Raw genomic sequence first — 144179 nt, forward strand, 5'->3', positions numbered from 1 at the left:
AGCATGACTAAGCCGCTTCTGGCGAACCAGAGCAGCGCACGGAAACGCTGTTTACCTTCCCGCCAGAGCGGTACCTAATTATCTACTTGCAGTTTGACATGCTTTCGAACTGCTAGGTTGGCAGGAGCAGGGACCGAGCAACGGGAGCTCACCCCGTCATGGGGATTCGAACCACGACCTTCTGATCAGCAAGTCCTAGGCTTTGTGGTTTAACCCACAGTGCCACCCGTGTCCCTTTGCAGGAAAAGCTGGAGTGTAAATCTAATTTTAAAAATCTGTGTATATGTTCTCAAAGCCACCTTGCTCATGAAGTTACAGAGTTACAGCATTCCCTGAGCATCGCCTGAGCCCTGTTGTATATTACTGGCTGCCTGTCATGGTGGTGCATGAGCTCTGATGCGAATGTTAGACCCTGTTTCACTGGTGCCTCATGCTCGCTCTCAGTCCGCTGCATTAGTGGTTCTAATCGATTTAGTACTGATGAGTTTTATTGCCCCTGGCCGTTTGTCGGCAGCGCTCTCTGCCAGCTGCAAAGAGCAGGCAAAAGGACCATAGTAATTATGATCTTCCTCTTTACAAATGGAATGTGACTGATTTACATGCCCTTTCTCTATCTCCTCTTCCCTGTCCCCCCTTGAGGCAAAAATCAGGATTCTCCACTCCCCCGTACCATCTAAGCTGAGTAATGGTCTGTCAGACTTTATTGCTCACACTTGACTACAAATTGACACATCACTTTGCCTTTTATGTGTCCCAGGTTGCCTTGTACATTTTCCACCACAATTGGAGCTCCAGCCATTCATCACAGATGCTCATATCTGTTTGATCAGGGAAATGCCAAACTTCCTTCCTTGTTACATCCTCCAAGCTTAGAGGTCTATTAATTAAATTTGCACCCTGCCGGTGGTGCAGGGAGGCAGCTGGCTCCACTGCTCTGTGTGAAGTTCAAATATCCCCCAGGTAGTTGGAGAATAGATGCCAGCAGTTTACAGACTTTTAAATCCCGGAGATAAGTTCTTGAAGTTTCCGTCAGTACATGAGCTCAGCTCTCTCCCCCCCGCCCTCCACCTGTCCACCATGCAACTCGCACAACACAAAACAACCCTCTTAATGGTTTGCTTAAGGCCCATGGGTAGGCAAACTAAGGCCCGGGGGGCTGGATCCAGCCAATTGCCTTCTAAATCTGGCTCGTGGCCGGTCCAGGAATCAGCGTGTTTTTACATGAATAGAAAGTGTCCTTTTATTTAAAATGCATCTCTGAGTTATTTGTGGGGCCTGTCTGGTGTTTTTACACAAGTAGAATGTATGCTATTATTTAAAATGCATCTCTGGGTTATTTGTGGGGCATAGGAATTCGTTCATTTCCCGCCCCCCAAAAAATATAGTCCCCCACAAGGTCTGAGGGACAGTGGATTGGCCCCCTGCTGAAAATGTTTGCTGACCCCTGTCTTAAGCCCCCCTAGGCATATAGAGGCATGAATTGCCCTTCTGCCTGCCAATCAATTTTGGATGTGTTGTTCTTCTGGAGAGCCCAGCATTTCTCTCCAGAGGTCTAGGGCAGTCTTTGCTACCTTCAAGCCCCATGAGCCTTTCTCAGCCTCAATGCCTGCAGGGTTCTGAAGAGCTCAGCTTTTTTAATATCAAGGCAGAACAATGTAGGATTGAAACAAACAAACCTTAAGCAAAGCTTTTAACCTATAGCACAGCAAAATAGGGCTTTTCTAAACAGAGAAAGCAGCCCAGAGCTCTTTGCTGTCACGTAATTAATATTTTGAGCAGTCTCACTCCCTGCAAAGGCCATGGTCCTAGAGTAGCACAAAGATATAGGAAAACATAGAGCTATAAGGTCAGAAGCAAAGGACAGGAGGGCAACACGCCCCCCGTTTCAAATATAGAGCCATAGGAGCCAACTCCTAGGGCCTGTGGGGGCTTCACCCCCCAATAAAATATTTGGGGGGTCGGGCTCTTCCAAAGATGATGGGCACTGCCATTCAAATGATATGTGTGCACAGCATCATGTGATCGATTATGCAGGGTGGGGCTTACCTAGCCCCCCCCACAATATTTTATTCAAGTTGGCACCCCTGTATAGAGCTATACCCAATGCTGCATGAAAATGCTGCTCGTGCAACTGGGCCTCCTCCTCCTCTCCTTTCCCCACGTACCCTCAAAATCTGCTCCAGGGCTGCAGAGAGCCAGCGTGGTGTGGTGGTTAAGAGCAGTGGACTCATAATCTGGGGAACCGGGTTCGCTTCCCTGCTCCTCCACATGCAGCTGCTGGGTGACCTTGGGCTAGTCACACTTTTCTGAAGTCTCTCAGCCTCACTCACCTCACAGAGTGTTTGTTGTGGGGGAGGAAGGGAAAGGAAAATGTTAGCCGCTTTGAGACTCCTTCGGGTAGTGATAAAGCGGGATATCCAATCCAAATCCAAATGGAAATCTGCTGTGTGAATGGAACCCACTGACTTCACTGTCCCAAGCATCTGTGAGATGCTGTTGGAGAGGAGGAGAAACTCCCGAAAGCCAGGGATGGGAAATGGACTGTTTGAAAAATGCAACGACTGGCTGGCCAGAATTCTGGAAGGAAGCATCCCCAATGGATAGATTTCGTTGCAGGTCCCATTTTGTCCTTACTACAAGCTATCTAGGTTTTACTTTATACTGCAGGAAGCCCATTTTCGTCTGCCTTTTGTTTTTCCTGCAGATGTTTTATGTCTACTCAAGCTGCTTTGAAAGAATACCTAGAATCAGAGAACTGTTAAGAGTTGGAAGGGACCACGAGGGTCTAGTCCAGATCCTGAAATGCAGGAAACCTTTTGCCCAATGTGAGGCTCCAACCCACAGCCCTGAGATTAAAAGTCTCATGCTGTACACCAACTGAGCTATCAAGGCTTGTATCCGAAGGAACATTCAGGGGATGTCCCTGTTTAGCAGGGACATTGCGTGACCAGGCGGCCCCAGCCCCCAGGGATCATAAGGAAGGAATAAAGACTCTGACAATGTTATATGGAATTAAAATTAGTCCACAACTAATTAAACTTCCAAATGTAGGAAGACCTTGGCTTAGGCCTTGGGTGTGTATCCCTCCCAGCCCTCCAGCTGGGGGGAACTGGGCTCATCAGGGTAAATGGGATATGGGGGTGCTCTGTGAGACGTAAGTGGAGCAGGCAGCCAAGCTCATATTTCTGCACGCAGGGTAGTTCACTGATGACCTTTCAGTGTATGGCCAGTGACATCCAGGAAAAAAATCCCTTTAAGAGGGGGACCCAGGAATCGCTGCTGCAGGGGGGTGAGTCACCACTTCATGCCCCCCCCCAATATAGGGAAGAAAAGACTAAAGGATTCCACCCAAGGCCATAAACCACCAACATTGTGATGAATTGCTATGGGGAAGACAAAAACCTGCCAATGCAGAAAAATTTCTTCCTGGTCCTTCAACAGCAACCAATCAAAGACCACTAAAAAGGAAGAAAAAGTTAACCTGCAAAAAAGAAAAATTAAACAAAGGGAGGGTAGGGAGGGTGAATCTCCAGAGCCGACTGCCTGGCTATTGTCGGCCCCACTCCCTATTTACAAATGGGGCTGGCCCCACCTCCCAGCAAGAAACTTGATTTCTGAGGCTGGGCGCCAAAAATTAACACTGAGAGGCAAGCCAGCCCGTTTGCCAGTAAGCTCCCTGGGAACTGTAGCACCACGTGTGATCCCGCAAAGGACACCCACAATGTAAAGTGTGAGTGCTCATTCCAATCACATGCAAATCCCTAATCATGGGGGGGGGGGGCAGCGGAATTCACTAAGGTATTCTTTGTATGGTGACCCAGATAGACATTCACCATAAGGATAGTCTTTTGCAGCTAATGGGTGGGAAATGGGGATTCTTTGAATTGGGCATGCAATTGAATACACAGAATTAGAAGTTTTAGTTTTAGTTTTCTTTTCTGTATCCTTTTTTCTTAAGTGTATCCTTTTCCATCTCTGCTCTTCTGGATTTCTTTCTGGCTTTTAGTCCTAATTGACCCAATCACATCCCACATTTAGAGGCCTGTTGAACAACATTGGCTCAACTGCAGACTTTAGGAGCTGCTATTTATCAGTGTTTATAAATGGATTTTAAATAACAAAGGGCTGGTGTCTTGCTGGATGATTTATTTTTGTAGTTAACCATGGAGGATGTGCTTGACAGTACATTCCACTTAGGAAAATGATTATTTGTCCAGCATTTTATACTTTGCTGAAATACGGCAAATGGAGTAGGTGTTAAAATGTGCTAGCTGGTTTGTGCCAACAGCGTAACATTTTAGTACTGAGACACCATGAAGATGTAAAGGGGATCTTCATTTAAATTAACATACCACAGTTGAAACAGAAATGTTTGGTTTTGGGAAGGTTTCGTAGTCTTTTTGTTAGATGTACAAAATATTTTAATTTAGCACGTGAGATTTCTAAACATCAGTGGAAGCAGGTGGGGGCTCCTTGGAAGAGCAACCACATTTTCTGGAATCACAGTTAGAGGGAGAGCATTTGAAGAAAACTACCACCTCTCCTCTCCCTGATTTCCCCCTTAAAAATGACTCCGTCTGTTCACAACTTTGCCGCTGTATGTGTTGTGGTCTGGCTGGATGCACTGGAGTGGTGGGAGGCCTGAGCTGCCGGGGAAGAAGGCTCAGAGCCAGGAGAGTGCTCAGAGGGAGAAGAGGGAAGCAGACAGGGAGGAGGAAGGGTCAGAAGCTGAAGAGGTAACAGGGTTTAGTGAGCAGGAAGAGGCTGTGGCAGAGAGCAGTTCAGAATCAGAGGCAGAAGCGGAGGCTGGTTGCTCCAAAAAAGGGGCCTTTTGGCCCTTCCTAGAGTGAGATGATGGAGGGCCTCACCCCTGCTGCTATCATATAACAGACCCTCCAAATGTTTTTTTCAGGGACGGTCCTGGATTTACAGAAGCCATCCTGGTTTCTGATTTGATCCCGGAATGTTGTATTATGTTTTTATATATGTTGGAAGCTGGGGCAACCCAGTCAGATGAGTGGGATAATAATAACAATAATAACAATAATAAAAATAAAAGGGAATAGGACGTCCCTATTTTCATTGGACACATGTGGCGCTGTGGTCTAAAGCACTGAGCCTAGGGCTTGCCAATCTGAAGGTCGTCGGTTCAAATCCCCGCAATGGGGTGAGCTCCTGTTGCTCAGTCCCAGCTCCTGCCAACATAGCAATTTGAAAGCACGTCAAAGTGCAAGTAGATAAATAGGTACCACTCTGGCGGGAAGATAAACGGTGTTTCTGTGCGGTGCTCTGGTTTCGCCAGAAGCGGCTTAGTCATGCTGGCCACATGACCCAGAAAACCTGTCTGTGGACAAACATCAGCTCCCTCGGCCAGTAAAGCGAGATGAGTGCCACAACTGCAGAGTCGTTTGCGACTAGACTTAACTCTCAGGGGTCCTTTACCTTTATTTTCATTGGAGAGTATGATATAAGTGAGAAGAAATGTCATGGAGTGAGTCTAGGGAAAATAAGCTGTGAGGGGGAGACGGGGAGATCAGCCACCACCATCATGAAGAGAAGACAGCAGTGATTCAGGTGGCTCATTCTCTGACACGGGCCCTGGTTAGATTGTGGAGATTATCAAGTGATAGGGTATGCCAAACACTATGCCTAAGAAAAAGCTAATGTATTTTGTTTATCATCAAACTCTGTAAATTGAAAACGAGCAGAACCTAAAAGAGAGATGTATACATGTTTGATCACACGAGCATCCATTATATCATTGCTATGCTAATTGATGATGTAGACAGTGTGTTACAAAGTGGACCTTAGCTGCTATCACTAGATAAGGACAAAGAATTCAGCCTTTTGGGGTGACATAGTGACAGCAACAACACATATCCCCATCTTAATTGTGCATTGCAAAGTTCATTGTAAAAGGAGGTCCTTTGTGGCTGCTTAAGCAAAATGTGCCGATATAAATTGAGCAGCTCAGTCGAAACATGTTCGGTTGCATGTACCAAAGGCCCACACTATGACAAAACCCAGTGAGAGAGAAAACAGGTTCAGCAGCATTTAGAGCTGGAAGATGTATTCTGTGTTCTTCAGGGAAGGAGGCGGCAGTGTGCCCTGGAAGAGAACTCTCCTATCTAATGAAGAGGACAAAGTGCATGTTCTCTTTCCAGTGACTGTGGGTTCTTTATTAAACAGCATATTAAATTAGATGCCAACATCTAGCCTCTGAAATTAATTTTTCCTGTGATCCAGTGTCACACGAAAGCTCGTCTATCCAAAACTAATCAGTTTGTTAGTGCTATATCTGTTGTAACTCCACACATGCAGGGCAAAGGGAAGAGAATAAAACCATCTGTGAGGCACTAATTTACAATGTTACCAAGGACCAATGTGTACATCCTGGTGCTCTATATGCATTTGCCTTGGGGACACACGAGGGATGGGCGCACACCAGTGTGTTAATCTGCATGTGCGTCACACAGATCCATTTTTCCTGTGTACGTTGATGTGCACATTCATCCACACATGAGCATTCAGGTGAACTCTGTTTTTCTCTTTCACATCAGTGGGTGGTGCTTGGTGGGAATGTATTAGCACGTAACATGCACATTGGATTTTTTTCTCCTTATTGCGTTATCTGCAATTGTAGGCCCAGCCCACCCAAGAGGCAAGGCGAGGTGACTGCCTCAGGCACCTGCTTAACATTAAATAGCTGAGCACTAATACAAGCCTCTTTGATGAACCAAAGGAACATGAGAACGGGTGGCGCTGTGGGTTAAACCACTGAGCCTAGGGCTTGCCGATCAGAAGGTCAGCGGTTCGAATCCCTGCAACGGGGTGAGCTCCCGTTGCTCGGTCCCTGCTCCTGCCAACCTAGCAGTTTGAAAGCACGTCAAAGTGCAAGTAGATAAATAGGCACCGCTCCGGCAGGAAGGTAAATGGCGTTTCCGTACGCTGCCCTGGTTCACCAGAAGCGGCTTAGTCATGCTGGCCACATGACCCGGAAGCTGTACTCCGGCTCCCTCAGCCTATAGAGCGAGATGAGCGCCGCAACCCCAGAGTTGGTTACGACTGGACCTAATGGTCAGGGGTCCCTTTACCTAATACAAGCCTCTTTGATGAACCAAAGGAACATGAGAACAGTGATATGCATCAGTTTATAACAGTATGGTTAATTCAGGAACTTTTTTCTTAAAAAAAATCTTTATTTTATTGCTTAGTATCAAAAGAAATGAGACGTTGATTAAAGGCCATTGTGAACTGAAATTAATATTCATCTTTATCCTATGAAGCAGGATTGAAGGAGGAACTTGAAATTAACAGAAGCCACTGAAACAGGACAGAATCACAGTATGTTGCATTCAAGTAAACAGTAGCATGTATGGATGGATGTATAATTTGACCTAGTCTTTGCGGATCAGAAGACACTAACTATAGCACTGAGTTTGATTTTTCGGCAGGCATTGCAGGACCCCACTTTGCTCAGATCAGTAAATGTCAAATAAAGCCATGACATAAAAGAGGCTGTGTCGATAATGCGTCTGCTGTTCTTCCCCTTTGTTATATGGGACTTTTGTTTCCTAACACTAAGGCTGCAATCCCATAGCCACTTACCTGGGAGTAAACCTCATTGAACTCAGTGAGACTTAACTTCTGAGCAGACATGCATAGGATTACATTTTAAGTTGCCTGGTTTTCCTATGCAAAAAAAAAAAAAAAAATTGCAAATATATATATATATTAAAAGATATGAAGCTGAATCCCCCTTCTCTTTTTGGGGATGGCTTTACTATTTACATGTTCAAGAGCTAGAAAATGGATGGAATGGTTGTCATCAGTGTCCAATTCTACTCCAAACAGTGACAGGCAAACTTCTTCAAGCTACTCAAATATATACATGGACCTATAAGCCCACATATGGCTCCTGTTGTACGGATGAGCCATGCACACATTCAGCATTTCCATGTCGGCAAATGTAACTGCAGGATCGGGATGCAGAGTTGAGTATATGCTAGACACAGGAGCCCTTTGCTAAGTACAAAAAAGTGGTCATGAACTTCCCAGTTGCACCATCTCTGGTAGCAAGTACGCACTGGGTTTCAGCCACAGACTGGAGTGCAAGGCAAGAGGTGAAGGTTGAACAGATGTACTTAGAGGTACTGGAATACAGCTACGTGCTTCTTGCTTAAGAGCTGCCAGCTAAGCAGTGTACAACTGTGGAGTTGTTGTTTTCCTTCAGCAGGGGTGGCTAACCTGTGGCTAACTGCCAGAAGTTCTTGGACTCCAACTCCCATCAGCCCCAGCCAGCAGAGTTGGTGGTCAGAGATCATGGGAGTTGCAGTCCAGCAATATCTCCTAGGCCTCAGGTTAGCCAACCCTGTTCTTCAGCCAAAGAGCTGAAGTGTTTTAAGGGTGGCACATGATTTTCTGTGGAGCTGTCACACACGATACCAAGGGCAATTGGCTAAGGGGAAACCGCCATTGTCTGCAACCCTTCTATCCTTTACAAACATAACTCTCACCACCTTCTTTTCCTTCCCTTATGTTTATATTGCCTTTGAGACTGTGTGCACGTTTTAAACATGCTGGTAAAACTTGTTCAAAGGGGAATTTCTAGATAGTTGATTTATAAAAAGAAGAACGAGAGGGGCTTGGAACTCTTAAAACAGTAAATGTTGGGCAACAATAGATTCCTTGTTACTTAAGTCTCTGAATTCTTGTGTACCTTGTAAATTCTGCACAGGCCCATAAATTCTGCACAGCTTCAAGGATGATTCCTTGATGCAGACAGAACGTCTGACTAGAATGCTCGTGGAACCACAATTCGAAACAGTGGGTGAAATTCTGGTTTTATAGCTGCAGTTTCCATCTGTGGCCAGATTCCAGAACTAGGCATGCTTAAGTCTTGTAAGTCAATAAGCTGAAACATGCCTAACTTTATGTTGGCTTGTTTCTGGCATGTGCTTCAAGGTGAATTGCTAACACCTTTGGTCTTTTGAATTTGGTTGTTTTTGTTCACAAATGTATTAGCTCAGTACGTTTTTATTCCACTCATTGTTTTTTGTCAGCTAGAATCTGTTTCCCCCTGTTGTGAAATGAAATTGGTTAACCATATAAACAGGAACATGCTATATACACATATATATTAAAAAATATGCTCAAACAATATCAGAAAAATAGAAAAAATTCTGTAACCCAGTTTCTTGTTTCTGAAAGCTGACTCTTTCCTACAGAAGGAAAAGGAAAGACTATTTTGGAGTAGGCCTGCTTTGGGGAAACAGTGTTTGTTCATCAGCTGTTTAAACATTTACATCCAACATGTGCTAAAATCTTTGCTTGTATACAAGAAACCCAAAGGACGTACAAGATCGCCACAGCAACATATATCAAAAATCACAGAGAAGTCCAGACCACAAACTGTTTCCTAAACCAACAGCTCCACAATTCATCCAAACTGCCTTGTTACTGAAACTGAAAAAAGTCAGAACCAAACATTATGCCGATTTGCTAAAACCATGGACAACATTTTAGGAACAGACTCACACTATATACTGTACTTCAAGCTGTAGTAATACAAGGAAAAGGTCTGAACCCTTACTCATTCAATCACACTTCAAATGAGAAAGAAGTCCCAAACAGTTTTCTTAAGACACGTGAACAGGGTGCAAATCTAAGTTTAGTTGTCTGTTCCCATCAGTGTAATAGCAGCCTTGCTCAAAAAAATTATCCAGTTTAACTTTTCACTTATTTTAAAAAGTAAACAAGCTATTCCTTTCCCAAGCCTCGTACCACTCTTGTCTGGCTCCATTCCTGATTGTTGTTGACCAAGCATCTCTCGTTGCTTAAATGTCTGATATCAACTGATCATTGTGGTTGTCATATGATTTCCTTGGTCATCTGCAAGACAGCTTCGTTGGGGGTTACACAGTGCAAGATGACGCAGGCAGGTCTTGCCAGCAAAGCATCACAACTGCAGTGGTTGAACAGGGAAAACTCAGATGTTTTCTAGGGCATCTACGGGGACAAAGCCCTTTTTCTTTCCACTGCATACTTTGATAAAGCCGTCGTGTTCCTTTTCTGAAGTAATACAGATCTGTAGACAAAGAATGGAGAGAAAAGTTTAAACACCCCACACTCAATAACCACTTCTATTCAGGAACCCAAATAGGTATAGGCGATGCTTTGTGGCTGTAAGGTCTGAGCTGAAACAGACCACCAAATTTCAAAGCCCATGACAATGGGATTCCCATCCACACAAGAAACAATGGGGCCTGCATAATACCACTTTAGTAATCAGCTGTCCATCAGGCAAAATTTGTAATGTGTGCTTTCCAATTCAGCCTCATGATGCAAGATTTTCTCCTTCCTCCCACCCATTCTAACACTGCTGTGTGCCTTAAGTAGAGATTAGAGAAAAGCAAGTTTCATGAGGCTCCTTGCATTGTGTGTGTGTGTGTGGACACCTGAATCCAAAACAGGCCTAAATGAGTTGGCCTGAAATCTCTTGCAATCTTCAAAGGCCTCCTTGTCTGATTTCCTGGGTATGTTGAAACCTCTGGCTTTTTGCTTGACTGGAATGTTGCCTGCTGTGCAGTGGTAATCCACACCAGTTGCTCTGCTCAGTTTTGTCTCATCTACCACTGGCCTGTGGCCCTTGGAAATGTGGGCCTCAGTCTAAAAGAGCCCCCCTATCTTCCCTAGCCAATCAAGTTTTCTCTGCACCACCTCCCTGGATCTCCCCATGCTTTGGGCTCAGCACTTCCTTTCTTCCCACATCTGCCATGCATTTAACTCCCAGCACAACGTCTGGGGGATCTAGTGCAGAACTGGTCCCTATTTGTGTCTGCAGTGTTTGGGCAGCTCAGAGCATCGCTCACTCGTTTTGAAGGAGTTCTTTGTGCCATTTCTCCCCTAGGCCCTCCTAAAGTCGACGGGCAAGCCATGCTCTTTTCCACCCCTCTCAGGCTCCAGCTTTGTTCCAAGGGTTTATATTATCTACTTGAAAGCAGAAGGGTACAAAGCTATATAAACACAAAGTGCTTTGCTGTCTGGGCAAAGCGACCCAGCATGCATTAGGAGGGCACTAAAAATATCTCTGCCTGTCTGAATAATGTTTTGTATTGCTGCTGTTGATATAACATTGTGCATAAAAACTTCCTCATTTCCTGCAATGGGCATTTTATGGTTTGTATGTGCACGTCTTGCCATACATATATAACCCTCATTAATGTGCTGGCGAGTTTGTGTAAGAAGGAGCAAGGATACATTCCTGTTTGTGACGTTCAGGGCCATTTTAAAATATGAAGGAACTCCACCTCAGGCTTAGCAAATGAGTGTTCCTAGCAGTCAGTTTGGTTCAGTGATTTCGTTGTCTAATGTCTGTATCAAAGAAAGAGAAAGCAGCTCCGTACTGTAAATTCATATGTGTGCAACGTGGTCAGATGGGTTTGTCACATGTGAACCAGCTGAGATCCACCACATGGAGGCTCCTTGAAACTGCAGCTGACACAGGCAATGATCCGCCTGTGCACAGGGTCTTACTGTGCAAGCTGGTCAGCACTATGCAGTACGTTTGGTGCATGAAATGAATGCGCCAAATTCTGATAGGGTTGCCATCATAGCTGCCAACTTACAGATTTGAAAATAAGGGACCAGCAGCCTCGAAAATAAAGGATCAGCAGCCAAAATAAGGGATTTCCCAAGCACAGGTATGTTCAACTTCTGAGCCCCTCCGAGCCAAAGGCAGAAAGCCCAGCCAGCAGCCAAACAAAGCCTCGAGCGGTGGTTCCCACAGAACAGCAACCCGGCAAAGGGGATGCAGCAAGGAAAACCACCGTCACCTCTCCGCTGGGAAGCGCTGAGCAAAGGCGAGTCCCCAGGCAACGCGGCCGATTTGATCGGCACAAGGCATGCAAACTCCAACCCCAGTCGTTCTTAGACTCCTTATTGGGTGAGCAACGCAGCCAAGCAACACAGTTGGAGCCTTCCTCCTCCCTGGCCGGCAGGGAGGGAGGGAGAGGAGCTGCTTCCTTTGAAACCCGGGAAATTTAAGGGACATCATCAATAAGGGATACGGTGCTGGGATAAGGGACTTTCCTGCCAAGTAAGGGACGGTTGACAGCTATGGTTGCCATACATCCAGAATCTCCCAGGCATAGCTGGGATTTGGCAGTTGGAAACAGTGCCTGGGAGGAAATCGCCGAAATGTCTAGGATAATCCGGATGTATTGCAATCCATGCCGGAGGTGTAGATTTTGGCGAATTTCCTTTAAAACAGCTCAAAAACTTCATTGTTATTATTTTTGGCCAAAAAAAGAGAAAAACCAAAAATTTTGTCAAAAGAAGCTCAACAATTTTTGTGTCTGGATTTTCACTTTTTGAAACATGGCAACCCTAAATTCTGAGCACATCACACAAGTTCATCTTTAAGGACAGAGTGCCTGCTTTGTACACAGAACATCCCAGGTCCAGTGTCCAGGTGTGGCTGGAAAAGTCTTCTGTTTGAAAGCCTGGAGGGTTATGACCAGTCAGTGCAGATGCTGAGCTAAATGGACCAAAGGCTTGATTTGGTGTGCAGCAGTATTCTGCATTGTGTTTTTTTCATCAGCAATCCCTGCACTTTGGTATCCTCCCAAAAGGGCTAGAAGATAGACCAATGGTCTGACCTGATGTCCTGTGTACTCCTCCTTCCCACGGTAGTGGCAGAGTACTTGTCATTTCACTCAGTGCCTCCCCAAAATCCATTAATAGCATCAACCAATAGCATTATTTTGACTTAACTGACTTTTTTTTGGTATGAGTATTAAAAAAAGGAAGAAAAATTACTTTCACATGCTGTGACTGAGAGGCAGTGGAGGTGCTAGCAAGATGGACTGGCTTTTTAATCATTGCTTTTAATTAACGGAGACCGTGAACGACTCTTGTCCTATTATAGACTAGTTTTCTATTAATCTGCTTAACTGCCTGGCATAGGCTGGACTGCCATGGGCTAGTAGGAAGCAACAGTAATTTAAAAAACCCAGGTCCATATAATTTGCCATGGTAGTCACTTCCAGTTCAATTACGACTCAATGTAAGCCCACTTCCTTGGAACGAACAGCTGATTTGCACATGCCACAGATCACAAAACGGTCTCTAGTGGAAAGTATTGTGTCCAGTAACAGTGCTCCCCTTGTGGTGCTTAATCTGCGACATCCATTTTGCAATTTATCATGGGTGCTGTAAACATCAAGGGGAGAACATGACTGTGTGAGCTTGCCTATTTATTTCATAGGTATGTATCACGATCTCGAATCTCCAATCATAATACAGTGGAACCCCGCAAGATGAACGCCTCGGAAGACGAAAAACTCGCTAGACGAAGGAGTTTTTCGTTTTCTTAGCCGCTTCGCAAGATGCATTTCCCTATGGGCTTGCTTCGCAAAACGAAGCTTGCCCCGCAAGCTCCGGGAATAGCGGGGAAGCGCAGCGCGTCTTCTCCGCTGTCCCCGGACCTCTTTTGAAGCAAGGGGCAGCGGGGAGAAGATCGCTTCTCCCCATTGCCAGCCTCGCAATCTCTGAGGACAGAGGGGAAGGCGCACGCGCCTTCCTCTCTCTCCCCGGACCCCTTTTGAACCAAGGGGCGGCAATGGGGAGAAGCGATTCTCCCCACTGCCCCTTCCCTTGCTTTAAAACAGGTCCGGGGACAGAGGGGAAGGCGCGCGGCGCTTCCCCTCTGCCCCCGGACGGTCTCCATAGGAACGCATTGATTGATTTTCAATGCATTCCTCTGGGAAACTGTGCTTCGCAAGACGAAAAACTCGCAAGAAGAACTTGCGGAACGAATTAATTTCGTCTTGCAAGGTGCCACTGTACATTCTCTTGAAAGTACGTACCATGGGATTTGTTGGAGCATGAGAAAAGTAGAGGTGTGATTGCAATGTTTTAATGCACAGGAAGGAATTCCAGGTTTACTCACTTGGTTCTCTTTCAGGGTTATCTGCCCCTGCTCCTTGCATCCAATAAACGTTCTGATACACCTGAAGACATGTTCATCTTGTTGTACTCTTTGAACGAAATTTGCTGGGAAAAAGCCGACTCGGTCTTCTATTTTCCCCTGTGAAGAAGGTGAAATGACAGAAGAAGAGTTATGGGCCGCTGTAATGCTCGTGAAGATGGTTTGGAAGCTGCTGCTACTGGTACAGAAGGCAGTGGCCTGATCTTAAAAGACTTACACCGGTTGTGGGGCTTCTGAGTCAAATTCAAGTTATTTATGCTGTTGCAGAAAGCACTAAATGACATGCAGCCCAAATATCTGAAGGAGTTACTACTCCTATATAGATATGGAGAGAGCCCTCTTGGCAGTTCTGCCATCCTATGAAGTTTGTGGGGTGATAGGGTGTGAGAGGGTCTTTCTGTAGTGGCCCCCAGATGACGAAATGACCTCTGTTCTGAGGTTTGGCCACACTGTATACCTTACGACACCCCCGAAGGCATGGGCCTTTGGGGGTGTCCCTTCCATTTAATATTTACAAAGTACATTGTATTGAGTGGTACATAATTGCCCTGGGACTGCATGGCTGCAGCACTGCATTTTGTTTTGTATATATTACATTTTTAGCCTCCAAGGTATAAACCACTGAGCCTCTTGGGCTTGCCGATCAGAAGGTCGGTGGTTCAAATCCCTGCAACAAGGTGATCTCCCATTGCTCAGTCCCAGCTCCTGCCAACCTAGCAGCTTGAAAGCACGCCAAAAAGTGCAAGTAGAGAAATAGGTACTGCTCTGGTGGGAAGGTAAATGGCATTTCTATGCACTGCTATGGTTTCCATGCTCTGTTGCGCCAGAAGCGGCTTAGTCATGCTGGCCACATGACTGGAAAAAACTGTCTGCGGACAAACGCCGGCTCTGTTGGCCAGTAAAGTGAGATGAACGACGCAACCCCAGAGATGTCTGCAACTGGACTTAACTTTCAGGGGTCATTTAAGGTGTTCAAAGCTGTGTACGTAGTTCTCCTTCCTCCCATTTTATCCTCAAAACCACCCTGTGAGGCAGCTACAGCTGAGAGACAGTGACCAGTCACCTATGTGGCTTAGTGGGGAGATGAACCTCAATTTCTCCAGGGACTCTAACTGGTGCACCACACTGTCTCTCACATTATGATAATGCCCCCACCAAATAGGCGGAGGGGTTGATTGCATCCTTCTGTTTCAGCTACTGCTCTGAATCAGCACCCCAGATTGAGAAAGAAGGGAAGAGCCCTTAAATTGTTGCAGTAATTTGCCAAAAAGGCAGTGCTGATGTTTGGGAGGTGGGGGCATGTGGTTGCAGTTCAAGTTGCCTCTGGGGTTACTGTGGGCAAGCTTGATTTCCTTCTATCCTCCCATCAACCAATGTCCCTTCCTTGCTGCTGCTGTGCCTTGCAAGGGCTTCCTTAGAATGCCAATAACAGGGCCAGAGTTTAGTAATATTGGACCCTGAGCAAGGACCAAATCCCACCCCAATATTTCTAATTTTCACAATAATTCCTTTGGGTCCAGTTGCTTTTTGTGGATCTTCTCAGTAGATACCCATATAAATATAGGTGGTATTACTATTTATTCATTATGTGTCCTCTCGACTCTGTGCTCTGTGCGGGGGATCTGTCCGCACTGCCAGTAAAGTACTACTTTACATCAGCTACTGAGCAGCTACCAAGGAACAAAAGTGTTCCCTTAGACCAGAGTTAAGCACACAGAATGTTGCTCCAACGCACTGAAGCAAAGGAACGTGCTGTCGGTGCATCAGCACTAATGGCCAACACACACACACGTGCAATGTTCATTTTCTTTCTTTCCACATTACTTGGGTAATTGCGGTCGTACCTTCCACCAGTCTTCATTTGAGTCCTCCAGAAGTGTGATCCTATCTCCTGGCCTACAGTCAGAAGACAGAAGCATTGGGAACATGTTGTTTAGATAAATGAATATGTATTACGTTGGGCATTTTGTTTGAGTTCAGTTCAGCAAAATTTTATTTATTCATTCATTTAATTTGTACACTGCTTTTCATCCAAACATCCCAGGGCGCTTCACAACAGGGAAAATACAAAATGAGAACATAAAATACATAATAAAACAAAAACAAAAACACACCAATAACCCAAACGACAACAACAACAAAATAAATTAAACGCTGCCCTTCTGACTGGGTTCCTCCAGCCACTCTGGGCAGCTTCCAACAAAATACAAAGGGGGGGAAATCCTGCATCAAACATTAAAAGCTTTCTTTTCATGTTAAAAGGCACAGTTTGTCAATATTTTCTGTGTTAATTTACATTACTATTAGCTGGCTTTATTGAGTTTTAAATGGCGATAAATTGTCAGCTGCTTTGTAAAGCTTATGCAAGCAGCCCAAGGATAATTTGAAGAAAAATAGAAAGTTATGCTTGTTTATGTATAATGTCACCCATGAATTCCACAATTTCTTCAGTCCCCCAAAGTGACTTTAATGATGATTTGTCCGTTTTATCCACATTCTGGGATTCAAACCTACTGGTCTAAATGAACCAGCTGAAGTTCCCACTGTGAAGCCAATGGAATAAGCTGGTCATGATTAACTTAGGCCCTATAGCAGGGATGGGGAACCTCAGGCCTGGGACCAAATGTGACCCACCACGTCTCTCTGGCTGGGGCTCAGAACTCTCCCCAGACCACACCTTCTCTTCCTACTTTTGGTCCTGCCCACCACTGGCCTGTGGGAGGTTACCCAGAACCCCTCAGGCTGAGAAAGGTCCTCCAGCTCTTGCCTACAGCTTTTGATGGGACGTAGTTAAGAAGCTAACTCTAGCAAGATGGGAATCACTGAGTTCTTTGATGCCCTCTCTAGATCCAGTGAACACGTATCTCCATTTTCCCTGTCGTTTTCACATCTACGTGCATCCCTATTTCCTAAGCACCTCGTGAGGAAGCTTTAGTAAAATCCAAGTCCCTCCAATATGCCTGTTGGTTTAGCCAAACTTAGAGCAGCAGTGACAAATAAAAGATGGCCCTGGGTCAATTCCGAAATGCCATTCTTCATACATGTCTAGTTTTTGGGTTAGCACCTTGTTCTTGACATGGTCATCACCATCAAATGTCAGTTAAAGAAATGTTGGGGAAACTCTTATCATGTACGCCCCATGTAATCTGTTTATAGTCAGGGAGGAGCACAGCTGGGCACTTGGAAATTAAAAAATATACATGTTGAAATGTCATGGTGGGGACTGTTCATGCGAGGATCACAACAACAACAACATCTATCTGGGCCAGTGCTCCTCACTGGAAAGAAAGGTGAATCCTTTCTCCTAAATGGTTGCCAAAATGGATACTACTGGTTGCTGGGAGGCGGGAGGGGGAGGAATTCTTCATCAAGGGGAACTGCCTCGATATCAAGATTTTTGAAACCCTAAACATCTGCTTCACCTTCTTGATTCAGGAAAACACTCTGGCATATTTCCTGCTACCTGCTGCTCATTTCTAGCTAAGAGTCAAAGTCTGAGGTCTGAGTTGGGGCCTGTTTGATGGGAGAGCATTTAAGAAGGGAGGTGGAAGCATGGAGGGGGTGACTAGGCAACCACAAGACTTGTTCCTCAGCCCCAGTTTTCCTTCTCCAGCTGGTCAGGAGGTGGCAGCTGCCATGGTTGGGGTGATGAAGCGGCAGGACAAGGTGGGTGGTGGGAATTGTGACTGTGGAGTCTAATGCTGAGTAGTTGCCAGAGTGATTCACCTGATGACTCTAGCTCTGAAGACAAAGATTTTATCTAACTTGGGGCTGGGATTTACATTACATCCCAGCATCTCTGATGGCAGATAAATGGCTCTTTGGGCACAGGAAATGGGGATTGTGAGAGTGGCAGGATGCGTGAGCCGGAGGCCAAACACAAAACCCCCAAATGAAAAGTTGTTGGGAGAAGCTAGAGAAAGAGGGAAGCAATCCGCTTCTCTGTTCCTAAGTGTCTCCTCCTGAAAGTCTTTGGCAGTTTTAAAGGGGGCTGTTTATCTACTTCTGCATTTTGTTAGGTCATTTGTATATGAAACCATCGTCACAAAATGTGGCTCTCTTGGATTCATTGGTCTTGTCATTTTTGGTGAAGAAGGATGCCCTGAGTGACAGCCTGTAACTTCACAAAATAGACTTCTTCTTCTTTTTCTTTTTTTTTTTAAAAAACCTTTTATTTTTATCTAACCAATCCCTTTTTGCCACACAGTCATGTATTGTCCTGGAGGTTCTGTTTTTACATGCTGTGAATAAATTGTCCGGGGATGTTGTGGTGAATGGAGCCTGAATAGCTGCAGAGGTAGAGAGGGATGCCATCTAGCCTCTCAATTCAGCCTTCACTAACCTCCTTGAAGGCCACAACTCACACCAGCGCTCCTTAAGTGCTTTTCCTGGCAGGAATGGGTCCTTGAACATTGATAATACCTCTTGTTTCCTTGTCTGGAAGATGGAGAGAGACATGTCTGTAGAAAGCGTGGCTGGAATACAGCCTACTGCATGAATTTACTCTCGCTCTGTCCACTTTGGCTTCTGTCCCTACCTACTTTTTCCTTTGGCGTTCTGCTCATTATTGGTGTTCTCCTTGAGGAATTGTGGCCTTTGGGCTGGCTTGGCCCTGCTGTTACACGAACACATCTACACAGCAGGTCAGATCTGCATTCTTCCCAATTCCCATTAATAAAATACACAAGTCTACCTCATTTCCAAGTCTTCATTCTCTTGTGGTACAAATTTGTACAAGGCAACATAGGCATTTGTCTGTACTGCATCTTTACTGAGAGATCCCTTCGGCGTGGAAAAAGAAAGAAAGAAGAGGAGATATTGGAATCTGTTCTTTAACAGTGGTGTTATGTATAGAACAAAGCTGTAGACAAATTCAACCACATGCACTCTGAAAATGAGGTACTGATTTGATGTAGGGTGGTTTTGTTTATACAGCAATTGGGAGTAATAGTCAAGTTTGAGCCAAATATACTGCCGTGTTTATCTTAACTCGGCTTCTGGATAGAGAACCCAAATGAGGAAAATCTATTATTTCGTGGTCTCTAGACTAATTTTGAAACAGGATTAACGGAGCTGCCAGATTTCTGGATTTTGGCAGTGGGCTCCATGCTTTAGAATCTGTTAATCACTTTGTCATGGGCATAACTAAGGCCTCATTCATAGATGCTCATAGGAGTCACATTGCTACTATGTGATCCCAAACTGCCCTATATGTAAAAACCACCTTCTTCATAGGAATGTGAAATTTAATTTCGGATTTGTTACAGCACAGTATATATACATGCCTACTTAAATGTAGGTCCCATTGAATCCCATGGGGCTTACTCCCAGGAAAGTAGGTACAAAATTGCAGCTTTATTGTCACATTAAAACAAATCACCTGTAGCATGGAGTTTATTTTCTTCGGTTCATCTCCAAAGTCCGTGGTACCATTTACTGAGTAGGTGAACACTGTAATTAAGGGGACAACAAATATTAGGACCAAAATCCTAGCTGCCAAACAAGCCAGCCATTTGTTTCACGTGTTTCTTTTATTCCAATGCTATTATCTTTCTGCTTTCATTTTGTCATTTTGAAACTTCGTTCATAATACGCAGCACCTTCTGCAAATGAAATAGCAAAGCAGTTGACTCTGATGTGCTCCTACTGATATTTCTGTAAGCCTTTAATGGGTATGTGGGATTGGCCACATCCACATGTGATCGTCAGTTGTCATCATGTTGCTCTTAGCCATCTCTACTCTACATCTCCACCACTGGTGAATCCTTGGTAGTGCTAAACCCTGCTTGGGGTTTTATATGCAAAGTACTGCAGCAGCTATTAATAGCGTCTATGAATAGCACCCACACTATTAATAGCATCAACCTGTCATCTCAAAGAACAGTTCCATAATCAAAGGCAGTTGCATACTGTGTCTCTGGTGTGAAATGTTTCCATTAGCTCTTTGTAATGCTGGATGACTTCTTGCCACATGTGGCGGCAAATACAGCTTTTCTGCGGCCATGAACACCTGCCTGACCAGCCTCATTATTGAATACCCTCCAATAACTGGCTCATGTAACAACACTTGCTGGAAGATTTTAAAAAACGAACAAAATGGAAATGATGCTCACATGCAAGAGGATCTTGAAAATGGCACAAACTAAATTTATTTTAGTATCTGATCCACTACAGTACTGCTTTGAGCTAAGGAAGATGGCATTTTCTCATGCAGCCAAAAAGACCAGAAATCAGCATTTTTACGCTACCTTCCCCTGCATTGAATATTGAACTCCATCGGGCCACATGATGCAAAAATGTTAGACATAAGAAACAAGAGAAGGACTGTGGCTCAAGTGTTGGAGCATCTGCCTTGATGGTCCCTAGTTCCATTCCTGTTGTCTCCAGGAACAGTTGAGAAAGGTCTGTGTAGAATACGCTCAACTAGATGGACCAATTTTCGTAAGAGACCTGCCATGGAATGCCCATTCTGTCCCTATCCCTACTTATCACTTGTGGACTGGATTTCATGTTTGCATAGGGGTCTACATGTGTCTGCACTCATGCACAAACTGTGCAGTCTATAGAAATATGAAATGAAGTGGGTGAAGACGGGGGTGCACACGACAGCAGGGGTGACTGCTTGACGCAAGCCAAATCCCAATATCACCTAAGATATATGACATAGGTTATGCCCTTGTACTGGGCTTATCTGCACTTTTGCCCTGCTTTTAATAATAATTAATTTTATTTATATCCCACCCTCCCCAGCCGAAGCTGGGCTCAAGGCGGCTAACAACAATCAAATAATCCAACATTCTAAAAACATTTCATTATAAAAATTAATTAAAATCAAATTGATGGCAACCGTTAAGCAAAATTCTGTGCAGATTGCCAGAGGAGGGAGTCAGGCTGCACACTGACCAAAGGCCTGGTAGAACAGCATTGTCTTGCAGGCCCTGCGGAAAGATGTCAGGTCCCGCAGGGCCCTAGTCTCTTGTGACAGAGCGTTCTACCAGATTGGAGCCGCAGCCAAGAAAACCCTGGCTCTAGTTGAGGCCAGCCTAACCTCTCTGTGGCCTGGGACTTTCAGGATGTTTTTATTTGCAGACCGTAGGTTCCTCTGTGGGACATACCGGTAGAGGCGCTCCCGTAGATACGATGGTCCTAAGCCGTATAGGGCTTTAAAGGTTAAAACCAGCACCTTAAACCTGATCCTGTACTCCACCGGGAGCCAGTGCAGCTGGTATAGTACTGGATGAATGTGATCTCGCAGCGAAGACCCCATAAGGCACTCTGCACCCGCTGGATTACAATAATCCAGTCTGGAGGTGACCATCGCATGGATCACAGTGGCTAGGTCAGGGCGAGAGAGATAAGGAGCCAACTGCTTAGCTTGGCGGAGATGAAAAAATGCCGCCTTTGTTATAGCTGTAATCTGCGCCTCCATAGAGAGGGAGGTATCGAAGATTACACTCAAACTCTTAACGGACACAGCTCTTTCCACAAGCTCCATGTCTGAGCACTTTTTTTTCCTCCAGAAGTTTCCCTGCAAAGACCTGCTTTTTAACGGTGAAGTGCAATGAACGGCAATTCGGGTTTTCTGCAGATTGTTGTTTGCTCCAATTCAACTTTAAAGAGCGGTTTTCGCAGGGAAAGCTGCACAGAGAGAGAGCACTTTGACACAGAGCTTTAAAGTGCCTGGAAAGTGTGGAGGAAAAGTAAGTATGGTTAATAAGCCCACTGAACTAGAACATTGGCTTTGAAGTATATTCCTTTTCATATGCCCGCATGCCAGAAGCCTTGGGGACATGGGAACTTCAGGAACATGACAAAAGAGCTGTGCAGAGAGCATGGGCAATTCAGTAAATATTCTAAGAGAGACCTTTTGGAGTACCTGGTGAGATTTATGTGCTGAGCTTCTGACTGTAAAGAAATCCAATGCTGTTCAAAGGAATGGTTAATGTCCCGCTGGTGTGTGTTGGGGCACGCACAGTCAGATCTGTCAACAACTCACTCATACAAGGCCAAGTCAGGTAGATCCCACAGGCAACAGTTTCTTTTAAAGGTAGAACAGGTGAATGATAAACAGGGATCTGAAAACATTTAATGGGGATTATACCGTATTTTTTGCTCCATTGGGCGCAGTTTTCCCCCTCCAAAAATTGAGGGGAAATGTGTGTGCATCCTATGGAGCGAATGCAGGCTTGAGCCATAGCCGCGTGCAACCCCTCCGGCAGGGAGAGATTGCACGGGGCTAAAGAGGAAGCCAAGGCAGCCAGCGGGATCCATTGTTTAAATTGATTTCCCCGTCTAAAAACTAGGTGCGTCCTATGGTCCAGTGCACCCTATGGTGCAAAAAATATGGTCATTATTTTTCCTTGGTTTGAAGATTGTTTGGGGGCCACTGAACACCTGAGCTGTGCACGTACCACTATTGCTGCGTTTCCTGTTTACGTCCAATACGCTTCCAGGACTATCACCTTCCTCGGGAACCTCTGCCAAATCCGATGTCTGTAAGAAAGGAGGAGAAGGGGTTTGAAAGCGTGAAAATGAGCAAAAATGAGAAATAGACGCGCAAGAGATTGAAGCACATGGCAACAGTTTGGTGGTGGGTGTGGAAGGAATCAGGAAGTGTCAACACTGATGACAAAATGTTATTGAGAGGTGGAGTTCAAATATTTGATGGGAGAATAGCAGGACATTTAGATGCGCTGTAGACCTAGATGCTGAATCTAATTCAAACAGGGCTCTTTGTTTACACAGGGGAGGAAAATGGAGTTAAGGGAAAAGGACATGTGGTTTTTGGAGTTTACATACGCAGTAGATTATAATTCCACCATCTCAGCAACAAAAGCAAGGAGCACAACATAAATTATCATGCAACAAAATGTACCGTATTTTTTGCTCTATAAGACGCACCAGACCACAAGACGCACCTAGTTTTTGGAGGAGGAAAACAAGAAAAAAAATATTCTGAATCTCAGAAGCCAGAATAGCAAGAGGGATAGCTGCACAGTGAAAGCAGCAATCTCTCTTGCTGTTCTGGCTTCAGGGATAGCTGCGCAGCCTGCATTCGCTCCATAAGACGCATGCACATTTCCCCTTACTTTTTAGGAGGGAAAAAGTGAGTCTTATAGAGCAAAAATTACGGTATTTATGACAGGAAGTGCATATGAAGGGAGACCCTGTAAGACCTCTGGAGTGTATAGTGTCTCTCTCTACTATTTGCACATTGGAGCCTGAGCCATCTGGTGCCTGGGGAAGCGGACAGGTTTTCCACTACTGCAACCATGTGCCTTATTTCTATCCTTTCCCTAAAAGGGTATGCTCTGGGATCTAAAAGGCATTCTCTGGAGTCTAGATTGCACTGATTGCATCTGTTGAGAATCAAGTCCACCTGCTCACCTGCACATCACTTCATTTGCATAGCTCTACCCCTTTGCCTGCACAGTCTCGTTCTTTTTTGTGGTCACATCAGAACTTGACAAATTATCGGGAACTAGCTTTTGGACAGAGGTAGAGGTTGATAGATGCATACACAGTAGATGTTGAACAGTTCTATCCCGTGTCTGTTTACTTGTAAGCTGCCTCTCCATTGTGACTGATTGAACTGACAGGTCTTAGGAACAGTCCCAGGGACCCAAAGGCTAGTGCTGTTAGGAAGGTGTTGGATATCACTGTTAATATTACCGAAATGAAATAATTGCTTGGATTGCTATATTTGAAATGGATCAGTTGCCAGAGCTGTTTATTGCAATGATGATACATTGTCTTGATTTTGCAAAAGGTCCTTCTATACCAGGCATGGCCAAACCTGGCCCTCCAGATGTTTTGGGACTACAATTCCCACCATCCCTGATCACTGGTCCTGTTAGCTAAGGATGATGGGAGTTGTAGTCCCAAAACATCTGGAGGGCCAAGTTTGGTCATTCCTGCGCTATGCCTTCATGGATCCTGAAATCCCACGCTCTAGTCATCTGAAGTTCATGTGTTTTCTTCCAAATAAGACTGTGGTTTTAAGTGCTACACACTTATGCGTAATCCACTACTTGACAGCCTGACTTGCCAAGGAGTAAATCCCACGACGTATTGCATTCTGTACTTACACCCACTCCCCATCTGATCAAAATTTCAAGGCAAGCTGGCAATATGTTCCTGTTTTGCATGCTTGAGTAATCATTTATTACTTAACAGAAAGCCTTACTGATTTGACAAGAAACAATTACATTTGTGGAAATTCTGGTCTGTGGACAAGCTAAAGAAACGAAGAGGAAAGATCACAACGTTTGAACAAAGCTAGCATTTGCTTTGGGGAAACACAACATTCATAAGTTGTGAGGGTTTATAATAGGGCCATTTCTCTAGGAATACGCAAAGGTCTCCATGTAAATGAGTTTAGTGGAATAGCAGCAACGTTAGCAGCTGTGGAATTCCTACAGAACAGAAGCTCTTCCCAATGGAAGACACAAGTACATGCTTATTCCTGAGGAACTGTAAACTGGGTGGCTGGTGAGAATGGAGTCTGCCCAGAGACACCATTTGAGCCTCTATTTCAACATTCACTGGTCACTAGAGAGGTTCATTCTCAATGCCTTAACAGCAGAGGCCGGGCCAAGGAATGAACCTAAGTGTACAACTGGTTTGCATTTGGAGGAACTTGAAAGTTAGGAATTCCCTGTCTGTTTTCCACAGTGTTATTCTTCTGCTTATCTCTACTATTTTGAAGTATTAAAGCTTGCGGTGAAAGTAGATAGAAACAGATTAGTTCTTAGGAATATAGAGTTAAAAATATTTGCCCTGCGCAGCGTATACTTGAAATCTACCCATCTTATGGAAAGCTGTAGGGAATTTCGAAGGAGCCAAGTTCATGGAGCACAACACACTTTTTTTGACACAGGGGCAATTTCAGAGGATTTAGGGCTTCCAGTTTAACAGAGACCCTGCTTAACAGAGACCCTGCTCTAGAGCGTATTTAGCTTGAAGGTGAACCCAGCCTTGCCACTGCTGCCATGTTGAAATGCTAAAGAATGCACAGGCCAGCTATTCACTTCTAAAAACACTACTTTTTTTTACTGGAGAATAAGAAGTGTGTTTGTGTGTGAGGAGTGGTGGGTCCCATTTTGCCGCTTAAGACGAAATGAGGTGCCACCCTACCTGCCGCTGCCGCCTGTGCCACCTGCACTGTTGCCTCTGCTCCCAGCACTGGTGCCAATTTTGGGTGAGATCTTGCAGATTTTGAGTCAGCTCTTGTGTGCTCTGCAATATCTGGCCCAAAATAGGTGCCAGTGCTGGAGCCACTTCTCCACTGGTGGTAGAGGGAGTGGGGTACCCATGGAAGGGCTGGCTCAGGGGTTTGGTTGTTCAGGGGCTTTCAGGGGCTAATGCTGTACCAGCCCTGGGGAGTCTATGCATGTTTTATAATACCAAATTTCAAGAGCAGAAGAGAAGTTCAACACAGGCAGGAGAGTGGGATGACAACTGAGAGACCATCTCAATCCTCTGCCAGGTGATTATTAGACAAGCCAGTTTTATTTCATTTATTTAACAAAATGTTCAATGAAATATTTATTAAAACAAAATAACATTAGTAAGGTCTAAAAATAAGTATACACAGAAAAATTACCTGGGCAGTGCACAGTGAATCCCTTTTGCAGAAGTAAGCATTTCAAGTGTTTTGAGACTGTTGGCTTCCCCATAATTATCAAAAATAGTTCTGGCCTTGTTTTCCTATCAGCGTTCTAAATCAAACCCATAAAATGGAATTTCCCATCTGTTCTGTTTCTGTTTCTCTCTCCCTTACAGAGTCATTTAAAGACTGTTCTTTTGTTTCATTCTGCTGGCTATGCCAGCCAGATTCTATTGAGGGTGGATTTTTATTCTGTGGAATTTGCGTCAAAGCCCACCAGTGTGGCGTTTCTGATGAGAGTGCTGTTCCATCAACTCTACCATCCTCACCCACCTGAAGATCTCACATCTTAAATTATTCTGTCCTTTCTCAATTGCTGCCCCTTATGCATGGAATTCTCTCCTGGAGCAACTATATGGTGATGCCTCTCATTCTCTTTGCATGGACAGGCGGAGTCCCCAGATCCCAAGTGGTCCCCCCCCTGTCATGGGGAATAACGACTCTAGACAACGTGCTATGGGATTAAATTGGCCACAACTTTATTAAATTTCAAATGTGGGTAGACCTTGGCTCAGGCATTGGGCGTTCTCCCTCCCCAGTCCCCAGCCGGGGACCTAGGGAGCATCAGGGTTATCCAGTGTGTGTGTGTGGGGGGGATAGGCTGGCTCTGGAGAACATATGTTCAAGCAGAGATAGCCGCCCCCATTACGCCGCCGCCGCAGGGGAGAGCAATGACGACCTTTCGGCGTACGGTCAAAGCCTCCCTTCAGAAAACCCCTTTAATGGGGAACCCTGGTATCGCCGCCACAAAGAGGAAGATGGACTAAAGGATTCCGCCCAAGGCCTGATACTGCCAAAGTTGTGACGTTTTGCTACGGGAAAGGCAAAACCTGCCAATGCAGGGAAATTCCTTTCCGGCCCTTTAACAGCGACCTTATCGTAGCAGCGCCCACATACCTGTGGAGAAAGGTTAACCTGCAAAACCTATGAAGAAAAGTTAACCTGCAAAATAAGGCATTAACTGAGGGTGGGTAGGGTGGGAGAAGCTCTGGAGCCAAGTGAGAATTCCCAGGTAAGATCCTCCCTCTATTGTGTGGGCAGGTAATCCCTCCCCTACCTGGCCTGGTCTCCTTGGCAACTCTTCCCCCAGGTGGGATTGGACAACTGACTGAGGTAGGCGGAGACCTCCAGGTATCCCACCTGAGGGAAGGCAAAGCCTATGCTGATGGGGCCACTCCAGATCCAGGGCTGCACGCGTCCATGCAAAGGGCGCCCCCCGTTTTAAGCGGGGAGCGGTCATTATCATTTGCCTCCTCATTTCCACAAACCTTTTAGTCCAAAACCCTCAGTGCAAATAGCTGCATTTGTTCACATCAACGCCTCCTCGCCATTGCCTCTCCCATTCTTGCTGGCTTCCTGTTATTTACTATCATTGCCTGTACCTTTCTTCTGCTGTCCATCTTTTCCAATAATTTAAAATTGGGGCAAGGGTTTGTCTTCTTTTTTTGCTTACTATGAACCCCTTATAAATTGGTGGCACTGTTTGAAAAACCACCATCAGCACTGTGTCAGGCAGAGTGATTATGAATGGGGATGCTCAGATCGTTATTTTTTTTATTAGAGAATGTTAAATTACCAACCAAGGTTCAGGCAGTGAAGCAGTATATATCATTCCCAAAGAAATCAGGTGCCTGCAGAAGAGGTTTAGTAACTAATAGTAAGAAGTGGAACGTAACCAGGCACCAAAGTCCTTTCTGGGGAAAGTAGGTGGATGGAAAAAATTGGCAACAACACAAAACAGCACACTTACTGAGTTCCTCTTTGGTGAATCTGAGCTGCTCCCAGAACTGCCTTTCTTCATTTTCTGGGCTAAGGAAGTTCCAAAGCGAAGTGTTTCATAGACGGGGTCAACCTTGTTGCCACAAGCTGCCAAAAGAAACACAGAAAAGCAGGGAGAAAAGATAGGACGTTACAGTGTTCTTCTTCCTCCTTGAAAAACATCGCTTATCCTTTCAAGATGGAAACTAAGTAATCCACCTGGGCCATGGACCAAAACAGATGTTCAGCAGAGGGTTCAAGTCCAGGAACCAGGTCTCTGCCGAACAACTGAAAAGAGAGCCAATGTGATCATTATCAGCACCACCTGTTTATTTGTATGCCAGTTTTCTGCAAAACTGTGCTCAAAGTAGCTCAAATAAACAACAACAACAACAATTTTTTATTTATACCCCGCCCTCCCCAGCTAAGGCTGGGCTTAGGGCGGTTAACAAGCAATAATAAAAACAAGTTGAATGAATACAACTTAAAAACAAAATTAAAAATATTGAAACATTAAAATATTAACATGTAGCCTCATCGCAGGAGGAGAAAGGAAAAGAAAAAAGAAAGAGGGGGAGTGTGGGGGGGGAATAAGAAACATAACAACAAACCCATAATGTGTTGTAAGCGTTCAGAATGTCAGTATAGGATCAGGGATGCTAATGTCCAAATGGGCACTCACTGGATGACTTGGGGGGTCCCAGGCTTGTGCAGTGACTACTTTTAATTTTGCCAAGATATCTTGCTCCTCATCTTTGACTTTCAGTTCATTGAAGGATGACTCAAGACATTCTGGTGTCTGCGATGGAAAAATCTAAATGCTAACTGCTCCCACTGATCAATATGGCCCAAATCCACCGGGAAGCCCACAGTGCTAGTGCACTTGGTAAACTCTTATTCGTTTCAATGTGACTTGCAGAAAACAGAAATGCTACTAATTTTGTGTGTGCTCCAGGGTCAGTTCTGTTTCTTACTCGGAATGGCACCCCAGATTTGTCACCTGAGACCTCACCTTGGTTTGTGACCTCTGCATTCATTTGAAATCCAGGCCTTAGAGCTTCTTACTCATAAACTTTGATTAAGTTTATTTGCCCGTCACTTTCTTTATGGCATTCTGAGCCTTGCAACCTCGGCATCAGGGATGGGGAAGGTCAGACCCTGGAGCCAAATATACCGTATTTTTCGCTCCATAGGGTGCACCTGACCATCGGGCGCACCTAATTTTCAGAGGGGGAAATCAAGGAAAAAAATATGACCCCCCCCCCAGTTCTGGGAGCAGTGGACAGGAATTCCCCCATCTCCCGCAAAAGCCCATAGGAGCCACACACCCTTTAAGGAGCGCACGGCTCCTGCGGGCTTTTCTATGAGGAAGGAGAAGGGACTGATGCGGCCAGTCAGTCCCTTCTCCCTCCTCGGGGAAAAGTCTCAAAGACCTGGTCAGGGAGCAGCACAAAGGGGGCACGCCGCCTTCCCACTGCCCCCGGAGCTTGTGGGGCTGGCGGTGGGGGGAAGCACTGCTTTCCCCCACCGCCAGCCTCAAAGACCAGGTCGGGGAGCAGCGCGAAGGCCTCAAAGACCAGACTCTCCAGGCTTCAGCGAAAGCAACGCGAAGCCTCCGGAGCGCGGAGGGAGCGCTCCCTCTGCGCTTCGGAGGCTTCGTGTTGCTATTTCTGAAGCCAAGGAGCCTGCGTTCATTCCATAGGACGCACACACATTTCCCCTTAATTTTTGGAGGGGAAAAAGTGTGTCCTATAGAGCAAAAAATACGGTAACTCTGCAGCACGCTGTATCAGAACTCTCCCAGGCCATGCCTCCTCTCCCTTCATGCCTCTCACTGGATCTGCTTTGGACTCTGTGTCTTTTTGCCTGCTTGGAATGTACCCGTGAACTCTGGTAATGCCTCTGGGTGGAGGTTAGAGAGGAGTGTCTGTAGAAACTAGCCTACTGCACAAAGGTGAAACTGACATTTGTTGCTCTGCCTACTTTGGCCCACTGGCATGTGGCCTCCAATGAAGGTTGTCTTGGAGAGACTGAAAATGATTATTCCCCACTCTTGCTCTGTGGAATGAAATGATGTTTGCTAACCTTGTGAAGTTTTTGTTCTCCCAGAGGGAATTACCTGGGCAGGGACTCAGTCAAAGTCTTGCTGTGATTAAGCATCACTCACAAAAGGGCACAGAAGCCTTTGCGATATCAATGAACGCTACAACTTGCAGAATTGTGGGGCGGGGACCATTAATGAATAAAGACTCTATCTAAACTTACCAATAGGCATTACTTCTTTGATGCAGCCAAATTGCTCGTGAATGAGTAGCGGAGAGCTGTAGTAACGGCGAAAGCCTTTGGGCTAGAGAGTGAGCAAACGAGAGAGTGAGAGAGAGAATGAATATAAGGCAATCACGACCCATTCAGTTCAATGGGGTTGCTAGGTTCAGCGGGAGTACAATGAAGCTACAGTAATATGGTATACAGTGGTACCTTGGATTAAGAACTTAATTCGTTCTGGAGGTCCGTTCTTAACCTGAAACTGTTCTTAACCTGAGATACCACTTTAGCTAATGGGGCCTTCTGCTGCCACTGCACGATTTCTGTTCTCATCCTGAAGCAAAGTTCTTAACCCAAGGTACTATTTCTGGGTTAGCGGAGTCTGTAATCTGAATCATCTGTAATGTGAGGTACCGCTGTATCTTCTAATTCTTTAGTGCAGAAGTCGGGAGCCTATGGCCTTCCCAAGGTTGTTGGACTCAAACTCCCATCAGTCCCAACCAACAGAGTCAATCGTGATGATGGGAGTTGGAGTTCAACAGCAGTGACATGTTCCCTATTCCTGCTTTACTGGGGCAACCTTATTTTTTACTGCAAAGCTGAAACTGAACAGCGTAAATTCCTTCCTGTTGCGGGATCTGCATGGAATCCAGATCATAAGAATATATAAATTATTTTTTGGACTTTAGCATTCATACTTAGGGGAAGTATGTTTCATTTTTAATTGGAAATATTTTGAAGGCTTCCCCTTCCTGGTAGATGTCCTCTTTTGTGGGGGTGGGGTGGCAAGCTTCTATGCTCAATCGTGCCAATGAAACATCATTTATAACCCAGAAATACAAAGCCGCTAATAAAAAAAAAACCAGCCAGAATTAGAAGATTTAAAAGCCTAGTGTATAAAAATGCTTCACTTGGTGTCTAAGGCTATAAAGCAAATAAATTAGATCTGACTAACTAGGTGCTAATTATGCAAAGCAGATCCCCTGTATAAGCAGTAGGTGTTTCTACTGCACAAAATGGGGAGACATAATGGGATTTCAGAAGGCGCCATCAATTTAGCTCATGGGGGAGATAAATGCCATTTTCCCCATCCACAGGAGTAGCCAGGCGGGAAGGGGTTTTGAAGGGAGGCGTTTTTGCTCTGGAGGACCCCTCCCCATCTCCTCAAAACCCCTTCCTCTCTAGGAATCTAGTCTGGTTCATTTTAAGCCACAGAGAGAGCCAAGCTACAGGATCAGATCTCTGCATCTCTCTCAAAGCAGAAGCCAAAGAGGATGCTCGCTACACACAGAGGTGGGTGGTGGCTCAGTGACACTTCAGGTTCCCAAATGAAACTGGCAATGGAAGGCAAGGGAACAATGCAAAAAAATAGGGACAGGGATCTAAGAGGTTTGGACACAGAGCAGACCATGCTGAGCAGCTTTGCAAGACTGTGCAAACGAGAACCCAAAGTAGGTTGCTGCTTTGCTCTTTCCCTGGCCAAGAGATGGAAGGAGCAATGAATGAAAAGGTGGAGAAAGATTTGAGGGGTTTTTTTTGCCGTTGGCGGTAGGAAGGGCTTGCATTTCTGGGACTCTGCATGACAAAGTGAGAAGCTATGATGGCTTAAGGGTTTTCAGCATGGGTCCCGGCATTTGGAGACTATGGCATAAGCAGTGAGCCCGCTATAGAAATATGGGCCTTGGCAAATGTCCAACAATGCCCAGTCCTGAAGCCATCCCTGCTGTAGCCCTGTCTGAAAAGCAACAACTCTTGTTTAACTGAGCCTGTAAGAGTCTATATTTCTCAGAGTTGGCATGTTCGGAGTATGATTTTTGAATCTGTGCCTAGAATAAGTTTCTTGATAGATTATCTTTTCCTAAGCACTGTGTGCTTCTTCGATTCAGCCAAGACATTAGGTGGGACCTGGTGGGCCATATCTCTTGCCCAGTCTGGTTTATGGCTGTGTTTGATCCAATTACTGCCATATATATATATATATATATATATAGATAGATAGATAGATAGATATAGATATAGATATATATTATCCAATTACTGCCTTACCAGTTTGCCCATGCAGCGTTGCTGTCCAATGCTCTCTGCACATCTGTGGTGAATGCTCAGCTTGCATGCCTTGCAGCGCAGTCCATGTTTAGCATTTGTCCCTGTCAGAGGAACAGAAATAATTTAATTACAGAATATCAATAGTTTCCATGCATCCAAGTGAGCAAAGCTCAAACAGGTCTCAGCCTTACAGTACTTCACAAACCTTCGGGCTTAATACAACTGTGCAGAATCCACAGGCCTACGCCTGGTCCCACCACCCACAAAGGGATGGTTTGCTTTCTCTTTATTTTCTAAAAGAATACACTACAGCTCAGCTGAGAAAAAGAGCTCCTTGTCTGCAAATCATAATTGCCTCTCAAAACACAACCCTGTGTCTTGTGGGAAAAGTTATGCATTGCTGTAACCATGATTTGATTTGCAATTGGCTTCATAGTTGTACATAGTTGTAATAAATGAATACAATATTAGCTTTTACAATAAAAAATATAGCCCAAGTGATCCAGTTTTTAACTTCGTCCCTCTTTCTTCAATCCTAAAACATCGAGTCGCTGCAGATGTGATGTTAAGAACAGATGTACTTGGGCAGCATACCTTAGTTTATCATATCTGCATTCAGAGTATCTTAAAGGACAGGAATGGATAGCAACTTTTAAAAATAAACGTTAATAAGCTCCCTGCCCTGCAGGCCTTTTTCTACCTGGCCTGGGTGAGCGGGGCCCAGACTGACTCCAACTACAAAAGCGCAGGCTGCTGAAAAGGTCAGAGAGCAGCTTGGCTGTCTCTTAGTGCAGACCCAGGTCATTGAGCCTGAGCTTCTACAGCTGTTGCCTGTCATGAACCACCACTGACAGGATTGGCAGCAGATATATTATATGCCTATGATAATATTTTATTCTCTTGCTAATTATGCTGTTTTAAATGTGCATTTTCTATTTAACTTCTTTTGGTCATGATTTCTTTTGAAATCTTTAAGATAATTTTCTGTTGTTGATTTTGCTGCATTAAACGTGCCTAATTTGGTTGCCCTCCTTTGTAATGTTTTATTTTGAAATCCTTAAGGTAATATTTCAGTTTCCCATTAATTATGTTGTTTTGAATGTATACCTTATATTTGACTTTGTTCAGTAATGTTTGTTCTGGGTTGATTTATTTGATGTTTTAATGTGTTGTAAACCACTCTGAGGCTTTTTCTTAAGATATAAAAGGTAAAGGTACCCCTGCCCGTACGGGCCAGTCGTGTCCGACTCTAGGGTTGTGCGCTCATCTCAGTCCAGAGGCTGGGAGCCAGCGCTGTCCGCAGACACTTCCGGGTCACATGGCCAGCATGACGAAGCTGCTCTGGCGTGCCAGCACCAGCGCAGCACATGGAAACGCCGTTTACCTTCCCGCCATAAAGCGGTACCTATTTATCTACTTGCACTTAGGGGTGCTTTTGAACTGCTAGGTGGGCAGGAGCTGGGACCGAAAGACGGGAGTTCACCCCGCAGCGGGGATTCGAACCGCCGACCATACGATCGGCAAGTCCTAGGCACTGAGGTTTTACCTACAGCGCCACCCGCGTGCTTAAGATATAAAGCAGTATAAAAATGAAATGAATAATAATGATGATAATAAATAAAATAAAAATATTCAGAGGTAAGCCCACCTGAGTTCAATGGGGCTTACCTCCAGATAAGTGTGTGTGGAACTGCGGTCTAATATATCATGGTCCTGATCCAGAAATAGAAGAAAAAAGAGGGAAGGCTTCTTAGCAGTAGAGTCTACTGACACAAAAGAGACGAGAAGCATCTGGTCATGATCAGGTATTGATTCTGTAAATCCCATGCACTGTGCTTCTTGAGTTACATCTTTCAGTTGGAACAGGGTGTACCTATGGCTAATCCTCATCACTCCTGCACAGTACAGAAGAAAGACTCTCATCCATCAAAGGCACATCTGTATACCATCTCTGGGGCCATGGCAAAGGATTGTTCTTTGCACATTTTTTAGTTCTGTGTGACTGTCTCTGGATCAGGAAGGACGGGGAGGGTGTGAGGGGCAGGGAGGGAGCCACTGGGTGCTGTAAGTTATTGATCCTATAATCCAGTGCACTTTTAGATTTGAGCTATCATCTTCCTCAGGGCCAATGTCAATACACTAATTCAGCCAGGCAAACTTTTGCTTTCGTGTGCTTTCGTGTTGCCCCTGAAGAAGAATGGCTGCTTTGCTACAGGATTTGGGGTGTACACCTATCAGTCTGGATGCCATCTTGGGGTGTCCCCCTCCCAAGCCTGTGGTTTCACATCTCTAAGCTGGGGTTCTGTAGAAAAAGAAATTCCTAAAGTTAATGCCATTAACTTAATGCTTCCAGGCAGGAACGCCTCAAGCCAGGTCTGTTAAGTATCTCTCAGCAGCACGACCAAAGAGTGCGGATAACTCACAATGTACACACGTTTAACACGTGCAGTTTCAACTTTTATGCAGCTGAGGACTGGCCAGTTGAAATCGCACACATTAAATGCATGGAAGGTGGAGAGATTAAAAGCTCTTTTTGTGCAGGGTTTTCCCAGCGTGGAAAGAGCTTTTAAGCTCTCTGCCTTGCTTACTGATCCCAGTAAGCATGCTGGACAGCTTAAAACCCCTCTGTCTTGCTTCGGGGGTGAGGCCTGGCACACTGGTTCCAGATTATTTCTCCATCTAACCCAGAACTGTATGCTTTGATTGGCAGTGGTTCTCCAGCAGGGCCAGCCCAACACATTTTGCTGCCTGAGGCAAAAGATATAAAGGTGGCACCTCCTCATTCCACATACAGAAGATGACTGCACTGTACACTTTTGAGAGTATGGCATCCTTTTGCTGCACCTGAGACAGCAGGCCAGCCTGGGGCAGGGCAGGGCAGGCCATGTGGCAATAAGGAAATACCTGGGGGGCTTAGAAGCAACACCTGAGGGCTGCTTCTGTCTCCCCCTCCCTGGTGTTTGCTGCCTGGGATGATAATCTCACTTTGCCTAATGGTAGGGCCGGCTGTATTTGCCAGGGTCTCAGGCGGAGGTACTTCCCAGCAGCTGCTGCTTGATCCTTTAAACTGCAGATGCCAGGGATTAAGCTGAGGATCATCTGCAGGCAAATCACATGCTCTACCATTGAACTGCTGTTCTCCCCAACATTTAATTTATGGAATAAAGAAGCTTTGGCAACTAGCAGCTTCCCTCTCCCATTTTTCCTTTTCCAAAGACAGCCATGCCCCTTGATTAGTAATCCACTGGGATCCACATAAGAAGCTGCTGGTGTATGAGAATATGCATCTGATGGATGGAAGTGGGACCTTTCATCTGCACTAATGGGGAGAGTGCATTATAGTCAGTTATTAGAGAGCCAGCGCAGGCAAAATATGCTTTTTAAGAGGGGGTCAGACAATTTCATGTGGGCAAAAAGCCACCAATGGCTACGAATCATTATGGCTATATGCACCCACCAGATTTCTGAGACAGTATGCCTTTGTCGATGCCAGGTGCTGGGGATTAACAGCACGACAGGACTATTGCCTTTCACACCCTGTTTGTGGGCTTCTGACGGGCGTCTGTGTTACCGGTAGTTTTTGTTTGCCACTGAGCAGTGCTTTGGAGTCACAAGACTCTGTTTACATTCCATACTGCTGGAAGTCTCACTGGAGACAGGAGACGGATGTGACGTTAGTGGTTTCCTGTTCCTTTGTTGTTCAGTTGCTCTCTGCTCTCACAGAGAGAGGATGTGCTTTTCGTCTGCGTAGTTAGGAAAATAAAACTCTTTGCAATGTAGCCATAAATCTCATCACTTCCGCGTGCTGCTTTGATTCTCTGCTGGGTGGGAATGTGCCTGAGGCCTCATCAAAGGCTCAGGTCGTTAATCATGTTGGAGGCAATTCCGAAAGACTCGGCCAGAGGAAAATGAGCTTTATCAGCTTGGCCGAGCGGAGACCCCGACAGTCTGGTTGGCTGTAGTGGGCTACAGGATGCTTGGCAATGTGGGCAATTGGTCTGCTCCCAGCAGAGCCCTTCTTATGTATTCAAAGGTGTACCCCAGAGCTTTCCAAACTGTGTGTTGGCTGCAGTGTGTAGTTGTATCACGCAAACACTCTCCACGCTCCTCCAGGGGCTGCAAAGGGGTTTGTTTAACCTCTGGTTTGCTAGTAACACTGAATTAGTGTGTCGCGAAATGATGCAGGTCTAAAAAGTATGTCACCAACATGAAAAGTTGGTGGGAAGCTCTGGTGTACCCTGTTCCCACTGATCTACCTAAATAAGCGTTTGCACAGCTGCCCTGGCAACACACGGTATGGCATCCTTTTGTGTATATAAATCTACCTGTAATAAAGAAGAATTCTGCGATGAAAATATATTTTCTGAAGCCCCTTTCCACGAAGGAGCAAGCAGTATTTTGGCTCTTCTGGCACTTGCCTTCAGATCTGTGTTGTGCTCTTAACACCACACAAGACACCCTCCTCCTTCCCACACATGTCTGAGCAGTCAAAGAGTTCATTATAGCTCAGAGCAGCCAGCTGTTGATATCATGTGACAGAGATCATGTGACAAGGAGAGGTTACTTAGGGAAGAATAGATGATTAGTTACTTTAGTCTATGGTTCTTTTCTTTACTTTATTTTCCTCTAAATTACACATCTGGATTATGTGTTTTTATTTTGCTTTTTCATGCTGGTCACTGACTGTAACAATAAAGGTTTGATTTGAAATGCACTATACCCTTGCAATACAAGGACGCGGATGGCACTGTGACTTAAACCACAGAGCCTAGGACTTGCTGATCAGAAGATCAGCGGTTCAAATCCCTGCGATGGGGTGAGCTCCCGTTACTCGGTCCCTGCTCCTGCCAACCTAGCAGTTCTAAAGCACGTCAAAGTGCAAGTAGATAAATAGGCACCACTCCAGCAGGAAGATAAATGGCATTTCCGTGTGCTGCTCTGGTTCGCCAGAAGCGGCTTAGTCATGCTGGCCACATAACCCGGAAGCTGTACGCCGGCTCCCTCGGCCAATAAAGCGAGATGAGCGCCGCAACCCCAGAGTCGGTCACGACTGGACCTAATGGTCAGGGGTCCCTTTACCTTTATACCCTTGCAATATATTCCAGGAACAGGTTTAACACCCCAACCACTCTATATGTGTACTGAAATCAAAAGACTGGACATAAGAATACAAACCCCTTTGCTTTTTGATGGGCGCCCTCTTACTGAGGTTGTTTGGATGTGGTTTTACTCAGAGCTACTTCAGGCAATCTATCAGCCTCGCTTACTTGCAGAAATGCAAGGAGCCCGCTTGAATGAACAGAGCAAGATTGGAGGAAGGGATTTGTACGAGATTATTAAAGCTCCCTCTGAAATTCAACCATGCTGGTTTGTTTGTTTTTAATTTGACCAGCTGTAAAACCAGCTCTTAACCTGTACTGGATTTCAGAGAGCTAGATAAGAGACCTAATTAAGGGTTTCAGGGAGGGACGTTATCAAGCAGAAAATAACTAAGGAAATGGTAGCCTCACTAATAGGATGGTTTTCAGGGATGAGGTTACCTTGCCTTTCAAGAAGATGGAATGGGCTCATGCTAGAGACAATTAGAGCAGTTGTTATTAAACTGTGTTTTTAAAATAATGTATCTTTTTTACTTGAAAGCCACCTCTTGATAATTGCTTTGAATGAATAGAGCTAAAGTCAAAAATGAAATCTAAGCCAATCCTGTTCATCAAATGTTTCCGTACAAAGCTTGTCTTAGAACCAAGGTATACTTCATGCAGAGGGACGCGGGTGGCACTGTGGGTTAAACCACAGAGCCTAGGACTTACTGATCAGAAGGTTGGCGGTTTGAATCCCCACGACGGGTGAGCTCCCGTTGCTCGGTCCCTGCTCCTGCCAACCTAGCAGTTTGAAAGCACATCAAAGTGCAAGTAGATAAATAGGTACCGCTCCGGCGGGAAGGTAAACGGCGTTTCTGTGCACTGCTCTTGTTCACCAGAAGCAGCTTAGTCATGCTGGCCACATGACCCGGAAGCTGTAAGCCGGCTCCCTCGGCCAATAAAGCGAGATGAGCGCCACAACCCCAGAGTCGGTCACGACTGGACCTAATGGTCAGGGGTCCCTTTACCTTATACTTCATGCAACAATCATGCTTTGTGGTCATGTGCTGATTCTGATGTACTGATGTGCATTGTGCTCAAACACCAGAGAGTGGGGCCTGCACAGTTGGGGCTGACTAATGCAGCCCAGTCGAGGCTCTGACAAATCTCTTACCTCCTTGGAGATGGGGGGAAAGGAGGAATGGCAATCCATGCCTGACAGATTGAATTCAGGCTGGTGACTCGCCAGCTGGTATCCTCCAAACTGATAAGAGGCACAGCAAGCTGGTATGAGCGAACTGTGGGCAGTCTTGATTCCCTTGTGTCCCCTGCCTGTCCCCTAACAGTTGGAAACCCAAGTCTCCCCTCCATGCTTTGTGGAATTCAGTGCCACTAAGTCTGATGTGTGTACATGAGAAGTGCTTCTGGTATGTTCGCTGTGTGCTGGTCACCAGAGCTGTGAGTACGTGAACATAAAGCAGGAGTCAGCAAACTTTTTCAGCGGGGGACCGGTCCACTGCCCTCAGACCTTGTGGGGGGGCCAGACTATATTTTGAAGGGGGGGAAATGAACAAATTCCTATGCCCCACAAATAACCCAGAGATGCATTTTAAATAAAAGGACACATTCTACTCATGTAAAAACACCAGGCAGGCCCCACAAATAACCCAGAGATGCAGTTTAAATAAAAGGACACATTCTACTCATGTAAAAACACGCTGATTCCTGGACCATCCGCAGGCCGGATTTAGAAGGCGATTGGGCTGGATCTGGGCTCCAGGCCTTAGTTTGCTACCCATGTCGTAAAGCAGCCTTTCTCAACCTGTGGGTCCCCAGATGTTGTTGAACTACAACTCCCATCACCTGTAGCTAGCAAGGCCAGAGCTCAGGGATGATGGGAGTTGTAGTCCAACAACATCTGGGGACCCACAGGTTGAGAACAACTGTCGTAAAGGAAGGGATAGGTAACGAAAGGAACTCTGGATGACGGCTGAGGCATAGTTTCAAGAGCTTTCTCCACCCCCATTTAGACCTTCACTGAAGCACAGAGGTGAAAACAGGATGGCAAATGCTGTCTTCACTTCTGACCTCTGCGGATTCATTTGCAGGCCTGCTAGGAGCACCAGGCTTTTCCCTGCATGATCAAATCTCTGTTTTTTTCTGAATGGAGAGAGCACTCTACGTGTACAGTTACACATTCAAAGGGATGCATGCGTGTCGAAGCTGGGCCTGCTGCAACCCTTGTCCTCCCACAACCATTGAGTGGACGAAGGTCAGAAAAAAGTTTTCTGAGGGTTCATTGATTGCTGTATGTGCTCCCCAACCCCAGAGTTTCAACTTGTAATGAGCACAGTAGGTAATCAAATGCTGAATCAGCCCCATGTCTTTCCCTTGTGAGTCATGCAGCCTATCCACCATTTATTTTAGTATTGTTTTTAAATGGCACATCTATGTTTGTAAGTGTGTTTATGACTCATGCCCCGGAGGGCGGGGGCGGGAATAGCCAACTCTTTTGGAGATTGGGGGTGAGATGACAGGTTCATGATATCACAGGAAGAAGCCAATCCTTTTTGATTCTCCTAACTCAAACACGTATAACCACAAATGCAGCAGCAATTTATCACGGAACAAAAGAATGCTGTGTGTTTACTGCTTTCAGGGAGGAAAACCCATCTGCACTCTCTGTGTCTGCAGCACTACAGACCTGTGCACACTCATCTTTCTTCCGAAACCAGAACCATCCTTTTCCTTTTGGGACTAGAGATCCGTTTAAGAAGTGAGCCGCAAGGACCTCGGCAGGCTGAATTCTAAATGCACAGACCTCTTTATATTTCTGTTACTTATTGCCGTTTGTTACCTGAGGATATGTTCGAAACAGCTTCAGAGAGAGGCTTGTCATCACACATGCACCCTGGGGCGCAAAGGCAGGCTTTGTACATTAAAATGGAGTTTCCTTTAACCATTGAGGTTTTGTCCTATCCAACTGTGCAGGCTGAAGCACGAGCCACGTAGCCTGAGATCAGCCTTTGCCATGTGTCTGCCTGGCTCCCCCATACTATAGTTTATATTTCACTGTCATTTCTTCATGTCTAAAAATTCTGTCTCATGTATTGTAGTACAGATTACAGTCGATGTTCTGTTTTCTGATCTTTGCCATTCCACCTACAGCTTGTTCTACAATCAGAGGCCAGTATAGACCTGAAGACAGGCATTCTGATCTACACTAAGGAATCCAGAGAAGCAACCTATTTTTTCAAGGTGCTTAGCAATGGCACTTTTGTTTTGGTTAGATGTAAGTAAACGCCGTTTCCATGTGCTGCTCTGGTTCTCCAGAAGTGGCTTAGTCATGCTGGCTACATTACCTGGAAGCTGTACGCCGGCTCCCTTGGCCAGTAAAGCGAGATGAGCGCCACAACCCCAGAGTCGTCTGCGACTGGACCTAATGGTCAGGGGTCCCTTTACCTTTACCTTTAAGCAATTATTTTGTATTTTACATAAGTACAAATGTGACCTGACTTAATTTATGGAATGTCTTTTGTCAAATTGAAGCACCACAAGAATGTAAGTGGTGCATGTTTTGAAGACTATGAGACTTCTAAAGATCCACATCTAGGAACTTTCTAATGCACAGTTGCTCAAGTGTCAACCCCAGTGAACACAGTGGGTTGTATTCAATGTTAATGATACTCACAGCCGATTGATTGACATTAATGGACATCACTAGTTTAGGTCTACTAATTATAATGGGTCCACTCCGAGACCTTACTCAGATACAACTCTGTGAGGCTTCTTTCTGAATAAATGTGAATAGAAGGATCACAAGTAGAGTCAGGGAGAAATTCAACTCAGTTCACATTTAAAGGCGAATTTACCTAATTTGCACCTTTCAAAATAATACATTGAACCAAATCAAAGCCATCCTTCAAAATTCACACTCTTCTGAATTTTGCAATGTAGTTCGCTAGCCAAATAATGGTTCAATGCACATAGTTAGACAGGGATGGGTATTTTGTGTGTGTGTGTGTTTGCTGTGAAAAAGTCCCCCCCATACTGTAATGGAAGGCTTAAAAATTCAGCATGAGGCTGGATGTTTTGGAGGTGTTCCTAAAATTGTGTGAGAGGCCACAGCAAACAGTGACTCATTAATAAATGTGACAACTTGTTTTGGTCCTGGAGATGATTCTCTTCACACTGACATCCAGCTCTTGGCAAGATCGTCTCTTATGATGTCAAAGGAGAGCAGGCAAAGCATGGATCTCAATGTGCCCCAAGCCTTAACTCTCAGATCCTTTCTAATCCAATTTGGAGACTTTCTGGAATGCTCTTTGCAAAAAAAATTAACATAACATTTAGGTTAATTGAAATTTGGATAATGAAGTTTCACTGGCTATATCATGGAGTACTTTTTATTTATTTGATTTAATAAATAAACTTCTTCCAGCCTGCATATCACACGTCCCATTCAATTTCAAATTAAAATGTTTTTAGGTTAAAAATTAGTGGTCTGCACTTGCTTCTGTATCTCTGTGCGGTCATGCAGCTGTGCTTGTGTGCGTGTTAACAGGCATTTAGGAGCAATTATATATCTCAACCCTGAGAGTAAAAACTTAAAAGAGACTCATCAAGAAGCTGATATTTGTGTCTGCTTTATAATTGCCCCTGAATTTCCACAAGGGGTGAAATTTTAGAAAGTCAAAATGTATGTAACAAGAAGGCCAAGACACAGCACACAAATTCAGCTATAATATTCATGAAGTTGTGCCTAGCAAACAGTTCTGACACACCTTTTATTTGTAATGACTTAGGGCAGTTTTCCCCAAACTGAGACCTTCCAGGTGTTTTGAACTACAGATCCCACCAGCTGGTAGCCCTCTGTCAGCTACCTTCTTCTCTAGCCTCTAGAGATAGAGTCAGATGGTTTGCAGCCTGTGATCCCTGCCAGTGGAATTCCCTCTAAGGCAAACATAAAGCACAGCTGGAAGGGCCAGTCCAGCGACTCAAGCATGCAATGCCCTTACAACCCAAAGCAGAAGTCATATCAGTTCAGCCATCTGCAAACACAAGACAGTGTCCTTAGACCTAAAGGCTAAGCTATACAGTATGGAATTCCAGCATTTGAATTGCTGCTCTGGCTTCCTCTCTGGAGTGCTAGAGAAAACTATTGCTTTTATGTTTGGTCCACCTATACCCAAGTATTACCTCTGTGTGATCATGGTCATTTAGTATTAATGTATTTTAAATACTATACACGATGCACACATAAGTAGAGAAGGGCCTTGCTAATAAGAGGGTCAAACTGGCTTTCATTGTTCAAAACACGCCCACAATTTAGTGCCATTTCCCCTGAGGGAAAGCAGAGCACCAACGCTAGCCGCTATATATATAGTTTCACTCCTTGCCAGCCTTCGGATTCAAGACAGATTGCAGCATTCAGCAAGTGCCTTCTCATATATTTCCATAAGTTGCTGCTAGCAGAGTATAAGACAGGGGGGCTGAGTTGCCCCAAAATGGTGCTGCTGGTGGCATCGCTTTTTGGCTGCTGGCAGAGACAGTGTGGCAGGCAGGGCGCCCGCAGGCATGCCGTTTGGGTGGCTCCTCCCACCTGAGGCAGTGGCCTCACCCTGCCTAAAAAGCTGAGCCAACTTTGCACGGGACATGAAGGCAGCAGTCTTCTCCCACAGCTGTTCCTCAATGCCTGCATGAAGTAAGCAGCCATTATGACTAGCAGTCACAGACTTCCTTACACCTCTCTCTCTCTCTCTCTCTCTGCCATCTAAGCTTGCGGTCATCGCTGCCTCTTACGGCAATGAATTCCACAAACTGAGTATGTGTAATAATAATAATAATAATAATAATAATAATAATAATAATAATAATAATTATTTATACCCCCACTCTTCTGGCTGGGTCTCCCTAGCCACTCTGGGCGGCTTCCAACGGAATATTAAAATACAATAACCTATTTAAACTTTAAAAGCTTCTCTAAACAGGGCTGCCTTCAGATGTCTTCTAAAACTCTGGTAGTTGTCGTTCTCTTTGACATCTGATGGGAGGGCGTTCCACAGGGCGGGGGCCACTACCAAGAAGGCCCTCTGCCTGGTTCCCAGTAACTTGGCTTCTCGCAGCGAGGGAACCGCCAGAAGGCCCTTGGCGCTGGACCTCAGTGTCCGGGCAGAATGATGGGGGTGGAGACGCTCCTTCAGGTATACTGGACCGAGGTCATTTAGGGCTTTAAAGGTCAGCAACAACACATGGAATTGTGCTCAGAAACGTACTGGGAGCCAGTGTAGGTCTTTCAAGACTGGTGTTCTATGGTCTCGGTGGCTGCTCCCAGTTACCAGTCTAGCTGTGTGTATAGCTTATGAAGCATCACTAATGATTATTTTCCTTTGCTTCTGGTTCTTTGAATCAAACTAACAATAGGAGACAGGTTTTTGTGTGTGACAGCAATCACTCATTCAGACCACTTCACCTCTTCTTCTTTTTTGCTGTCTATGGCAGTCACTGTGTTGGCAACCTATGAGTCTTTTACCAACAGAGGAATACTGTCACCTCATTTTTTTACCCCACAAAGCACTGGGGGTAATAATAATAATCAGTTAATAATTGGTCAGTTAATTAATTGCTGTTGTATGAGACTACATATGGCCTGTTTCTGCCATCCTTGAGCTTCATCTATTTGTGGCTACTTCGCTTAAAAGACATAAAAGGCAGAAAATCTGCTTGCTCTGTGAGACTAGCAGTAGAAATTTTCAGTGCCAGAATTTCAAGTGGAGTTCCATAGCCATTAAATTGGATGCGACAGTTGAAGGTGAATCTTTTGGGATTTTTAGAGAGTAGGGAAGAGCAGTATGATTCAGACAGCAGGCTTCAGATTAGTTAGCTGGTGATGTTGCAGGAAGCACAAATTCCATGCTGCAGTTTTGTTAATCCAGCAGGGAAGGAAGAGAGGAAGACTCCTAAGGCATCTGTAGCAGGAGATTTTAAAGCAAGCTGTAAAAATTTACAAGGAACGGAAAGTCTATTGTGCCACTAAGGCAGCGAAGAACGAAATCGCCCAAGGAATGGAGAAAATTGTATGGAGAAAAATCAATAAAGCTCGTGCTCTTTCAATAATATCATTTGAGCTAGTTCTAAATGTGCAGCCACATTCTTTTAACAATAAGAAAGTATACAAGTGCCTCAGAAGTCTGACATCTCACAGGAGAAGTTGTGGGCTAGGCTGCTGTAGCAAAAAACAGCAAGAGCAATTTAGCAAACTAAAAGACTAACAGATTCATTGCAGCATAAGCTTTTACAGCAAGCCTAAGAGAAATTTATTGTAGGGAGAGAGTAGGTAAATGTGTGTATTCACACACAGAATTGGATTTGGAGTCCTCTCAACAATTTAAACAATTGCAACAAGTATAAAGAATTACAGGCAGGTCTACAGTGACACAACACATTTCACTGAATTGCAAAATGTAATGATAGGTCTGGTGTCCCCATTTGACTTTTCCAGGTGGATTCTTGGGTTCATGGCTAATGGTGATGTCATTTGGGGTCTACTGAAAATGGCGGTGTCTGCCAGAGCCTACAGTCAATAACACCATGGGTTTTAACCTGCCCCCCAGGATGATCGCCATGTCTTTTTAAACTCACAGTCCCTCTGAATGGTGGAATTTCTGGGACATGGCATTTTGGGAGAGCTAAGGAGTTGACCCTATAAATTAAATTTCTCAAAACTAACATATTTGTGGTTTTTTTTCTCCCATTCTGTGATCATTAGTTATCATCCAGAATGTGTCTTCTAGGTCCTGATGGATTAAAAAAATAAAATCCCCAGTCGAAACAACTCAATGTGTTCTTGCATGTAGGCATGCTAAAAACAAGCTTAAATTTAGAACTTATTTCCCAGGGACATATCTTTCTTTGGAAACAGCATTAAAAAAGGAAGCATTAGGAGTGAGCTATCTTCTCTGGAGACTTTAAAAAAAAAAGAAAGAAAAAAGCAGCAGCAACAACAAACGTTAATAGTTTCCCACAATTAACCTATGCTGCTCTCCATCAGTTTCAGCGTAGCTTAGCTCACTTGTTTCAGCTGTATAAGACTTTCTAGTCGGCCCACAAGAGTTGCCCCACATCTGAAACTGTAGGTGTACTGTTATCTTGCATGTAACTAAAGATGGCAAGAAGATGGCTCCTGTGAGCGTCTGCCCACACACACGTACACAAACACAATATGAGAGTGCAGAAAAAGTGCCAAAGGTGGCATGAACTGTATCAATGTATGTGGAACTAAAAGGGTTAGGACAGCAAACAGGGAGATAGACTTAGAGTAGCATTTGCACATTTTTAGCGTTGCAGGGGGGTTACACTAGATCATGGGCAGGCAACCTAAGGCCCGGGGGCCAGATCCGGCCCAATCACCTTCTAAATCTGGCCAGTGGATGGTCCAGGAATCAGTGTGTTTTTACATGAGTAGAAAGTACAATGAGTAGAATGAGTACAATTAATCCAGAATGCAGCAGCTAGACTGGTGACTGGGAGCGGCCGCCGAGACCACATAACACCGGTCTTGAAAGATCTACATTGGCTCCCAGTACGTTTCCGAGCACGATTCAAAGTGTTGGTGCTGACCTTTAAATCCCTAAACGGCTTCGGTCCAGTATACCTGAAGGAGTGTCTCCACCCCCATCGTTCTGCCCAGACACTGAGCTCCAGCGCCAAGGGCCTTCTGGCAGTTCCCTCACTGCAATAAACCAAGTTACAGGGAACCAAGCATAGGGCCTTCTCGGTAGTGGCGCCCTCCCTGTGGAATGCCCTCCTATCAGATGTCAAAGAGAACGACAACTACCAGACTTTTAGAAGACATCTGAAGGCAGCCCTGTTTAGGGAAGCTTTTAATGTTTAACAGACCACTGTATTTTAATACTTGGTAGGAAGCCACCCAGAGTGCCTGGTGAAACCCAGCCAGATGGGCGGGGAATAAATAATAAATTATTATTATTATTTTATAATTTAAAATGCATCTCTGGGTTATTTGTGGGGCATAAGTATTTGTTCACCCCCCCAATATAGTCCGGCCCCCCCACAAGGTCTGAGGTGCAGTGAACCGGCCCCCTGCTGAAAAAGTTTGCTGACCCCTGCACTAGATGACCCCCGGAGTCCCTTCCAACTCTACAACTCTATGACAAAAGTAGAATACCTGCATTGAGGTAGAGTTAGCACCTATTCTGTTCAAAGTTCGGGAATAACACGCTCCGTTACTTCCAGGTTGCTGCGGTTCGCAACCCGAAAATACTTATCCCAAATCTACTTCAACCCGAGGTATGACTGTGCTAAGTTAAGTTAACTGATTAAAGTGCTTTTCACTGATTACAAAGGTGGGCTGGAGATTTATTCCTGAGGCATCTGATCAACGCCTGTATTTTAAAATGGGCTTAAAGATATATTTGCAAATGTTTTTATGCCAGGCAGAAAACCACCTGGCTAAGGACTTTGGCAGATGTTTATCCTCCTGGACAAGGGCCCCCCTGATTTATAGCAGGAGCCATAATTCTCAAAGTTGTAAAAGGGAATTATAGGATGGGAGCGAAGGTTACAGTGACCCCACATATTACAGAATACAATCAAGCTGCAAAAGCACTAATTAAGAGTTGGTAAATAGTAGCATTTATTGTTTAACAAAATATAATACCATGTGCCTCCCATTAGAGGCTTTAGCCACATTTTCCCAAGATTAAAGGGCAAGAGCTAATGGGAAAAGCAGCTGGCCAGGAAAGGGGGGTGTAAATTGAAGAGGTTTTACTTTGAAAAGGATCTATGTTAATGTATAAGATTTGTTGGCTTAAATATAATTATGCAAAGGATATAGAAAGTAAGAAATGTTAGATTCTTATGTTAGATTCTTATTTCATTGATGGTGTGTGAGAATGTGAACCCAAGATCTCTGTTTTAAGACAAAATGTAAGACAGAATGAGCATCTGTTTTAGCCATCTATTTTGGAATGGAGGGGCAACAAGGGCAAAAGGTGATCTGGTAATTAAGGTGCCTTGTTGAGGCAAATGTAAGATATATGTCTACTTGTTTGCCATTTATAGATAGAAGGAAATATAGCTCTTTGTCTCCCATAAAAGGTAATAGGAAATGGGTGTATCTTTTATGATTGGTTCTAGCAAACAGCCAATAGGAATTTCAACCAGGCTGATTGGACAGAGGCAGCCAAAGGAGGAGCAAGGGGGCTGGGTTGAGGAAATATAAGTGCTGGCCATCAGGGCTGGAGCTTGGGCAGAGCTTTGGTAACCATATACCACTGTGCCTATCATTTATTTGTCTGACAAATAAATTATTATTTTAATTTCTCTATTACTGCGTTGAATATTTCATTCCAGCTAAGCATTAACCACAAGCAGGGTGCTACATTCCCACACACAGCAAGTCTGGGCTCTCAAACTTCAGTGGCGCCCTGTGATTGTGTGCAAGGATGCCTGTGTGGTCACCCATGAAACAGTTAATGCAGGGGAAGAAGGATTAGGAATAGAGTTCAAGTTCAAAACAGATAAATATTCATACTTAAGGGCTCCTGCAGTCTTCATGAAAAAAATGGTTTATGCATCTCTGATAGTTTTCAATGATGGTTGTATTTTGAGGGGAGGGAGATCTAATTTATATTGCATAAAAGTGAAATGAAATTGCAATTGATTACATTGCAAAATGTAAAGTGAATGATTGCTCTTCCAGCTAGGGGGTGTCAAGAGAACATTCAGCGAAGCGACAAGATATATTATGCAATTTTGCTTTTGAGTTCCTTCCTGATCCTGCTGCTCTAACCAGTTTTGAGTAGACGGATGTGCACCAAAACCTAACAATAAATTGGAGGGAATGTTTTCAGGGATTTGACACAAATGATGAGGCGCAGTATGCAAAGAATGTGTGGAAAGTGAAGATTTTTTCCATTCGAGTCACTACAGGAAATGGACTTCAGGAATAGCATGGGGTTTTTTTTTGTTTTTTAAAAAAAGGATATTTTTTTTCAGCACTTGTTTTCTTCAGCGGAAAACTGTCTGTACATGAAAACACTGCAGAAAAAGAAGGAAAGAAAAGGGGCTGAAGCACATCAAAGTAACAGCCTGATGTTTTGATGTGCTGGCATTGCAGTTTCAGCCCAGACTGGCTCTTAAATTGTATCTTCCTGCAGAATCTCGACTCCTGCCTACCTCACCACCCTGAAAATACATTAACATGTTATCTCAAGGGTGAATGGAAAAATATGACTAAACTAAACCAAACCAGACTGGATCTAATGTTGGACAGGGCAGGCTGGGTGGTTGGGAATGATCATTAGCATTGCTCTTTTACATTCCTTGCAAATTCTATATTATTAGCCGACAAATGAATCACATAATAAATCAGAACTAGTTTCAGCGAAAAAAAGAGAAAAAGACTCAAGTGGTCATAAAAATTCAGGGCTTTGGAACCTGCTTTGCATCCGCAAATACTCTGATTCTCAATTTTTCCCTTTGCAAAAACTGAATACAGTGGTACCTCAGGTTGCATACACTTCAGGTTACAGACTCCGCTAACCCAGAAAGAGTGCTTCAGGTTAAGAACTTTGCTTCAGGATGAGAACAGAAATCGTGCTCCAGCGGTGCGGCGGCAGCAGGAGGCCCCATTAGCTAAAGTGGTGCTTCAGGTTAAGAACAGTTTCAGGTTAAGAACGGACCTCCGGAACGAATTAAGTATTTAACCCGAGGTACCACTGTACTTGTTCAAAATATATGTGTATCTGAAGAAGTGTGCATGCAGACAAAGGTTTATACCAAGAACAAACTTAGTTGGTCTCTAAGGTGCTACTCTAAGGTGCTACTGGACCAACACAGCTGACTACCAGAATCTGAATACTTATTGTTAACCGAGCTATTCTAACAGCCTGAGGAATTAGAATATTTCCCGGCTTCATGGAATGTCACCATCATGCATAATCTGTAGGCCTCAGTGGTATCCTGAATCCGTACATAACAAGGGTCTCAACATCTTGTACAGGAAATATTAAATACAGCATTCTCATTGTATCTGCCTCTTATTAGGGTAGGTTAGACAGCAAGGACATATCTGGTGAAAAACCAAGAAAACCCTTAGTTTTTTCTGAAGCAAAGGGTAGGTTTACACTACTGCATTTTTCACACAATTATATTTCTCAGTACATGACGTATGGAGGGCCCTCCAGATGTTCAAGGGGAATTCTCATCATCTCTGGCCATTAGCCATGCTGGGTGGGGATTCTAAAAGTTGGAATCCAAAAACATCTGCAGGGTCAGGTGATATGTTGATACCCTATTTTGCATGGAGAATTTAATAGCACGAAGACCCAGAATTTATTCCTAAATAAACACAGCTTGTGCAGAATCCAGAACAAAAAAGCTTTCACTCTTTTTGAAATATAAGCACTTGCGGAATTGATTCAGGGATCTAGAATGTTTTGTTGGCATGCACAAACACAATTACACAAGCATCATGGTTGTACATGTGTGTAATACATCTCTTTCTGTGGCCTCCAGATTCAGCCCTATATCTTCGTATTGAAGTTAACTTGCAGCCTTTTAAGTGCTTTATTGTAAAATATCCAGCATTCGCCTCCACTGGTGCAACTTTACTGTTTGTCTGCTTGCTGGGGGTGGTTCTGCAAAAACATTATTGTTCCACCTCATCTTCCCCAGTTTCCATAATATTTGTGCATGCGTTTTATTTTGAAAGGGCTGAATACGCCTCCAGACACATGTATGTAAAGGTCCGGGGGGTTGAAGGTTTTTTAGAGTGCACTAATCAAAGCACTGCATTTTGTCGCACCCTCTCCTCTGTCCCCAGGCCTCATGGTTGCCATTCAGTTTATCCAACAACTGTTGGAATGATCCAACGGCAGTCAGAAAGACACCAGCTAAATTTATACATTGGTAAGAGTAAGAAGGATATTCTGGATATTCACTGAATCTTGGCTGAAAAGAATACCAAGAAAAATATCCTTGTCTTGCAAAGCTCTTGCAAGTTTTTAAACTGCACACTTCAATTCAGAATATGTTTTATACATGTTTTATTCAAACTTGGATAGGGGGAAAGTATGCCCTCTTATCTTTGTAAATTTCAAACTCTCCTCTCAAATGCGCTTCCACGGTCCTGAAATTAACTTAAATATACAGAAAATATGTTAAAAGTACAAATTTCCCAGTATATATTTGGGGATGGGGGTGTGTGGGGGGACATGTAGCTCCTGTTTCTCGAAAGTCTACAAAATGCTCTCCAAGATCGGAATTCCCTTGATATTAATTTGCTCAACTTGAAAAGCACCTGACGAACAGCTTGGTGAAATAAGTGCTGCATAAGATGGTTGGCACTTTGGGATTTCCACATTACCGCTGGCAGACCAATCATAAGTGGGCAAAGTTTTGCCTCCCTAGTTAGGGTAAAAGACCATTCAGTGAGACCATATCGGGGAACAATCTTTGCCTAACCGGTACAGAAAACAGACTTATTTGTTTACATGAATCCTATCAGTGTGAGAACTTCCAAAATATGCTGAAGGAAGTATCTGCTGATGAAACCTTGTATCAGTTATCTTCAAGAGTATATTTATCGTTCCTCTTCCAGCTTCCTGCCAGATACCACTTCTTGGATTCCATTTCTTTCAACATCATTACAACTCTATGAATCTTTCCCATATGATATACTATTCTTTTCCTATAGAAGCATGGCTTCTAACAATCTTTAGGTTCTAGGACCATAGAAATACATTTTCAGAATTTGTAGATCATTAGGTTTATCAGGAGAAATGTTTGGTTAGCTCTGGCTAACATGCAGAAACACCACAGTGCACAGATGACATAATGATTCCTATATAATTCCCCTTCTCTATACAATTATGACCTCCACGCAACGTCTCATGCAGCTCCTCACCCACCTTGCAAGACCACAGTGGTTCTACTTTGTCACAGTTGGCCAATGAGTGATGAGTTGGCCAATGAGGTTTTGAGTGATCAGATGCATTATCTAGTCCAATGGACTCCCATGTCAGTGAGGGGGAGATTAATACAATATATTTTATGGCATCTTGTCGCAAAATCTTAACCACTAGGGTATGAAACTATTAGAATCGTCCAGTGGCGAACAGCTGATCTGTACAGCAAAGATATCATAACCACCATGCCTATGGCTCAAGAACTTGTTTATGAGATGTCTAGCAAGTAAAATACATAATAAATAAATAACACACCTCTTATTAGACTAGGATGCTCTGATGTCACAGAAGGGTGGGCTAGCCAGGCATCTGAGAAATTTCATTTCTAAATTTCATGAATGTTTCTGAAAATTAAACTGCATAAATATTGTCTACAGGCCTAAGCTTTCAAGTGACATCTTAATTGGTGCAAACTGCTTGATTGGGTCCAAAGGCTTGCAATAATTTCAGACCGATAGCATTTGCTGCTCAAGCCTCAGATGTGATATTATAATGAAAAGCTTACATAGTTATTAGATTCCTATTTATATTATTCTGCACACTTATAAGACTCAGAGCTCTAGAATTCTCAAGGGACAGCAAACCCTTCTATCATGATAAATACATAAAAGGAAATGGATCCTTTGGACAAAATTTAGCTTAGAGGTCTTGCATGCACATTTTAAAAGATTCAAATAATCAGCCCAAGTTTTCTTTATCACATGCTGGAAAATACCATTGTACATTAGGTGCTTGGGAAGAAGCAAAACCATTCTTACCTACAATCATGTGGTTGCAGATGTCACAAAACGTAGGTTTTTTGAATATGTGCTCCTGGAAAACATGAGTCTTGTTGCTTTCCTGTTGGTGTTGGACTATGGTGGGAGTAGATGTCTGACTTTCAGAGGTTGAGAGCTGGCCAGTTCTGGGGCTGATTTCTGATAGCAAATCTACTTGCAACTTCATGTCACTGTTTGTCCGCTGGAAAAAGTTGTCTGCACTTTTACTCCGTAAACTTTTGGTCTTGAAAGACAGCGATCGTTTCAGTTTCTGGAGCTGCAATGCGACAAAACATTGTTCAAATAGCAAAGCTCACAGTATGATCAGATTCCTAATGACATGCAATTCTTGCGACCTTAGTTGCATACAATGAAAGTAATTCCAGTTACTGGAATTTGAATGCAATCCAGACTGATGAGCAGCTTTGCATTGCCCCAACAATGCATTGCATATGTGCCTATTTAGAAATGGTTACTATGATTTAAATGACACACTCCAATGTTCCCTGTGCAAGTTTTAGTGAAATCCATGGGAGTCGTCTCCTCTTGTGCAGTTCCCATTCTTTTCAATGGGATGATTTTCTTGTTGGATTTTGCTCTTTGGGTTTTTTGTCTATTGTGGGAGATGCCACACATAGCCAGAAATAGAACCTGCACCATTTTGTCATGCTTCTCCATGACAAGATGACATCAAGCGGGTAATGATGGCCACCTCTGAAGTCACAGGGGAAAGGCCATAGTTCAGTAGTAGAGCACTGCTGTGCATGCGGAAGGTCCCAGGTTTGATTCCTAGGAGAGACTCTTGACTGAAACCTTGGAGATCTGCTGCCAGGCAGTGTGGACAATCCTGAGTAAGAGAAGGACCAATGGTCTTACTGAGTTAAGACAACTTCCTGTGTCACATGTGTTCACAAGTACGGGAAGAGACATATTCCTAGGGACTTTTGGTCACATGCAAAATTGCTGTTTACTGCATCACACACCCCATTAACTCCCTTCCTAAACACACAAGCACCATTGAGTTCTTAATTTAAGGATTTTTGAGATGAAAATAAATAACATGACAAGGCAATAAACAGTGTCCTCCATCTTGTGTTTCCAGTCCCTTGGCTCGTCTTCTCTTTTTTTGTGTGTGTTTATTGGTTTTAATTCATTTTGCAACATCATACATTAAAACAAACAAAAGAAACATACATAACACATTCATTAAAACAAACAAAAGAAACATACATAACACATTCGTCTTCTCAGAGAGTTTTGCAGCCAGCTTTCTTCATTCCTCCAGTGGGAGCGCTGAGCTTCATAACTAATCACCTGCCTACCACTGAAAGTGCTCCTGCAGAAATCAAGACTCATTATCATTCCCCCTCGTTTGAAAACCAGAATTGCAGTTGCACAAGGTGACTGTAATGACATTCATTATTGATTTGCCATCCATTCCCACCATGCCACATGAGGTTAATTAAATGGTAAACATTCTTCTTCTTCTACCAGGGAGCGAAACTAAGCAGTACAACTAAGTGCTTGTTTTTCTAAATAACAACCCTCTTGCTGGCTCAGCAATAGGCCCCGAGAAACTAATTTAATGCTATAAGCTCAGTTTCAGACATAACATGATTTGCTAATTAATTCCACAGAAGCCATTTGCCCGAATGTACAGAAAGGCTAGGTTGTGTCTGGGCACAAAAGGAGGACCAGGGCAAATGGACTATGGATTAATATTGGCAATAGCTTCTATCAGAGTAATCCTTCCCATTACTTTAGGCCAGCCTTTGCCAACCGGTGCCCTTCAGCTATTTTGGACTACAGTTCTCATGCCCTTTTATGTAGCAATGACCCTTGGTCAAGAAAGCCCGTCTGCAGGACACACCAAACCACTGCACTTCTAAAAACTGACCCATTGCTAATTAGTGTTGGGTTTTCCCCTCTTTCTCTTATGAGTTCTTTTCAAGAAGTGATGTGCTTAGAGCACTTTTCCAGCAGGAAATACATGCCTAGCGTAGAAGGTCTCCTTTGCCTCCGCCTGCTCTGGCAATCGCCTGATCAGCGAAAGCTGTCTCTGGACTCAAGAGTACATCAATCTACCCATGGTGCAACTGAAAACCTTGGGGTACATGCATTTCCGTATGCCAGCCTTGGGTTTGTCTGAAAGGGAGAAATGTGCAAATATTTCCTCTGTGCAGAGATAACCGAGCAGCTGGATCCAAGGTGAACACCTAGTCAGGGAGGGACCTAGGAAGCTCCCTTACAGTGGGTCAGGCTGATTGTCCTCCTAGTCCAATATTATCTACTCTAGCTGGCATGGGCTCTCTGGGGAGTCTGGCAGAAAGTGACCGCCAGGGGCAGCGCAAAACATTTTGCTGCTTGAGGCAGTTCCCATATCAAGGTAGAGAAGCAAGTCTTGAATGAAAGAAGAAGAAAGGCTAAGACAGTAAAACCCCAGTTTCGGATCCTGAAACCAGGGAGAAGAGTCAGTGGAAGAAGATTGGAAGAAATTTAAAGATTGGAAGAAATTTAAAGACAGAAACATTGTAAAATTAATGAATGTTAGAAAGATGTTGGAATGAACTTATGTGGTTTTAGCAGAAATGTTATAAAGGATTAAGAAAAAATAGACTGTTAATTGGTGAAACGAGGGAAAGTAAAGTTATATTATATTAAGATAAACTACAGGACAAAAATTGGAAAAGATGGAAAGGATTTGCTGAAATAGTTAACCGAACTAGAATACAAAAAAGGGATGTGTGAGGAGGTCAAGGAAACAAGCTAACGAAAGAAAAGTTATGGGAAGATTCGATGTGTTATTTTTTTAATGGATTTTATTTTTCTGTTTTCGTATTTTCTTTTCCTTTCCTTTTTATGATTATGATGTGTTGTTTTTAATGTTGTTTAATATGATGTTTTTACTTTTTTGTAACCTTTAAAACCTTAATAAATATTTTTTTTTTTAAAAAAAAAGACAGTAAAACCCCACAACTGCCTCTCCATGGGATTGAAATCACAACAGTAAAGTAAATATTGTGCTGCCTCTTCCTGGCAGCCTAAATTGGCTACCACAGTCTGCCTAATGGTAGAGTCTTTCCCTGGGTCTTCCACACATCTCTAGCAGCCCAGGATCCCTTTAATCTGCATATGCCAGGGACTGTTAACCTGGGATGTTGAGCACGCAAACCACGGGCTCTGCTTCAAAGCTCTCTATCTGGAAAGTTGCTGTCAGTCAATATTGAGCTAGATGAACCATTGGTTTGACTGGGTATAAGGCAGCTTCCACTAACTACTTTGGGTCTCTCCCCAAGTGAGTAGTTTCTGACACTTAAGTAAATGGTTACTGAAAAAGAATTCAACTGAAGGGTGCAGTGGTTTAATGAATTAACTCCTTTTCTTACAGGCAGAAAAGGTAGTTTCTTCAAAGTATTAGGACACCAGCTGGATGTTGCTTTTGATACAGTTTCGTTTGCCTGAAACTTACGATGAATAGTATCCAAAGAAGTACCACTATATTGGTTTATTGGACTACAGCAGATCCTCTAGTGGCTTTAAAAAAATTCCTTGCAATAATAATCATAATAATACTTTATTATTTCTACCCCGCCATTCTATCTGCCTGCAGACTGCCTCGCCAGAGTGGTGCATGCTCTGGTTATCTCCCGCTTGGACTACTGCAATGCGCTCTACGTGGGGCTACCTTTGAAGGTGACCCGGAAACTACAACTAATCCAGAACGCGGCAGCCGGACTCGTGACTGGGAGCAGCCGCCGAGACAATATAACACCAGTCTTGAAAGACCTACATTGGCTCCCAGTACGTTTCCGAGCACAATTCAAAGTATTGGTGCTGACCTTTAAAGCCCTAAACGGCCTCGGTCCAGTATACCTGAAGGAGTGTCTGCACCCCCATTGTTCTACTCGGACACTGAGGTCCAGCACCGAGGGCCTTCTGGCGGTTCCCTCATTGCGAGAAGCAAAGCTACAGGGAACCAGGCAGAGGGCCTTCTCGGTAGTGGCGCCCACCCTGTGGAACGCCCGCCCACCAGATGTTAAAGAGAACAGCAACTACCAGAGTTTTAGAAGACATCTGAAGGCAGCCCTGTTTAGGGAAGCTTTTAATGTTTGAAATGTATTACAGTATTTTAATATTTTTTTTGGAAATGGCCCAGAGTGGCTGGGGAAGCCCAGCCAGATGGGTGGGGTATAAATAATAAATTATTATTATTATTATTATTATTATTATTATTATTATTATTATTATTATTATTATTATAGGTGGCTCCCAACAAAATATTAAAAATACAATAAAACATTGAACATTAAAAACTATCCTAAACAGAGCTGCCTTCGAGTGTCTTCTAAAAGTCAGATTGTTGTTTCTTTCCTTGAAATCTGATGAAATGTCAAGCTTGATTTGAGGCAAGCAAAGCTTCTGGGATCAGGTGTAAGCAATGATTTTGTTTGTAGTGACAGAGCAGGGTTATACACATTTGGGGGCATTCCCGTTCATGGGTTTGATTTGAAAGGAATAATCATGGGGGGGGGGATTGAACACAGAGAAATCCTACTTGAAAGCATTAGATGATCCTAGCAAACTGGCTGCAGTGATCTACCCTGGCCCTCGATCCCCTGGCAGAATGCTAAGAGCATCCGCCAATTTTTTAAAATGGCGAACTGTTAATCCTGACATAGTACACGGTGAAGTTTCAAAGACTGCACTGTCAGAGTAACTTCAAGCATATCTGGATGAGGTACTTTCATCTCCAGTAATTGCTGTTAAGGTGAGGGGAAAGACTCCATCAGGCAAGGCCTTCTTCCACCTGCCCTGCCCCACCCTCCAGTCTCTGCTTCTCAATTTGTATTGTATTATTTTATGCACTCCAGTAGTGATGTATGGAAGTGAGAGCTGGACCATAAAGAAGGCCGATCGCCGAAGAATTGATGCTTTTGAATTATGGTGCTGGAGGAGACTCTTGAGAGTCCCATGGACTGCAAGAAGATCAAACCTCTCCATACTGAAGGAAATCAACCCTGAGTGCTCACTGGAAGGACAGATTGTGAAGCTGAGGCTCCAGTACTTTGGCCACCTCATGAGAAGAGAAGACTCCCTGGAGAAGACCCTGAGGTTGGGAAAGATGGAGGGCACAAGGAGAAGGGGGCGACAGAGGACGAGATGGTTGGATAATGTTTTCGAGGTTACCAGCATGAGTCTGATGAAACTGCGGGAGGCAGTGGAGGACAGAGGTGCCTGGCGTTCTCTGGTCCATGGGGTCACGAAGAGTCGGACACGACTAAACGACTAAACAACAACAACAACAACATTTTATGCACTGTGGCTTGCCATTGTTTTATTGATTGTAGTTTTGAAATTATTTATTGTAATTGTTAAGAGTGGGTTTCTGTTAAATTTTTATATGCTGATATTATTATTCTATACTATTCTAATAATTGTTGAATGTTACTTTTAATTGATGTAGATTGCTTATTTTAAAGCTGTTTTATTATCACATTTCTGTATTGTATTAAATAAGGTGTACATTCTTTGTTTCTTCAGCTTGTAAACCGCCTTGAGTATTGTAAGATAGAAAGGCGGTATGCAAATTAAAGGGACGTGGGTGGCGCTGTGGGTTAAAGCACAGAGTCTAGGACTTACCGATCAGAAGGTCGGCGGTTCGAATCCCCGCTATGGGGTGAGCTCCCGTTGCTCGGTCCCTGCTCCTGCCAACCTAGCAGTTCAAAAGCATGTCAAAGTGCAAGTAGATAAATAGGTACCACTCCGGCGAAAAGCTAAACAGCGTTTCTGTGCGCTGCTGTGGTTCACCAGAAGTGGCTTAGTCATGCTGGCCACATGACCCAAAAGCTGTACGCCGGCTCCCTCGGCCAATAAAGTGAGATGAGCGCCGCAACCCCAGAGTCGGCCACGACTGGACCTAATGGTCAGGGGTCTCTTTACCTTTACACAAATTAAAAGTGATGATGATGATGATGATTAAGGTGGGGCAGATCAGTGGAGCCATTCTCTCGACACCTGCATTACTGCAGCTTACTGGAGTGGGGAAGGGTTGCAATGAGGTCCTTGGTATAATCTTTAAGCCTCCACAGCCTAGTACAGTGGTAACTCAGGTTAAGTTCTTAATTCGTTCCGGAGGTCCGTACTTAACCTGAAACTGTTCTTAACCCAAAGCACCACTTTAGCTAATGGGGTCTCCTGCTGCTGCTGTGCCGCCGGAGCACAATTTCTGTTCTCATCCTGAAGCAAAGTTCTTAACCTGAAGCACTCTTTCTGTGTTAGCGGAGTTTGTAACCGGAAGCGTATGTAACCTGAAGCGTATGTGTCAGGGGTTCAGGAGCGGAGGCACAGGGGAAGGAGGAAGCGGAGAGCGAAGGGGAACAATCCGAGGGCAGCGTAGGTGAGGATGACAGTGGGGCAAGAGATTCCATGAGTCTGTCCAGTGATTCGGAAGATTCCCAGAAGGGGGCACCGATAGCCAGAGCAAGGGGGTTCCCGGGAGGGAGGCACCAGAAGCAAGGAACCAGCGGTGACTCCCAAAGCAGCAGCTGGAGATCGGGACCAGGTTCCCCACCAGAGCGTAGTGGGGGGGGGGGAAGAGTCCCAGGTGTCAGGACCGGTTTCCACTCCAGGGGAAAGAGAAGATGAGTCAGGGCTGACCACGCCCCTGTTGCTGAGTGAGGGAATAGAGGGGAAGTCAGATCCAGTTAGCCCCCTCGAAGGAGGAAGCAGTGAAAGGAGCAGTGTAACGGTCAGAAGGAAGGTTACCGGCTGGGCGCGCGCGCCAAATTCAAATGCACAGGCGCGCGGGACAGCCGGGAGCGCAGACTGGGAGCCAGGTCCTAAAGCACGCCGGAGGCAGGGGGAAGAATCCGGGGACTCGTCAGCATCAGCATCAGAAGAGCCCAGAAAGGGCAACACCCCAGCGGGCAGAAGGACCCAGAGGAGAAAGGAGCAAAGGAGGAGGTGGAGCAAGGCTAGGGTCTTGAACTGGTGTCTGGGGGGAGGAGATTCAGACGGAGCTTCAGCGGTCTAGGGTTGAGACGTAGAGCTGCGCGCCGCGGCTTTGGAATCGAAACTGAACCTTAATAAAGACTTTTGTATATAACAAGAACTGGCGTTGGTCCTCTGTGAGCTGGGACCTTGGGCAGCTCTGACAGTATGTAACCCGGGGTACCACTGTACCTGATTCACTTCAGGACAGCCTCTTCTCATACATTCTCCCACACTGATTAAGATTCCGCACTGGGTGTCTTGGCTGTCTGTTCCATCATTTTGAGAGCTGTATGAACTGAGCTCCAGCAAGGAGCAGGCCTTTATTGGTAGAGGCTCTGGGCCTGCAGAATGGCTTTGTAGGGGAGATTTTTGCAAAACACACTTCTGATCATGCATTCAGCAGGGGATGCGTGATCTTTGGTCAAACGGAAGCTGAAATCGGTGAAGATGGGAATTACATTTGCTTCTGGTTCTCGTTCTCCTTTTCTAACTTGCTGTCCTTAATAGGGAATGTTTTGATTTCAGTTTTGGTTGTTAAGCTGTCTGCAGCATGGAATGAGATGGGCTGGAAAAGCTTTAAATAAATAAATAAGTGTTATTACCGAGGTTGCTATTAAAAATAGATAAATAAATCCCGTGACTCGCCATCCTAGAAAAATCATCAAGTTTTGAAAGCTCATAATATTTCCTGTCCATTTTTCTTCTGGTTTCCTTTCCTCTGCGACGCACATCAGCCACACTTTGAACTTACCGGTATGTGCCCCAGGCGGAAATTTCCCTTTTAAAATTATTAACAAAATAAAACGTGGGGTTCTAGTGAGTCGCTTACCAATCTTGGAATGATAAAGCTGCGATCAAGCAGAATTATTGGCAGGCAATGAATAAAGATGTGGCTTTGCTTCCTCCTGCTGTGCTGTTTCAACAATGTGCAAGTAAGCAAGGCAACCTATGCTTCAGAAAACAAGGGAGGACTCTATTTCCAACTTTGCAGAGGACTGAATTCAGACAGCAGAACACCATGCTTACACCAAGCCATCACACTAGCCTGCCATCAACTTTCCCTACCTTGGTAAAGAAGGTAAAGGCAAAGGACCCCTGGACAGTTAAGTCCGGTCAAACCTGAGTATGGGGTGTGGCAATCATCTCGCTTCAGGCAGAGGGAGCCAACATTTGCTGCAGTACAGTTTTCTGGGTCTGAGGGACAGAATGGCTAAACCGCTTCTGGTGCATGGAAACACCATTTACCTTCCCGCTGTAGTGGTACCTATTTATCTACTCATGTTGGTATGCTTTCAAACTGTCAGGTTGGCAGGAGCTGGACAGAACAATGGGAGCTCACCCCATCACGTGGATTCAATCTGCTGACCTTCTGATCGGCAAGCCCAAGGGGCTCAGTGGTTTCGGCCACAGTGCCATCCGCTCCCTACCTTAGTTTTGACTCACATTTGTGACAAAGTACAGATCCCACAGAGGAAGGAATTTTCATACTGTGAAAGAACTCTAAAAGAAAACACTAGTGGAGATATCCAAGTCATTTTAGATAACTCTCTCTCTCTCTCTCTCTCTCTCTCTCTGTGTGTGTGATATAGTCAGTGTGGTCTAGTGGGTAGAGTGTCAGTAATAATAATCATAAGAGGAAAGCACTTATTTGGGGGAAAGCTCAGTGGCCACAGTGTTCATGTTTAAGCAACCACTAACGTTGTAAGCCGTCATCTGGAATCAAATAACCAGAACAGATTTTTCCATAAATCTTCACAGGAACCACCGCTTGTTATGATTTTAAAATGTCCAAATATCAAACCATTAGGAAACAAACTCAGTCTAAATTTCTCACCCACTGCATTCTCAAAACAAATACATTTAAAGTCAAACCCCCTCATTTTATTCATTTTGTTTGTTCCGATGAAATTGATATAACATTTCACGCATTATAAATAATGAAAGGTATTAAGAAAATTGGATTCAATCACCCACTCATTTCTTTTCCTTCTTTCCCCCCCCCACAGAAGCCAGCTTTGTTTACTGGATTTTTAGAGTAAAAACGCAGCATTGAAAAATTTCTATAGCCATTGCCAGCTAAATGTCCACCCTCCTCTGAGTGATAGGACATTATTTTCTTTAAGCTTTCCTGAGATGCATGCAAAATAATCTGAATCTTGCATTGCAATAATAATAATAATAATAATAAAAATCCACACCAACATTTATCTGCAAGCTTGAAATGTGTCAGGTAAACAGTTTATTACGATGGAAACTAAAGCATTTCCAATTTAAAGTAATTGTTAATACACCAATGTTACTCTAACTCACCTATCCCTTTTAGAGACACAGAGGTCCTGTTTGGCCACCACTCTAAATCAGGATTCCTCATCTTGGCACCCTCCATATGTTTTGGGCTCAACTCCATCATTCTTGACCATGCTGACCAGGGCAGATGGGAGCTGTAGTCCAAAGTATCTGGAAGCCTGTTTTAAACTATAGTTTAGTGTGATGTGGATGACTAGGAAAAGAGCTGCAGCAAGGTATGGGGATCATGTTTCTGCTTCTCCTTAATCATTGCTGGTTGCGACTTTTGAACCAAGAAACTGTGGTTAATGCTAACTATGGTCTGGTTAACCAAGCCAGATGCATAAACCATGGTTTGAAGTTGTCTGTTTCAACCAAACTGTAGTTAACAATAGTTTGCTGGTTCGGACAAAAGTAACAAAAGTGGAAGTGTGAGATTCCAAATGCCTCTTCTTGGCTACGCTAGAGAAAGTGAGGGGAGTGGAGAGCATGCAAACCCAAGGTTCAGTGCTGCTCATTCTGGCTCATTCAAAATTAGCCAGTGGTTCTGTGGTACATTCCAAGCTCTCCTGCACAAAGTCATGCATACACAGAACTCCTCATTCCTGCAAAGTGAATGGCAAAACCTATTTGTACCCAAGTTCTGCATGAATTCCAATGCACACATGGGACTCTGAAGCACTTCAATTTGAGGTCAAGGCTTATTCAAACAGAATCTTAGGCTGCAATCCTAAGCACACTTTACAAGCTGTAACTCACACTGCACTCAGTTGGGCAAAATGTGTCTAGCACAGCACTGCATGAAAATATGGATGGAAAGTATGATACATGTAAGCCAATCTGGTGCCCTCCAGAAGTTTTGAACTGTAACTCCCATCACTTCTGTTGTCCATTACATTCGGCTTCATGGTCCAAGTTTCTGGCCCCATATTTATCGAGAATTGCTGACGGACCTCAGGAAGCCCAAATAACATACTTATTAAACGACGAAGATACAAGTAGATCCCTTGCAGTCGCTAGATTCCTGATTAATGTTTTATTTCAAAAGAGGAGAAATGGATCACTGTATGACTCTGACAGCTTAGCTAAACTTAAGAACCATCAATAAGTGCCAGAACTAAGACGCATACCCCCCAATAATCTGATGGATTTGAATTGTGGTTTACATAGAGGGAGCTTACTGTGTATAGTGTTTACTTAACTGAAGTAAAATTGGTTTTATATGGGTGTTTTAACTTGGAACTGTTTAAATTGTATTGTTTATGGATAAATTTTGACGTATTGTTTTCGATATGGGCCAATGGCCGCAATAAATAAATCTAATCTAAATCTAATCTAACTCCCATCAGCTCCAGCCAGCCTGTGAGTTACTTTAAGGTTGCTTTCCCCAGTCAATAATAATAATAATAATAATAATAATAATAATAATAATAATAATAATATAAAAATAATTTATTATTTATACCCCGCCCATTTGGGTGGGTTTCCTCAGTGCTGCCTACCTGAGAGTAATGCACAGGAGAGAGCAGAATTAGCTTCATGTAAAAACTAAAAGTAAATGTAAGATATTTTTTTAAAGAAGAAAAAACGGGTAAGATTTAAAGGTAACCGCAGAACGGGCCTGAATGGCATTCTAGATCAGTTCACTGTGAGGCCACTGCTTTAGACCTGCTAACTGATATTAGCTCATTTGACACAGTGGATACTGTGCAGACCAAGTTCCGGCAAAAGCTGAACCAACTTATCAGACAATGAGTACACTTAGGAAAACAGGTACAAAGATGCAAGCCGTGCTACAGGAGGAAGCCAGATGCTATAAGGGAGCTTCAAACATTCCCTGCCCCCAGACTCACACACCAGAGCAAAAAGCAGATCACAGCAGTGTTTTTCCAAAACAACCAAGGAGCAGAAGTTGATCAAATAAAGCACACAGATGTTTTGTAACAGGAGCTATTGGCCTTGCAGGCTGGGCAGATTCAAGTTGGAAGTTCAACAACACTTGGGGAGGGCAAATGTTCTCCACCCCTATTTTAATAGGAAAGCAGCAAACTCATTCCATTCTCACCTATGGTTCACCTGTTGATCAAAGAGGTAGCTTCCACCAATCTGCCAGCAAAACTATAAGGAAAACACTGTGGTGTCCCAGTGCTAAGTCAAGCCATGGTTTAGTGGGAATGAGAAAACATGTGGTTCCTGGAGAGAAGACTGCAGCTTGATTTGTTCTCTGCTGTTTCATCTCTAAATCTGGGCTTACAATTGATTTTGCTCCAGATGAACCAAGGTTTGTTTTATGGCTCACTGCTCATGGTTTGTGTGGAGAAGCTTGGATCTGGATGTAATGCTAAGCCAAATCATGGCTTACTTCACAGAAGAATGGCATTAGCAGAACCCATGGAGTGACTATGGTTTTTCCTCATGTTTGCTTATTTGCACTAAGTCCTGCTTTGACCTAGTATTACATGTGATGTGGACCAGTACAGTGGTACCTCGGGTTACATATGCTTCAGGTTACATACTCTTCAGGTTACAGACTCTGCTAACCCAGAAATATTACCTCAGGTTAAGAACTTTGCTTCAGGAAGAGAACAGAAATCGTGCTCCGGCGGCGCAGCAGCAGCGGGAGTCCCCATTAGCTAAAGTGGTGCTTCAGGTTAAGAACAGTTTCAGGTTAAGTACGGACCTCTGGAATGAATTAAGTACTTAACCTGAGGTACCACTGTATTGGGTAGGGGTATTCCAGAGCAGAACTTTCCTCATATCAAAATACATTTAAATGCCACTGGCTTCCGTTCAGCAAAAAACCCAAATAGAAATCTGAGAAAGAGCTGGATTCCCTGGCTTGAAGTTGAATAATTTTTTTTAAGAAGGATGAAGCTCAGGAAACCTCAAGAGAGCTGATGTCCCACTGTGCTCTGATTAGCTGCAGCTTGCTAGTGTAGCTCAGAAGGCCACCTTCTCATTTTGTGTAATTCATCCTTCTGCTGTTGCAATCACTAGAGTGACACGGTTAGATACCCACACCTGGTAACCATCTACAGCTTGCATATGGAAAGCTGATGATCTGAATTGTCAGTTTAAGGGGGGGGGGTATCTCTAAGTTTAACCTTGCTAATGGCACCCATCCTGTGGAACGCCCTCCCATCAGATGTCAAGGAAATAAACAACTACCTGACTTTTAGAAAACATCTGAAGGCAGCCCTGTTTAGGGAAGTTTTTAATGTTTGATGATTTATCGTGTTTTTAATATTCTGCTGGGAGCTGCCCAGAGTGGCTGGGGAGGCCTGGGCAGATGGTATAAATCATCATCATCATCATCATCATCACCATCATCATCATCAGAGCATTTTTTATGTTTCAGACCAACCAAAATGGTCAAAGGCCTGGAAATGATGCCTTATGAGGAACGGCTAAGGGAGCTGGGCATGTTTAGCCTGGAGAAGAGGAGGTTAAGGGGTGATATGATAGCCATGTTCAAATATATAAAAGGATGTCACATAGAGGAGGGAGAAAGGCTGTTTTCTGCTGCTCCAGAAAAGCGGACACGGAGCAATGGATCCAAACTACAAGAAAGAAGATTCCACCTAAACATTAGGAAGAACTTCCTGACAGTAAGAGCTGTTCGACAGTGGAATTTGCTGCCAAGGAGTGTGGTGGAGTCTCCTTCTTTGGAGGTCTTTAAGCAGAGGCTTGACAACCATATGTCAGGAGTGCTCTGATGGTGTTTCCTGCTTGGCAGGGGGTTGGACTCGATGGCCCTTGTGGTCTCTTCCAACTCTATGATTCTATGATTCAAATATAGGATCATGGAACACAAGTAGAATAAAACATTTTAATTGTTATAACAGGAAGTCATATAAACATGTTTGCTCTGATGTCATAGTAATTCTATGGGGAAATGATGGCATAAAGCCCATAAAGTGATAATATTTAGCCAGGTGGCCTGTTCTGAGACACAGGTCAAGGGACCATTAAGGTTCAGAAATGCACCCTTAGTTTGTACACGCAACACTGCAGCGTCTCCTTTGACATTTTTGCCCAAGCAAACAGCGATGTGTTGGCACTGGCTCTGAAAATCTGCTATGATTTTTTTAAAAAATAAAAGAAATGAAATTGGAAACTATGGATTTCACGTTCCTCCCAAGACCCAGTCATTCAGCTGAGTTCATCGCACTGACTTCGATATCTGTGAATAATGACGCATGTGTGTGAGAGAGGGGCTGGGGGAGGAAACTGAGGCTCCGCCCTAATCCATGTGCAAAGTTCTACTCAATGTGCAATGGTGAGGGTTGGAGCCGCCATCTCCCATCATAAATGTCTGTTACCTGTGGATTTTGAACAACTGAAAGGGGCTCTTGACAGAAGAAGAGAGCATGTATCCAATGTACTCCCTAAAATTTCGTGTTTACACTATACAACGTAACCAGATTAGAAATTTCACTTCCTGGAAATTTCCAAAAACGGGCACTTCTTAAGAATTTGGAGACCTCAACTCCTGATCTGAAAAAGGACCAGGAACTGGAAATACATACGAAGGGCACATTTTAAGCTATCGGGACTGATTGAAAATGCCAGGTCATCAGCACCAAGGACTAAATCTCCTTTATACAAGGGAAAGAAATGCAAGAGCAATCCAGAACTGACATATAAACTACTATTACCTCTGGTCTTGCCTGAAAGGTAGAGCAGTGATTTGTAACCTAGATCTTTTTCCTGCCGAGATTGAAAATAGAGGTTGATAGATGAGCTCCATCCCATTCTCACAGCTGATTGAACTCAAGTGATCCAGCAGTACTAGCAGCCAGAGCTCCCAAAATTGCTGCAGCTGGGCAGCTAGGGGGCAGAGCGGGGTTACTCTGGGGGTGCAGGTTCTTTTCCGGTGGGTACTTCACTGTCAGGTACTGTGGCTGGCCACTGCAGCTGTAACCAATACTTCTACTGAGCCATGCTACTTTACAGTGGACAGGCATGAGTGGGGTGGAAGGCCTTCGAGAAAGGTCATTGCAGGACCTTAAGGGACGTGGGTGGTGCTGTGGTCTATACCATTAAGCCTCTTGGGCTTGCCGATCAAAAGGTCAGTGGTTCTAATCTGCACGGCGGGGTGAGCTCCTGTTGCTCTGTCCCAGCTTCTGACAACCTAGCAGCTCGAAAGCATACCAGCGCAAGTAGATAAGTAGGTACTGCTGCGGCAGGAAGGTAAATGGTGTTTCCATGCGCTCTTGCTTCTGCCATGGTGTTCCCTTGTGCCAGAAGTGGTTTAGTCATGCTGGCCACATGACCTGGAAAGCTGTCTGTGGACCAACGCCGGCTCCCTTGGCCTGAAAATTGAGATGAGTGCAGCAACTCCATAGTCACCTTTGACTGGACTTAACCATCCAGGGGTCTTTTACCTTTTTAGGACCTAATGGAAACCTTTCTCCCTTCCCCACTTTCTGCAGCATAACTGAACATGCCGCCCACCTGTGAAGCAGGGATAAGGACCCACTGCCCTTCTAGGTGGCACTGGACAAGTGTCAGAGATGGTGGGAGTTGCAGTTCAGTATCACCTGGAGGTCCTACCTCATTGCAGCACTTAGCGGGTTTGGAGCATGGGGGGGGGGAGACAGGTTTGAAAGATGGGCCCCCACTGGCCTATCCTAATGGGTCAACCTGCCTCAGTGGGCCTTTCCCAGTAGGCCTTTCCCAGTGGCACTGACAGGAGTAATGGGCAAAAATAAATTAGAAGAAGAAGAAGAAGAAGAAGAAGAAGAAGAAGAAGAAGAAGAAGAAGAAGAAGAAGAGAGGAGGAGTTTGGATTTGATATCCTGCTTTATCACTACCCTAAGGCGTCTCAAAGCGGCTAACAATCTCCTTTCCCTTCCTCCCCCACAACAAACACTCTGTGAGGTGAGTGAGGCTGAGAGACTTCAGAGAAGTGTGACTAGCCCAAGGTCACCCAGCAGCTGAAGGTGGAGGAGCTGGGAAGTGAACCCGGTTCCCCAGATTACGAGTCTACCGCTCTTAACCACTACACCACACTGGCTCTCAAGGATCCAGAACAGGCCCAGCTTCAACAATGTGTGCTGGAAAACATGAGCAACAGCAGAAGGAAGTGTGCACCCTCAGAAGCCTATATTTCCTCCTCCCCCCATCAGCTTCTTCTGCCATTCCCTTCAGTTGCAGTTGTACTGCTATTGGACCTGGGCTGGAGTGCAGATGGGTTGGCACTTCTGCTAGCCTATCTTGCTGACCACTCCAAGCCCAGGCACATGAGGACATGGAGTAGCAAGGAATGGGGGCAAGGAGACTCTAACTCACTAAGCCCACAAACTTCTTACCTCCTTGCCTGCTAGTCCAACACTTCCGTTGAGCTCAAGCATGAGAAAGAGATCTAAGCAGGAAAGTGGTGTGTGTTTCATGTAGTGGATGAGATTGCATGGGAAAGAGCACTTCAACAGACAATTAACAATTTTGAAAAGGGTAAAATAAAAGCTCCTTCTATGCCTGAATCATAGAATTGTACAGTTGGACAGGACCCAGAGGATCATCTAGTCCAGAGCTTTCCAAATTGCGTGTCGCAACACATTAGTGTGTGGCTGCAGTGTTTAGGTGTGTTGCACAAACGCTCCCCGTGCTCCTCCCAGGGCTGGAAAGGTGTTAGTTTAACCTGTTTGCTAGTAAAACTTAATTAAAAAAGGTAAAGGACCCCTGACAGTTAAGTCCAGTCACAAACGACTCTGGGGTTGCGGCACTCATCTCGCTTTACAGGCCAAGGGAGACGCCGTTTATCCGCAGACAGTTTTTCCGGGTCATGTGGCCAGCATGACTAAGCTGCTTCTGGCGAAACCAGAATAGCGCATGGAAACACCATTTACCTTCCCGCCAGAGTGGTACCTATTTATCTACTTGCACTTGACGTGCTTTTGAACTGCTAGGTTGGCAGGAGCAGGGACCGAGCAACAGGAGCTCACCCTGTCACGGGGACTCAAACCGTGACCTTCTGATGGGCAAGTCCAAGGCTCGGTGGTTTACACCACAGCACTACCCGCGTCCCATAAAACTAAATTACTGTGTTGCAAAATGATGCATGTCTAAAAAGTGTGTCGCCAACATGAAAAGTTTGGAAAGCTCTGATCTAGTCTGACCCCCTGCAATGCAGGAATATGCAGCTTTCCCATATGCGGATTGAACCTGCAAACTTGGCATTTTCAGCACCGCGCTTTAACCAACTGAGCTATCAGTTGCTGAGCTTCGATGTGGTTGCACAGACGCATCATTGGCTTAGCCCCAGGCCATGTAGCTCCTTGGTTCTCCCACTTGCCTTGAACCCCAGTACATGGATGTAGGGGCTGGGCCAAGAACCACATGACCCCAGGGGCATGGTCATCTGTGTGGCTCCTCAGCTCTTTTCTATGTGTGATACCCTTTCAGGTAAAACAATCTTAGTTTGCTTAATGTCTAAATGAAAGTTCCTCCTGGGAGATGCATGCAGATCCAATCCAATCTTCAAAATGTCTTCTTCCTGAAAAACCTTAGAATCTTCCTGCTATAGATACATAAATTAAAAAGGTCTTTTGGTATCCAACCCAAACGTGAAATCTAGATTACAAATCTGACAGCCAGTAGTGTTTCCCACCCTGAAACCTATGGCTCCTCTTTCTTGTGGCCTTGTGCGTAAGTCAGAGGATATTGCAGTCTAAGCCAAACAACAAGGATGTACATAACCCCGTAGCATATGGCTATTGTTGTTTCCAGGAGGGCTTATGAGGTTATTTACCATTTGCCCTTTACTTGCACTTTGAAGGGAAACGGGCTGCTACCTCGAGATTAAAGTGGGAGAGTGTTAATTCTCCACTCTGTAGCACTTCCTTTCTAACTGTTTGCATAAAAGATACTCTGTACACAATCCCCTTTATGAGTCATTTTTACTCCTTGTCTTAGGTCAGCTTGCATTCTCTGTGTGCTTTTTCGAGGATGTGAAATGAGAGCAAATGCATGACCAGAGAGAACCGTAAGGTGCTTGTTTTTGCTGTTGCTTGCATTAAACAAAACAACACAAACCCTAAATTAATGATTACTTGTAGTATAAATTACGCCTCCTTTACAATTTCCTTTTGTGTCTGCTTTAGAGGTGGCAGTTCCACTCTAGAAAGTGAGGAAGTGAAGAGCCTTGCCAGTTGGGTGGGATGAAGCAGGACTGCTGGCACCAAGTGCTGCCCCGCTAAATGGGAGGAAAGGGCAGGCCCAGAGTTGGAAGCCGCCCAGAGTGGCTGGGGAAAATCAGCCAGATGGGTGGTGTATTATTAATAATAATAATAATAATAATAATAATAATAATAATAATGGCCCAGCTTCTGAGGCTCATGTTTGTGCTTTATAACATTTTGCGTTTCATCTAAGGTAGCTAAGATAAAAGGAGCTCAAAATTATTCTGGATCAAGTTATCTAAAGGGCTTCCCTTAACTATCAGGGGTGCCAACTATAGGGAAGTCTGGGTGTCTGAGCACCCACAAAATCTTTGTTGTGGGTGCTTGGACCCACATCACAGGGGCCCCAATGCAACTTCTGATGCCTTGTGAAGCACCAGGAGTCACCTCTGAGGTATTGCAAGATCACAGAAAGCATCTCTAAGGCATCACAAGACCTTGGGGATGCTTTCTGAGGTCTTGCGAGTGCCATTGGAAGACAGGTTCCGAGGCTGGGGGGCATGTGACGTCGTGACGTCACGTTGCAACATGAGGTCATGACATTGTGCACACTGGGCACCCATAACCTGGGGCCCAAGTTGGCTCCCCTGTTTTCTACACATGTCTTGCTCTTATGTCCATCCATAAGATAAATTTGGTAAGATCAAGCATATGCTGAAGAGATTTGTAGTCTAAAACATCTGGGAGGCAGCAGCTGGGGGAAGAGTGGCCTAAGCTTTCTAAGAGCAAAACAGACTTCTTCATCTAACTCACTGAAACAATCCAACTGCAGTTAATAGGACTTTTATATATTACTAATGTGAACAGCCAGTCATTGATACTGCACGCTTAGCCCTCAAGCATTCCAAGTACACTGGTGTAGTTTCCAAAACTACACTAAAGAAAACAATTTGAATTGGTCTATGGGCTGTGTGTTGTTTTAACTACCTATGTGTCCACAGTATATCCTAACAGATGGGGAAGCCCTAATATTAACACAACAGTAGTGTGTGAGATTAAGAACGTAGTCTAATGCAGTCAAGCTGAATACTACCATTATATCTGAAGGCAATTTTGTTTTCTCTCAGTTTCTTATTCTCCCAGTCTTAAGTTCATTTCTCCACTTTTCAGATAAGTTTCTGAATCATTATTGTTTTTAATCTAATGAAAATTCACCAGCAATTAAGAGTGACTCTTTCCTAATATACACAGTTTTGTATGCAATTTTACCTAACATACTCATTTTTTTCCAAATCAGTTCTCTCTAATACAGTGGTACCTCGGGTTACATATGCTTCAGGTTACAGACTCTGCTAACCCAGAAATAGTACCTCGGGTTAATAACTTTGCTTCAGGATGAGAACAGAAATTGTGCAGTGGCAGCGCGGCGGCAGCAGGAGGCCCCATTAGCTAAAGTGGTGCTTCAGGTTAAGAACAGTTTCAGGTTAAGAACAGACCTCCAGAACGAATTAGGTTCTTAACGCGAGGTACCACTGTATAACTTATTTTTATTCTCACAAATATATGCATTGGGGCATTACTCCTAATATATGCCTTTTTATACACATTACTTGTCTGGAGAACAGCACTGAAGAATTTGGAGAAGTGCAAATGTCAAAGGATGATTTTGTTTCAGTTCGTGTATTGATTCATAAAATGCAAATTAGATTGATTCACCATTAAATGCAACCAAATTAAATTTCTTCCCTACCACCCATTTATTTTCCACATTTGCCCTTTCTTTGTATAGTTCCGAAGGTGTTGATATGTGTTTACTCATTTCTAGTTCCTTTACCTTTTCTTGCAACTTGGGCAGAGGGCTGGAATCCAAGCATTTTTCTCGTGAAGTTGCTAAGAGACTGAGTTCTGAATCAGATCTGAACAAGGAGCCTGAGCAGGTACATCCTGCAACTGGTGTTTCTGGCGGTGAGGATGAGCCTATCCTCATACAACTACGCAGAGCAAGATTGCTTATTTGGCACTGCTGCCAATCCCGTGGAGGTCAGGAGCTGAAGCCAAAGGGACTATCATTTGAAAACACAGAGCAGCAGAGCAGTCATTACTATAAAGGGGTCCGTTGCTTAAAAAGAGAGGCAGAACTTTTAAGGACACTGATGGAAATTCTCTCAAAGTATGGTTTTCAGGGGAGGAGTAAAGTAGGATGGAGAACAGGATTTAATTTATATATGTCTGTAATTTTATGCCCCTGGTAGCTCTTGTGTTATCATCATCATCATCAACTTTTTTTCGACCGTCAGTCAGAATAAAGTACATTTGACAATACACAGTTAAACATCCAGGAAGATTTTAGAGCTTAGCCAACACTAAAATGGGCTAAACAGATAGCCCCATATCAATACAGTCAATGATAGTCTTGCGACGCTTAAAAGCTAAAAAAATAAATTTGGCCACCAAGGAAGGTATAGCTCTAGTGACATTATTCAGCAAGTGTAAAACCTGGTTTTCTCTGGGTAGGAAGCTAAATTGACATAGGAGTGGATCTATAAAATTTTGTCTAAGCTCTGCATAAGAAGGGCAAGTCAAGAGAATGTGTTCGGTGGACTCAACCACACCCATGGCACAATGACAGGTTCTCTGGGCGTATGGTACTCCCCTGTACCTTCCCCACAATATCGCAAAGGACATTTAATCTAGCCGCTGTAAGAAGTCTGCGGTATTCCACATAGTGGATTTCTGCAAGGTAGGGGGCTGGTATGGTCCGATAAATCTGGTCCCCTAGGAGCATCCCTGGTTTTACCTGGGCTATGTCCTCTTGTCTGGCAATGTCACTCAGTCTCCGGGAGATCACAGCTGCTCTTGTGTTATCAGAAATCTGAGTTTAGTGCTAAGACTCACTGAAACTGACTGAGATACTTAATTCAGGTTCCTGAGCCACTTTGTATAGTGGTGTACTATGGCACACCAACATAGAATTGTTTATATCGATTCCGTCTTTGCTAGCATCTTGGTTTTCTTCTTCTTCTTCTTGGATTGAGATGAGTTGCACCAAACACAGGGAATAGGGGCAAGTGAAGCAAAGTAACAACTGTATTAAAAGAGGAAGAAGAGGGGTGGGAAATATCTCTAACAATGAAGGCTGCTTCCAGATGGGCATGTGTTGCGTGCTGGGTGCTCCTCATGCATACAAATTTTTGTAGCATCCACATGATGGCTGTTGGCATAAAAAAATGCCAGTCTGTATTCCTGTACACCTATTTACCCATCCAGATTTACTCTTTCTGGGGGAAAGCTGCTAAGTTAAAAGCAAAACCCTGTTGCAAATGACCTGTTTGTGATATTTGCACGACCCATTTCCAGTATTAAGCCCATGACTGGAAATTGCTAAAGATAACATGCTCACAGCACAGTCGGGTTTCTCCAAATCCTACATCCAAGCCTAACGGCAAAAAGTTATAGATCTGAATCTGAAATGTTTACAATCGCAAAACTAAAATCATGGTGGGTGGGAGATGAATTTTCACAATCTGGTCTAACCCTTCTCCTTTAGGGAGGGACACACTTTCTGTATATGTTGCGGCAGCATTTCACATTTTGGTTTGATTCAGAATATCCCTCCACTACTATTATTGCACCTCCTGTCCACATGCTTATCCTTCTTTTGGGGCTGTGTCCTGTTCTTTGGGTCAAGTAGTTAGGAAATAAACAGTCAGTCTTCAGAGAGACAATGTAGGCCATCATCTCAAACAACAAATTTGCTGATCTACGAATCTCACTTTTTGTAGGATTTGGAGCAACAATGAATGCTAAATGAATTGTCTCTTAGAAGCTGGTAGGAACACAGTATAGGAAAAAATAGATGTAGCATATATTAAGGTAAAGGGGACCCCTGACCATTAGGTCCATTCGTGACCGACTCTGGGGTTGCGGCGCTCATCTCGCTTTATTGGCCAAGGGAGCCGGTGTACAGCTTCTGGGTCATGTGGCCAGCATGACTAAGCTGCTTCTGGCGAACCAGAGCAGCACACAGAAACGCCGTTTACCTTCCTGCCGGAGCGGTACCTATTTCTCTACTTGCACTTTGACGTGCTTTTGAACTGCTAGGTTGGCAGGAGCAGGGACCGAGCAACGGGAGCGCACCCCACCGCGGGGATTCGAACCGCCGACCTTTCGATCGGCAAGCCCTAGGCACTGAGGCTTTTACCCACAGCGCCACCTGCGTCCCTTAGCATATATTACTTTATACCAAATTAAAGAAATATAAGCTCTCTTGCTCAGCATTCATTAATTGGACTTGGATCTGCCACCAACCTCGTGGAAAGGACTTGCATGCCTTGCTATATGTTGGTCACTTAAAACTCTCTCTGCCCGTATCCAATTTCCATGGGAATGGTATATATTGCTTTAGTGCCTGTACCTTGCTTAATCTATTCAGTATTTGGTACTAAGCAACAACCAACAAAAACAACAGGAATAATTGTTTCAGGGTTTGTTAGTATGAATGTCTGGGAAATAAAGAAAGGTTACAACTGAAGAAAGAAAAGCTGCTTCTTTGTCAAACATTAAGTACTGGGCAGCAAAACATCTAGCAGAGATAGATTTCCCCTTGCTCATAGCAAGGCAGAAGCATCAATTTGTTTTTCTTGAATACGTGACTCAGTTTTTAAAAAAGTAAGAAAGAACAGCCAAGTCTTTGGCATCTACTCCGCCTGGCAGTACTCTGCAGGCCTAGAATCACATATAAAACATCCCTCTCCTATTTAAAAAAGGGCTATCCATCTTCTTTATAGGCTCCGTGACACTTGACAAGACATGAACTTGGAATTTTGTTTTCTGCAAGGGATCCATCCATGCCCACTGCGTGAGAAAAAGACAAGAATAGAGACTACAGAGTGAGGAGGCAAGAGAGACAGATTAGAACAGGCACAGGCAAACTCGGCCCTCCAGATGTTTTGGGACTACAACTCCCATCATCCCTAGCTAACAAGACCAGTGGTCAGGGATGATGAGAATTGTAGTCCCAAAACAACTGGAGGGCTGAGTTTGCCAATGCCTGGATTAGAACTTGGCTACATGGGTCCCAGGGAATTAGGTATGCTTGTCATTTGAAGAAAAAAACAACACACCTCACTGAAAATGAGCTTAATTGCAGTGAGCTGGTGAAAACATGTACAGCAGTCAAGTCCTGTGAAACTATTTTGTGATTTAGCATAAAGCCCACAAGAGTACCTGGCAGTCTGGCTAGTTTCAAAGCTCCCCTCCTGCCCACTTTTTCAAACTTTTCAACAAAGCTGAAGGGAAATGTACAAGCAAACCTCATCCCTGTTTTCTATAAAGCTCTGTAGAAAAACCCTAGATCACCACTGCCAAAACAAACAGAGGTTTGATGAGATACATGGCAACTGATAAATGGGATCACATAACAGTACGTATTATGTTGCCCTATATAAACACTTCTTTGTGTGCCTCCTCTGTGAGAGATCTGGAGGGTGGCAACACAAGAACAAGGCTTTTTCTGTGATGGCTCCCCATTTGTGGAATACTCTCCCCAGGGAGACTTGCCTGGTGCCTTCATTAGGTGAAAACATTTATATTCGGTCAGGCATTCTCCTGCTTAACACTCTATGGCTTTTTAAAATGTGTGTGTGGTTATCAGTTTGTTTTTGTTTTATTATATATTTTGTATTCTTATTTTGTATTTTTCTGTTGTAAATCACCCTAGGAACTTCAGAGGAAGGATGTTATACAAATTTAATTAATATAAACAAATGAACTTTAGAGTCATTATTTTGTCAATGAGGACCATGTAATGCTAACCCAGTTTAAAATGAAAGCTGTGTTGTGTTTCGGTGTATCTGTCACATGCATGCGAGCGATGACTTACCACTTCTTCATGATATCAGCTTTGAGCATCAGCTTTAAGTGGCAACTAATAGTGCAAACAGGGACGGGTGGCGCTGTGGGTTAAACCACTGAGCCTAGGGCTTGCCGATCAGAAGGTCGGCGGTTCAAATCCTCACAACGGGGTGAGCTCCTGTTGCTTGGTCCCTGCTCCTGCCCACCTATCAGTTCGAAAGCACATCAAACTGCAAGTAGATAAATAGGCACCGCTCCGGCAGGAAGATAAATGGTGTTTCCGTGCGCTGCTCTGGTTCGCCAGAAGTGGCTTAGTTATGCTGGCCACTTGACCTGGAAGCTGTATGCTGGCATCCTTGGCCAATAAAGCGAGATGAGCGCCGCAACCCCAGAGTCGGTCACGACTGGACCTAATGGTCAGGGGTCCCTTTACCTTTACAATAGTGCAAATACTACCTGGATGATACAGGATCCGGCCCATAGCTGTCAACTTTTCCCTTTTCTTGCGAGGAATCCTATTCGGAATAAGGGAATTTCCCTTAAAAAAAGGGAAACATTTACAGCTATGATCCGGCCCATAAGAAAGCCATTTTGGTAATGTATGAATTAGGTCTCCATCTTCATAGGAAGGTGTTTAGAACAGTGTCTAAATCTTCATTGCTTTGCTCTCTTTTAATTAATAACATAGGAACATAGCAAGCTGCTTTATGCAGAGTCAGATTGTTGGACCAGCATGGTGCAGTGTTAAGAGTGTGAGACTAGTACAAGGGCCAGCAAACTTTTTCAGCAGGGGGCCGGTCCACTGTCCCTCAGACCTTGTGGGGGGCCGGACTATATTTTGGAAAAAAAAGGAATGAATTCCTATGCCCCACGAATAACCCAGAGATGAATTTTAAATAAAAGCACAGATTCTACTCATGTAAAAACACCAGGCAGGCCCCACAAATAACCCAGAGATGCATTTTAAATAAAAGGACGCATTCTATGCATGTAAAAACATGCTGATTCTTGGACTGTCCACGGGCTGGATTCAGAAGGCGATTGGGCCGGATATGGCCCCTGGGCCCATGGACTAGGAGCTGGGAGACCAGGGTTCAAATCCCCACTGATGGTTGTTGTGTGGATTAATTGAGGAGGGGGAGAACTGTGAAAGTCAAACATATAAGATTCATAACCATTTTCAACAGCATCCCCATCATTTTGCTGTGACCGAGGTTACGGCTTGCTTTATCATAACAAACCCACCTCACCCCTCAATGCATAAAAGGATTATCCTCCTATTTTTATTTTAAAAAATAGCCCTAAAGCGTAGGTCAGCCAGAGTCGAGCATTTTACTCCTGTGAAGTCTGTGCCTAATTGGCATGTTCACCAGGTCAGCAGTATTTTGCTTTCCATTCAGAATGGTTGACTTTACTGAAATGGGCCTCATTAATAAAGCAGTGTGCATGTTAGGTATGAATAATGCTCCATTTCCCAATGCCATTTAAAAGCTTATCTACATCAAGCAAAGGATATCTCCTGAGCTGCCGCTGACACTCATATATATATATATATATATATATATGGATTGACTCAGGAATTCAAACTGTGTCTCAAAAGCTCTTGAGGATGGTGGAATAACCTGATGGCAGTAGTTAATAAAACAGCTACTTTAGAGCTTGTTTACATGACGAGGGATAACAAGGTTGCATGAAAGATTGCTAATTTGCATCAACAACCTCACATTAGGTTTGTTTAAATGCCATGGGAATTCCAGACTGCAGGAAGGACCCCTCCTGCTCCACCTATCCCAAGTCTTTTTCAAATCGCTACCTGTTCCTTGGGTAACTATTCAAATCCTTACCCAGTTGAATTTCATTGAAGTCAACCTTATCAAGCATACAGACCAGGTTTATGGCAAGAGAGGAGGAGGTGGAAAACCCCTAGTTTTCTATGAAAGCCTTCAATGTCAAGTTTGTTTATTGCACGTGCAAGGAACTCAAAGTAGAAAGATGCAAAGCGCTTTCAGCCTTGTGAAGAGAAAATAAGCCTAGGATGTGGTTCTTTAAGACATATGTTGTGCGCAGGTGTTCACATGAACACACAGAGGGTTAAACTGGGGGGGGGGCACCCAAGCCCTGCCCCCAACATCCCTAGGTTGCACCAGCTGCTCCTCTTCAGATGTTTGGGCAATTAATGTAACAGGCGTAACCAGAAGGGGATTTTAATATGCATTCAACTGAATGCACTTTCAACCTGTGTATTGGGCATTCATCCACTGAGTTTGCAGAGATGCTATAGAATACCCACTGTTTATTGAGCATTCATTCAGATCCGTTTGCACAATGTTTGAGGGGCATTATCCAGTGTCTGCCGTTTATTCAGCTTTCATTCTGATTTGTTTGTGGGGAGGCTATGCAATATCAAGGAGCTGCAATCCCAAACCATCCAGTGTCTTTCTCTATCATTTCCCTTACCACAAAATGTCCTTTTTTGGGGGGTGTGGCTTTACTGCACAAGAGCATCAAAACCACTTGCACAACCAGAATTAGCCGATATGCGATTGAACCCCACCCACAAAATAGTGGCACTTTGGAAGTGGAAACATATTGAAATCTCCCCATGAGAGAGAATCTATGTTTAGCAGGATTTCCTAACATTAGGGCTGTTTCTAAGCACATTCAAAGGAGTGTGCAGAACATCATCAACAGATCACATGCATGCTCCCCACACCCCTGGTTTAACCCGTCATAGCTAAAATTCACAACCTATCCTAAGGGTGAGCAAAAATGGACTTCAGTAGTCTGAATAACTTATCGGTAATCCTACCCCTACCCAAAATTTTATTCTGAGAAATTCTGGCATAGCTTTGCTTTAAGATGGCAAGTGGGGCAACTGCATTGGAACCCAATGGCTTTGAACTTAGAAACAGTTTTGAAAAGCAGTACGGGAGGTGACTAAACCCTGGACTGGGGGCCTGATTCAACTCAAGGAATTTCCTATAGCCCTCAAGATCCCTGAGAATTTGGCAGCAGTGGTGATGCCAAAGAAATTAAAACGGGCACCAAGAGCTTTGGGGTTCTGCTGTCTCATGGTGGAGGATCCAGCATAGGTTTCTGCTGCAGAGGATAACACAAGATATAGGGGTGTTCAGTCATGAAAAATTGTCCTCAAATTGCTATCTAGGAGCCTGGGTTCAAATGCAACCCCAAGCACACTGTGTGTGTCTGAGTGTTTGGGCGTGCAAGAGTGGAGGAGCATAAGACCATGTAGTCCAGAGTTTAAAATTATGTATCTGCACCACTGAAGGGCACCCTAATTTCTGAGCCACAGTAACCCTTTGAGAATGATTGATACAAATTTTGTATCGCGGCACATCTGGTGCCCTCACGTTGTATTAATGCTTGGCTTGCCAATGGACGTTCACCTGTGTGAAAATAGGTACAGTAGTACCTCAGGTTACAAACACTTCAGGTTACGCACTCCGCTAACCCAGAAATAGCACCTTGAGTTAAGAACTTTGCTTCAGGATGAGAACAGAAATCGCACGGCAGCAGCGGGAGGCCCTATTAGCTAATGTGGTGCTTCAGGTTAAGAACAATTCCAGGTTAAGAACGGAACTCCAGAACAAATTAAGTTCTTAACCCAAGGTACCACTGTACTTGCTTTACTGCACTAGAGTTTCTAATACAAGGATGGGGAACCTATGGGGAGAAGACTGATTTCTCACAAAATTGAGAAGAATGGTGTCTGTACATCCCCCCGCATCATATCTCAGGTTCTACAAATGCTAGAAACTTTTATTTTGTAAGAAAGCTGGGAATCTGGTGATAATGGTTCATTTGAGGGTTCACTGGTTGCCTCCTCTTGCCCCATCTCCTGTGGGTGCCCATTCATCTAATCCAACATTTTGCTGCAAATAGCCGTCAGCCTCTAGGAAGCTGACAAAAAAGCCATGAAGGCAACAGCTTTGCCCTGCTGCTTCCAGAATCTGCTAGAAGTATGAAGCCTATAAACGAATTGAACAAGGTGTTTAAATATACATTTGTAAAGAAACCCGAAGCCTTTTTGTTAGGAATAACAGGAAGAGAGATTAATAGAAGTGATTACAAACTTTTTCAATATGCAGTAACAGCGGCAAGAATATTAATGGCCCAAAAATGGAAACATGAGGAACTACGGACTCTGGAAGAGTGGAGAATGAAACTTATGGATTATGCAGAATTGGATAAAATGACTGGGAAAATTAGATACCAAAAGGATCACAAGTTCATTGAGGACTGGGGAAAGTTTGCGAATTATCTGGAAAACATATGTGATGAACAGACAACGCTAGTCGGTTTTAAAGAGGCTTTGTGATGTCAAAGGTGTATTGTAAAAAGAAAGAGAGATGAAAGTATATTATTATCTGGCAATATAATATATTGAAATTGCGTAACAAATAGAAAATATGGATGATTGATGAAGCAGCTGGTGGAGGTTTAAAAATTGGAAATTTATGAATATGGTTGTGTTGACTAATTTGTAAAAGAAAATTTAATTAAAAAAAAAGGGGTTCTCCACAGCATTTTGTAGGAAGGATTCAATTGCATATTGAAAATTCGGCTTTGTGCATTAAGGTAGATTAAAGCATTTTGGCGCAACACTTCTACTCTCTCTTTTTTCAAAAAAACCAGACTTTGTCAAGTGATGAAAGGAATGGGGAAATGTACTAAGAACTGATTAATGTGAAGGTATAACCACAGATTGAACTTTGGCAAACTTAACAAGATTCATCTGTCCTGGAGGAAGGTTAGTTGGGATTTTGCATCTTTTTCTTGTAATTGTTATATATTGGTAATCAATGAAAATATATTTAAATAAAATAAAATGGAAACATTCGCTAGTGAGACAATATTTGAATCTAGGCAATATGTACAAGTAAAGAGGGGGAGATACATTACACGCTGGTACCTCAATCAAGAGAGAAGTTTAAAATCAGTTATTCATAGATAAATACCAGCTCTTCCTTGTTGGTCAATGGATACACCTTGAAAAGCTCACAGTGTGTATGTCCAGTTTAGTATCTAATTCACCCCCTCTTCTGCATAAGAAGTCTCATTTATGCACAATGTGTACTCACCATTTTATGCAGACGTATGGAAAACAGCTTTGGAAGAGCTGGCTGTTTTCAAATCCTCTTTGGGAATATTTTTAAAAGAGTTTCCCTCCTTGAAACTGAAGTTTGCATGCTGAATGTTTACTCAGCAGACTGAAGGATGGATGAACATAGCCTGCATGCCATTTCCTTGCCCTTTTAAAATATTCAGTAGCTAGTAACCTATCCGTCACCAATAGAGACTCTAAAGGTATTAATTCTATTATGCAGGGGAAATCTCCATGCAACTCTATCGGTCAAACACACCATGACTTAAAACCAATTAGCTTCAATGGGATTGCAAGCTGGATAATCTAGCTCAAGAGCTGGGTCTTGTCTGCATATTGGAAACTTAATTTTATTAGGCTGTATTTACTATCCATTAAGCGTATGGGGGGATGAGTTTGTGGGTGGGTGTGCCTTCAAATGCATAGCAGTCTAGGGAAAGTCAGTGTTTACAATAGGCTGTAAATGAACCTTTCTCATACTTTCATTAGAAGTGTGCTGAGCTGCTAAGTTATAGCTGCTTTTCATGGAATCCCCTTTGGCTCAGGAAGAGCTCATCCTTTAGAAATCCGCATGCTTGCTGGCAGGGACAGGATTGTGTTGACCTGGCACTTCCTCTGAGGTTTAAGGAAACTGAACAGACAATAGTGACCCTCCCTTCGTAATGGGTCAGCACAAGGGCTATGAAGGGTAATGCTACGAAGGGTAATAGCTGTGATTCTCTCCCATGTCTCCTCAACACCCTTTGCTTATACAGTGGTACCTCAGATTAAGAACTTAATTTGTTCTGGAGGCCTGCACTTAACCTGGAACTGTTCTTAACCTGAGGTATCACTTTAGCTGATGGGACGCGGGTGGCGCTGTGGCTTAAACCACAGAGCCTAGGACTTGCCGATCAGAAGGTCGGCAGTTTGAATCCCCGCGGCAGGGTGAGCTCCCGTTGCTCAGTCCCTGCTCCTGCCAACCTAGCAGTTCTAAAGCATGCCAGTGCAAGTAGATAAATAGGTACCACTCTGGCGGGAAGGTAAATGGCATTTCTGTGCGTTGCTCTGGTTCACCAGAAGCAGCTTAGTCCTGCTGGCCACATGACCCAGAAGCTGTACGCCGGCTCCTTCGGCCAACAAAGCGAGATGAGTGCCGCAACCCCAGAGTCGGTCACGACTGGACCTAATGGTAAGGGGTCCCTTTACCTTTACTTACCACTTTAGCTAACGGGGCCTCCCGCTTCTGCCGCACGATTTCTGTTCACATACTGGGGCAAAGTTCTTAACCTGAGGTACTATTCCTGGGTTGGCGGAGTCTGTAATCTGAAGCGTCTGTAACCCGAAGCATCTGTAACCCGAGGTACCACTGTATGTGAATACTGCACCTTGTCTGAATTCAATTGCTCCAACACAATGATGGGCAACTTCCAGCCCGTGGACCAAATTTTGGCCTGCAAGGTTGTTCCAGCCAAGCTCCCCCCACCTGCTCTAAACACCCACTTGTGGGGTAGGAAAGGCTGGGGCTCAACTGAAAGCAGCTTTGCAGGTCCTGCTGGTTGGTGGTGCCTGCAGAGCCTCTTGCGTTCTGCTTTCCAAGAGCTCGACAAGCAGCGGACTCCCAGGCCCTTCAGAAGTGCTGCACTTGGGAAGTGCTGAGCATAGGGCTTTAGGAAGCTTTGCGCAAATCTTTGACAGGTGCCAATCACCTGGCATCAGTAGGACATCAGGTGATTGACCCAGGGGTAGTCCTGCCCAGGGGTCTCACCCAGGGTCTACCTGGAGATTCCAGGGACTGAACATGGGACATTCTGTGTGGAAAGTGATGCTCTACCACTGAGCTGTGGTCCTTCCCAAAGGGCCATATGCAGTGAGCTGCTGTCAGTGCATGATTCTTGAACTCTCGTTCCAGGAGTTGCTCTCTGAAAGTGTCCTGCCGAGGGAGCTATGTGGGTGTTATATAGGGTGCAGTGAAGTCATAGGGGCATTCCAATGCTGTTTTTTGAATTGGACCTAGTCAAGTGAGGAACTCAGACACTTTTATTGCTTTGCAAATAACAAAAACCAGAACATGCTGCAATGCACAAATGTTCACAGCAGCCATCTTTAGGATTTTGCACAAGGGGGTAGAAAGAGGCACATGCTGCGAAAGGAAACCCTTATTTTATGCACTAGGAGATGCATTAAAACATAAGCAAGGAATCTGCAACCTTCCAGATGTTGCTGGACTCCAACTCCCATAATCTCTGGTCTTTAGCCACAATGACTGGGGCTGATGGGAGCTAGAGTCCAGCAATATCTGGAGAGTCACTAGAGGCTCCCCTTCATCATATTAGAAGCTGGGAACAGAACACTTGGTTAGAGTTTGATTAGAATTTTCTAAAGACTCTGCACTCAACTCTCACCTGTAGCTCCCAGAAGCTGTCAATAATACAGTGGTACCTCGGGTTAAGTACTTAATTTGTTTCGGAGGTCTGTTCTTAACCTGAAACTCTTCTTAATCTGAAGCACCACTTTAGCTAATGGGGCCTCCCGCTGCCGCCATGCCGCTGGAGCACAATTTCTGTTCTCATCCTGAAGCAAAATTCTTAACCTGAGGTACTATTTCTGGGTTAGCGGAGTCTGTAATCTGAAGCGTATGTAACCTGAAGTGTTTGTAACCTGAGGTACCACTGTAATAATAATTTATTATTTATACCCTGCCCATCTGGCTGGTTTTCACCAGTCACTCTGGATGGCTTCCAACAAAATATTAAAAATACAATAAAACATCAGACATTAAAAACTTCCCTAAACAGGGCTGCCTTCAGGTGTCTTCTTCTAAAAGTCAGATAGTTGTTTATTTTCTTGACATCTGATGGAAGGGTGTTCCACAGGGCGGGTGCCACTACTGAGAAGGCCCTCTGCTTGTCAGCATGTGACAGCGGCCACACCTCGGGAACGGCTTTGACTGGCCAGCTAAACCATATGAAGGTGGCTGATGGGTCTCAAACCCTCCGTGAGTTAGAGACTTCCCCTGTATGTGAAGACAGGCTCTGGCAGATGGAGTGGAGAAGACCAATAGTGGGTCCAATGGTCAAGAAGGTGGTTTCTGAATGTGTCGAAGAGGGAAGTGAGGGCAAATGGGGCTCATCAACCTGAGAAGGTAGCTCATCAAGGAGAAGGAAGTCAGGTCCTGCCTTGTATGTCATGTTTGAGAGAAGAAAAGGCTAGGGAGTGCAGTCCCTAAGATGGTTGGGTGGTGCTTTGTACACCTCCTTCTGGCAACTCCTGTAGCTGGTGCTAAACGTATTGCTCTGCTTTCCTTTGGACGACATCAGTGAGGCTGAGAGTGGAGCCTTGTTGTCTGGGCAGCCCAGGACTTCCATGCACTCTGCCCAGGATTCTGCCCTGGGGAGATCACTTCTGTGCTGCTAAAGCAGCGGTTTGACTTCACCCTGCAGGTCCATTGTCTCTCAGGGCAGACAGATGCCAACAACAGACAGGGAGCCTAGTATGACTTAGAATAAAATACCCCTTTCCCTTCTCATAGTAAAGGATGACTGAATCATAGTAAAGCACTGATAAATTTAACATGAATGTGGTAGGATTCTACAGAAACCGCTCTAAAACTCTGATGCAATTGTGAACAGATCATTACATTCCAATAATTACAATGCCAAGATAAATTCATTTCTATGATTCCTTGGGTTATAATTTTTAAATTGAAGCTTAAGAGACAGGAGTCAGAAGAGACAAGTAGAAAGATTTGAATGAGATGTTATAGGAGAAAGCATGAACTGGCCAATCTCTCCTGAAAGAGGAAAGTTGAAAACTCTTCCAGAAGTCATGATTTGCTCCATCCCTAAGAATATTGGTAATCATACAAATTGGACTCATCAAACTCTACCAAAGCATGGACTGTATGTATAGAAGAATATATAGAAGAATCACAAAACCAAGCCGTAAAATCTATAATCTATCATGTAATAAACTATCATGCGAAAACTAAAAAAGGAAACGAGCAAGCAGCAAGCAAATATTATCCAAGATCAACACTGCGCTTCAAATAGTAACTCAACAAAAATATCCCAAGTACTGTATATTATAAAGGTTAAGAATTTGTGTCAAATAGCAGAAATGCCTATATACAATAGAACATAAATAAGACCAGTCCACCACCTATATAATAAGCTGAAGCAGACAGGCAGACAAACAAACAAATAAAAAGGTAAAGGTACCCCTGCCCGTACGGGCCAGTCTTGACAGACTCTGGGGTTGTGCGCCCATCTCACTTAAGAGGCCAGGGGCCAGCGCTGTCCGGGGACACTTCCGGGTCACATGGCCAGCGTGACATCGCTGCTCTGGCGAGCCAGAGCCGCACACGGAAACGCCGTTTACCTTCCCGCTGGTAAGCGGTCCCTATTTATCTACTTGCACCCAGAGGTGCTTTCGAACTGCTAGGTTGGCAGGCGCTGGGACCGAGCAACGGGAGCGCACCCCGCAGCAGGGATTCGAACCGCCGACCTTTCGATCGGCAAGTCCTAGGCGCTGAGGCTTTAACCCACAGCGCCACCTGTGTCCCAACAAACAAATAGATAAAAGTAATTAAAAGAAATAATTCAGAATTGTTGCTAGTAATGGGATCAGATATATTAATGGCCCAATATGCTGTCTTCATAGGATCAGATTTTATGCTATGATGCAACAAGTGCAGTGGTGATGGCTGCTGACCAAGTCCTAATATAGTAAGTGTCTATCGGCAAACACCTCCCTAGCTTCTGCAAACCATAACTTTTTAGGTTTAGGTTTCGTGTGCCAGGTATATATCACATACAGCAGTAAGGTACGATGTGATAGTAAACAGAGTACAGCCATGCAACCTCATGGGTGTCTGTTACTGCTTGTTCTACCGAAGTGCAAGTTAGACTTCATTCAACCAATTAAGGCAGATCAAGTTGTGTGACCCTTGGCAGTTTTATGGGCTGGAGTCAATACTAATAAATGCACTCAGAATGAAGCAGGTGGCGTGTTGTGTGAAATGCTAATCAGATGTTGGCACAGTACCAGTAATTTGAATAAGGGTAGTAGAATCTGGCCTGTAATTTTGGGGAGACTCATACCTAAATCCAAGACACATTTGCTTAGGGTGATGGAGAATGACCAAGTGTGTGTGGTTAGGAAGGATCAAGTTTAACTAGGCAGGCTGCAAGTGTTTTAAAACAAACGTCAATAGGTTACATTTGCAAGTAACCCTAAGCCACGGTTTGTTTTAGACAACTTGCAGATGAGCAAGCAAGCCACATCGATTCTCCCCAGCTTTCTTTGTTTCCCATCAGCCCTTGCCTTGGGCTCTTCAGCTTTGCAAACTTCTGGAGTGCAGTGCCCAAACTTACTAGGGTGAGTTACAGCAATTTAAAAATACAGTATCAAAAAGAGTTTTAAACAGATTGGTGCAATTAGCACAACTCAGTCCCACCTCCCACCCCAGTTCAAGCTGATCTGTAACTCACAGCCATTTCTCACAACCAGCAGCATCACACGGTAACACTTCATCTCGACTGCAGCCTGACAGTTGGAGAGGGCATGTTTGGAAGGGGGTGGGGAAATCTTACTATACAAAATAAAACTGGAATGCAAAGGAGAGGCCAGTTTACGTTTCTTGCCAGCATGCTCTTTGAGTTTGAATGCATCGATGTATTAACCCACCTTAAAACCCTCTACCTGCAGCTAGACGTGATTCATCTGGTGAAAAACTTGGTAGCTAAGTTGGTAGAGCCTGAGACTCTTAATCTCAGGCTCATGAGTTCAAACCCCATGTTGGGCAAAAGATTCCTGCATTGCAGAGGGTTGGACTAAATGACCCGCGCGGTCCCTTCCAACTCTACAATTCTACGATACAGTGATTCTGCTGATTGGCATTCTGTTATGGTTTAGTGCAGGGATAGAGGTCTAAACCACTGAGCCTTTTGGGCTTGCCGATTGAAAGGGCAGTGGTTCTAATCTGCATGATGGGATGAGCTCCTGTTGCTCTGTCCCAGCTTCTGCCAACCTAGCAGTTTGAAAGCACGCAAGTGCAAGTAGATAAATAGGTACCACTGCGGCGGGAAGGTAAACGGCATTTCCGTATGCTTTGGTTTCCGTCATGGTGTTCTGTTACGCCAGAAGCGGTTTAATCATGCTGGCCACATGACCCAGAAAGCTGTCTATGGACAAACGCTGGCTCCCTTGGCCTGAAAGCGAGATGACCACTGTACCCCGTAGTTGCCTTTGGCTGGACCTAACTGTCCAGGGGTCCTTTACCCTTTACCTTTTAGTGGAGGGATGGGAAACCTGAAGCCCTGCAGATGTGTTGGTCTTCAATTCCCATCAGCTCCAGTCAGCGTGACCAATGGTCAGGTTTGATAGTTGTAGTCCTACCGTATCTGAAGGGCCACATATTACTTATGCATGGTATAGTGGTTAGAATACCTGACTAGGCCAGGATCAAATCTCTGCAACAGTGAAAGTCCACAGACTTCGCAAGGGATTAGATCCCGCAAGAGACACCCAGAAAATCTAATTATAAATGATGTAGGCTGAATGGGGCAGGAGTGAGGGAAGAGTTATGAAAAAGTGTCCAATTGCAACTATCCATTAAACAGTAATTTGAAAATAATTGCACCAAGGATCACTTGCAATCCCTTCTCAAATGACAGGTACTTGGCAATAAGCCTCATTTATTTCAAAGAACTTTTCTCAGAAAGTGAAAAAGTGCCCACTGTGTTCTTGGCTCTCTCCTGGCCTTCTTTCTAAGGCCAGAAGGAAGTAAGAAGATCTGCAAGAACAGTTGCTTTCGCATGTTTCCATGAAACAGTGCTAGGACCACACATGTAAAGGACCTGTAGAGGAGCCGCCCTGGAGGGCAGGTCTCAGAGTTAAGGCCAAAAGGCAGCCACGGAATTGCAAAAGCCGCCACCTTAGTGCTGTGTTTACAAAGTGCACCAGTATAAAAACTGCCTGACTTTGCCCTTAAACCTGGGATCTGTACTCCAGAAATGAAAGCTGCCACTTGAGTGTTGCACCCATGGAAACAAAACATCCAGTTATGATATCTGCCTGTTACGCTTGTGGGTAGGGAAGAGGGAGCAGTGTACTGTTCTTCCCTCCCCTAATTATTTATCTACAAAGCGGGAGTATAAAGCAATTTCAGATTAAGCAGTAACCAGCAGGGATCTGAAACATTTTTTTTTGGGGGGGGGCGTGTTTCTGATCTCCAACCCTCTAACCCGAATGCCCCTGGCCAAGATAGAACAGGGGCCTTTGGAGAGCATTCTGGGGTTCACAATGGAGTGGATAAAGTTTCAGAATGGATGCAGAAAAAGGACACATTTTCCCTTTCCTCTTCTCCTGAAACCTTCCCCTACTGTGCTAGGGTCTGCAGGTGAGGAGCAAGGGGGCCGCATGAAGGCGCGGGGGGCCAGAGTGGAGTGCAAGCGTTTGCAACATGCTTGCCTTCTCCCGCGAAAAGGGGCATGCGTGCCGGCTGCCTGGTCTATGACCGTAATAAATTGATTGATTGATATAACATCAAAGGACACCAGTCTGGGACTGGCTGCCACCCTTTAATATTTTTAATAAAATGAACATATATAAAACCTCGCCATCAATGGCTGCAGATGTGTACTAATAGTACAACCCCAACGTGTGCTTGTTTGAGCCAATTACCAAAAGCAAAACTAGTATGGATATTTCAGAAATGGTTTCCCACCTGATAAGAAACAAACTCCAGAACACCCCTCCACATCAAATCATAGTTCAGTGGTGTCCTACCTTTTTTCAAAGAGGGCCAGATTTGATGAAGTGAAGGGCCGTGGGGGCCGAACAATGTGGACCAAGTTGTTGACCTTTTTTAGGATTGAAGTTCTTGAGCTTTTTAATTATTTTACCCCAAAGTTGTTGAGCTTCTTTTAGGATTGAAGTTGTTGAGGTTTTTTAAGGATTTTACCCCAGGGGAAAAAACTGCCACAGGGGCCAGATTAAACTGACCAGCGAGCTGAATTAGGTCCCTGAAACGGACTTTGGACATGCCTGTCATAGTTAGTTACTATAAAAGGTAAGGAGAAAATGAAACCCTATTTATATTTCCTGAGTTTAGGCTGCAATCCCGTCATCAATTGCCACTGACTCATATATATCTCCCATAGATTTGGAAGGAAGTAACACATCAATAGCTATAATCAAGACTGTATGGTGCTGTAGCCACAAGCAATGCACAATCTCTCTTTGACAGCATGGTGGCAAGTCCATTTGTCCACATGACCTCCTCATTCAAAGCACAAACTTCCATCCTGCTGAGTACCACCTTTGAAGTGCCAGTTAGGATCATATCAACTTCCACGAGGATGCCCAAGGCCTGTCAAGGCGGCTACAGCGACTATTATCCATTTTACCCTACTAATAGTAATACTATTCTGGAGGAGCGTTCCAAATCTCTTCCACTTTCAACAGGAGGGGATGACTGTAAAATGGCAAGGTGCTCATTTCGGAAGATGCTGCAATCCTTTTCAAAGGGCGTGCCATAGAATTGTGGCATGTCACATCACTAAAATCCGCTATGGCAAATGTGCGGGTCAGTCTTCTGTTGAATACCAGGGCACAAGGTCTATGAGAAATTGAGTTTATCAGCAGAAACACTAATAGCTAACAAGTTGTTTTAGGTAACTCCTGCCCCTTACGTCATGCTCCCGTTAAACAGAAGAGCACCGTTGATCTGCTCTTCCTTCTGCTCACTTACAGATCTTTGTTTCTAATTCAGGTAATCCACTCAGAAACTTCTCACCTATTATATCACTTAATTTTGAGGGACGGAATGCAGAACAGAAGCATCGTTTTCCTCAATCAGGTAAGCCAAACCAGGCCAATAAAATATGATTTTTGGGGAGGCAAGAAGGGGGTGATCCTGTTTATCATGCTCTTTAAATATGTTGGAAGCCGCCCAGAGTGTTTGGGGGCAACCCACTCAAGATGGGCGGGGTACCAGATAATAAAATTATTATTATTATGGATGGCAATAGCAGCTACAATAGCAGCTCTTCATCTAGACTTCAGCTCCTGACCTATTTATCAGCTGAATGGCAAAGTTCCTGGAAAGACATTTTTTAACATACACACACACAGGCAACTTTCCTATAATAAATCTGTCACAGTCTATTTCATGAGGATCAACACGTGATGCCAGAGCAACCGGAGTGCCAAACAGAGGAATGGTCTGCCAGAGTGCTTTGAAACCTCTCCCTCCGGAAAATAAATGCAATAGACAAACTAATTCCTAAACCCAGCCAGGTGTCCCCCCCCCCGCCCCCCGTTCTTTCCCAGCTCCGCCAGGTGAATGGCGAGATCCCACCTCAAAGACATTTTTGCAGGCGCAAAAGGAGGACGGGCACGTAAGCGCGCCTGGCCACGGAGAGAGATCGATCCCCTCTCGGAATAGGGATCCACGGATGGGAGCGAGCGGGACCGACCTTGGATTCCTGGCTGGTGGTGGAGGCGGGCGAAGGCGGCTGCTCGGGGCTCTCCGGGTCGCGGTCCTTCTCCACGTCCTCCGGGCTGCCTTGTGTCGCGTCGCTGGGCGGAATCATGTTGGCCTCTCGGAGGGAAAAGCCTCCGTCTGGGGAGGCGGCCAGAGCTCCGGGAGCCGCTTGTTTATTTCACGTGCTCCGGCTTGGCCATTCCTGCCCGGCGAAGGAAGTCTCCGGGTCTTATTCGCAAGTGGGGGAGCTCCTCGCCGCCTCCCCCCCAAAGGCTGCGCGCCTCCCGCGCCTTCCTCCTCCTCCTCCTCTGCCCTCCTCCTCGTCCTCTCCTCCACACACACACACACGCCCCGCTGCAAGTTAGGGATAGCTCTCTCTACGGGCGGGGAAACTGCCCCGCGCCTTCTCCCCGCGTCCGCCGGGCCAGGCGTGCCGAGCGGGGAGTGAGCCGGCGCGTAACGCGTGGAGCCGCCGAAGGAGCGGGGAGGAGGAGGAGGAGGAGCCCGGGCGCCTGGCGCGGAAGAAGCATGTGCCGCCGTAGTAGTGGAAGGGGAGCCATGTGCAGCCCCACGCCGCGCTGCCGGGGGAGCCCCCGCCAAAGCGGAGGGCGGGAGGACGAGCCCACCAGTGGCGTAGCGTGGGTTGGCAGCACCCGGGGCCAGTGGCGTAGCGTGGGAGGTGCAGGGGGGGCCGCCGCACCGGGCGCAACATCTGGGGGTAGGGTTAGGGGGCGCAAATCCACGGGTTAGGGGGCGCAAATCCACGGGTTAGGAGGCGCAAATCCACGGGTTAGGGGGTGCAAATTACTTGCCTTGCCCCGGGTGCTGACAACCCACGCTACGCCACTGCCCAGGGCAAGGCAAATAATTCGCGCCCCCTAACCCGTGGATTTGCGCCCCCTAACCCTAACCCCCAGATGTTGCGCCCGCCCCCCCTGCACCCCCCACGCTACGCCACTGGAGCCCACGGCTGCTGCTGCCTCCGCCGCTGTGGATCACAATCTGGATCAAGCTCGTCTTTCTGCATTCTGGATCACGCTTGTCTTTCTCCAGTTTGCATCACGCTTTTCTTGCTGTCACAGACTTGTAGAGGGGTCCCGAGGGTCATCTAGTCCAACCCTCCTTCGAGGCTGGCATCTCAGCCAGATTGTACACGACAGGTGGCCATCCGACTTCTGCTTCAGGATGGGAACAAGGGAGGAGAGGCCATCACCTTCGGAGCTTCACTGTCAGAAAGTTATTCCCTAGATTGACTTGGAGTTTTCCCTCTTGTTGTTGTTTATTGAACTTATATATATAATTCTTCCCACTTGTAACTTGAATCCATTGGTTGGGGTCCTGGCCTCTGGAGCAGGAGAAAACAAACTTGCTCCCCATCTTCCCTGTTTAGCTACAGTGGTACCTCAGGTTACAGACGCTTCAGGTTACAGACTCAGCTAACCCAGGAATAGTACCTCAGGTTAAGAACTTTGCTTCAGGATGAGAACAGAAATCATGCAGCAGCAGCAGGAGGCCCCATTAGCTAAAGTGGTGCTTCAGGTTAAGAACGGACCTCCGGAACGAATTAAGTTCTTAACCCGAGGTACCACTGTATTTGACATGGCTATCATATCGATTCTGGATCTCCCTTTCCCCAGGCTAAACATGCCCAGCTCCCTCAACCATTCCTCATAAGGCTTGGTTTCCACACCCTTGATCATCCTGGTCGTTGTCCTCTGCACACATTCCAGCTTGTCAATATACTTTTTAAAATTGTGACGCACAGAACTGGACACAGTACTCCAGTTGTGGCCTGACCAATGGTCTGTTATTTCCCTTGACTTCTGTTGATGCAGCCTAGAATCATAGAACTGTAGAGCTGGAAGGGACTGTGAAGGTCAACTAGTCCAACCCACTGGAGGGCAGGCTCAGGTACCTGCTGGTACATGTGTACCCACCCCTTATGGGATGTGCAGCCTGGTTCTCTTCATGTTTACTAGAAAATAAATCCCACTGATGTCAGTTGTGCTTCTTGCCATGTGCTGCAAGGAGCACATCCCATTAAGCCAGCTAAACTTCCTTCAAAGTACATTAGTTTAGAATCAGGCAGCAGCAAGTGCGCCATAGGGATGATTTAAAATAATACATTTATTGCTCTGATAGCTCATCCTTCCCCTTCAAGGAGCTCAGACTGATGTAAATGTGACTCACATGCCTTTTATTCACACAACACCAGCCCTGTGAGCTTCATGGCTGAAAAGGGATTTGAACTCAGGTCTTCTCATTTGTAGGCAAAAGCTAATCATGAAGTTACCCATTCTAGACAAAAAGGCAAGGCGGATGAGGATGAGGAAGGCCAATAGCCTTTATTAACTTCGCTCTGGGCTCCCTCAGATGACCTGCTTTTGAAGCATTCGGCCTGACTTACTTGCCCAATGCTTCTGCGGAGGTTAGACAATGTCTGTTGAGCTTTTGTTCTGCTAGGTGGTTAGATGTCTTCCTCTTAACCGTTAGCTCAACGACACACTTTTTGGTGCATTTTCACATCACTTTCCTAGCCACAAAAGCTGTGTGAGCAGGGTTCAGGTGAATTTGTTGGCTTCAAGTTACAAGAAAGGAGATTCCGACTGAACATCAGGGAGTACTTTCTGACCGTTCGACAATGGAATGGTCTGCTGGAGGAGGTTGCAAACTCTCCTTCCTTGGAAATTTTTAAGCAAAGATTGGATGGCCATCTGTCATGGATGCTTTAGCTGAGATTCCTGCATTGGTTGGACTAGATGACCCTTGGGGTCTCTTCCAACTCTACAGTGATTTATGATTTATGTGAGCTGTGCTATTCTAGCTGCAGGATCTAGGGACAAATAAGCACTGATGAGACAAAGCCTGTGACAAAGGATGATGCTTATTTCCTCACATGTCACGGTGCATGAGCACTGAGGGATGCTGTTTAGCGTGAAGCAGGCAACAGTAACTGCTTGCAAAAAGGTTACTGCTGTCCCTGGTTAGGGAAGAAGGTGCACAATGCTAGCACTCCAGGGACTTACTAAAGCATATGACCTCTGTTATGCAGGCTTCTGGCATTAATACACTTTCTTTATTCTGTTCTTGCTCTCTCCCTCTCTGGTTCACTTCAGAGGCTCTTTTACAGACCATTGTTTGGAGAATCGCATTCATCCTTTACCTCCCTCCTCTCACTCAAATTCCACCCTCTACTTCCTGTTTGCTGCGACCATAGTTTCCTGTGACTTCAAAATCAGGTTTCTGAAGTTAGGGCAAACCTCCAAGCCATGGTTTGCAAACTCACTTCAAACCACGGAGATTCTTTTCCCCAATCCTGACATATTTTTTTTAATCTACAGCAGCTTCATTATTAATGCAGCTTGTTTAGCCATGTACATTGTTTAAAAAGCATCCACAAACTGAACTGCATAATACTGATGATTTATATGAGGCAGAAGGCAGGAAAAGGATCAGCGTGACATTGAAACTCTTGTTTGGATTGTCAGATCTGGCAATTAAATAAAAAGCTTTTTCACTGTTAAGCAAAGAGCTGCAGAAAGAATTCACAATACATATGGCACCCAACAGATCTGTTAACAGTCAATAAATGTAGGGCAGAACTGCAAAACAGCAAGCTGCCATAGCCTTATATAGGAGCAGAAGAGCCTTCTGGATCAGGCCAAAGGTCCATCTTGTCCAATGGCCAACCTGACAACTGTGTGAAACCTGCAAGCAGAAACGACACTCTCATATTTGCAACAGCCCTCTTGTATTTGCTATTTCCAGCAAAGGGCATTTGGAGACATACAGGCTCTGAAAGTGGAGGTAGAGTAACCACAGTCACTAGTGGCTCTGATTTATCCTTTTGCGAATTTGTCTAACCCTTTTCTAAAGCCATCCAAATGGGTGGCCATCTCTTGTGGGAGGAAATCCCACCGCTCAATGCGCTGCTGTGTGAAGCAGTTTCTTCCATCTGTCCTTAATCTTCCAACGTTGTATGCTGGGTATGTTTAGCCTTGAAAAGTAGAGACTGAGAGGAGATATAATAGCCACCTTCAACTATCTCAAGGGCCGTCACACAGAGGAGGGAACATGCTTGTTTTCTCCTGCTCTGGAGGGTAGGATTCGAACCAATGCCTTCAAGTGAAAAGAAAGGAGATCCCAACTAAATATACGGAAAAAACTTTCAGACGGTAAGAGCTGTTCGACAGTGGACTGGATTCCTTTGGTTGGTTGTGGACTATCCCAGAATTCATGTAGTGGTTAAGAGCAGTAGACTCGTAATCTGGTGAACCAGGTTTGCTTCCCTGCTCCTCCACATGCAGGTGCTGGGTGACCTTGGGCCAGTCACACTTCTCTGAAGTCTCTCACTTTTCACTCACCTCACAGAATGTTTGTTGTGGGGGAGGAAGGGAAAGGAGATTGTTAGCTGCTTTGAAACTCCCTAGGGACACAGGTGGTGCTGTGGGTTAAACCACAGAGCCTAGGGCTTGCCAATCAGAAGGTCAGCGGTTCGAATCCCCACGGCGGGGTGAGCTCCCGTCTTTCGGTCCCAGCTCCTGCCAACCTAGCAGTTTGAAAGCACAAAGTGCAAGTAGATAAATAGGTACCGCTCCAGCGGGAAGGTAAACAGTTTTCGTGCGCTGCTCTGGTTCACCAGTCATGCTGGCCACATGACCCGGAAGCTGTATGCCAGCTCCCTTGGGAAATAAATCGAGATGAGCGCCGTAACCCCAGAGTCGTCTTTGACTGGACCTAATGGTCAGGGGTCCCTTTACCTTTAGGGTACTGATAAAGTGGGATATCAAATCCAAACTCTTCTTCCAAACTCTTCTCCATCCTTCAAGGTTTAGAAGCAGAGGTTGGATGGCCATCTGTCATGGGTCCTTTAGCTGAGATTCCTGCACTGCAGGGTGTTGGACTAGATGACCCTTGGGGGTCGTCCTCGGATGTGCATGAGTTCAAGTGTTAGGAGAGAGGGATAATAGCTATTCTCTATCCACTTTCTCCACACCAAGCTATCTCTTGCACACCTCTATCAAGTCCTCTCCTATCCTCATTTTCTCTAAACCCAACAGCTCCAAATGTTTCCTCACAGGGGAGTTGCTCCATCCCCTCAGATCATTTTTACCTGCTCTTTTCTGAACCTCTTTTGGCTCTGCAACACCACTTTTTGAGGGAGGTGACCAGAATTGTACCTGGCAGTATTCTAAGCCTGAATTTGTATAGTGGCATGATGATATTGACAATTTTGTTCTCAGTTCCTTTCCTAATGATCCCTCACATAACATTTGCCTTTCCCACAAAAGTCACACATAACGGCTATTCGTTTAAGCAATTCTGTCCAGATTTCCCCACTGGTGGAAGCGCCGAACTCCCCAGCACCACAACTGCTGATACAGCAGTCTTTGCTAACCGGGGCTACAGCTCCCATCAGCTGTAGCCAACGCAACACAACTGTGTCCCAGAGTGTGACGGTGTTGTGTGATTGCTACATATTTATAAAACGTAGAAGTTGAGCTGGCACAGAATGACTGTTCAAAATAGCATCGGTTTCCTCCAAATCAAGCGGCGCCCACAAGGCACATTTGTGACCGACAGTAAAAAGTCAGGTGTGTTCCTTTCTGGTTACTTCACAACTGCCAAACTCTTCTTCTCTGCCAAACAGGATGGAGGCTTAGTGGTTGTGGTATCCTCCAGATTAGTTGTTGTTGTTAGACTACGCTGCCCATCATCTCTGGCCATAGGTCATGCTGGCTGGGGATGATGTGACTGTCAGGAGTTCAGCCTACACTTGAGTAGGACCCTGGCAGAGACACATGCCTGACTGGCATGTTCTCTCCCTCCTGGTCAATTGTTTGGGAGCTTCAAAAGCTTTCTTCAGCCCGAACATCACAGCAACCGATGCCAACAGACACCGGCACACTTAGGGATTGGCAGAGTCTTCGCAGCTTGTGTGACAGACCTCAGCAACTCAGCATTTTGGCTAATCTACTTTATTTACATATAAACATACATGGAGCACTGCAATATGGCTGCCTCTCTCTCTAGCATCACAGAGCAAAGAAAAAAAGAACAAAGGACAATAGTCCCACTTCATGGAACACAATAACACAAACATCCTGTCTCCCTGACTTCTCACTCTGTGGAGTCAAAACATACACAGTCATGTGATAGACAACAATCCCATGACTGCAATCATGGAGCAGGAATTCTAACAGTGACTTTGAGTACGACAAGACTTGTAGAGCCACAGGTTCCTTGCCTCTGGGTTATGATATGAATGCTGGCTGGATCTTTAATCTCACTGTGGATTTATATGGCACCATTGTGTTATCGTTAAGCTTACTTTCTCTTAAAGAATGTGTTTTATTAGGAGTCTTTGAAATCTACTCAGTCAAAGAGATAAACACAGTGATTCGAACTCTGAGTGGATGCATTCCTTGTAAAAAAAAGAAGAAATGTGTTCCTTCCCTGAACTCATTCACAGTGGCTGCTCAACAGTTAACGGCTTTAACGTTATGAAATCAACCTAATTTCCTTTCTTGAAAATAAAGCACGTCATGCATGTGTTAAGGACTATGTCATGCCATTCTCTGGCTTCATGAAAAGTAAATAAATCACCAAATTAGTACCGACACCTGCACTCTCCCTGCTCATCCAATTACTCATCTGACAGCTTTGACTGAATTGTCAGTTCCTTGACAGCTATCCCGGAAAAGATGACTAAAAACATTAAGTCGCAAAATGTCTCTCTCTCCCCCCCCCCACTCTTATTTGATAACAATGCGGTAAAGAAGGGTGGGTGTGGGGGCATAATAAGACCCCATGCTCAGATTGGATAAATGCAATGTACTGTTCATGCTTTCATTCTTAAACAACTTCGGCTTGTCATCCAAATCACAAGGAAGGGAAACAGAATGCGGAGAATAGCCGTGGGGCAAAGATGCGCATCTGCAAGCATGCATTTAACTGAAAGTAATGCAGGTAAAGTGCACCAGCGTGCAGATGTGCAACTGATTCACACCACCGCTCCTTAAACTGCAAGGGACATTATTTGTGTCATTTAAAGAGACCTTGCAGTGAGGAAGGAAATTGGTTTTAGAGCACATGCTCCTCCATCTAAGCCAATTCCTCGCACTTCAGGATCCTTTAACATTTGCAAGCCATGGTTTTAACCTGCGTCTGCCCTGTGGAACGCCCTCCCGTCAGATGTTAAGGAATAAACAACTATTTTCTTTTAGAAGACATCTGAAGGCAGCCCTGTATAGGGATATTTTTTTTAAAAAAAATTATTAAGCAATTTCAACATAACAAATTATCAAATCATATAATCACATACATTGTGGACTTCCCTCAGCTCCTCTCTCTGATTTCTCTGCACATATTTTTCTCTGCATGTTATAAAATTATACATATCCTTGCGTTGTCTATCATGTTATCAACCAATAAATTTGTGTATTCAAAACCTGCCAAGGAGTCCAGTTCATTTTGTTGTCTTTTTAGATAATTTGTAAAAAGTTCCCATTTCCCCTTAAAGTCACAGTTGTCCTTGTCCCTCAGTTTATATGTCAATTTAGCCAGTTCTGCATAGCTCATTCAGTTTTCTTGCCACTGTTCTTTTGTTGGGATTTCCTCATTCTTCCATCCTTGTGCTATCAAGACTCTTGCCGCCTGTATAGAGAATTTTTTAGTGTTGGATGTTTTACCGTGCTTGATGTTTTAATTTGTTGGATGGCACCCAGAATGGCTGGGGCAACCTAGTCAGATGGGTGGGATAATAATAATAATAATAATAATAATAATAATAATAATAATAATACTGTGCCGTGGTTTAAACTGTGAAGGGACAATGCAAGGGTTAATGCAAGGGTTAGGAACCTGTGTCCCTCTTGATGTGGTTGGACTGGAACTCCACCAGCCCCAGCTAATATTGGCAATGCTGAGGGATGGTGAGAGTTGTGGTCTGATGACAACGGCAGAGCCGCTGGTGATCAACCCTGGCTTAAGGAATCTGGGAGGAAAGGAATTGGGTTTGTTGTTGTTTAGTTGTTTAGTCATATCTGGCTCTTTGTGACCCCATGGACCAGAGCATGCCAGGCACTTCTGTCTTCCACTGCCTCCCGCAGTTTAGTTAAACTCATGCCGGTAGCTTCGAGAACACTATCCAACCATCTCGTCCTCTGTCGTCCCCTTCTCCTTGTGCCCTCCGTCTTTCCCAACATAAGGATCCTTTCCAGGGAGTCTTCTCTTCTCATGAGGTGGCCAAAGTATTGGAGCCTCAGCTTCACGATCTGTCCTTCTAGTGAGCACTCAGGGCTGATTTCCTTCAGAATGGAGAGGTTTGATCTTCTTGCAGTCCATGGGACTCTCAAGAGTCTCCTCCAGCACCAGAATTCAAAAACATCAGTTCTTTGGCAATCGGCCTTCTTTATGGTCCAGCTCTCACTTCCATACATCACTACTAGAAAAACCATAGCTTTAAATATACGGACCTTTGTTGGCTAGGAGACCCCAATTCTCATGAGTAAGCTCTATTTGAGATCTTGTTTGAAATGTTGGCTTACACATAATATGAGATAAATGGCAGACCACATGCTATGCATGCAAGAGGTCTCAGGTACCCAAATGCATGTTCCTGCAGATGCTCTGAGATCCTCAGCTGAGTCCTTTCTTCTGGTGCCATGGCTATCTGCAGTGCAGTCGTGGCTACAAGATGGTGGCCCTAAGGTTGTCTCTCTAGGGGTCCCATCCTACCTGTAAGGAGGACCCCATTCAACTCTGTCCTTTCCCCTTTTGGCCCAGAGTGTTGCAAACAACACCCTGGGCAAACATTTAATGGTGGGTAAACTAAAAGCTGCCCATCTCCTGCAAGTCCCCTCTCTCTCTGATGAAGGTGAGCAGTAAGTCACCATGAGAGACATGGAAGGTCACTTACAATGAGGGAACATCTCACTTAAGAGTGAAGGAAGAAATGTTCAGACAGGGCTTATTAGGAGCAAAAAGTGCTTTGAGCATTAGGGAGGAGAACAGGAACAATCTAGGAATACATAAATGTTTTATGGCTACCCACAAAACAAGGTTTCGAGGCCTAAAGTGAAACGGAACATTTCTTAGTAAAAGCCATAGCAAATTAAGCTCGAGTGATATCTGGTTGCAACTAAAATTAGAATCTGAAATAGGATTTTGAGCACATTCATAATGCAACGGGCAGTGAGTGGAACACACATGCCTGTATTAGTTTCACAGATACCTTATGACTTTGCCTTTACTTTTGATCTTTTTAAAGCTATAGTCAGATATAAAGATAGGAAGGTCAGCATTTATTTTGTTTTTAAAAAGAGGAAGAGACCAAACAGGAAAGGTTGAAGCCTGCCTTCAGCTCACATTGTCTGAATCAGAAGCCTAGGTGCCTCATCTCATGTGTGAAGGGGAATGGTGAGAGGAAGACACTTTGTGCATGCTCAGAGACTCCCTCTTTTATTTCTACTTGTATGTTCCAATGCCAAACCTCTTGGAACTTTGAAGTGTCAGGCATAGCTCTAATGCCTTTAGCCCAAACGTAGCAGAGTTTTCCTGCACGGCGAAGAAGCTAGTTGAGGTGGAAATGACTAGTCAGCTAGACTCAGAATAACTATTTACAGGATTTATTAAAAGGAAAAATAAAACCAGCAGAGTTTCTGCATACAAAACAAAGCAAAATAAATCCTTTCTCTCTCTCTCTCTCTCTCTCTCTCTCTCTCTCTCTCTCTCTCTCTCTCTCTCTCTCTCTCTCTCTCCTCTCTCTCTCTTAACCATACACAGCACTTCTACTCCTAACACACACCCTCTAACACAAACTGTGCTAGCATTCCTAGATAACAGAGTTGAGTGCTGGTCGTTAACCAATCAGAGTAAGTAGTTTCTAGGTCAAGCAGACCTTGGCTTTCTGCCAAGAGTAAATTGACACTGCCTTGAGTTAATTGTGTGAAGCCAGAATCTGTAAGTTTTCATGAGAATCAATTAACAGAAACTGAACAAAACCATGGCACTGAAAGGAGATTCTGGGTCTAAGTTCAGATGACGCCCTAGGGAAGGTCAGAGCCAGTTTGTCCATGAGGTGAGGGGATCTCTGCCCTCCCCCAACAGTGCTGCCATCCTGGTGGCATTCTGGTACCCAGCCTTGCTGCTTGTCTTCTCCACCACTGGGCTCACACTGAGTTTGGAAAGAGCCAGGGAATTCCTGTGTGCCAGGTTGCTGCTTGACTCCTCACCCTCTGGGGTGAAGAAGCCAAGTTGCAATACTCTGAGGAGCGCCCTGGCTGCTGCTGAGTTTGGTGAGAGCTTCCCAGTTGTCAGTGTGTATACTAGATTTTTTTAGATTTACCTTGAGACAGTCTTTAAACCTCTTTTGTTGACCACCAGCATTACGCTTTCCATTTTTAAGTTCGGAATATCAGGACGCAAGGGAGAAACGTGCTAAGAGGAAGGCACACTTGGCAAATCCACACCGTGACCAACTCCCGCCCAGAAACCAATGTCCCCACTGTGGAAGGACTTGTGGATCCAGAATTGGCCTCCACAGCCATTTACGGACTCATTGTTAAAACTGTGTTTATGGAAGACAATCTTACTCGATGAGGAGTGATCGCCAAAGAAGATAAGAAGGTCAGAGCTGGGCTGCAGTGGTGTCAAAAGTGGTGGTGGAGTGGGAAGTAGGGAAGGAGACAATTCCTGTTTCGCCTCAGGTGGCAAAATGGGATTGCTCGGCCCTGGGCAAGGTCATTAAATTATATGAAGGATGATAGCTCAGTTGGTAGAGCATGAGACTGTGAATCTCAGAGCTGTGGGTTTGAGCCCTACATTGGGCAAAAGATTCTTGCATTGCCAGGGGTTGGACTAGATGACTAGGTAAAGGTAAAGGGGACCCCTGACCATTAGGTCCAGTCGTGGCCGACTCTGGGGTTGCGGCGCTCCTCTCGCTTTATTGGCCGAGGGAGCTGGTGTACAGCTTCCGGGTCATGTGGCCAGCATGACCAAGCCACTTCTGGTGAACCAGAGCAGCGCACGGAAATGCCATTTACCTTCCCGCCAGAGCGGTACCTATTTATTTACTTGCACTTTGACATGCTTTCGAACTGCTAGGTTGGCAGGAGCAGGGACCGAGCAACGGGAGCTCACCCTGTCGTAGGGATTCGAACCAGTGACCTTCTGATCAGCAAGTCCTAGGCTCTGTGGTTTAACCCACAGCGCCACCCGATGACCCTTTTATTAGGGTCTTGCATGGGGTGGGGCTTGCCTTAAACTGTAGCGCTAACAGATTCATTGGAATCACCCGCATCCTGCTTGCTCTGATAAATGAAATATAGTACGTGCCACTCGCTTGCAGAAGCACTCCATGGAGTTTGTGGATTGCTTAAAAGGCTCAGAGCCTGCACTCTGACCAATACAGAGACAGCTACATGGCTGCCACGCGGGCCGTACATCAGCGAAGTGCAAAACATTACACAGGTATGGGATGGTGCAGGCATAGTCTGATGTTACAGTACATGACCACTCAGAAGTATTGGGGCTTCCATGTAAGTGGATATAGAAGGGGGATCCTATATGGCACCTGCCATATCTTGTTGGATTCAAACTCCCATATCCTCAGCAGCATGGTCTATACTCAGGGATGATGGGAATTGTGGTCCAACCACAAATGGAAGGCATCACACTGGCTGCCTGGGGGGCGTAAGGCTACATCAGAAGTGTCTTTTTTATGTGAAAGCTTTTAGTGACCACCTCCTCCTCCTCCTTTGGCGATCACCATTTTAACAGTGAGTCTGTAAGTGACTGTGGAGGCCAATTCTGGATCCACACGTTCTTCCACAGTGGGGACATAGGTTTCCAGGTGGGAGTTGATCATGGTGAGGATATGCCCTTAGCACGTTTTCCCCTTTTGTCCTGAGTTCGATCGTCTTCAAAGCCCATGATTCTTTTTGGTAAAAGCCTTTGGTTAGTGACCACAATGATATTCACATCCTTAATTGGAGTGTTGGGGTGCAACTTGGACAAGGGAGAGGGAATCCCCACCCTCTAGATGTTTTTTTCAAATATATCAGAACGGAAGGGTGTACTGTTCAAGTTTTGCCTGCCACCTTTTAGAGTTAACGCTTAACAACTAATTCAGCATAGCGTTTTAAAAGAGATAATACTGAAATATTAATACCAGCCCTTAAATAAATAACCATTCTTTCTTCTCCCTCAAAGTAACTCCTGAATATTTCATGGGATAAACTGAACTCCCGGTTATAATTATTCACGGGGTGTCCAACATTTCCTCCCTCCCCTCATTCCCATCCTGCCTGTATATACAGTATATCTCACCTGTTCCAAAATAAGATTTCAGGCCCAGATCTCGACTGCTGCTGTAACAGTAAGCGAATGGTTAGGTCAGGACACAAGGTGGACCAACATCATTGGGAGGTGCCTTAAAATCACTTGGCCTAACTCACAGCCGTGCCATACATTTTAAGCACTCTTTAACAGTCAAAGGATCCTGAGAAACATAGTTTACTTAAGGGTGCTGGGAACTGTAGCTCCTAACAAGTATAAACCGCAGTTCCCAGGATTCTCTCTTCTTCTTCTTCTTCTTTTTGGGTGGTGGTGGGTAACCATGGCAATTAAGCTAGTATAAGGGTACTTTAGGGACGCAGGTGGTGCTGTGGGTTAAAGCCTCAGCACCTAGGACTTGCCGATCGAAAGGTTGGCGGTTCGAATCCCTGCGGCGGGGTGCGCTCCCGCTGCTCGGTCCCAGCGCCTGCCAACCTAGCAGTTCGAAAGCACCTCCGGGTGCAAGTAGATAAATAGGGACCGCTTACCAGCGGGAAGGTAAACGGCGTTTCCGTGTGCAGCTCTGGCTCGCCAGAGCAGCGATGTCACGCTGGCCACGTGACCCGGAAGTGTCTCCGGACAGCGCTGGCCCCTGGCCTCTTGAGTGAGATGGGCGCACAACCCCAGAGTCTGTCAAGACTGGCCCGTATGGGCAGGGGTACCTTTACCTTTACCTTTAAGGGTACTTTAAATCTATGGTGCGGATGTGACCTAGATGATCTATAAAGACCATGTAAATGGAAGACAATCTTACTCGGCTACAAGTGATCACCAAAGAGATCTACAATGCTCCATTTGGAGCGACGATTCTAAACCGAGCCAGCATTGTCAAAATGGCACTAAGAGCAGGTTGCTGTTTTCATTTGTATGGATGTCTACACATTAGGGAAAAGCCCGACACACAAACCTGTTACTATTTTAAAATTTCAGTGCTGAAGCAATTTCACGCAGCGATGTCAGCCATCCCTGTTCAGTGGGGACAATTCCTGTTTTTAGCAAACACTTTGTCATTAAAAAAAAAGGAAGCTGTCCCATATAAAATGTTCCGCTCACAATCTAGGGCAAATTGGGTAAGCTTAAAGCCCACGTCCTTGTTTCGCCGACTCATGAACGTCCTTGAAATTGAGCCATCCGCAGAGCAGGAAATCAGCTTGAGTGCTTTAAAGCTAATTAGTCACCTTGGTGATTTACCACTTGATTCCCCCCCCCCCATCCTACTGGCATTTCCAGTGTGGGCCTGTTCCCACAAACATGCTTCCCTCAGTGTTAGGCCTACTAAGTGATATTTTTTAACAGGGTGTGTGTGTGTGTGTGTGGTCAAGTTCTCAAAAATTTCAGCTGGGTCATTTCGGCTGCAATAAGAACTCATGTATGGCCAGTAATTCTACAGCTCTTCCATTGGGAAAATCAATGAGCTCATATCCGCGGGTAAATCCCATGGTTATGCTAGGAGATGAACTAGTGACCTCTCAGGCTGAAAGCAGGAGCTTTCACTGGCTGACCTATAAAGCTATTGGCTTTTTAATGGTGTTCTAATAGGCTTCCAGAGAGCTGAGGACGCAGGAGTAGAAGTCGGCTCCTGCTGTGTCTGGGAGTGTTGCTGTGGCCGACTGGGATAAGCCTTGGCTAAACTCCTGGGGCCTCTTGGGGCCATTTCTTACACCCACCCATCACACCCTCTAGTTTGGGTTTGCTCATCGCTTTGGAACAGAATAGGAATTCTGGCAAGCTGGTTTTTTCACTTACTATGTTCTGGATTCAGGGGGAGTTGGCGTTTAGAAGATGATGCTGTTAACCTTGCCAGTTTGGTTGCAGGGTCAAGGTAGTGCAGGAAAGGTTAAGGCTGGTCCTGTTTCACTGCCTGAGCTCCCCCCCCCACGAAGCCTCACTTACTGGGGTCACACGAAGGTGGCTTCTGGTGAGATCCCACAAGAACTTGTGGCACTCTCACGAGATCTTGCTGGATCTTCTGGTGAGATCCCACAAGAACTTGTGGCACTCTCACGAGATCTTGCTGGAAGCTGCAGCCTCTGCAGCTGGGTGGCGCCCACAGGGACACAGTCCCACGGAATTCTGCTGCCTAAGGTGACTGCTTCAGTCTGCCTCATGGGTGGGCCGGCCCTGAGGCTAGGTGAACAGCCTTAGGCACGTTCGAAAGTGAAGGGCATTTCCAGAGACCAGCTGTTCTGGGTTGTAGGGCTTAGATAGGATAAGGAGCGTTCCTGAGGCTCACCTGTGGCATCTGTGAGGTTCTGGGTCTTCTTGTTCCCCCTTCAGATATACAGTGGTACCTCAGGTTACATATGCTTCAGGTTACAGACTCCGCTAACCCAGAAATAGTACCTTGGGTTAAGAACTTTGCTTCAGGGTGAGAACAGAAATCGTGCTCCGGCAGCACGGCAGCAGCAGGAGGCCCCATTAGCTAAAGTGGTGCTTCAGGTTAAGAACAGTTTCAGGTTAAGAACGGACCTCCGGAACGAATTAAGTACTTAACCCGAGGTACCACTGTAGTTTACATAAAATTGTGTCCCTAGTTCCTTTGTGTCTTGATTTCTGGTCCCAGCAGCAATCACGGTTTCTCAACCCAGCAGACACCCTCAGCTGCCTCTCACTAGAATCTGGTGGCTCAGAGAGCTGGCTAGGTCTGCTTTTTGTCAACTGCGGCATTTTTGCAATGGTTGCACTTGCTGAGCAGAGTTTTCACAGAGTTTTCATATGGGAGGAAGACATTCCTGAGGTACCCTGATCCCAAAGTGCGATGCATTAATCCAACCTGGAGATGTCTAGAGCATGTTTGGTCAAGGCCAGATCTGATTTCTATGCTTCTTTCCTTTGAGACTAAAGGCCTTGCAGATGTGGAAGGGTAATAATTCTTAATGAACATACAATGAAGTCTGTCTGTCTGTCTCTCTCTATTGAAAGACTATGGCAGTTGCTAAGTTTTGTGCTTAAGTTAGCTGCTTTTCTTTCTGACACAAACAAAGGGCTCATGGGTGGATATGTTAAATCAGGTAATTACTGTTACTCATTTGAACAATGAAAACTAATTCCCTTGAATTAATTTTATTTTTTAACAACGGGGAAGTGGTTCTTTTCTTGTACTACCTTTAGAAAGTTTCCTACTCCCAACGGCACCTGCAGCATGAATATTTTCGTTAAAAATATAATCTTTGTATAAATCTCTGGACCATTTATTATTTATACTGTGTTGGACGTCTCTCAGTCCCAGGAAGCATTTAGGCTTGATCGATCAATAGGGCAGAATGAAAGACACAGAATCGTTCCTCCTTTCTGTTGGCTCCATGTCAAATGCAACCTTTTTTTATATAGATCATTCCTCATGAGCGATGGTTTTTCTATTAGGTGAGAAATAAGCACTAGTTGCTCTGCATTCAAATGAGATTTATTATTTTAAGTATAGTACCTTCACAGATCACTGCAGTGCATTTCAGTTCTTGCATGCTTGGAGGCAACTGGAAATGTTACGTTTCCCTAATGGATTGAGTCTGCAATCCTGACCCCATTTACTTGGGAGTAAACCCCACTGAATTAATTAATTCCATTTATCATGCCCTTCCTCCTGGAGGAGCAAAAGATGGCAAACAGCAAGTGATAACGCAATACAAACTTCTTTAAAACAAATCCCATGTAGATGCGTGGGACGCGGGTGGCGCTGTGGGTTAAACCACAGAGCCTAGGACTTGCCAATCAGAAAGCTGGTGGTTCGAATCCCCACGATGGGGTGAGCTCAGTCCCAGCTCCTGCCAACCTAGCTGTTCGAAAGCACATCAAAGTGCAAGTAGATAAATAGGTACCGCTCTGGCGGGAAGCTAAACGGCGTTTCCGTGCGCTGCTCTGGTTCGCCAGAAGTGGCTTAGTCATGCTGGCCACATGACCCGGAAGCTGTACGCAGGCTCCCTCGGCCAATAAAGCGAGATGAGTGCCGCAACCCCAGAGTCGGTCACGACTGGACCTAATGGTCAGGGGTCCCTTTACCTTTACCTTTAATGTAGATGCAGATTGGGAAAGATCTCAGCTTAAAAATCCTGTTGACGGAGGAAGGCCTTCAGCACATGCCAAAAAGACAACAGAGATGGAGCCTGTCCAATAATATTCAATAATATTCAATATACAGTAATAATATTCAAGGCAAGGGAAGGAAGAGTCCTTCATTATGTGGATTGGGCTTCCTGATAAGATGGTACCTGCAGAAGACCTTCAGTGATTCATTTGGTGTATAGGAGATGAGACTATCTTTCAGGCATCCTGGTCCTGAGATGTATAGTGCTTTATGCGCCCAAACCAGTACCTTGAATTTAGCCCGGAACCTAACTGGCAGCTATCTGGCAGAATTAAATTGCCTATTTCTGAAAAGACATGGTAAGGAGCGGCAGTGAAACAAGATTAAGCGGGTGAAAGAAGTGTTAGCTTCCCTGAACAATTCAATAATGCAGGTTTTGATAATTAGTGAGGAACAAATGAGAACACCAACAAAATGTTGCAGTATGGAGCTCTCTCTCTGTTCAGCCACTTCATTTAATTACCCAAGCGTCTATCTACTCTATGCCCTCACTGGGGTTTTTTATGGAGGGGGGCTCTCTCAGGTGTTGCCCTCAAATATTTATTGTGCTTCTGCTAAACCTGAGATTCCCTCAAACCTGCCTACTGGGATCTGCTCTACTCAGGAACTCCCAGAAGTATTTGGATAGAACTTTTGCTATAGTATGTCTAAATGGGTCAAAACTGTGCCTTAGAATATGTGACAGCAAAGCTGAAACTGGTGATGCTTGAATTTTTACTTACACCCAAAAAGTCAATATCTGTTTTATAAAGGTAGCAACATGAAAAGGAATCTCTCAAGTTCATTTTATTTTTTAAAAAGAAATGTAGCATTTTAAAAAGGAGCACTGTGTTGTTTAGATTGACACTGCCAGTTCTCTTAAAGGTCAGTGACAGTAAAGATTTGAAATATTCTGTATGTAGTGTCTGCGGTCTAATATTTTTGAGCTTGTAATCCTTTTCTTTAGGAGCATTGATTTCATGTTCCTGCCTCCGTTAAAGCACTCCTAGACCACAATAACAGGCATTTGGCTATACATCACATTTTGAAAATATGATTAGAACAAATTTGGGAGTCCTTGGGGGGGGGGTCTTGCTGGAAAATCAATTGTTTTAGTGAGAGAATAAAATGACTCAAAGTTCTCCTCAATTAACTGAGGAGCTGCTGCACAGCTTCCATGCTCAGAAGACGGTTGTTTGCCCTTTCCTGCTGATTTAATCCAAATTATATCCATTCTCCCTCCATGCCGGTAGACAGTGTTGTATATTGCTCTTTATGGATTTGAGAACAGGGAGAGACATTCTGTGTACACAAGAAGGTTCCCGATAACCAAGCTGTGTGGGAGGAGCAGGACAGCAGAGAGGTCAGCGCTGTGCAAGTGCACTGGCAGAGCCAGTCCTTCTGTAACCTTATTGGAGTTCACCGATTGGGTCTGCGTTGCTCCGGGACAGGAGGAAGGAAGTCAAATGACACCGAGGTTGGTTCAAAGAAAGAGTTTATTCTGCTCTCCGGATAGCAGAAGGCACTTGCGTGATCAAGTCCACAGCAAGTCCAAAGAAATGACAAGTTTCATGCAGTATATATATCCTTCAGGCACCCTCTCCCTCCTTCCCATATAAATCCAACCACGTCAGCCTATGTACACAGGTTGACATCACATATGTTCTTGCTCTGGTATTCTTAACCATAAAAGGGAATTCCTTCCTGTACTTCTGTTTTTTTTTTTTTTAAAAAAAGATATTTATTAAAGTTTTACACAAAAAAAGGTTTCAAAGTAGGGAAGAGGAAAAAAGAAAAAAGAGAAAAGAAAAAAGTGCAAAAATACAAAGAAAAAATACAAAATACAAAGAAATAAAAAACAGTTAAAAACAAATCAATCTTTTCATGTCTTCTATTTCATTTGCTTGTTTCCCTGACTTCCTCACACCTCCCTTTTTTGTATTCCAGTTCAATTAGTTAATTCAGCAAATCCTTTCCCTCCTTGTTTTTATCTTAATCCTTTACCTTAATGTATTATAACGTTACCTTCTCACCTAATAACAATCCATTTTTACATACTCCTTTATAACATTACTGCCAAAACCACTTAACTTCATTCCGACATCATTCTAACATTCCTTAATTTTGCAATATTTATCTAAGTAGTCTTTAAATTTCTTCCAATCTTCTTCCACCAACTCTTCTCCCTGGTCTCGGATTCTGCCAGTCATTTCCGCCAGTTCCATATAGTCCATAACTTTCATCTGCCATTCTTCCAGGGTGGGTAGATCTTGTGTCTTCCAATACTTTGCGATGAGTATTCTTGCTGCTGTTGTGGCATACATAAAAAAAGCTCTATCCTTCTTTAACACCAATTGGCCGACCATGCCCAGGAGAAAGGCCTCTGGTTTCTTCAGGAAGATATATTTCAATACCCTTCCTGTACTTCTGACCATAAAAGCATCTTCCTCTTCCTACTCTTACCTTAGAGGAAGAGGTCGTCATCTCCGAGGACACGCTTTTAGCGTTGTTCCGGACTTAGGTCTGTGTGTCATTTGTGGCCAGCACATAAGATAAGGCACAGATGTGTCTTCTCTGTTCTGCTGGTGCAGTCAGGGTCATCCTTGCCGTCACAAACTGATAAAGGAGAGGGCTCTGAGCTCAGCCGGGTTTTTGTTTATACATTGAATCAGAGCTCAAGTTAATGGGTTTTAGCTAAGGAAAAATAGGGATTTTGGTGCAGTTTCAAACTGCCTTCACAGTCAGTTTTGGGTTTGGGAAACCCATTCCTTCACTTCTGCTAGTGTATCATAGAATCATAGAATCATAGAGTTGGAAGAGACCACAAGGGCCATCGAGTCCAACCCCCTGCCAAGCAGGAAACCCCATCAGAGCACTCCTGACATATGGTTGTCAAGCCTCTGCTTAAAGACCTCCAAAGAAGGAGACTCCACCACACTCCTTGGCAGCAAATTCCACTGTCGAACAGCTCTTACTGTCAGGAAGTTCTTCCTAATGTTTAGGTGGAATCTTCTTTCTTGTAGTTTGGATCCATTGCTCCGTGTCCGCTTCTCTGGAGCAGCAGAAAACAACCTTTCTCCCTCCTCTATGTGACATCCTTTTATATATTTGAACATGGCTATCATATCACCCCATTTGTACAGCGCTGAGTTCCCTGCCATCTTGTTCATCCTGGTAAGCAGCAGTGACTCCACCTGTGGGAGGACAGATGAGCATCACCACCCAGCATTGGTGGGGCCATTTGGAGAGAGTCCCCATATATGATCTCATTATGCTGGCAGTTTAAGATGGGAGAGGGCCTCCATTTGAATACCTCAGACACAGGCCATCTATAATATATAATAATAATATTTTTAAATTTATATCCTGCCCATCTGACTGGATTTCCCCAGCCATACTAGGCTGCTTACAACATATAAAGGTAAAGGGACCCCTGACCATTAGGTCCAGTCGTGGCCGACTCTGGGGTTGCGGCGCTCATCTCGCTTTATTGGCTGTGGGAGCCGGCGTACAGGTTCCGGGTCATGTGGCCAGCATGACTAAGTCGCTTCTGGCGAACCAGAGCAGCACACAGAAACGCCGTTTACCTTCCCACCAGAGCAGTACCTATTTATCTACTTGCACTTTGATGTGCTTTTGAACTGCTAGGTGGGCAGGAGCAGGGACCGAGCAATGGGAGCTCACCCCGTTGCGGGGATTCGAACTGCCGACCTTCTGATCAGCAAGTCCTAGGCTCTGTGGTTTAACCCACAGCGTCACCCGCGTCTTACAACAAAACATCAAACATTAAAAAACAAGATATCCTATACAAGCAACAAACAAACCAATAAATCAATAAAAACCAACAACAATAATAACAATAATGACAACAATAACAATCAGTTTACTGTTATACCCAAATTAAAATAACTGCCAACCACAACTAAACACTTAACCAACACCAACCCAACAAAAATGAAAGAGAGGAACCAAAATTTGAACCATTTAAAACATTTTAAAACATTTTAGCCAGTTTCCCCAACCCAAGAGATGTTCCAGCAATGTCCCAATGGTTTCCTAGGAGCCTTTTAGATGTTCAGGGTGAGTGTGGGCTCTGCCCCCTGGACCAGGTGGAAATGGGCCTTGCAGTAGGGGCAGGTCTTTCTTCCAGCACTCACAGCAGCGGCATCTACTCAGATTGTGTCAGGAGATTGTGTATTTGACTATTCCTCCGCTTATTTATTTCTAAAAAAACAAACTTTTGCACTTCAAAAACAGAACAGAGTTGAGGCTTGTGTGGGAGAAGACTAGACTAGAATCTTTTGTTTCCAGCTTGTTAATTTCTGATGACAATGATGTAATGAAGCTGAGTCACGCATTCTGTCAATTACTGACATAACTGATAAGACTTGAGGGCAGGAGCGGAGAGCCTGGGGACCTTCCAGATTCTGTTAGATGCCAACTCCCGTCAGCCTAGCACTGTCCAACAACATCTGGAAGACCTCTCCAGCTTCTCCATCCCTGCTCACCTAGAGTGGCAGTTAAAATGCCTGACAAGTTTTCTTCATCTGTTTCCAAATCTACCGGTGGATAAAAAACAAACTTCAACTGAGGGTAAATGTCCAAATCCTAAAGGATCACAATCATGTTCATTGGTGAGCCTTGACAGCAGTTGATTTATGGCCTGCATTTTCAGAGCCAGGGTTGCCAGTTTTTGAATCAAGCTATAGCTGTATCTTTAGGTCCAACTTGAGACTGGGGAATCTACAGATGGAAGCATTTCATAGTGCTGAGCATTACTTACCCGTTGTTGCAGATATTTAAGGCAGATATTTACAGCAGCCAGTTCAAAAGTTGTTCTGAGGATGGGGACAAAGTCTTATGGCCAATAGTTGAAACAGTGGCTAGATATAAGGAAAGATTAAAGGGAGATGCAATACAGTGGTACCTCAGGTTAAGTACTTAATTCGTTCCAGAGGTCCGTTCTTAACCTGAAACTGTTCTTAACCTGAAGCACCACTTTAGCTAATGGGGCCTCCTGCTGCTGCCGTGCCGCCGGAGCACAATTTCTGTTCTCATCCTGAAGCAAAGTTCTTAACCTGAAGCACTATGTCAGGGTTAGCGGAGTCTGTATCCTGAAGCGTATGTAACCTGAAGCGTATGTAACCCAAGGTACCACTGTAGTTATCTTTGAATATTTAAAAAGCTATCATGCAGAAAATGAAGCAGACTTACAGTGATACCTCGTGTTACGTACTTAATCCGTTCCAGAGGTCCGTTCGTAACAGGAAACCGCTCGTAACATGAGGCGGGCTTTCTCTAATGGCGCCTCCCGCTGCTACTGTGCCGTCAGAGCACGACTTCCGCTTGCATCCTGGGCCAAAGGTCACAACAAGGGTCATCTACTTTTGGGTTAGCGGAGTGCGTAACCCACAGCATTCGTAAGGCGGGTGGTACATAACACGAGGTACCACTGTACTTAGAAGGTAGAGCATCTGCCTTGTGTGTAGAAGGTTTCAGAGAGAGAGAAACTGCTGCCAGTGTAGACAATCTGGGCTAGATGACTCCATATAAGGCAGCTTTTTGTGCTGCGTTCTCTATTGCTTAAGAGACCTGGTCAGAACCAGAGGGTTGAAGATCACAGAATCATAGCATTGTAGAATTGGAAGGGCTTCCAAGGGACAACTAGTCCTGCAACACAGGAATCTCAGCTAAGAAATCTCTCCAAGGAAGGAGAGTCCACAACTGCCTGAGGGAGACCATCCCACTGCTCTTACCACCAGAAAGTTCTTCCTGAGGTTTAGTTGGAATCTCCTTTCTTGTAACTTGAAGCCATTGGTTCAAGTCCTGCCCACTGGAGCAGGAGAAAGTAAGCGTGCTCCATCTACCAGAGAAGCAGATTCTGGCTAAATGGTAGGTGGAACATCCTAATAAGATCTAACCAGGATACTTCAGGATTTTGCTGGAGATATTTAAGCAGAGGATGGAAGGCTTGTTGGCTGGTTGCACATTGCATTGTACAGTAGAGGAGCTTGGACTAGGCGACATAGAAGGTCCCTTCCAGAATTTCTGAGATTCTATTCTATTCTAGTCATCAACTGGATGAAGTGGGCAGTAAAGATGAATGATGAATATATTTATAAATAGATATGGAACAGTGGGGGTGTTTTATAATTTATAAAGTGAGATTATACTCTGGTGTGCTCCTGTTGCTCTGTTTTAAACAGAGCAGGGGAAGCCCTGCTGGTGCTGCTGCCCAGTTGACATTGACTCATGACAGAGCCTTCTTGGTAGTGACTCCTCATTTATGGAAATATGTTTCCATCTCCCACATTATTAACTCTCCTGTTCACCCGGCCATTAGATGGCTGAAATATGCTGTTCCTGGCAACTTTGAAGTAATTAGCTGTGATGATAAATGGTTGTTTTAAATGTTTTCAACTGTTGTCATTTTTTTATTGTTGCAAAAAATGCATTGCTTTGCTGTTTTGTTGCTTGCCATCCTGTGCTCCTTTAAGAAGAAACCAAATGTATGCATGAATGCATGAACACATAATTTGTTTCCTAGTCTTTTGTTGAGGAAGATAGGATTTGAGAGAGGTGTATTTCCAGATATTATTTTGTCAATTAAATGTGTTGGTTCTGATTCTGTATGTGTTTTAAATCCTATTGTTTTCAGCTATATTTGCATGTATTTAGAATCATAGATCCAGATATACTTTAAAGGCCAAAAAGAAAGGGAGAAAGAAAAGGAAGCAGATATGCTATTTAAGACATGTCCTTTTTATTATCAAAACAGAAGCTTTGCAGTTTAAAAACATCAGCATTCCACTTACCGCAGAATGACTCTCCCCCACCCAGACTTGCGCACACACTGTTCCTCACCACTTCCGGCTTCTCCGAAGTCTTCGTCTCCTTGTTATTTTGGCTGATAAGCAAAAGGGTGAATAAATTGCATGTCAAAAATTCAGGCTTACAATGCAATTCTAGCCCTGTCTCCTCAGAAGTACATCCCATTGAACTCAATGGGAGTTACACCAAGATAAATGGGATTAAGATTTTAATTTTCATAGAATTGAAGAGTTGGAAGGGGTTCATGACAGATGGCCATCCAACCTCTGCTTAAAAACCTCCAAGGAAGGAGAGTCCACAATCTCTCAAGGGAGTCACTTCTACTGTCGGACAGATCTTACTGTGTGATGGCCTGGGAATCTGATTCAGAGGCTGAACTGGAGGAATCCCAGCCTGCACAGGAGTCCCCGCCTCCAGGGCCGCTGAACTGGGGCAGGGCCTTGGATCTGAAGAGCCTGCACCTGTGCCGGATCCTCAGGAGCAGGCACCAGGTGATTCCACTCTAGCTCCAGAGGTGATTAAGGACACAGTGCCTACAGGTGCGCCTCTCCCGGCCCTGCCAGAGGAAGGAGAGTCTCCCCCTGGGTCCAGTAACTCCCCAGCCTCTCCTGAACTGCAGAGGCTCAGGACAGAGAGGCGAAGGGAACTGGTTTCTCCCAGGAGTGCTCGCCTTAAGGCCAGGGGAGGCGGGTCTCCTGGGGGCCGGGACCGCCCCTGGCCTCAGAGAAGATAAAGGCCAGTCAGCCCGGTCCCAGGTTGTGGGAGCAACGTCGTTGAGTCCCTGCTCCTGCCCGGACCCAGACCTGACCCTCCAGTGTTCCTGTCCCTGCCTGGCTTCCTGCTTCGGACCTCGCCCCGCTCCTTGTGAACTGTTTCCAGGCTAGTGACCCAGGACCGGACTTTGACTACGCCAACGGTAACCTTCCCCCCGGGACCAGCACATTTAGTTAGAATCTCCTTTCTTGCAACTTGAAGCCGTTGGTTCAAGTCCTACCCTCCAGACCAGGAGAAAACAAGCTTGTTTCCTCTTCCATGTGACAGCCCTTGAGATATTTGAAGATGGCTATCATATCTCATCTCAGTCTCCTCTTTTCCAGGCTAATCATGCTCAGAGTAGACCCACTGAAATCAGTGAGGCTTAAGGCACATTTGTTTCAGCGGGTCTACTCTAGGTACGACTTAAGCTGTGTACACATTCTCAGCTTAAAACACAGCAAGGATGCTCTTTTTCTCAATTCAGATTGGAGCTGGTTTTGGAGTAAACACCGTATTTTATAAGACTAGATGCAGAACAGATATGGACTGTGGGAGCACACACCAGAAATTAAGTTCCATTGAACTCAGCAGGGCTTCGGAGTTTATATGTATGGGACTGCATTGCCAGTAAATTAAACTTTTTATTTGTCTGGTGATGGGAACAGTAAGATTTATAAAGTGGAAGCGTTTGAAAAAAGCTCTTAAGAGGGGAAATCTGAATGAATGTGATCCAATCTTCCTCACTGATTGGAAGAGAAACATTTTCTCCCGTTGTCTCCTGCAAACTTCTGCTTATTTCAAAAACTGTTGCTGTGCATTTCACGGAAAATGTTAGGCTTACTATCAACACGTCCTTTTCCGTGTGGTGGTTTAGAATACGTTCTGATTTCCAGATATGTAGGAAATAAAAGGCCAGCAATATAACCCCCCACTGTCTCCAATTAAAGGAAGTGTTAAGGGCAATTAGTGTAGGAATATAAATCCCGTCCTTCCCTTGGAGAGGTGGTTTTAATAAAACATACAAGTGATAGAACCTAATTAGAAGAAAGACAGGAATAGCATTTTCTCTTCTAAGTGTCTGAAACAAGCCATCAAAAGGAAATAACCAAAGGAGAATGTTGTGACTCAAAGGTTAGGTGAGATGGAGACTGCGCTGTGCTGTAGAACAGGGATGAAGGAATCTCCAGTCAGCATGGCCAACAGTCAGGGAAGTCACAGTCATAGATGTCAACCGTCCCTTATTTGGTGGGAAAGTCCCTTATCCCAGCGCTGTGTCCCACTGCTGTCCCTTATTGATGATGTCCTTTAAATTTCCCGGGTTTCAAAGGAAGCAGCTCCTCTCCCTCCCTCCCTGCCGGTCAGGGAGGAGGGAGGCTCCAACTGTGTTGCTTGGCTGTGTTGCTCACCCAATGAGTCTAGGAACGACTAGGGGGTGGAGCTTGCATGCCTTGTGCCGATCAAATTGCCCGCGTTGCCTGGGGACTCGCCTTTGCTCAGCGCTTCCCAGCGGAGAGGTGACGGTGATTTTCCTTGCTGCATCCCCTTTGCCGGGTTGCTGCGCTGTGGGAACCACCGCCTGAGGCTTCGTTTGGCTGCTGGCTGGGCTTTCTGCCTTTGGCTTGGAGGGGCTCAGAAGTTGAACATACCTGTGTTCAGAAAATCCCTTATTTTGGCTGCTGATCCCTTATTTTTGAGGCTGCTGGTCCCTTATTTTCAAATCTGTAAGTTGACAGCTATGCCCCTGACCAGTAGGTCCAGTCACGGACAACTCTGGGGTTGCGGCGCTCATCTTGCTTTATTGGCTGAGGGAGCTGGTGTACAGCTTCCGGGTCATGTGTTCAGGGGGTGGAGCTTGCATGCCTTGTGCCAATCAAATCAGCCGCATTGCCTGGGGACTCGCCTTTGCTCAGCACTTCCCAGTGGAGAGGTGACGGTGATTTTCCTTGCTGCATCCCCTTTGCCGGGTTGCTGTGCTATGGGAACCACCGCTTGAGGCTTCGTTTGGCTGCTGGCTGGGCTTTCTGCCTTTGGCTCGGAGGGGCTCAGAAGTTGAACATACCTGTGTTCGAAAAATCCCTTATTTTGGCTGCTGATCCCTTATTTTCGAGGCTGCTGGTCCCTTATTTTCAAATCTGTAAGTTGACAGCTATGGTCACAGTTCACCCAAAACTGGGAGGCCACAGCCTCCCTATCCTTGCCCTTTGAGATCTTAGTTCATCCTAAGACCCATCCATAAAATTATGTAAATTAAATAATTAAAGTGATAAGTGACGGTTGGCTGAGGTCCAGGTGAACTAGAGAACAGATCTTGTACTTTTAACAGTTGTGCAGAAAAGGGAAATCTCTAAAGGGGCAGTGATCTGTGTCATGGCGCTGCAGGAGACGAGAGCAGCTGGTGCCTGTCAAAATTTCTTTCTCTACATCGCTGTTGATGACAGAGGAGCTCACAGTAGATAAGTTCAGATCCTCTGGGTGGGGTTTGAGTAGCCCCATTATTTGCTGCTATTTGCTACCAGTGTGTTTGGAATGATTATATTTTCCATTGGGGATGGGAACTGGGACTTGAGAAGTAGGTGATGGCATTTCCCAAAGGGTACATGTTTATTCTTCTCTTTATGAAATCAAGGGAAGTTAACTCACTTTGACTGGCTCATCCCATAAATGTCCCTATTATATTCTTGGCTTATCAGTATATATCATGTGGCCCAGCATTAATAGCAACATTTAGAAGAATGTGAATGCTTCCATTGCTGGATCTTGGTAAGGAAGTCTGGGTAGGCACCTCTTAACCCTTGATAACGATCTTGAGGTTTTTGCTGCTTATTAATATGAGCAGAAATAATTCTGTGTTGTTGAGCACAAATGGGTAAGAACTACCAATTGTAGGTCTTTCAGAACTGGTGTTATATGGTCTCGGCGGCCATTCCCAGTCACCAGTCTAGCTGCTGCATTCTGGATCAGTTGTAGTTTCTGGGTCACCTTCAAAGGTAGCCCCACGTAGAGTGCATTGCAGGAGACCAAGCAGCAGATAACTAGAGCATGCAAAACTCTGGCGAGACAGTCTGCAGGCAGGTAGGGTTTCAGCCTGCATAAAATAAAATAAAATAAGGATTAAGGGGTTTTCTCAGGACAGTGGAGGGTGTGTGGGCTGTGCCCCATTGGTGTGGTGGTGGTGATGATACACACCCTTCTCCTGATAGGAAACTATCTGCCGTGGGGAGAGGAACAAAAATGGGGGAGTGAGGAGGGTGGTGGGGGAGGAGAGTGGGAAACATCCGTATTTTTGCCTGGGGAAAGGTTGGAGGGTATGTACTTGCGAGCCCACAGACAATGGAGTTGCCACAATATCAGCTCCTGCTGTGGAAGAATCTTGACCCTGGTGATCTCTCAGAGCAATGAACTCCCCAAATTAAGATTGGTGTCTCTGTAAAAGCAGCCACCGTTATTGGCTGGAAATATATTGCTTTTCCTTTCCGCTGCAACGATAATACAGGGCTTCTATTGATTTTGCTCAGATTAATTTTGTGGCGTGGGATGTTCTGCTTGTTGTTGGTTGCTGCTGCTTTGAAATGGAGATAAGGCCAGCAGACCATCATCTCGGGTTGGATGGATGTGTCTACAGTTAATTAGTCTCAATATTGATTTTCTGGGGTTTTGTTTGTTTTGTTTTGTTAACCACTTGCCTGATGGATGTGGGCTTGTCATTAACTTGGTATCATAAAGCAATCTTACACAAAGTGAGTGAGTGAGAAATTAGACACAATGGGAGTTGGAAGTGAGACAAGTTGACAGACATGGCAAAATAGGAAGGGTGTGTGTGTGTGTGCGGAAACTGGATGAGAACTTGACTTACTCTTAACCAAATAAAGTTAGTTTGCTGGGGAAGATTTATCTGTTGTTTGTTTCATTTGTAAGGTATGAAACTGTCAAAACCAGCAACTGCATCCATTATATAATAGAACCTTGCCTATTAGAGACACATGCATATTACATAGAGGATAGATGGGGTTTCTTGTAATGAGTGTGTAATTTATAGCTGGCTGCCATGCATAATTTATGTGCTAAAGCTATTTTTGTACTCTTGGTCTGGGAATGTACCTGTAAAATCCAGGATGGAACTAAGCCTGTAAAAGTACATTTTTGAGAACTACATTTTTTGTTTCCGGTGCCTGAGGGTGAACTGCTGAGGATTTAGAAACCCCAGAGATGGCTTTGTTCGTTCATTTCTTCCACTATTTAAAAGTAACAGGAATTGTTTCTTGACTGGGCAAACCATGATTAAGTGTTCAGAAAAGCACCCCCCATTCATTATATATTATTATATTATATTATATTATATTATATTATATTATATTATATTATATTATATTATATTATATTATATTATATTATATTAATTTTGATACACTTGAAAGACAGCCCTAGAATTGATTACTCTCAAAAGCTCCTACTAGATCACTTGAGACTGACTGGAGCAGAGAGGAGTGAGAGAGGGATAGATGGATCTTGTCACTTTCCGTTTTTTCTGTTTTTTCCATTTCTCATTTTCCCAATCTTAAATTCAGTTTCTCCATTTCTGCACCAGTTTGCAAATCTTTTGAACAGTCCGCATGAAAATTAGCATGCATTTTAGTGCGCATGCCTCCTAATATATGCCGTCTTGTATACAATTTTGCCTTATATATTGCATTTCCCCATGATATTATCTTTAATGCATGGATTTTTGTGCACACTCCCCCGCTAATACAAGGAATTTTCATTTTTTACACATTTGGGATTGGAGAATTGCCCTGCAAAATTCAGAGAATCTTGGATGATTTTTAGTTCCCACTGGTTCAGGAAGCATGCATCAGGTAGATTTGCCTGAAAATGTAATTTGAATAGGTTTTTTTTCTGCATTCAGAGTGAGGATCCCTGGGCCCAATAATATACCCCCAAAATTACAAATATGTATTGCTATTGACTTGTAGCATTGGCAGTCAACACTGGGGCAGAGGGCCTCTTTTTTCAAATATGCTTTCACCATTCTGCCTGTGTCAACTGATCAACAGCTGGATGGCAGACTTAGTTCACAAAATGAGGTGTTAATATTTAGGGGCGGAATGCTGATAGCATGCATTTATACTGCAATGAATACTTGTCAGCGTTGGTTTTGGAAGCTTCTTTCAGCAGCTCGTTTTTTAATCTAGCAAACAGTCATTTCTGCCAAGCAAATGGAAGTGAAGGGAGATGACCAAGTTCCCAGATCAATGCTCTAAAAATAAAAGCTGTGTTTCGTTGAATTCCATAATATATAGACTGCTGTGGGTATGGGACTATTTGATATGAGAGACAACTTAAGTGCTTAGGTGTTTCTTCAAAATAAGCCAAGAACTTTAGAGAACATTTATGTCTACAGAAGTGGTGGCACGGCCGCAGGGCCAGCTGCACTATTAGGTAGAATGAGGCAGCTGCCACAGGCGTGGGATTTGGGGAAGGGGACAGGGAGCAGTGGCAAGGTGTTGGAGGACAGAGCTGTTATATGCCATGTGACCAGTTCTGCAAACCACCCCCCAGCCACTCTGGGTGGCTTTCAACATATATAAAATCATTATAAAACATTAAACATTAAAAAACGTCCCTATACAGGGCTGCCTTCAGATGTCTTCTAAAGGTTGCATGGTTACTTATCTCCTTGGCTCGGGGGTCACATAACTCCATACCCTCCAACATTTCTCCAGTGAAAATAGGGACGTCCTAAAGAAGGCTGATCGCCGAAGAATTGATGCTTTTGAATTATGGTGCTGGAGTAGACTCTTGAGAGTCCCATGGACTGCAAGAAGATCAAACCTCTCCATACTGAAGGAAATCAACCCTGAGTGCTCACTGGAAGGACAGATTGTGAAGCTGAGGCTCCAGTACTTTGGCCACCTCATGAGAAGAGAAGACTCCCTGGAGAAGACCCTGATGTTAGGAAAGATGGAGGGCACAAGGAGAAGGGGGCGACAGAGGATGAGATGGTTGGATAGTGTTTTCGAGGTTACCAGCATGAGTTTGACCAAACTGCGGGAGGCAGTGGAGGACAGAGGTGCCTGGCGTTCTCTGATCCATGGGGTCACGAAGAGTCGGACATGACTAAACGCCTAAACAACAAAGGAAAAATGGGACATTCCAGGATCAAATCAGAAACCGGGACTGTATCTGTAAATCCAGGGCTGTCTCTGGAAAATAGGAATACTTGGAGGATCTCAGGATGCTGTCCTACCAACAATGTTGAAATAAATTCAACTGCCAGTCTCATTTGTGTCTATACATGGAAAAGGATTGGGGAGGGTGGGTTGCTACCTTGTCCTTTACCTTTGGCAGCAAAGTATTCTGGGCTGTCCCTGAGTTAGAGGTGGTGGAACATTCCATGGCTAGTTTTGCTGAGATGAAGCGCACTTAAGGGGCACGACTGACCAGCTTCATCAGGCTCAATGTTATTCCATCTGGCACCAAGCTAAAGGAGGGGTGAGGAGCCTGAAGGAGCCCCTCTGGCCCTTCCCATAAGTGGCATGTGGCCCCTGGAAGATTGCTCCATTTGGCTCCTCCTGCATTCCAGTTGGTGATGGCAAGATCTCTGTAACTAAGACTGAGTGCCACTCACCTACTTTTCCTTTGACCACTCACCTACTTTTCCTTTTCTGTTGTGTCTTTTTGATTGTAAGCCCGAGGGGACGAGGGATCGCCTTGTGACTAATATTTGTAAACCAGCCTTTGGGTTGTCCCCCCCCCCAGCTGAAGTATGGAGCTCAGTTGCTTTCAATAAATAGAAAGATGGAGCAGTTCTCTCAGTGTGGTGTAGTGGTTAAGAGCCAGTGTGGTGTAGTGGTTAAGAGCGGTAGTCTTGTAATCTGGGGAACTGGGTTCGCGTCTCTGCTCCTCCACCTGCAGCTGCTGGGTGACCTTGGGCCAGTCACACTTCTTTGAAGTCTCTCAGCCTCACTCACCTCACAGTGTGTTTGTTGTGGGGGAGGAAGGGAAAGGAGAATGTTAGCCGCTTTGAGACTCCTGAAGGGGAGTGAAAGGCGGGATATCAAATCCAAACTCTTCTTCTTCTTCATGTGCAAGATCCAGTGACAGGAATGGGAGCCCAGTCATAAATATCCACAACAGTGCGCTTGTTCAAGCCAAATGGAAATGAATGGGAGTTGTTCAAGAGATGTTGCAAATGTGCTTGAAATCCCAATGCTCTTGTGTGCCTCCATTCATTTCAACAGGGTTTGTGCAAGAAACCTTTGCGGTGGATTGTGCCCTGCTCTTTGGTAGCTACTGTGATTTCCCCAAATTCCAGCATTCAGGTGGTGAGTGTCATTGCTTACAGAGTTGCAGTGGCCCCACACCCATATACAAGAGGGAGGCATCATCTGGCAAGGGAGTGTCTGTAGGAGCTAGGCTGCTGTACAAAGGTATAATTTGCCCTCATTGCTTCCCCACTTTTGCTCCAGAAGGGTGCCCACAGTGAATGCAGTCCTCAGACTCAGAAACATTCCCCATTATGAAATGGAATGCGACTGATCTGAAGCCCTCAAACATAACACAGCAGCTGGAAGCTGCGAGAAGCCTCGATTTCCTGCATCTCATAGCTATATAAAGGGAGCCACAACAACATTGTTAAATATTTATCTTTTAAAAAGTACCCTTCTCGCCTATATTTTCCACATTAGCGTGATTATAAAGGGTAAGCAAATAGCTCATTGGAAATCCCTGCTGTGATGGGTTTGTTGTTTGGGTACACACAGACATCTCTTCCAAAGTCATTGTGTATGCTTCTAATTGAAATGCAACTCATCTAACAGTAATTAAACAGAGCTGACTTCCATATCTCTGCTGTGCTCAGCTATGCTGGAAATTGTAAATAAATATTTATAAAACATACCATACTATAGATAGAAAACAAACAATTCGCTCAATTATTTTATCACAGGGAATGATTCAGATTAAATGGGCTCTCAGTTCCCCAAATATGTCTCCGTCAATTCAAATGTGAACCAGCTGCAGACTTGAATGACTGGCTAAATGACAAATTCATGCCAATAAGAGTGTAAATAGCCCTGGTTTGAGTCTCTGTACAATTCATGCCTTTATTTATGCACTTTCTTTTCTTTGTTTCCAGACTGGGTTTTTTTTTATTTTAAAAAAGAGTCATATATTTGTCTATCTCATGTCACTATCTATTTGGACATATGGACTGCTTATATTAGCATGCATGCTTAAATCAGGACTGTTGGATTATTTTTATTGTTGACACGAAGTGATAATGTTTCCTTTTGTTATATTTGCAAGATGGAAGGGAGTAAATTGGGCCCCTCGCTTTAAGGGAAAGGTGGGGACCATTTGGCTATCTGGATGTTATTGGACTTCATTTCCCATCAGCCCCAGCTAACATGGCCAATGGTCAGGGATTATGGGAGTTGTGGCCTTCTCAGTGTTGCTATACTACAGGTTACATCCATCCATCATTTTACTTGTATGCTGCCTTTCTATAGTTAGAACCATGCTCAAGGTAGGTTACAAAATGATTTTTAAAATATATATGGTAATTACAAATGTAACAAAAGTAGTCATAAACGATCAATAAAACATCAAAAAGTATACAACCAAATCAAACAAATATTACATACTATATTTTTCGCTCTATAAGACGCACCAGACCACAAGACGCACCTAGTTTTTGGAGGAGGAAAACAAGAAGAAAAAAAATTCTGAATCTCAGAAGCCAGAACAGCAAGACGGATCGCTACGCAGTGAAAGCAGCAATCCCTCATGCTCTTCTGGCTTCTGGGATAGCTGTGCAGCCTGCATTTGCTCCATTTCCTCTTACTTTTTAGGAGGGAAAAAGTGAGTCTTATAGAGCAAAAAATACGGTAAATCATAAGATCTAAAATAACAGCAACAACCCCTGCCCCACACAATACTCCCTAAACAATATCCCAGAGTCTGTTCAATAGCCTCAGTTTTTGTAGCTGGAGTCAGTCAGGACCCCACCCTCCCATGCCAGATAGAAACAGGGCAGGGGGCAGGTCTTCCAGGACTCCCATCTAAGACAGCCTCTCCATCCTGGTTTGAAGGGCTCTCAGCCAAGCCTGACACACATTTTTATGGTCTTCAGGTAGAAGCTTGCTTAAACTGCTCCATATGTCAATATGCTGCAAATCATGAGCCATCTGTCTGCGGAAGCTTGTCGTGCAGCTCTGGTGTTCCTTCTCCACACTACTATCAACAGCTGTCAAAAGCAGTGACTTAAGAGAAAAATCCCTGTGGAAGCCAACGTACCACTACACCCATGGGACCATAATGGTCTCACAAGGTAGATGCAGTATGTGGAACATATGGCCCTAGAATAGGGATGTGGAATCTTTAAACCTGCATAAGTTGTTGGGCTTCAACTCCAGACAACATAGCCAATGATCAGGGAAGATGGAGAGGAGACTCCAGCCATACCTGGAAAACTACATCCCCATGACATAGGCTTGGATCCTAATTTTTTGCTCTGTGTCCTCCCATAAGCGCAAATCTACTTCTGTTGATGGAGCAAAATGTTTGGGTCCAAACCAGCTTGTGTCACCAGTGCCCAGGGGTTTGGCAGCCAGATCTCTTTCATTCACCCAATTAATCTCATTATCCACATCTAACGGGGCATATACAAATGTATTGCATGATTAAGAGCCCTGTGAGAAGAAAGAAAAATGAACAATTCTGCCACTTGGAATGCACAACTTTGTTCTGTACTTATCCAGAGGGTGATGGGGGAATGGAGAGCATGGATAAAAGCATAAATGATATACCCCTTCTGTACCAAAATGTCAGATAGGGAATACATCAGCTGTACAGTGGTACCTCGGGTTAAGAACTTAATTTGTTCCGGAGGTCCGTTCTTAACCTGAAACTGTTCTTAACCTGAGGTACCACTTTAGCTAATGGGGCCTCCTGCTGCCGCCGCACGATTTCTGTTCTCATACTGAAGCAAAGTTCTTAACCCGAGGTATTATTTCTGGGTTAGCGGAGTCTGTAACCTGAAGTGTCTGTAACCTGAGGTACCACTGTATTCCTATGGCAATCTTGGCCATGATATTCTTTCCTGTACCCAAGGGTTCTTCTGTGTTTTCAGCTAGAGCCTATCTCTGATTGCTATTCAGTGAGTGAGGTCACTTCACTGCCTGTGCAAAAAGGTGTGTGTGTCAATCTGAACTTATTCTGTGGCTTGTTATTGTTTTATATCACGGCATAAGTAAGAAGATTGACATAATTAAATGTGTCAGGTGACTCTATTGTGAACTTTATTGAACCCTGGAACCCGTCTGAGCTCAAAACATGTCTTGCAAGGCATCCGGGGAATATCTCGAGTTCCTCACACCTCGTAAAGGTCAGCACATGTAAATCAAGTTGCCACTAAAGTCTGTTCAACTCCTGAATGGATGGCATCAAGATAATTTTAATGCAGGAGGCAGGCAAAAAACAGCCAGGTTTAGTCAATTGCTCACTGGAACATATTCTTTCAACCTTTCGTTAAGCAAAACACATAGAATCAGAGGTTGGCAGGAAACTCTAGAATAATAGTACAATAACTATGGAAATAATTATGGATAGATAGGGACTGGAAGGTGTTTAAAGGATACTTGCAAAGCCATATTGAAAAATCAGAACTCCTATTAGAATAAACAAGTTCCATTTTAAATACTGAAATACTAAATAAGATGGATAACAATGTGTAATAGAAAAAGAAGTATGAAATTAGGTTAAAGGTGTGTGAAAGAAAGCAATAGAAGTGGAAAGAAATTGCAATTGAGTAGATTGGAAGGTGGGGTGAGGGGGGGTGGATGGTGATGGGAAAAGGAATTATCTGTGGGACTGAATGTAGGTATGTTTGAATATTTTTAAGGATTGTATGAAATGTATGTTTGTATATTCACAATATGTGTGTATTAATGCTGAATTATTTTAACAATAATTTTCCCCAAAAAATAAATAAATTATGGAAATTGCTCACCTCAAGGCTTCCCTCCTCTCTCCATTAGAAAGTGTGATGGAAATTAGGATTAAGAAACCCCTAGATTTTCAAGTTAGTTAGCTTTCATAGCTGCAACAGAAAGGAACTTATTCAGAGCACCCAAGGAATTAGCACATGTCCGCTTCACCTTAAGGACTGGTATATTCTGGTATATTCTCCCCTCTCCATTTCTGTCTTACTTTTAGTGTGAGTTCTGTGGCCAAATAAGTTGTCTCATTGATCCCAATTATGGCTATGCACTAGGGGTGTGTGTGATAGTCCATGGACCCATCTTCCTAGTTTCTGCCTCCCATCTCCACCCTTATGCTTATTTAAAATGACACTGCCTTATTTGCTTCGGTGTAGTGGCTGTTCATAATGCTCATGTACATACAGGAGTTTTGAGATAACAGACAGCATCATGCAGAGAAGTGTTGGTAGGAATGGTAATAAGGCCCAGTATCAGGGAACCAAATATTTGGGATGTACCTTGAGTGCCACCCACTTCATCTGTTTAAGTTACAAAAATGGATGGGGAATGAAAGGAATGCATTCCAGAATTAAGAAGAAGAATAATGGGTTTTCATTCTTGTTCTTAAGGGAGTAGTAGAATGTTTGAAAGTGGTACGCAATTTGAATAGAAAACACCAAAGCAGAAGACTGATAAAGTCCCCCCTTGAAATAAAAATGACTGGGAGTAGCAAAAGCTACTCCTGAATCACTAATGAAACAAATGTCATTCTAACAAATGAGTATTGGGGGGAAATGCAACTTTTAGTAAGAAAAATAGAGAAATGGACATTCCCTTTGCCCACTCACTTTTAGATTGTGGTGGACTATGAGCCAACTTCAAGGGACACGGGTGGCGCTGTGCATTAAACCACAGAGCCTAGGACTTGCCGATCAGAAGGCCGGCGGTTCGAATCCCCGCGACGGGGTGAGCTCTGGTTGCTCAGTCTCTGCTCCTGCCAAACTTTTTTTCCTGAAGTCGCAAAACTCATCCCCAAGCTTATATGTAAGATTTCCCCGAGTGCATAAAAAATAACAACAGACAGCAAGGACTGTATTCTATTCTGTAGAACTAATTACTAGAAGGAGAATCTAATTAGGCTAGAGCATTTATGAAAGCACAAAGTGCAAGTAGATAAATAGGTACTGCTCTGGTGTACTGCTCTGGTTCGCCAGAAGCGGCTTAGTCATGCTGGCCACATGACCTGGAAGCTGTACGCTGGCTCCCTCGGCCAATAAAGTAAGATGAGCACCGCAACCCCAGAGTCAGCCACGACTGGACCTAATGGTCAGGGGTTCCTTTACCTTTATGAGCCAACTTCAAGTGGACTTACTGGCTGCTAGAGTTCTCACAAATGATGGCCTGATCCAGCAAAACACATCTTATGGCCTTAAGAAAGAGTGCAACCATGGGATCATTTAACACAGATTAGTTGTGCCTTAATTGTAAAGAGGTCTTGAATACACAGTAGTATTGCTTTGTAAATGTAACACATCTCAGCGGATCACAGAGATTCTAGAAGAGGGGAGGAAAGCAGTCTATGCAAGAGTGAAATCGGCACAAAGCTATAGCAGAGGGAAGATCATGAAGCTGCCAAGGCGGCTGGGGAGAGGTGGAGATAATCACCTGGCCTTTTATATCAAAGTAGGCTGTTTCATAAGAAACAGGGGAGAGTTGGATGTCCTGGTTGCCAGGATGAAAGTTTGGCCTAAATCCCTCCTCCCCCAATCTCTCAAAGCGGAAGCGTAAATTTAGCTAAATATCTGCGCCCCCTTTTTTTCCTGAAGTCGCAAAACTCATCCCCAAGCTTATATGTAAGATTTCCCCGAGCGCATAAAAAATAACAACAGACAGCAAGGACTGTATTCTATTCTGTAGGACTAATTACTAGAAGGAGAATCTAATTAGGCTAGAGCATTTAGGGCATAGAAGCAAATGACTGAAATTGCTGGGTGTACACTTGCCTGAGGAAAACACCGCACTCAACACATTTCTAGTTCATGACATTCCTCCTCCTACACTTTACGGAGCCGCCGTTCATTGTGACTGTGCATATTTATTCTCCTTGCTGACAGCCATATATGCAGTAGGAAATGCTTACGTGGCAAGGATTTCAAAATTAAAAGCAAAATTAAAATTTGGATTTGATTTTGCTTTTGGGTTTTTTTATGGATCTTTTGAATGAAAGCCACAAAAAGCTATCTACTTTCCAAAGTGACAGAATTTTAATTAGGCTCAATCAAAACTTTGCAAAGTAGTGAACAAGCTACAAAACCTCTTAGGCTTTCCTTGATGTCAGGACCTTAGAAAGGCATGGTCTTTTACTTTGAGAGATTTATCTATTACCGTAAATGCTACTTGCCATGCATGTGCCATTGATTTTGTACCTGAAACAAAAAGCTTAGAGAGGAGTGATTTTTTTTTACTGATGTGACATCAGTAGCAAATACATCACTTTTGGAGGACTACCTTTTAACCTCTGCCTTAGCTTTTCTAATAGGGTTAAAGTTGCATTTGCTGCATCTACTTACATTTTTTGGAATCCACAGACCTAAGTACTTAATGTTTTTTTTTTTATCACAAGGGAAAATTTGCCACTCTAGTTTGATCATTTGTTGAATTTTCAGACGGACATGAAAACATACCGGTAATCATTTTAACTTGTAATTAATGTAATTAATGGGACCCGGGTGGCGCTGTGGGTTAAACCACAGAGCCTAGTACTTGCCGATCAGAAGGTTGGCGGTTCGAATCCCCACGACGGGGTGAGCGCCTGTTGCTCGGTCCCTGCTCCTGCCAACCTAGCAGTTCAAAAGCACGTCAAAGCGCAAGTAGATAAATAGGTACCGCTCCGGCGGGATGGTAAACGGTGTTTCCATGCGCTGCTCTGGTTCGCCAGAAGCGGCTTAGTCCTGCTGGCCACATGACCCGGAAGCTGTATGCCAGCTCCCTCGACCAATAAAGCAAGATGAGCCCGCAACCCCAGAGTCGGCCACGACTGGACATAATGGTCAGGGGTCCCTTTACCTTTAATGTAATTAATGGAAAGACCTCTATAGACTTGTGTGGCTGATTCTAAAGTAGGCCAGGACCAGTTTGTGGTCCAGAGTGCAATGGCGCCTTCACCTTATCACAGGCGAGGCTTGCCTGCACCTGATTCTCTCGGCTTCCAGCAGCCGGTGCCTGGTGCCTGGAGGGAGGAATAAGCTGCCTTGGCCATGGCCCCGTGAGGCACTAAGTTGAAATTGCCTCTGCTCCCACTGAGAGAGCTGAGGTGTTTTCACTCTGGTGCCTCAATAGGCTTCCGTTTTTCAAAATCTTGATGTTGGGCTGGAGATACGTCACAATGTTGAAAAGCCAACATCAATGTTGAAGAACCAGTGTGGTGTAGTGGTTAAGAGTGGTAGTCTCGTAATCTGGGGAACTGGGTTCGCTTCCCCGCTCCTCCACATGCAGCTGCTGGGTGACCTTGGGGCAGTCACACTTCTTGGAAGTCTCTCAGCCCCACTCATCTCACAGAGTGTTTGTTGTGGGGGAGGAAGGGAAAGGAGAATGTTAGCCGCTTTGAGACTCCTTAAAGGGAGTGAAAGGCAGGATATCAAATCCAAACTACTACTACTCTTCTTCTTCTTCTTCTTCTTCTTCTTCTTCTTCTTCTTCTTCTTCTTCTTCTTCTTCTTCTTCTTCTTCTTCTTCTTCTTCTTCTTCTTCTTCTTTATCACCCAGCCTTCTTCTAAAGACATTTACTGTACTTGGAAATCAATTTTACTGATTTCAACTGGAATCACTTTTAACTGAAGTGCTCTTAAATCCAAATGATGATCTTAGATCCAACTAATATCAGTAGGAATTTTGAGTAGCAAAGTTTCATCTTAAGTACTTTATTAAAAGTGGTTTAATGACCAATATACATGTTAGAGAGATGCAGTAATGAATGGACAACTCTGTCCAAATACAGGATCTTATTAAGGTTTCAAAAAGAATATGGAACAAGTAGAACTTTTTCGAACTGTTCCATTACTTTTACGTATTATTAAAACACTAATTAGTCCATTGAGATTGTCATCTTCTGCTCAGGGTCACCTAAAATCCAACCAATCTGAGCTACTTTTTAATTGAACTCAATAATTATCTCAGTGTTATTCATAGAGAGTATTTTTTTAAAAAAAATCTAATAATTAAAAAAATAAGGGCAGACATACCATTTCTCCATTAGTCCATCAAAACTTCAGCCTATTTTTAGAGTTTCATGGAATAATTATTTTAGTGAACCTTTAGTGTAACCTTTTTAGTGTAACCTTTACAGAGGTTACAATAAAAAACTCTAATATAAATTAAAAATAAATATTTTCCCCTCAAAGAAATGCTCTTGTGTTGTTCATTTAAAAATCAGCAATGTTAATGTATCCTGAAATATTTTATTCAGTAGCAGCCAATCCTTTTAGTTGATGGCCTATAGTTGACTTGAATTTAGTACACAGACAAAAGACCAGTCTACTTATTACAGCAATTTGTCCTCATGGCAGGTGAGTCTTAAATAATAATAATAATAATAATAATAATAATAATAATAATAATAATAATAATAATAATAATAATAATTTATTTATACCCTGCCCATCTGGCTGGGTTTCCCCAGCCACTCTGGGCAGCACCCAACTGAATATTAAAAACATAATACAGCATTAAACATTAAAAACTTCCCTAAACAGGGCTGCCTTCAGATGTCTTTTAAAAGTTAGATAGTTGCTTATTTCCTACTACATTCAGCATAGGCTCAATCTGTCTTGCACAGTTGCCTGAACTGACCCAAGCTTGATGTTGCAAATGAAAAGGAGAAACACAGAGCATTAGAAATGGTCAATAGTCACATTTAATAAAGCTTTATTCTAACTCCACATTGCAGAAACCTGTTGCCCTTCAAATATTGTTGGACTACAACTCCCATCATCCCTGGCTGTTAGCCATGCTGGCCAGGGCTGATGGGAGTTGAGTCCAACAAGATCTGGAGGAACACCTAACATGGATTATGACCATGTCCAAAAGAAGGAGCCTGGGGAATACATCATCTGGCAGGAAATGATTTCATTCCTGTGTTGAGAAGTGACCTTAGGCATGGAGTAAGAAAGATTTAACAAGAAACCTGGCATTTTTTGAATTCTTCCCCATTGTAGTAGCAGTTTCCTTGCAGGTAAACAATCTGGCCAACATGTTGCTCATTTATGGTGTGAGAATCAGGCCACTATTCAGGCAATTGATTCATTAACATCTAGGAACCCTAAGTGTCATGGACTGGCTGGATACAGTAGAGTGGTGGGGGTACCAGCTGGGGATCCCCAAAGGGGAACCCCCAAGGGAAGAAGGCTCAGAGCCAGGGGGTTGGTGGTGGGATGACAATGAGTGGTCCGAGGGAGAAGAGGGAGCAGACTGGGAGAAGGTGGTGAAGTTATGTATCTATGAAGTTATCTATCAATCCTAGCACTCAGGTTGACAAGGCAAGTGGAAAATCCTCCATATTCAGGGGAAATAGGGAGGGTATCACTGATACGAAGGCACAAGACTTATTGGATAGGACCATAAGAAGTAAAATGGCTGGTTTGTCTTGCTTGGAGAAGTCCAGAGGGAACTCATATCCCCGGAGTTGTTGAAGGGTTTGAAACTTCATTGGGAAGGGCTGTGCGCATCACTATATGACGCGGTGTTATTCCATGCCAGGCTTCCTCAACATCTGAAGAAGTGTGCATGCACACGAAAGCTCATACCAAGAACTAACTTAGTTGGTCTTTAAGGTGCTACTGGAAGAAAAAAATTTTTGTTTAGGCTTCCTCAACCTCAGCCCTCCAGATGTTTTTGGCCTACAATTCCCATGAGCCCTAGCTATCAGTGGTCAGGGATGATGGGAATTGTAGTCTCAAAACTTTTGGATGAGCCGAGGTTGAGGAAGCCTGTTCCATGTTGTGGCTTTGGAGCTTTCTTTTACATAGGATTTGTCTTAAATTACATTGGTCTAAGATTGACCAGTGGAACAAGGGATTGGTGGTACCAACATTGGCAACTCCAGATGGAACACTGCACTCAGTGTGGGGGACACTGAAGGAATTGCTGTCCTGTGGATTTTGAGATCTTTATATATTCTCCTCTGTTAATAAAGTAGGTACTTATGCTATTAAGAAAGATGGAATTGTTTCTTCTTCTTCCACAGATGATCCTTTGGTTCAATTTAATGTTCATTATATGTCAGCTTTATTTGAGGAACTCTTTTTATATTTTAATTATTAAGAAGCCAGAATTCCTACTGAGATAAAAAAACAACAGCAGCACAGGGCAATCTCAGCAAGATTAATTTTTCTTATGGTTGCACATCCAGGAAATGGATTGCTGCAACTGCCTGCCATGTTCACTTGATGCTTTGCTTTGCTTTTCTATTTAGGGCTAAGTTGCTCATCTTTATAAATTAATAACACCCGCGCTTTTGCGAATTAATGAATTGGCTCAAAACGGACAGGGACCCTTTAAAAAATGAATGGGCTGGCTTTAATGTCGTTATAGAGGAAATATCTGTGAACTGTAAAATTAGGAATTTTGCAGCACACACCATTGGTGTAATGTAGAAAGGATTTGCTAGTGACTTCCTCAGGTGAAGAAAGTAAGGTGTGTGTGTGGGGGGGGGGAGCACTCTGAGGGTCCAGTACAGTGGTACCTCGGGTTACATACGCTTCAGGTTACATACGCTTCAGGTTACAGACTCCGCTAACCCTTAAATATTACCTTGGGTTAAGAACTTTGCTTCAGGATGAGAACAGAAATCGTGCTCCGGCGGCGCAGCGGCAGCAGGAGGCCCCATTAGCTAAAGCAGTGCTTCAGGTTAAGAACAGTTTCACGTTAAGAGCAGACCTCCGGAACGAATTAAGTACTTAACCTCAGGTACCACTGTAGTATCATTATGATGATTTATGCAGCACCATTAATGCACACAGCAATGTAACAAACACATTACTGCAATTTGAATCAAAATCTGAGATGTAGTAGCTATTTTTTATTTTTAAAAACACAATACTGTGGTGATTTGTTGTGGAACACCCCATTGAAGAAGATAACAGTGGTTACCCAGACCTTGTTGCTGGTTTTGAAGCGACCCCCATGGCAGTTCAAACTTCAGAGCCCCCAAAATGTTGGTCCGTCACTGCACCGTCCCTGTCTAGACGTAATTTACTACAAAGGAAATAAGATGGAGAACAGGGAGAGCAGATTCTTAAAAATAAAACTTGCTATTTTAGCAAGCTAACCCTTTTCCCGGAGTTCCGCTGATATCACTGATGATATTAGAACACAAGACAGCTATTTTGGCAGGAAAAGGTGCTATGTACTGCAAGGATTCAAGTTGTCAAAATGGTAGCAATCATTTTGCCACCATCCAAGTAACAGATGGAAAAGTATTTGCAATTAAAGCTGTTTGTTGGAAAAATAGCACCATCCCCAAAGCCTTTCTTGGGCAAAACTGGCAAGGCATTGGAGCGCCAGCCTGAAGACTGCTTCAGTCCTAATTGCTTTCAAAATCTTGATTACCCAAGCACACTGTACTTTATACTTTTGAGGGGTTTCTTTCAGCAGAAGGATCTTTCTGCCATCAGCCAGTTGTCCTGCATTTGCCAATGATGTGAAATAACCTAGCTATCCTGTGTGTTGACAACTATCTGTCTCAGAAGACACAAGAGGAATAATAATAATAAATAAATAAAATTATTTATATCCCACCCTCCCCAGCCAAAGCCGGGCTCAGGGCGGCTAACAACAATAAAACAGTACAACAGTACAACACAACACAACACAACACTCTGAAACCATTCATTATAAAATTAATTCAAATCAAACCAATGGCAACCATTGGGCCAGAGCTCTGCCGAAGGAGGGAGTCAGGCTGTGCCCTGGCCAAAGGCCTGGTGGAACAGCTCTGTCTTGCAGGCCCTGCAGAAAGATGCCAAGTCCTGCAGGGCCCTAGTGTCTTGTGACAGAGCGTTCCACCAGATCGGAGCCACAGCCGAAAAAGCCCTGGTTCTAGTTGAAGCCAGCCTAACCTCTCTGTGGCCTGGGACCTTCAAGATGTTTTTATTTGAAGACCGTAAGTTTCTCTGTGGGACATACCAGGAGAGGCGGTCCCGTAGTTACGAGGGTCCTAGGCCGTATAGGGCTTTAAAGGTTAAAACCAGCACCTTAAACCTGATCCTGTACTCCACCGGGAGCCAGTGCAGCTGGCATAGCACGGGGTGAATGTGATCTCGCAGCGAAGACCCCGTAAGGAGTCTTGCTGCAGCATTCTGCACCCGCTGGAGTTTCTGGGTCAGTCTCAAGGGCAGCCCTACATAGAGCAAGTTACAATAATCCAGTCTGGAGGTGACCGTCGCGTGGATCACAGTGGCTAGGTCAGGGTGAGAGAGATAAGGAGCCAACTGCTTAGCTTGGCAGAGATGAAAAAATGCCGCCTTTATCATAGCTGCAATCTGCGCCTCCATGGAAAGGGAGGTGTCAAAGATTACACCCAAACTCTTAACGGACAGTGCTGGCACTAATTGCGCCCCCGCAAGAGATGGGAGATGGGTGAAGTCAAAACCTTGGAGAGTTACAGTGCCTGCTGTGGCTGTAGAGACACAATCGTCCAGTTGGATTGCTGCAGATGCACCATGATATTTCTTCTCCATGTGCTCCTCCCAGTGGTCATTCCTCTTCTGGCCACTGGTATGGATGCATGACCTTTCTGTCTGTCTGTCTCCATAATGGGACCAGCCTTTTCTATGCTTCCTAAGTGGTGTGAGAGATAGTTCAGCTGAATTGAAATCTGCCTTTCTATTTATCAAAAGTTTTATTTCTCCATGAGAAAGGTTTCCCTTTTTCTGCTGATTCACAGAGGACATTAGAAAGTTCATAAAGTTATCAATTTATATAGTTGGTGTGTTTAGAGGTGAGATCACTAGGCATACTGCAGCCTCCCCAGCTGTTCACACCCTGTTCTAGCCTGGGAGAAGGTACCTCGTGACATTTCCCTCTAGGTTTTAGCTGAAGATGGCCATGATCTACCAAGCCTGAGATTTTTTTGCACTCACTGGTTTTATTTTTAAAGGAAGTGCTTTCTTTTAATTTTAACCCCTCCCTCCAGCACTGATTTGTGTGGAAGTCAAAAGACTTTGCCTTAAAATATAACAACTGCCAGAAAAGCTTAGTCTAGGACATCATGGGGTTTTCAGGAACTGCTGGCTCTCAAGAAGGCTGCAAGATTATGACCACCTGAAAAAATGACTTGCAGAATGAAAAACAGAATGCTCACAAATCCATTGAGCCTCTTTGAAAATAAGGCAAGCGATATAAAAATTCCACATCTCATCCACACCTCATTTGAGAATCTGTGAGAGTTTACTGACTGAGAATAGTTTGGGGTGCAGAGAAGAAATTTTCAGCACCACACTAGTACGAGATCCTCAGGAAGCATGCTAAATAGTTCTTCAGAGAAATGGATGGATTCCTTTCTGCCATTGGCTCCTATGTTCAATATTCATCCCAGTGGTGACTGTTGCCCTTTGAAACCAGTAGGGCAGAAGGCAGAGACACCAACACTAGGTGGAACCAGAGCCAATGGCAAACTGTGCCAATGGGTAGTTCTAATTTTGACCCCATCCTCCTCCCCGCGAAATTCTCCAGGAACAACACTAGGCCGAAGGAGGGGGAAGATGATAGGCAATGTCATACCCCACCCCCACCCCAGATTGGTAGCAAATAAGAAGGCAAGGGGGGGGTGAGGCTGAGAGAAGGCTGGAGGGCCAGTGACCCATTTGCCTTAATGGACCATTTGCCTCCACTAGTTCAGTTCCAGCTCCTTTCTGGACTATTTGTATCCTAGTAGCTGAGTATAGTCAAGCATTCACAGAATTGACCGAAAGTGGGTTGTCCAAGCAGCTTCCGGGTGCCACTGGCATTTCCTCAGATCATGACAGTGATGTCATGAACATGGGTCAGTGATGTCATTATTGGACCACTCCACAGGCAATTGCAATGCTGAGTGGTCAGTGTGTGTCAGTAGGGATACTCCTAACCTTGAGGAGCAGTTTGGGCTGGTTTCTCATTCTCCTCTAGTTGCTAAGCCCACAAATCACAGTTCCTGCTTTAACTTCCTTCCGTATCTTGATCTCTGGGATCTTAGAGAAAAGTTCTTTAGGGAATGTGATCCTGGGGTTCTTTTGAATTTTAAGAAAAGCAGGCTCTAGATTTGGTGAGGGTGTAAATCGTTGAACAGCTACTGAGATATTCATGCAAATAAATTCAAAGTGTGTAACTGGTTAGAATGATCAAGTGGGCTGTTCTGTTCTGAAGCGGCGTCGGCCTGGAAGAGTTCTTCTGTACCATTTAAAACTGAGAGAAAAACAACACAGATTTTATTTGACAGCTAGGAGTTCTCTAGTACATAGCACTTCTCTTGTCAAAACTTCTTTCTTAGGCATTAGTGTCATCACTGGCATTTGTTTCAATAACGGTTTCTTTCTTAGTTTTTTCTTCCTTTCTGTACTCTTGGATTGGCAGCAAGTGAGGGAGATGAGAAGAAGGGCAGCATCTTGCAGTTAGGCAGACTAGAGACATGCCCTCTGGACCCTACAAGTCTGGACTGAGGAGGAAAGATCTACTTTAGCCTGCCAGAATTCTGCTGCACTGTTCTGGGGTCCAAACTTCCTATTCTTCTTACTTTCTCTATACTGAACAAGATATGTCCGTTTCAAGTACTGGTAACTAATGACACCCCATTTGTTTCCTCATATTTTCATTGCTGGCATATCTTCCTTTTGTTGTTTCATTATTTCTCTTCTTTTAGCCAGATAACTTTTCTTTTTTATGATGACTCCATACATCTCTCTCTCTCTCTCTCTCTCTCTCTCTCTCCATCCCTCTATCCCTACAGTGGCCTCTTCAGCCTCTCTACTTTATTTTCCCATTCCCCATCCTCTTAAAAATAAATCCTTAACAACAACAAAAGTCTGAAAGTACTGCAAATCTCACGATTCAGTCACCCCCCCCCCACTCAAACTCCCAGATGAAGGCCAATGAACCAGACAATATTATTTGTTGTGGAAGATGGTTTTATCTAAACAGTTACTTTAAAATACTGTTTATACAGGTAATTACTTTGTATTTTTTGCTATTTGTTTACTTTGCTTTTAATTGTGTTATGATCTCTAGCAAAAACAATAAACAGGCTGAAATATTCTCTCCTGCATCAAATGACGTTTCCCCTCTAATAAGCTGCAAATATTGGCAGTGGATTTTGAATGGGTCGCATTTCACATTTTAGGATTGTGAACTCTCAAGATATAAAACCGCACTTGAAACAACAAATGGAAAGCATACCTTTTGTATGTTTCCAGTTCTTCTTCTTTTTAAAGTGCCTCTTAAATTAGATCACGGTGCAATTCTTCCTGGGCATTCATAAGCTTTATTTTCTATTTGCTAACTGTTTTAAGAGGCCCAGTCCTTCCACAAGCCTCAAAATCCTGCTGCACTTGAAGAGGCAGCAGTTTTGGACATCAATAAAAGCAGGGAGGAAAGATGTAACGGGGGGAAAGGCAGGTGGCGTTGCAGAAAGGTTGAGCAATGAAAACAATTTAGCATCGAAGTGTGTTCAAACAAGGAAGCAATGATCCTGCTTTAATGGCGCTGGATATGCATTTCATCTCAGCCAGCCTTATTTACTCAACCAAATCTTTGCTCTCTAGCTATAGAGTGGCATAACAATCCACCTTTTGTCTTAATTCTTCTCTCTCTCCTCTCTCCAAATAGGAAGCTGCCTTGTCACTCCAAAAAGACAGATGCCAGATATGCTCAGCACAACAACAGGGGCTGCGTCATATTACTCTCCCTGTGTTTTTAATAACAACATGAAGCCAGATGCTGTTGACTGTGTGTTAAATGAACCTGTGACTCATGGCAAAGTCAATCCCATAGTACTCGTGGGGGGGGGGAGAGAACGTTCCAGTTGATGGTGATTGAAAAGCTATTATTGCAGAGTATATTTAAACAGGGCAGAGTGATGACCTTTAGCCAGCGTAGAAGATTGATAAGAGGCATGTACCATGGAAGATTATGGTAGGTTTTTACACAATCAGATATTACCCCTAACTAAAGTAGCTTATGTGTTGATTAAAATTTCAAGTGACTAGCATCACACGGGCAACGTATGATAGGATAATAGGAAACGGTTCTTCTGCTTTCAGGAAGTACTGGTTTTTCTTGGCCCAAATCCAGAAGTGGAGTCCTAGAAAGGGTCCACTTCCTACTAGGGTGGCCACATGCAAAAGAAAACAGAGATCTTGCTGTGCAGAAGGAGGAGTTTGAGCAGGCGGAGCTAGCAGTACAATGATAACTAAGCATTCCATGGCTACTGAGCATGCTCATTCATTCATTCAATTAATTAATTAATACACTGCCCTTTATCTGAAGATCCCAGGGTGGTGTACAACACTAAAAACCAAATTTACATACCACAATAATAATAATAATAAAAACCAATGAAACAAACGTAGAAAAAATAATAATAACAGCCCCCCAACTTTTAAAAGGCCATAGGTTGTTTAATGGCCGAAGGTCTGAGTAAAGTGGATTGTTTTCACCCGGTGCCTAAAGACACGTAATGTCGCCAGGTGAGCCTCTCTGGGGAGAGCATTCCACAGATGAGGAGCCACGACAGAAAAGGCCTGTTCTCCTGTTGTCACAATCTGAACATCTGGGGGGGGGGGCACAGTCCTTCCAGTGAGCACTCAGGGTTGATTTCCTTCAGTATGGAGAGGTTTGATCTTCTTGCAGTCCATGGGACTCTCAAGAGTCTCCTCAAGCACCATAATTCAAAAGCATCAATTCTTCGGCGATCAGCCTTCTTTATGGTCCATCTCTCACTTCCATACATCACTACTGGGAAAACCATGGCTTTAACTATACGGACCTTTGTTGGCAAGGTGATGTCTCTGCTTTTTGAGAGGCTCTGATCTAATGTAGTCATGCTTATTAATTTCGCTGTGACTACTCTGAGTAAAATTTAGGTGAATACTACCCCCAATTCACAGTGTGCAATTGAGGCTACATTTTCCAGTTGCTCATGTCGTGTTTCCTCCCACCTCAATATGCTCTTGAACCCTGTGTCTTCCTGCCATAAAGTAAAAAGGAGGCACACGTTTGATTGACATGGGCTTTGAACTACAAGTGCGAGTCTTAGATTTCCTGTGTTGCATTGAAGTTGATTGTCACCATGTTTCTGTATTGATTTTGTGATCAAAGGCCTTTCCTGAGAGGTTCATGGGGTGAGAGTCTGCATAAATATGCATATTTATACCTTTTGAGCCTTGATAAACGCTTTGTGGCTTTCCAGAACTCCAGACTTGCTACAATTACAGAAAAGAATATTAAAATTTAATTGCACAATCATTTAGAGGTATGTGACATGCAGGTAAATGTAAAACAGGGGCAAATGATCTGTTTTCAGACCATGCATTTTCCCAAACTGGGGAAATTGCTGTATGTCTCTTTGCACAACAAGAGATCTAGAGATGTTTTTGTTAAGACTTTGTCACAAGAAGAAAATATCATTGTTGATAAAAGTAAAAATATAATAATTTTCCAACTCTGCATGACATCAGAGAGAAATAGCTCCCTTTCATGCAACTAAGCTGTAAGGGTCTTTTCAGTACAGTAGTACCTCGGGTTAAGTACTTAATTCGTTCTGGAGGTCCGTTCTTAACCTGAAACTGTTCTTAACTTGAAGCACCACTTTAGCTAATGGGGCTTCCCGCTGCCGCCGGAGCACGATTTCTGTTCTCATCCTGAAGCAAAGTTCTTAACCTGAGGTAATATTTCTGGGTTAGCAGAGTCTGTAACATGAAGAGTATGTAACCTGAAGCGTATGTAACCCGAGGTACCACTGTACTGGTCCACGTCACATGTAATACTAGGTCAAAGCAGGACTTAGTGCAAATAAGCAAACATGAGGGGGGAAAAGTTCTTAACCGGAGGTACTATTTCTGGGTTAGCAGAGTCTGTAACCTGAAGTGTATGTAACCCGAGGTACCACTGTATTCATATTTGATGCTCATTTGCCCTGTGCTGAGAACACCAATGAAATACCTATAAAAGCTGAAAATAGATAAAACATTAAAGATAAAGGGACCCCTGACCATTAGGTCTAGTCGTGGCCGACTCTGGGGTTGCGGTGCTCATCTCGCTTTATTGGCCGAGGGAGCCGGCGTACAGCTTCCGGGTCATGCGGCCAGCATGACAAAGCCGCTTCTGGTGAACCAGAGCAGCGCACGGAAACGCCATTTACCTTCCCGCCAGAGTGGTTCCTATTTATCTACTTGCATTTTGACGTGCTTTCAAACTGCTAGGTTGGCAGGAGAAGGGACCGAGCAACGGGAGCTCACCCCGTGGTGGGGATTCGCACCACCGACCTTCTGGTCGGCAAGTCCTAGGCTCTGTGGTTTAACCCACAGTGCCACCCACGTCCCTTATTATGGGTTAATAGGGGAACAGGGATCCCTGGGTGCTAGACAGTGGCACCAACTTGAATAAAGGATGCAAAAGGACGCAGGAGGTGGTGCTGCCTGGGCTGGGAATGGTGCTGAGTGGCTGAGCCAGGGGGGTTGGCCAGGGAATGACAGCAGACCCAGCCTACACAGCACCCCTCCTCTTCTTGCCCAGATGCCAGCAGGCAGTGGCCAAGTCCTCCCCCCTGCCCATGGCAGAGGGCTTGTGGGGCGCCGGGTCCAGGTCGAGGCTGTAGGAGGGTAGGAGAGGAAGGAGGGCACCCCGGGAGAGAGGAGGTACATAGGCAATTGGGCGCCTTACGGGGGTGGAGAAAGAGGCTGGGTGGCTCTGCACAGTTAATTTTGGGGGGCCCTGGAGGGGTCTGGGCCCCAGATTTTCTCCTCCAGATTCTTGGATGCTGGAGTTCAATCAGAACTGACCGGCTGAGTTTGAGACTGTCGTGAAAATTCAAGTGTTTTACTGCTTATTTCTCCGAATGTGCACAGACTTGCATGCAGTGTTGCCTAACATACATATATTCTGCAAGCAATTTCCCCAATATAATGCATTTGTGTGTGTTATTTTCGCAAATATATGCATTTATGCAACCTTTCCCCTAATATATGCATGCTTGCCTGCATTGTTTGGTTAGAGAACTTCATCACAAAATTCAGAGACGCATGAATTCTGAAGGATAGCTGTGTTTCAGTTTGCAAATTGTTTAATAAAGTGTGAATTAGTTAGATTCACCTTTAAACATGAACTGAAATGGATTTCTCCCCCATCTTTAGTCCTGTTCTTCTGCAGTGGAGGAAACATATACCCTTAGCGTTATAGCAGTTTGGTAATGAATGCTAGTTCCACCGTTAGATAAAACACACAATGCTCCTCACCTTCACTTCATTTTCACCCATCTTCTTTTTCAAAGGAAATGATGAATATTTGCATAGATGAGCCAAACTGCCAAATCTTAGCTCAAGCTTCAGCTGAAATGGATTGATGGTAAACAAGACAACCAAGAAATGAGAGATCAAATGTGAAAATAACAGGGATAGACCAGATAAGCTATGGGCTTACACAAGACACCAGATAAATAGTGGAAAGAAAAGGAAATCGGTAAATGAAGAGTGGCTAATGACTAAAACACGATGGGCCATGTAGTGATTTGCTCAGCTTTTCCTGTGAGTAGAGATTTAGAATGACAGCTCCGTACTAATGAGTTTTTTAAACTCAGGAAACAGATTAACCTTTTGGAGGCAAGTTTCTCCCCACAGTTGGTGTCTGTCTCTGTTGTATTTGCATTCTGAGAGATCTGAAAGGTTATCTTCATCATTACAGCTCAGCAAATAATTTGCAACAAATAATGTTTCCAGTGGTGTCAGGCTTAGAAGGTGTCAACCTGAATTCAAATATTCCTGATTCCAACACTCGATAGCAGGAGTATGAAGATCTCCTGAAAATCAAGACTCCAGTATTGAAAACGAATGGGAGTTGCATATTGGTAGAGCAGATTGCTTTGCATACAGAAAGTCCCAGATTTAATCCTTCCATCTCCGAATAGTGTTCTCTCCTGAGAGAAGCCCACTTGAGCCCAACACTGTACCAGGCAAGCAAACAACCCATTTCAGCATTAAAAGGAATTTATTACTCCACTTTATCATGCTCCTAATCATTTGGATGGAACCTTTGAATTTTTTAACATTTATTTTTTACAATACTCTCGCATATTTTTACAGCAGTTTTATGGAGTTATTTTATTTTATTCCTTTATTTATGGTGTGATTTTTATTTAACCCTGATGGCTGTAATAAATGCTTTTCTGTATTCTTGTTAGGTGCTTTGCATTGGAAGGGAAGAATGCAGGCTAGGTGTCTAGTATAAATAAAATACATTACATGTGTCTGGTTTGGTTCAGAGAAAGCAGGTTAGACAGATCTCCTGAGAGGTAAATCGGCAAGCAAGGGGAGTATTAAATCATGGGCAGAATTTCTGGGAAAGCTGTAGCAATTACAGACTACTGGACAGTGAAGATGAGATGATAATGCTATTATCTGAACTTTAGCTGGCAACGAAATTATGCCATTAGACTGCAACAATATTGTTATGCCTTGCTATAGAAGAGAAGGCTGAGCAGCAGAGCTTATGCTCTGCACAGCTGCGGCTCCAGGTTCAATCCCAGGCATCCCTGTTAAGGATGGCTTGTCCTAATTAAAAGGTTCTCAGATAAGAGTGCTGGGAAGACTCCCATCGGAGGCCTCTGAGAACCATCACCAGCCAGAGTCCTGGCAAGGCAGCCCTGGGCTACAGGGTCCAATTGTAAATTGGCTTCATATGAACGGAGCAACAAATAAGACTGCAAATTAGCCACTGGGCTAAGTTTAAGGTACTGGTTTTGGGGTATAAGTCTTGTTCCGTTCCCAATAAGCATGCAACGCCTTTGCCCAGCAGTGCTGTGGCCCATTTTTGTTGTCTACTCGTGTCCAACTCTTCATGACCCCCTGAACCAGAGCACGCCAGGCACTCCTTTCTTCCACTGTCTCCTGCAGTTTGGTCAAACTCATGTTAGTAGCTTCAAGAACACTGTCCAACCATCTCGTCCTCTGTCATCCCCTTCTCCTTGTGCCCTCAATCTTTCCCAACACCAGGGTCTTTTCCAGGGAGTCTTCTCTTCTCATGAGGTGGCCAAAGTATTGGAGCCTCAGCTTCACAATCTGTCCTTCCAGTGAGCACTCAGGGCTGCTTTCCTTAAGAATGGAGAGGTTTGATCTTCTGTGGCTCATAGACTGCAGCAAAATACTGGGCAAGGTTTTGTCCAGCATCTTGTTTGTGTGGTGGGCTCATGGGAAAAAGCTGTCCCATGAGCCTTTGCAAATGGGAGGGGAAAGCCTATACAGTGGTGCCTCGCAAGACGAAATTAATTCGTTCCGTGAATTTTTTCGTCTAGCGAATTTTTCGTCTTGCAAAGCACGAAATCCCATAGGAATGCATTGAAAATCAATTAATGCTTTCCTATGGTGAAAAAAAGTCCAAACAAAGGCAAATTTGGTACAACAAGAGTTTATTAAGTGCTCTTTAAAGTCACACATACTGTAAAGAGCATTTAAAAATTCAAACCCAGTTTTTTTAAAAAAAACAGCAGAGTGGCCCAATGGTCACAGAAAATCATAAAAATGCAGGGGGGGGGAAACAAGTTTCCAGATTCTTGCAAACCCCTCCCCAACTGTTCCCCCACACAGAAATTCAAATCCAGAATTTTTTAAAAAAACAGCAGAGTGGCCCAATGGTCACAGAAAATCATAAAAATGCAGAAAAAAATCACAAGCTTCCAGATTCTTGCAAACCCCTCCCCAACTGTTCCCCCAGCCACCCAGCACACAGAAATTCAAACCCAGATTTTTTTTTTAAAAAAAAACAGCAGAGTGCCCCAATGGTCACAGAAAATCATAAAAATGCAGAAAAAAACACAAGCTTCCAGATTTTTGCAAACCCCTCCCCAACACCAAGTCCTTGATTTCCAAACACCCCAACCCAAAATCCAACCCCCCCCAAAAAAAGTTTTAAAAGCTTAACTTACCAAATGGCTGCAAAAGAAGTTTTGGATCACCAAATCCAAAATCACCAAAGTCTTTAAAAACCTCAAAAAAGGCTACTATGCGTTCTATGAGTTGCTCCTTGAAGTCAAGTCGCAACTGTATTAACGGTGTTAAGAAAAAGGAAACAAACTTGCAAGACGTTTTCGTCTTGCGAAGCAAGCCCATAGGGAAATTCGTCTTGCGAAGCAGCTTATAAAACGGAAAACCCTTTCGTCTAGCGAGTTTTCCATCTTGCAAGGCATTCGTCTTGCGGGGCACCACTGTATAAGGTTGCTTCCCCTGAAGCTCAGGGCCATTTGTCTTGAGAGCTTCCCAGTTCCCACCCTTCCACCCTCAGGTTAGAGCCTTCACTGGGAAATTTTGGGTTGCTGGTTAAGGATTTTTTTGTTTCTCAACCTGATTGGCATTAGGTTGAAGGGTTTTTCACCTCTCCCTCATTGAAATTATGGCCTTCCTTTGTTAGGTGAAGAATGTTGTTTGTATGAAGATGGAAGTGGCACTGGGCAGGATCAACATAGGATGGGAGGCTCCCATAAGGGGCCTGAGGAGAAGATTGACCATGGCACCCCCAAGCTTGGTGTTGGGTGTCTGCCTGGTTGGAATCCGTATCGTGGTCACCCAGTGAGACCTTGCTTGCTTGGCTTGTACCACAGCAAGGTTCAACACTTGCCAACTTCCATGGTACAGGTTTGGGTCAGTCCAAACCTGGCAGATCAATTACATGAACATGGGGCTTGTGGAATGATGAACTGATTCTGGGACCCAATGTCTTGCCAACCCTTGCCCTTACCATAGCTGTCAACTTACAGATTTGAAAATAAGGGACCAGCAGCCAAAATAAGGGACCTGCAGCCTCACCTGTTCCAGGCACTCCAGTCTTCCTGTCCTCCTGCAGTCTGGTCAAACTCATGCTGGGTAGCTTCGAGAACACTGCCCAACCAACTTTGTAACCAGAGGTTCAACTGAATAGAATCTGAATCACATGCACCACAAGGCCTATGCAGCCTCAGCTTAAGATGGCTGCCCGGCCTGGCTTTGCACTGCAAAGTTTGCAGCAGCACGTGCAACGAAATAGCGTCCAGCATTCAAAAAACCCCTCAGCTTGCATTAACTAGCCACACACAAGGCATGCGAGCTCCACCCCCCAGTCGTTCTTAGACTTCTTATTGGGTGAGCAACACAGCCAAACAACACAGTTGGAGCCTCCCTCCTCCCTGGCCGGCAGGGAGGGAGGGAGAGGAGCTGCTTCCTTTGAAATTTAAGGGACATCATTTAAGGGACAATTAAGGGACATCTATCAATAAGGGACAGCAGCGGGACATGGCGCTGGAATAAGGGCCTGTTCCTTCAAATAAGGGAGCTATGGCCCTGACTGCTGCTGCCAATAAAGATTGGGCCTGATTTCATCCCATGACCATTTTACAGTCTTGTTATTTTGCTGCTCTCATGGGTCACATAATGCACCTGCCTGGGCAAAGCCTGTGCAGCTTGGGACCAGGATACCTGAAAGATTGGGTGTATAAGGGGTGGGACAATCTTAACAGGAAGTCCAGTCCACACAATGCAGGAATCAGGCCTTTAGTGTTGTGGCCTCCAGCCTTTGGAATTTCCTCTCATTGAATATTTGACAGG

General features: G+C 44.4%; 1 protein-coding gene across 1 annotated transcript; it reads right to left on the reverse strand.

Moving 5' to 3' along the window:
- Positions 1-7178: 7178 nt before the first annotated feature.
- On the reverse strand, positions 7179-90026 carry STAC (SH3 and cysteine rich domain). Its single transcript, XM_081931139.1, has 11 exons — positions 89399-90026; positions 51558-51834; positions 31728-31828; positions 29682-29763; positions 27409-27524; positions 22402-22483; positions 19371-19441; positions 18684-18772; positions 15835-15886; positions 13952-14089; positions 7179-10087 (listed from the first exon to the last, which is right to left on the reverse strand). The coding sequence occupies exons 1-11, from the start codon at positions 89513-89515 to the stop codon at positions 9989-9991; spliced, it is 1224 nt and encodes a 407-aa protein (XP_081787265.1). The 5' UTR covers positions 89516-90026; the 3' UTR covers positions 7179-9988.
- Between the last annotated feature and the right edge of the window lie 54153 nt (positions 90027-144179).

This window comes from Podarcis melisellensis (genome assembly GCF_964234715.1).
Source record: "Podarcis melisellensis genome assembly, chromosome: 12".
Lineage (NCBI taxonomy): Eukaryota > Metazoa > Chordata > Lepidosauria > Squamata > Lacertidae > Podarcis > Podarcis melisellensis.

Excerpts from the sequence above, each read along its gene's own strand:
- STAC (XM_081931139.1), bottom strand. The coding sequence starts at position 89,515 with ATGATTCCGCCCAGCGACGCGACACAAGGCAGCCCGGAGGACGTGGAG. Across the intron at positions 22,484-27,408 it reads ATTCACCAAAGAGGAACTCA|ACATCGGATTTGGCAGAGGT; the intron begins GTAAGTGTGCTG and ends CCTTTCTTACAG. Across the intron at positions 10,088-13,951 it reads TAACCCTGAAAGAGAACCAA|ATCTGTATTACTTCAGAAAA; the intron begins GTGAGTAAACCT and ends CTTTGTCTACAG.